The sequence below is a fragment of the Panthera onca genome, chromosome C2 (assembly GCF_046562875.1).
Source record: "Panthera onca isolate mPanOnc1 chromosome C2, mPanOnc1 haplotype 2, whole genome shotgun sequence".
NCBI lineage: Eukaryota > Metazoa > Chordata > Mammalia > Carnivora > Felidae > Panthera > Panthera onca.
Genome location: NC_138347.1, coordinates 156,131,046 through 156,275,224, shown reverse-complemented (window position 1 = coordinate 156,275,224; position 144,179 = coordinate 156,131,046). Strand labels below are relative to the sequence as shown.

General features: G+C 43.6%; 1 protein-coding gene and 1 pseudogene across 2 annotated transcripts; one reads left to right on the top strand and one right to left on the bottom strand.

The window, feature by feature from the left end:
- Positions 1–14,737: 14,737 nt before the first annotated feature.
- Positions 14,738–16,872, bottom strand: LOC132684126 (activated RNA polymerase II transcriptional coactivator p15 pseudogene; annotated as a pseudogene).
- Positions 16,873–25,372: 8,500 nt separating this feature from the next.
- On the top strand, positions 25,373–97,057 carry PDCD6IP (programmed cell death 6 interacting protein). Of its 2 annotated transcripts, none has more exons than XM_060638166.2 (18): positions 25,373–25,703; positions 41,298–41,352; positions 43,044–43,113; positions 47,450–47,577; positions 50,207–50,360; positions 50,534–50,634; positions 53,033–53,164; positions 64,950–65,172; positions 66,172–66,295; positions 68,570–68,747; positions 73,057–73,168; positions 74,635–74,804; positions 83,205–83,453; positions 83,802–83,936; positions 85,105–85,199; positions 93,827–93,950; positions 95,088–95,296; positions 96,381–97,057. In XM_060638166.2, the coding sequence occupies exons 1-18, from the start codon at positions 25,495–25,497 to the stop codon at positions 96,553–96,555; spliced, it is 2,643 nt and encodes an 880-aa protein (XP_060494149.2). In that variant the 5' UTR covers positions 25,373–25,494; the 3' UTR covers positions 96,556–97,057. The 2 variants fall into 2 exon arrangements, with proteins under 2 accessions (XP_060494149.2, XP_060494150.2); XM_060638167.2 differs by having other exon boundaries at positions 25,374–25,703; positions 53,048–53,164.
- The last annotated feature ends 47,122 nt before the right edge of the window (positions 97,058–144,179 follow it).

The following is a 144,179-nucleotide window of genomic DNA, read 5'->3' as shown; positions in this document are numbered from 1 at the left end:
TACAGACACTACCCAACAACTTCAAGACTTAATGTAAGTCTACAGTGATGAAGACAGTACGGTATTGGTGAAAGAACAGATCAGTGGAACAGAACAGAGAGCCCAGAAAATGACCCACATAGTCAGTTGATCTTTGACAAAGGAGGAAAGACAATACAATAGAGGAAAGAGTGTCTCCTCCATAAATGGTGCCGGAACAGCAGGGTATCTATGTGCAGAAAAATATGTCCAGACACGGACCTTACACACTTCACACAATTAATCAAAAAATGGAACATGGAACTAAATGTAACTATAGGCATACCTCATTGTATTGCTCGTTGCTTTATTGTGCTTGGCAGACATTGCATTTAAAAAGATTTTTTTTCATGTTTTTATTTATTTTGGAGACAGAGAGAGACAGAGCATGAGCAGGGGAGGGACAGAGAGAGAGGGAGACACAGAATCCAAAGCAGGCTCCAGGCTCTGAGCTGTCAGCACAGAGCCCAACGCGGGGCTCGAACTCACGGACTGTGCGATCACGACCTGAGCTCAGGAGTCGGACGCTCAACCGACTGAGCCACCCAGGCGCCCCAACACTGCATTTTTTATAGATTGAAAATTTGTGGCAACGTTGCCTAACCAAGTCTATCAGTACTTTTTCCCCAAAGCGTTTGCTCACTTTGTGTCTCTGTGTCACATTTTAGTAATTCTCACGATATTACAATCTCTTCTGTTGTTAGTATATCTGTTACGGTGATCTGTTATCAGTGATATTTGATGTTACTATTTTAATTGTTCTGGGGACCAGACTATAAGAAGGTGAACTTAATAAATGTTGTGTGTGTCATGACCGTTCCATCAGCCAGCCACTCCTCATTTCCCTCTCTCTCTCTCTCTCTCTCTCTCTCTCTTGCCCCTCAGGTCTCCTATTCCTCCAGGCACAACAGTTTGGAAATGAGGCCAATTAATAACCCTACAGTGGCCTCTAAGTGTTCAAGTAAGAGGAAGAGTTGCTGTCTCTCACTTGAACTCAAAAGCTAGCAATGATTAAGCTTAGTGAGGAAGGCATCTCAAAAGCTGAGAACGAACAAAAGCCAGGCCTCTTGCACTGGCTAGCCAAGCCACGACTGCAAGGGAAAAGTTCTTGAGAGAAATTAAAAGTGCTACTCCAGTGAACACACACGCTAAGAAAGTGAGACAGCCGAATTGCTGATCGGAGAGAAATTGGTAGTGGTCTGGACAAAATATCAAAGCAGCCACAACCTTCCCTTAAGCCAAAGCCTCATCCGGAGCAAGGCTTCAACTCTCTTCGATTCTAGGAAGGCTGAGAGAGGTGAGGAAGCTGCAGAAGAGAAGTCTGCAGCCAGCAGAGGGAGGTCCATGAGGTTTAAGGAAGGGAGTGGAGTCCATAACCTCAGGGTGCAAGGAGGGAAGCAGCAGGTGCTGACGTGGAGCTGTAGCAAGGGACCCAGAGATCTAGCAGGCAGGGCTGCGCTTCACAGCCTCAGAGGACGCGCTGACTCTCCTGTTAGGGGCTAATGCAGCCGGTGACTGTAAGCGGAAGGCAGTGCCCGCTCACCATCCTGAAAATTCTACGGCCCTGGAGGATTATGCTCAACCACACTGCCTGTGCTGTAGAAATGGGGCAACAAAGCCTAGATGACAGTACATCTGTGTACAATCTGATTGGTTGAAGATTTGAAGCCTACTGTTGAGAACTGCTCTGCAGGAAGGATTTATTTCATCATGCTCCTTGACAGTGTACCTGGTCACCCAAGAGTTCTGATGGAGGCATAGCAAGAGATTTTAATTTTTTTCTTGCCTGCTAGCTAACACAACATCCCTTCTGCAGGCCATGGAAAAAGGAGTAATTCTGACTTTCAAGTTTTCTTATTTAAGTAATACATGTTGGGGCGCCTGGGTGGCTCAGTCGGTTGAGCGTCCGACTTCGGCTCAGGTCATGATCTCGCGGTTTGTGAGTTCGAGCCCCGTGTCGGGCTCTGTGCTGACGGCTCAGACCCTGGAACCTGCTTCGGATTCTGTGTCTCCTCCTCTCTCTGCCCCTCCCCTGCTCATGCTCTGTCTCTCTCCATCTGTCAATAATAAATAAACATTAAAGAAATTAAAAAAAAAAAAAAGTAATACATGTTGTAGCTTGCCAGAGTCGCCATAGTGATTCCTCTGATGGACCAGGGTAAAGTAAACTGGAAAGGATTCACCGTTTTTTTGTTGTTGTTTTGTTTTGCTTTAAAGTAAGCTCTGGGCCCAACATGGGGCTTGAACTCATGACCCTGAGATCAGGAGTCACGTGCTCTACAGACTGAGCCAGCCAGGTGCCCCAGGATTCACCATTTTTTTTTTTAATGCCATTAAGAACATTCGTGATTCGTGGGAAGAGGTCAAAATATCAACATTAACAAAGAGCTTGGAAGAAGTTGATTCTAACCCTCAGGGGTGACTTTGAGGAATTCAAGACTTCAGCGGAGGACATGACTGCAGATGTGGTGGGAACAGCAAAAGAACTAGAATTAGAACTGGAGCCTGAGAGGAACCCTTTTGCACTGCTGGTGGGAATGCAAGCCGGTGGGAATGCAAGCTGGTGCAGCCACTCTGGAAAACAGCATGGAAGTTCCTCAAACAACTAAAAATAGAACTACCCTACGACCCAGCAATTGCACTACTAGGTATTTATCCAAAGAATACAGGTGTGCTGTTTCGAAGGGACACATGCACCCCTACGTTGATAGCAGCACTATCGACAACAGCCAAAGTATGGCAAGAGCCCAAATGTCCATCGAGGGATGAACGGATAAAGAAGATGTGGTCTATATATACAGTGGAGTGTTACTCGGCAGCCAAAAGGAATGAAATCTTGCCATTTACAACAGCATGGATGGAACTAGAGTGTATTATGCTAAGCGAAATTAGCCAGTCTGAGAAAGACAAATATCATATGACTTCACTCATACGTGGAATTTAAGATACAAAACAGATGAACATTAAGGGAAAGGAAGCAAAAATCATATAAAAACAGGGAGGGGGACAAAACATAAAAGACTCTTAAATACAGAGAATAAACTGAGGGTTGCTGGAGGGGTTTTTGGTGGGGGTATGGGCTAAATGGGCAAGGGGCATTAAGGAAGACACTTGTTGGTAGGGCACATGGGTGGCTCAGTGGGTTAAGCATCCGACTTCGGCTCAGGTGATGATCTTGTGGTTTGTGAGTTCACATCCCACGTCAGGCTCTGTGCTGACAGCTTGGAGCCTGGAGCCTGCTTCGGATTCTGTGTCTCCCTCTCTGCCTCTCCTCAACTCACACTCTGTCTCTCTCTCAAGAATAAATAAACTTAAAAAAAATTTTTTTTAATAAAAAAGAAAAGAGGAGGACACTTGTTGGGATGAGCACTGGGTGTTATAGGTAGGGGATGAATCATTGGATTCTACTCCTGAAATCATTATTGCACTATACGCTGACTAACATGGATGTAAATTACAAAAAAAGAAAAAGAACGAGAAGAAAGAAAGGGAGCCTGAAGACAGGACCGACTTCCTGCCTGCAATCTCATGATAAAACCTGAGCCGATGAGGCGTTGCTTCTGATGGATGAGCCAAGAAAGCGGTTTCTCGAGATGGGATCCTCTCCTGGTGAAGATGCCGTGAAGACTGTTGAAATGACAGCAAGGGATTGAGACTATCACAGAGGCTGGGTTGATAAAGCAGTGACAGGGTTTGGGGGGACTGACTCCAGTTTTGAAAGGAGTTCAAAATGGTGGGTAAAATGCTATCAAGCAGCGTCCCGTGCTATGGAGAAGTCATTTGTGAAAGGTCGCGGCACACTTCCCTGTGGTCTTAGTTTAAGAAGTTGCCACAGCCTCCCCGGCCTTCGGCGAGCACCACCCCGATCGGTCAGCAGCCATCAGCACTGAGACGGGATCCTCCACCAGCAAAAAGATTGTGACTCACTGGGAACTCAGAGGCTCTGCGGCATTTTTCTTGTTTTTTGGCAATAAACGTATGTAGACTGTTTCTTTGAATATCATGCTATTGCATAGGCCGCAATATAGCGTAAACAAATCTGTTACATGCACTGGGAGACCATAAATTCTTTTGACTACTTTTACTGTGCTATTTGCTTTATTGCAGTGGTATGGAACGGAACCCACGCTATCTCTAAGGTATGCCTGTAGATAAAACTGTATCTAGTCAGTCCCCAAAGTGAGAACTTACGCCAGCCCAGAAATGACAGAAAATTCGAACAGAGTTCCAGCAAACTGATCTGGACACAGAAACCCCAAGCCTGTTAGATTTATGGACCAAAGGAGGAGAGAATTTGATCCTCCAGAAGCAGAAACTGTACATCTTGGGCCCCTTACCGCTGATGTTAAAACTTAACACCTTAGATCATCTGGAGAAAATAATACTAATTTCAAAGGGTTTCACTTGACCAATAGCAACAATGTGGACAGGAAGATGGCCTACACTTCACATATCATACCTTAAAATATCTCCATGGAAAACACCAGGAGGAGTAGTAATATAATAATGAAATTAGGACTATTAACTATTATGACAGGGACAGACACATTCACCGCTACCTGCAGAAGGGACGGAACAGTTTTTAAAAGGCAGTCTGAATGTACTGCAGTCTTATGTACTGTATTTACAGGCCATAGAAACATAGAAGTGACTGCTAAGAACAGCTGAGGAAATAAGTCAAGATTCCATTTGTGTACATAAAGATAACAGGCCTCCACCGAATGTAAATAGACCGTGGCAATCACCTTAGACCACACAGACCTGAGGCTACAAGGTGCTACCGTCAGTCAAAACCATTTAGGACTCCACCTTGCGAAACAAATTATGAAAAGACAAACCCAGTAGAAACCCCAGAAACTACTTACAGTGGCAGAGAAATAGAAACAACCGATCTTTTAATGTAAATAGGCCTAAAGAAAAAAGAAACACCTGTCAACCCAGCAATCCATTTACTGTAAATACTAACCCCTTTATAAAGCCAAATCCCACTAACAGATAAGTCACCAATAACCGAAGGAGAGAAAACCCCAGGGGACCCTCAGAGGGACTCAGCAGTCTCTGTCTCCTGGCTAAAGCCAGAAACATCCGTCCATGTTACAGTAACCGTATCAATAGAAAACCCTCTTGTAAATAAAAATACTACTTATACCACTATGCTGCTAGATACGGGGCCCAAGTAACAATGATACAGGATATCCTACTGATTTAGAACATTTTACCAATAAAAATGAAATACCTAAAGGACTGAGAGGTATTTAGTGACAGATTCGATTCCTAACAATTGATGACAGACCCCCCATGAAGGCTAAACGCCTTAGAGGTCCCAATTTAGGAAACATCCTTGGAAAGCATGTAATAGGACATATTTAAATTAAGGAAAAAATTAGTGTGCCTACAATTTCACCATAGAACAACCCGGCTGGCCTGTGAAAAAGCCAGATGGGTCCTATTGGTTTACAGTAGCTTATATGATTTTAAACAAATGCTCTCCCCAAATTGGAGGAGTACCCCCGGACACAGGTGCTATCATAACCAAGATCACCACTGGATCTGGAACTTACTACAGGGTGATATGATAGGAAAAGATAGGATAAATTAGAGAGGGAAGGGATAGGACCTGAGGTCCTGGGTGGGGAAAAACACCTATTTTGGAACAATGCTGGGAGTAGGTCTGAACACAGTAAACCCCCTCAGGCTTAAGGTTCCTCTTCAGAATGTAACAGGCCCCACCTACTCCCCCTGAGGTTTCCCTCAGGAATTTGACAAAAGACCTAAGTGTGGTCTTAGGCCAACTCTCATAATGGAATTGAGCCAATCAGGGATGGACCAGCCAGCACCTCGAGCTACCAGGCCAATAAGGGTAGGACCTGAGAGGGAAGGGGGTGGGGGGTGGTTAAGGGGTGAGGGGTGAGGGGTGGGCTACCCAAAACCTTATAAAACATGGACCCTTGCTTAATGTCCTGGGCATTCAAAAGAGCTTTCCTACTATTCTTGCTTTTTTAAAAAAAAAATTTTTTTTTGTTAATGTTTATTCATTTTTGAGAGATGGAGGGAGACAGAGCATGAGTGGGGGAGTGGCAGAGAGAGAGGCAGACACAGAATCCAAAGCAGGCTCTAGGCTCCGAGCTGTCAGCACAGAGCCCGATGCGGGGTTTGAACTCACGAACTGTGAGATCATGACCTGAGCTGAAGTCTGACACCCAACCGACTGAGCCACCCAGGCGCCCCTATTCTTACTTTCTAATCTTACACCCTAATAAACTTCTGCCTGCTGCTCATTTTATGTCCACCTTTTCATTCTTCGAAGGAGCGAGACAATGAATCCCAAGTATCATGGCAAAAATGATCCTGCAACAGTGATAGACTTCTCTGACATGCTGTTTGCTGTTGTAGTTGATGAGAAGAGCCAACCCATGACTAATCACATGGGAAGGCAGACAACGTGGGTTTACGAGGTTGCCTCAAGGACACCTTAACGGCCCAGTAATAAGCCACAATTTCTAACACGACATCCTACGGTTCTCCTAAAAATACAACACACACACACACCCCCCCCAATATTTCCTATTTGATGATATTCCTATTTATGGTGATAACTTGGAAGAACAGACTAGGGTCAAAACCGTTAAGTGAATTTCTTACGGTGGCAAGATGGACCATCGAGCCAGGTAGGTACAAGGACCCCACACTCGAGTAAAATTTCTAGGTATAATTTAGTCCTCTGAAGGCAGAAAAATATCGGTCCAATCATAGGCCCAAATGATAGGAACATTTGGATATTGGAAACGGCACACACTACATATGAGGGTAATATTAGGACACAGTTATGAAAAAACTAGGAAAGGTAGGGTATTTAGGGGAATATTCAAGAGCCAGACTTGCTTTTCAAATGATAGCATTTGAAAAATGCTATCACACCTTTAACACACCCACCCCAGCTAATGAGGATTCTAAACATCCACTGGAGTGCCTATACTCTTACTTGGGGGGGGGGGGAGGAGGAGGAGGAGGAGGAGGAGGAGGAGGAGGAGGAGGAGGAAGAGGAGAGAGAGAGAGAGAGAGAGAGAGAGAGAGAGATTCTCTCTGGGATTTTAGGCATTCTTATCCACTGGATAATGCCTCAAGTAAGTAAACAAACTTAAAACAGTATGTGTGGGAAAATCCCATTTTGTTTGTGGTTTTTTGTTAGTAGGATCTTTTTTTTTTTTTAATTTTTTTTTTTTTAACGTTTATTTTTGAGATGGAGAGAGACAGAGCATGAACAGGGGAGGGGCAGAGAGAGAGGGAGACACAGAATCTGAAACAGGCTCCAGGCTCTGAGCTGTCAGCACAGAGCCTGACGCGGGGCTCAAACTCACGGAGTGTGAGATCATGACCTGAGCTGAAGTCAGACGCTTAACCGACCAAGCCACCCAGGCGCCCCAAGGATCTTTTTTATTCAGGAAAAACAAAACAAAACAAAACAGTTTTCCAACCACACGGAGGAGGGGTATGGGTAGAGGGAGGTGTCCGTCCATCCAGCCCCAGCCCCCAGCTCATGTGGGGTAATGGCCCCCCAAATAAAAACGGTGCGTGTGTATGGGAAGGAGAGGGGTGAAAAAGCAGTAGGGAGAGGTGGGGGAAGGAGACGGACGGACGAGGTCAGTACCGGGAATGCTGCCGGGCGGGAGGCCATTTCGTAACATTTCTTGTCGATCGCACCACCCTGGACACCCTTGCCCCTCAGCAGGATGGGCGTCTTGGAAGTCACGTGACAGTGGTGTTGAAAGTGGAGTTGTGCAGGTGCTGCTGGTATGAAAACCCACGGGAAATCCCCTGTCCTGCAGCAGCGAGTCCAGATTGAAAGAACATTTCTGGCTCCCGGGTGTCAGCCTATTCACGAAAGAACCGGACTGGTCCTGGCCGACCGGGACACCAGTCTCAGCTGGCATGATGTTGACGGATGTTTGGTTTTCCCAGGACGGTGGCCCAGACCGAGGGCGACTCCTCATAGCCCACGATGGCCTTGTCCTGACTGGTGCCGCCTGCGGTGAGGTCGTGGATGTGGGTGTTCACCCACCTTGGTGCTGCTGCTGGGGCCCCCGGGGCGGGGCTCTCGCTGGGCTGGGGGGCTCCGGCTGGCAGCGGGGGGGGGGGGGGGGGGGGGGAGGCTCAGAGTTAGGGACTGCCCTACCTCTACAGACCGGCTCTGCTCATTGAGCCACAGCCCTCACACCGCCCCTGAAATCCCATTTTTGTATATAATAAGCCGCTCAGCAAGGTAGAATTTTGTTTTAATTAGTAGAGAAACTACCATTTAAAATTAATAGCCGTGGGGCACCTGGCGGGCTCAGTCGGTAGAGCCTGCAACTTGTGATCTCTGGGTTGTGGGTTCGAGCCCTTCTACGTTTTGTGCAGGGACTACTAAAAACAATAAATACGTAAACTTGAAAAACAAACGGACAGCTGCATCTCTGTTAGTCGGGGTCTCCCACTACTCCTTTGTTCTGGAAGGGGGATTCCTTTCAATTAGGTGGAGTCAGGGAAGCAGGGGAAAGGTGGAGCTGGCACCCTGGGGGGTGGTCGAGGCTGCTCCTCTTGTCCTGTTCTTTGGTACAAGAGTTTGCTGGGAGAAGGTTTGCAAAGTTTCCCGAAGACTTCTGGAGGCTTCTGGGAGGTGTTCAATGTGACACTTTATACGTTGTGAAAGGATCCCCACCTTCCGTCGCTTTTGTGTCGGTGTGAGAACACCTAAGTTGTCTCAGCAGATTTCAACTACGTAATACGGAAGTTTAAACCATAGGCATCATGCCGTCGCTACATCCTCGGACCTTGTTCCTCTCGTAAGGGAAAGTTTGTGCACTTTGCCAAGCTGCCCTTATCTCCCCCCTTCCCAGCCTCTGGCAGCCACTATTCTACTATGTTTCTACGAGTTTTGCCTTTTAATTCTTTTCCTGAGTCCACACATAAGTGATACAATGCAGTGTTTGTCCTCCTCTGTCTGGTTTATTTCACGTAGGGTAATGCCGTCCATGTTCACTCATGTTGTTGCATGTGGCAGGGTTACCTTCTTTTTATGGCTGAATATATATATATATATATATATATATATATATATTAAATAATAAATATAAATAATAAATAATTAAATATATTATAGATTATCTTATTTAAATATATAATATATATTTATTTTATAAATATAAAATATACGTAGAAAAAGGTATTTATAAACATTATAGGCATAAAATCTTAGACACTTAGGTTGTTTCCATACCATGCTGCGATGACTATTGGGGTACAGATACCTCTTTGAGCTGATGATTTTGTTACTTCGCATACATGCCCAAAAGTAGGATTGCTGGGTCACAGGGTAGTTCTATTTCTAACTTCTTGCTGAAACTTTGTTTGGTTTTCCAGAGTGGCTGTACCAATTTACACCTCCAACGAATGTGCAAGGGTTGCCTTTTCTCCACATCCTTGCTAGCATTCAGTATTTCTTGTCTTTTTGACAATAGCTGTTCTAACAGGTATGGGACGATATCTCACTGTAGTTTTGATTTGCATTTCCCTGATGATTAGTGAGCATCTTAACATGTACCCATTGGCCATTTGTATGTTTTCTTTGGGAAAATATCTATTCAGGTTTTCTGCCTGTTTTTTTTTTTTTTTTTTTTTTTTTAATTGAGTTATCTGTTTTGCTTGTTTGTTTTTGCCATTGAGTTGATGAGTTCCTTATATATTTTGGATATTAGCCCTTATTGGACATATGGTTTGTAAATATTTTCTCCCATTCCAAAGGTTGCCTTTTAGTTTTGTTGATGGTTTCTTATTCTGTGCTTTTAGTTTGATATAGTCTCACTTCTTTATTTTTGCTTCTGTTGCCTTTGCTCTTGGTGTCCTGTCCAAAAAATGATCACCAAGACCAATATCAAGGAGCTTATCTCCTATGTTTTCTTCTAACAGTTTTATGGTTTCCAGTCTTTTTTTTTTTTTTTTTTTTAACGTTTATTTATTTTTGAAACAGACAGGGACAGAGCATAAACGGGGGAGGGTCAGAGAGAGAGGGAGACACAGAATCTGAAGCAGGCTCCAGGCTCTGAGCCGTCAGCACAGAGCCCGACGTAGGGCTCAAACCCACAAACCGCGAGATCATGACCTGAGCTGAAGTCGGACGCCCAACCGACTGAGCCACCCAGGCGCCCCCTATGGTTTCCGGTCTTAAATTCAAGTCTTTAATCTGTTTTGAGTTGATGTTTTTGTATAGTCTAAGATAGGGATCTAGTTTCATTCTTTTGCAGGTGGATATATGATTTTCCCAACACCATTTATTGATGGGACTATCCTTTCCTTATTGTATATTCTTGGCTCCTTTGTCAAAAATTAATTGACCAAATGCAAACAGATTTATTTCTGTGCTATTATGTTCCATTGATCTATGTATCTGGTATTTATGCCAATACCACACAGATTTGATTGCTATAGTTTTGTAATATAGCTTTAAATCAGAAACAGTGATGCCTCCAGGGGCGCCTGGGTGGCTCAGTTGGTTAAGCTACTAACTCTTGATTTCAGCTCAGGTCATGATCTCATGGTCTGGAGATCAAGACCCTGTAACTGGGCACGGAGGTGGAGCTTTCTAAGGATTCTCTCTCTCCCTCCCCCTATCTCTCTTAAAAGAAAAGAAAAGAGGGGCGCCTGGGTGGCTCAGTCGGTTGAGCGTCCAGCTTCGGCTCAGGTCATGATCTCACAGTTTGTGGGTTCGAGCCCCACATCGGGCTCTGTGCTGACAGCTTAGAGCCTGGAGCCTGCTTTGAATTCTGTGTCTCCCTCTCTCTCTGCTCCTCCCCCACTCATGCTCTGTGTCTCTGTCTCCTTCAAAAATAAATAAAAACATTTAAAAAAAGAAAAAGAAAAGAGAGAAAGAAAGAAAGAAAAGAAAGAAAGAAAGCCTCCAGCTTTGTTCCTTCTCCAGATTTTGGGGGTTATTTGGAGTCTTTTGTAATTTCATATGAATTTTAGGATTATTTTTTCTATTTCTGTAAAAAATGCCATTGGAATTTTGATAGATTGCATTAAATCTATAGATGGCTCTGGGCATTATGGATATTTTAATGATACAACGCTTCTAATCCGTGAACACAGGCTAGCTTTACATTCTTGCATGTCTTCTTTACTGTCTTTCATCGGTGTTTTATAGTTTTGAGTGTGTAGCTTTTTCATCTCCTTGGTTAAATTTATTCCTAAGTATTTTATTATTTTTGATACTATTGTAAATGAGATTGCTTTCTTAATTTCTCTCCAATAGTTCCAATAGTGTATAGGAATGCAACTGATTTTTATACATTTTGTATCTTGCAACTTTATTAAATTGTCCATGTTTCATTCTTTTTTTATTATTTTTTTTAATGTTTATTCATTTTTTGATAGAGACAGAGCGTGAGTGGGGGGGGGGGGGTGGGCAGAGACAGAGGGAGACACAGAATCCAAAGCAGGCTCCAGGCTCCGAGCTGTCAGCACAGAGCCCCACGGGGGGTTCCAACTCACAAACTGTGAGATCGTGACCTGAGCCGAAGTTGGACGCTTAACCGACTGAGCCACCCAGGCGCCCCTCCATGTTTCATTCTTAAAGCCAACTATAAGCAAGGCTAATCCTTTGGGTTCTCTTCCTGAGCCTACCATGGAAGGACAGAAACATACAGTACATATGATGTACTATGTATACCTGTTAAATACATATGTAGTAGAACCTATAGTGTATATATATACACACACACACACACACACACACACACACACACACACTATATATATATACACTATGAGCACTTACAAGTCAATAAGAAGTGAGTAACCCAATAGAAAAATGGCAAAAGGCTAAAAACAAGCAGCTAACGGAAACAACAGAAATAACTAACACTTAAAAAGAGTTTTTATTTCATTCATAAACAATTTAATAAACATGACGATTAAAAACATAGATGCTACTTTTCATCTAACAGGTTAATAAACGGCAGGATAAAATTGTCAAGACTGCTAAAAATTCATGAGCGTTTTCCAATTATTTTTTGTTTATATATTATTTAGTTTAAGGTGGATTCATTTGTGGGTAAACAAAACCCAACTCAAACAGGTTCAAACAGCGGGGATTTGCTGGGTGGCGGACCGGATCCCAGAGACAGGATGGGCTCCAGCTCTGGTTTGATTCAGCAGCGCCGTGACGTCATCGGTCTCTTTAGAATTCTCCTCTCTGACTTCTGGCATGTCAGTTTCATCCAAAGGCTGATTCCCCATCAAGGTCCCAAGATGGTTACCAGAAACTCCCCAAGTACGGTCGACACGTGCATTCTTTATGCCATAGGGCAACTTTGAAAACCTTTCTACAGGGAGTTCTCCTTGATCGGCAAATCCTTAATTCACCAATACGGAGTCCAGAAATCCTGTTTCCCAGCCTCCCTCGCAGCTCTGCCGATGCCCTTCTGGACATTCACGTGCAACTTAGTGACACGAGGCTGCAAGAACCATGCAGAAATCCTCCAGGTAAGGGTGGCAGCACTAGCTGCACAGGCTACGGTTGCAGAGGCTCGGCGGGGGGGGGGGGGACCCTAGGGCCCAGCACCCCTTGCCAGTGTGGTACTTGTGCTCAGTGGGCCAGCAGTTTCTCCAAAACTCTGGAACAGTTATGCAGTAGGATGTAGTCTGCTGTATCCCCCTGAAGCCTGATTCTCGGGCCTTCCCAGAGACTCTCTCAACTCCCTGAAATCCTTTAACAAATTCCTTTTCTGTTTAAACTACCCACAGTTCATTTCTACTGTGCAAGAGGAAGAACTCTGACATACAGAGAAATGTTCCCTCATCACGTCTGGGGAAAGGAAGGTCAGAAATTCTCTCGAAGGAGCAAGATGTGGGGCACCCAGCTGGCCGAGTTGGTTAAGTGTCCAATTCTGGCTTAGGTCACGATCTGGCGGTTCCTGTGCTAGGCTGCCAGGTGGGGCTCTGCCATGTGGGGCTGGCTGCACGGAGCCTGCTTCAGATTCTCTGTCTCCCTCTCTCCGCCCTCCCCTGCTTGCACTCTCTCTTTCAAAACTAAATAAACATTAAAAAAAAAAAAAGAGCAAAATGTTTCCTTCTCTGATGCCTCTGGCAAACCTTTTTTCTCAAAAGCCAGAATTGTGTTTTGTTTTGTTTTTTTTTCCCTGGATTACTGGGGCTCGAGGATGGGATTGCACTTATGATGTAAGGCTCAAGCCACGTATCTATCCCTTAAGGCTTAAGACGAAGGACAAAGAGAGACGAGTGAGAACAGCCAGGTGACGATCAGAATATTAAAGAAGGATGGAAAAGTGAAGGCATATGGGAGGGAGGCGGGCCTTGAGGTCTACCAGAAAAAGCTGATCTTAAACCCCTTAGTTGTATCCGTACCTGGCTCTTCACACATATATTCCTCTTTGGCGCTCCCCTCTCTGCATGAACACTTGTCATGTTGCTGGTCACCGCTTGGCACTTCTGGAAACAGTCACCAGGACAGAATGCAGCTTCCTCTTTCTGTGGTCCGAAGAGGTGTGAGTGAGGGGCCAGTTCCTTGTTTCCTCAATCTCCCTTTGGTAAGAATTGGGGCAACGAAAAGAATGACAATGCCTTTCTCCTTAGTTTAACGGAAAAGTCCTTATGAAATTCAATGCTCATTGTTATACTCTATTTCCTAATTCTTCTCCCCTATTTTTAGGCACCCACCTCTCTCAACAATGCTTCTTTCTCTCCTCTCAAAGCCGGTCTTCGTTCATTCTTTGAAACAGCCCACCCCTTCCGACGGATTGGACTGTATTCCCGGCAGTGTTCTCACAATTCGGAGCCTGTTCTGAACAGTACCTTTCCCAAGAATGAATCTCACCCTTGGTACTACTGACATTTTAGGCTGGGTCGGTTTTGGCTGTGGGGTCCAGTACTGTGCATGTAGGTAGCATCACTGGCTTCTACTCTCCCCTCCGGATGCCAGCAGCATCCCTCCCCCGTCATCCTCCGCCCCCTCGAGTTGTTAAAACCCAAAACGTCCCAGACACTGCTGAATGTTCTCGGGGGGACAGAATTACTTCTCCCTGAGAACTATACACAAATGCCCTGGGGAGTAAGAGCAGTGAAGTCCTCTCATAGTCCGAGTGACCGTGGGGAACTGGGACTAGCCAGGCCCCACACAAACTACAAAGTGGGTGAAAGAACTCACTTCTGGGACTTGTGGATGAGTCACTTTGTTCTCTTAAAGGTGCTGGAGGTTACTGTTGAATCATCAACTCCCAAAGACGAATATTAATTTTCATAGAGTACAGCCTGACATCAAAGTGGAGTATACTTTTTCATCTGCCCTAGAATTTGCAATGCCACGTCGCTTTTTTTTTTTAAATTTTTTTTAACGTTTATTTATTTTTGAGACAGAGAGAGACAGAGCATGAACGGGGGAGGGTCAAAGAGAGAGGGAGACACAGAATCTGAAACAGGCTCCAGGCTCCGAGCTGTCAGCACAGAGCCCGACGCGGGGCTTGAACTCACTGACCACGAGATCACGACCTGAGCCAAAGTCGGCTGGTTAACCGACTGAGCCACCCAGGCGCCCCAAGGCCACATCTCTCTTAATGAGGCATTCCACATTATTACTTTTAATCGACCTACCTTGCTTCCAAATGTATCTTCTTCGGATCATTCCTGGGCAAAATTCCTTTTAATTCCCTTAGATTTGGCCCAAAGAGTCGAAATTACTTGGAAATTTAATCTTGTAGGTTTTTTTTTTTTTTTGATGGTGGTTGTTATTTGGTGTATGGTACATATGTATTTGGCACATGAATTTTAGGTTGTCTTATACACAGTTATTAAAAACTTTTAATTGTAGCCTTTATTTATTTATTTTTTTTTCTGGAAAACGTCATCCTTTAGTATGATGAAGTGTCCTCCATTGTGTTTAAATCTTTTTGGCTTGCATCGTCTGACATCAAGATAACCACCTTTGCATTCTTATTGTTTCATTTGTCTTGTGTATCTTTGTCTGGTCTTATTTATCCTTTCTGAATCACTTCGTTTAAGTGTATCGCTTCTACGTGACTTTTGAGGCATCATAAACCATACCAGAACTTAGTGGCTTAAATCAAGAGCCATTCAGCTCATAATTCTGTTGTTTGGTTGGCGCGTGTCATCTGGGCTGGCTCGGCTAATCTCTGCTGGGCTTGCTCATGTGTTTGAGGTCAGCAAGGGGGCTGGCCGGTGGCTGGATTCTCTGAGATAGCTTTGCTCACACGTCTAACAGCTAGCTGGTTGTCGGCTAGGCCTGGGAGAGTGACTGGGCCATGTGTCTTTCATAATCCAGCAGGCTAAACTGCACACTCAGAAGTCACAGGGTTTCAAGTGTAGCACGACGGGACCAGCCCTGATGGCCGAAGGGTCACTTGCATTCCAACTGCTGATGCCCACTGGCCAAAGCAATTCACAGCAACAACCCAGACTTAAGGGCTGGAGGAAAAGACTCCACGGCTTGATGGGAAAGATTTCGCACACGGCAAAGTCACAGATGAAGGGAGGGTAAGAATTTGTGGCCAATTTTATCATCTATCATATCTAGGTTTTCCTTTGCGAGTCAACATAAAAGTCTTCTCCTTTCAATGGTTGATTTAAACCCAATTGCATTTATGATTGTTATGTTCAATCTCAATTTTGTCACACTTTTCAGTGCTTTACTTGTTAAGTGTATCATTATTTTTACTGTTTTTCCCCATTTGGCCTATTTGCTCTTTTTAATTTTCTTCCTCCTTCCTTCCTTCCTTCCTTCCTTCCTTCCTTCCTTCCTTTTCTTTCTTTTCTTTTCTCTTTTCTTTCTTTCCTTTCTTCCTTCCTTTTCTTTCCTTTTTCTTTCTTTCCTTTTCTTTTCTTCCTTCCTTTTCTTTCCTTTTTCTTTCTTTCTTTCCTTCTTCCTTCCTTCCTTCCTTCCTTCCTCCCTCTCTCTCTCTCTCTCTCTCTTTCTTTGAGAGACAGAATCTTAAGCAGGCTCCACATCCAGCCTGGGACCTGCTGTGGGGCTTGATCTCATACCATGCATGCAATCATGACTTGAGCAGAAATCAACAGTTGGATGCCCAAATGGCTAAGCCACCCAAGTGCCCCTTCTTTTGGTGTTTATGCATATATTTTACCTTATTTATTTATTTTGTATTACTTGATTTTATTTTACACTAGGTAGTGGGCACAAAGCAATCCTCTTAATAAAGTTGACAATTAGCTTCACTCAGAACATTTTTCATAATGCACATTAAAAAAAAAGTATTCATCTAACAAATTGTTCTGCAATCCAAATATACAATAGCTTGGAAAACAACATTTAGAAAACAAAAGCCAATGTAAAAAGACAGATGAAAACAACTAGAGCAGTACAGGTTTTATATGGCTCTGATCTTACAGTTTCCTTGCTGCATCGTCAATGTCAGAAATCTGTTCCTTCAGCTGGCTCCATTGCTCAGGATTTAAAGAAATACCTTTTCTTCCTGGTTTCATTTCACCTTCCGGATCCACCCAATATTCTCTAACATCAATTAGGACTTTCCCTTTAAAGTCTGGAACACTGACATACCTCGTTTTCCCAATCTGAAACTAGTTATCATCTCTGCTGCTGCTCTGCTTAGAGGATGACAGGGCTCTTCACGTCTCACCAGTCTTTGCCTTTACAGGTTTTTCTGGAGTAACTTGCTTTTTCTGCTTTAACTTTCTGTCAACCTCACTGTCAGAATCAGTGCCAGAAAAGCTTGCAGAAACAAGTTCCTTTGGTTTAGGTATCGCCCCGCTCTTGCAGCCGAACAGCCTTCTGCTCACTTGCTTGTAAGTCTCTTTTAGGTAAGCTTTAGATCAGCATGGAGCCCAACGTGGGGGTTTGGGGGTTGAGCTCACGACCCTGAGATCAAGATCTGAGATCACGACCCTGAGATCAAGTGTGTATACACACTTGAAGGTTTACCTTTTTACTAATGCCTTTTTCTTAATTATTTGGTCTCCTTTTTCCTTACTTCCTTCTGCTATTTGGTTTGTCAGGTTTAAATGACATTTGATGGTATCATTTAAATATTTTTTGATTTCCATCACCCACTCACCAATCAGATTACGTATTCTACTTTTCCTTTCTGATATTTGCAATGTACTATGAAATAGGTCCAAAAACTAAGATAGATTAATGGACAGATGGACAGAGGGATGATTAGATAGATGTGTGATAAAGACAGATACATGTCATAATAAGATGTTAATGTTAGAATCTTGTGGTGGATATGTAGGTGTTCTCTTTAAAATTCTATACTGTTTGGGGCGCCTGGGTGGCTCAGTCGGTTGAGCGTCCGACTTCGGCTCAGGTCATGATCTCACAGTCCGTGAGTTCGAGCCCCGCGTTGGGCTCTGTGCTGACAGCTCAGAGCCTGGAGCCTGCACCGGATTCTGTGTCTCCCTCTCTCTCTGACCCTCCCCCATTCATGCTCTGTCTCTGTCTCAAAATAAATAAACATTAAAAAAAATAAATAGGGGCGCCTGGGTGGCTCAGTCGGTTAAGCGTCCGACTTCGGCTCAGGTCACGATCTCACTGTCCGTGGGTTCAAGCCCCGCGTCGGGCACTGTGCTGACTGCTCAGAGCCTGGAGCCTGTTTCAGATTCTGTGTCTCCCTCTCCCTCTGACCCTCCCCTGTTCATGCTCTGTCTCTCTCTGTCTCAAAAATAAATAAACGTTAAAAAAAAATTAAAAAAAAAATAAATAAAATTCTATACTGTTTAAAAATTTAAAAATTAAAGCGTAGGAGTAAAAGAACCTAGGAGCCAGCCTGATGGTGTTTCCATTGGCCAAATCATTTTTTTTTTTCTGTACCAGTAATAATTTATTTTTTTATTTTTTATTTTTTTCAATATATGAAGTTTATTGTCAAATTGGTTTCCATACAACACTCAGTGCTCCTCCCAAAAGGTGCCCTCCTCAATACCCATCACCCACCCTCCCCTCCCTCCCACTCCCCCTCAACCCTCAGTTTGTTCTCAGTTTTTTTTTTTGTTTTTTTTTTTTAACGTTTATTTATTTTTGAGACAGAGAGAGACAGAGCATGAACCGGGGAGGAGCAGAGAGAGAGGGAGACACAGAATTGGAAGCAGGCTCCAGGCTCTGAGCCATCAGCCCAGAGCCCGACACGGGGCTCGAACTCACCAGCTGTGAGATCGTGACCTGAGCTGAAGTCGGACGCTTAACCGACTGAGCCACCCAGGTGCCCCTGTTCTCAGTTTTTAAGAGTCTCTTATACTTTGGCTCTCTCCTACTCTAATCTCCTTTTTCCATTGGCCAAATCTTAAACAAAATACAGTATCAAAATACATAATGATAGGAATAGAATAGATTACAATCTATGAGTCCATGATGATATGAACAAATTTATAACTGAATGAATAAGTAAATAAATGGGAAAAAAAAGAAAACTCTCCTGTAAACTTACTTACAGAATAATGCCAACTAATAAATATGGGAGGAATGAGGGATAAGAAAATTTCCATTTTGCAATCATCATAGCAACAATAGGTTCAGGGAAGAATCATCAAAGCAAGAAAAAAAATCAGTGGAAAAATGTTTAAGGAGGAACAATATATTTATACAGTCTCAAAGTATAGTCCCACAAATTACTTGCTAATTACAAAGAGAAAATGACTTTTCCAGGAAGAAAAATGGTGGACATCACCTTCAAAAATTAGCATTTAGGGGTACCTGGCTGGCTCAGTCGGTAGAGCGTGCAAGTCTTGATCTTGGGGTTGTTAAGTTTGAGCCCCATGTTGGGTGTAGAGATTTCTTACGAATAAAATCTTAAACAAATTAGGGTTTATTACGACTGTAAAATTTGTTAATAGCATACAAAGCTATGCACTATGATGTATTTCCTTACTTGCTCAGTCTTTTTTCTTAGAGTATCACTGCCATTCTTTTCTTCTTCCTGATATACTTTTTTCTGAAAGCTCCATCATATCAGGTATTGTATCTAATCCCACCAATCTTTCTTTCTTTTTTTTTTCTCTTTGGGACCTTCCTTCTGGAGGCCTTCATCCTCCTGCTTCAATCTGGCCTGGCTACTCTTTAGGTCTGTTGCACCACTGCCCTTTTAGGCCTTCCCTTAACTGTTCTCTTCTTATAAGCCATCCTCTGTGAGAGTAGAATCAAGACCTCTGTAAATATATACAATGCATTGATCGATTGGCTGCAGAATGCTCTTGATTTAAATTTTGCTTGGCATACAGTAGGAACTCAGAGATACTTGCTGAATGACTTAGTAGGATCATCCAAACGTTACAAATGCTTTGTATCATGAAGTTTACAGGTTTGTTTTTTAACACATGGTCATAAATATTAAATAAGCAAAGACAAGAGAAATTATGCATACTTTGCGTATATGCATAATTTCCTTACAAGGAACTCAAGTTTGTTTAGTATGAAGAGGTCCCAGTAACACTTACTGATTGCTCTCTGAATCTGAAACAGAGCTAATGAACGCTGCAGGGAACAGACGAGACACACATTCTTGTGTAGCTGTAAAAGCAAATTCACAGCAAAAGTCAGGGTGACGGGGTGATGGTGTTCCTTGCTCAAGTTGAAATGCTTAAACAAAGATTGGATTTTAGTGAAAATAGGAGTCTTGAAACATGCCCTCAGTGTTCAGATACTCATAATTTTCAGCTTTCCCAAAATACTTACTTCTATTCATTTTTTTCAAAATAATTCTGATACTTTATCCTTAGAAGTTACCTTACCCATGTAAAGCGACTCTCGTCTAGGAGAGACACTAGTGGCAAGGGGCAGTAGTTATTTAAATAGCTGTGAATGGTATCAGAGAACTGGCAACTGACGGAAACACGAACAGCAGTATTTGGGATGAGAGAGAGGGCTTACCTAGGGAGTAACTGGAGATAAAAGGTTTAATAGTTTCCCTATTTCTCTTTAAAAATTTTGCTGCTATGTGGACAAAATTTACATACCCATATGTGACACATGAGTAATTTTCTTTTTTTGCATACGTGTTGCATTTTTTGGAAAGTTAAATATGCAAACAGATTAAAGAGACAAATATTCTCTATTACATGTTGCAGAAAAACCAGTGCTCCTGCCCCACGCCATTTTCTGCTTTCCATTCCTTACACAGGAGACGTAAGGTGACATCCTTGCTGCTCTCGATTTCGTCTGTTTGTTTCTACTTCTCTCCTATCCTTGAGGCCCCTGTCCCTTACCTATGCAACACTCTAGAGTGTGGAGTAAGGAAGTAATGACATCTCGCTTACCTTCTGCCCTTTTCCCTCTCACTCTTCCTCTCAGCCCCCAAAGGGCTTCTCTTTCTTGTAGTGCACGAACTTTCCTTACACCAAACCCTTGTCCTATTTACTCTTTCATTCATTCATTGTAAACACTCTCTTTTGTGGCCTTATGGGCTTGGTTTATATCAGCCTCTTTCCTCCCAAACAAAGCTGGACTCCTCCCAAAATAACAAGGGCTTACTTTCAGGCTATTGTCTCAATATGGCCTTCAAAAACTCCTTATTTTGAAATTCAAACCTGTTTTCATTGGGTTTGCTCCTTCCAAAGATGCAAGTATTTCCACTGGTTCAATCGGTGGGCCCACCAGAACTATAGATTATCAGGGAGAAAAATCTACTGATTTAACATCCCCCCAAAACATTACACTGAGGCTACTATACTCTAATAATGCATTTTATGAAGTTTCATCACACAGATGGAATATCGATGTTGCCACTAGCAAGTTCGGAAGCAGTGAAACTCATCCTTGGAATGCATCACCGGTGCTCCTTAACATCCAGCCCTCCCTTCCTTCCTGGGCACCAAGAAGACTATCCTTCCCAGTCCCACTGCATTTTGATGGGGCCAGGTGAGAGGTTCTAGCCAGTGAAATGTGAGTGGAAGTGACGGCTGAGGCAGTGAAAAACTGCTGTGTGATGCCGTAGATTTCCTCTTCCCCTCTGAAAGTGGTGTCTCATGTTGAGATAATTGAGTTACAAGATCAAAGTAGTCTGGATCACTAAGACGCTTCTTGGAGGACAGCGACCCTGGAGAGTTTACGATGTTAAGATACTGAGATTCTGGAATTGTGTTTCAGTGTTTACAAAGCAACTTTATTGATGTGTGAACATGCTTGACAGAATATGAAGAAAAGAAAAAAATAATGAGATACAAAATTGCACACACAGAGACATGAGAATTATCCAAAGAAAATATATGTGCAGAGAAGGAAGTGCAAAGAATTTTGCTTAAAGAAAACATCCAGCTTGTGGAATCGCAGCGTTTTATTTTACATGTGATTCTTCAAATGTGCCAAATTTTCTAGAGAAGGCATGTTATGCTCTGAAGACAGAAAAGAGAAATGTTTTGAAATGACACTAGAAGAGCAGGGGGGAGGAGGAGGAAAAGAAATGGATGAAAGCTGGAAAAGAGGAATGGAGGAGTATACTGGAAAGGGAGAAATTCAGGCCACTTCCCCGAACACTGCATTCACTGCAGGCTCTGTGCCAGGCACAGCACAGGCCCCGTGGCAAACAGAAAATAAGAGTATGAGGACCACCACCACCCCTGGAGCTTTGGTCTGGGGAGAGGCTGGGAAATAGCAGCCTTCCGAGTACCTATGCTGTGTGCCCGAGCCAAAGGGAAATCGGGGGCTGTGGGGAGGTGGGGTGTAGGGAGATGCAGGAAGGCTTCCTGTAGGAGGCAACTTGAGCTGTCTTGAATGAGCTCTAGAAGATCGCCTGGTACAGGGAGGATGATGAGAAGGAGTGAACGAGAGGAGACAGGCATCCCCGAGGAGGCTAGTTGTTGAATTTTGTCACAAGAGACAGTTATGAAATTCGTTATTATCAGAACACAAGCATATGCCATCCTTCCTTGGCCACTGGCCTACTGCTTAATTAATGATTCTTGCCTAACTAACTACGCTGGCTTATTATCAAATTAATGAGGGTACCTCTTATTGAGAAAGGTTGTCATTTTGATAGTAGAAATCTAAATTTTTTTTTTACAAGCCGTGAAACTTTAATTTACTCATTCAAAAATATTTACTGAGTGCCTACCACGTGCCTAGTGCTGGATATAACAGTACTTAAAAAACAAAACAAAACATTTTTGCCCTTACAGAGCTTATATTCTAGTGGGGAAGTCAGACAAATATTAAATCAACAGCAACAAAAATACTTCCTAGTTAGGTAAGTGTTTTGAAGGAAATAAACAATGGCTGAGTTAGACAGTAACAAGGGGGGAGTAATGGGGAGGAGACATTTCAACCTACACATGAAGAAAGTGGGGAGGAAGTTGTAAGTCATATGAGGAAAGACAGATCTTAGTGATTTTGAGAACTGAAATAAGACCAATGTGACCGGGCAGTAATAAATGAGGAACAAGTGGCAACATATGAAGTTGAAGAGATACGCAGAAATAGATCATGCTGTGGTAAGGAGTTTAGATTTTATTCTAAGTTCCATCAGACAGGATCGCCTTATCTTCCCTTGACCAATGCTGCGCAGTTAACTACATCTGTGTTCATTTCCCACCTGCCTCAACAAATGATTTATCCCACATCTTTCTGATGGTTAATCGCCCCCTTCCACCCTCCGTGTTATGGTTGCCCTTTCCTCTCCTCTTTTCATGCACTTTGCTTCTCGGGCTCTTCTGAATCCCCAGTGCATCAGTTCTGTGACCCAACCTATAGGATAATCTATCATCTTCAGTCTTAAAAATACACCTAATCTGATACTATCCTTCCTAATTGATAGCTTCTGACCTATTTCTATTTCTTCGTGTTCCTTTATAGTCCCAGGGTTTTAAAAATCAGCTGACTGCTGATTCCCAAACAAGACCTCTCCCACAAGCTCTAATCCCATATACCCAGTTGCCAATTTATTGACTCCACTTGAACGGCTGGGTACAAACACTCCCGATCCCCTCCCCCATCAGTGGATTATACATCAGTTCTCCTTGTATCAGTAAATGATTCTACTGACCACTCAGAAGTTCAGGCACCAAAACCAGGTGTCATCCTTGATCACTCCCTTCTCTTCACCTTCCTATCCTGTTTATCAGTAAATTCTTCAATTTGTAACTCAAAAACACATCAACTTAGCTCATTCCTGCTAATGTTACCTTTCGTGATCTCGTTTGGATTTCTGAAACCATCTCATGATTTACTTCTCTGCTTTCACCTTGCCTTTCTTTAATGCATTGTCTACATAGCAAAGTGGTTGTTTTATTTTAACCTAGAATCTTTTACTAAAAAGATGAAAATTGTAGGGGCGCCTGGGTGACCTTTGGCTCAGGTCATGATCTCACGGTTTGTGGGTTCTAGCCCCTTATTGGGCTCTGTGCTGACAGCTCGGAGCCAGGAACCTGTTTCTGATTCTGCCTCTTTCTGCCCGTCCCCCATTTGTGCTCTGTCTCTTCCTGCCTCTCAAAAATAAATAAATGTTAAAAAACAATAAATGAAAATTGTGGTAAAATAAACTTTTATAACAAAAGTAGTATGTACGATGGGCAAAACCCATAAATATAGAGAGCTGATGGGGGGGATGGGGAAAATGGGTGAAGGGCCATGGGAGGAGAGGAGACATAGGCTTCCAGTTATGGAATGAATAAGTCACAGGTATAAAAGGTACAGCATACGGGACAGAGTCAACGGTATGATCATCGCACTGTATGGTGACAAGCTAGCGACACTTGTGGTGAGCACAGCATAATTTGCAGACTTGTCAAAATCACTATATTGTACACCTGAAACGAATGTAACATTGTGTGTAAGCTATACTCCAATATAAAAATTAATTTAAAAAACTTCGCAAAACTCAACCATTATAAAAAAAGGTACACAATAAAGAAAACAAAAATATACATTTCTACTTCTAAAGATTAAACTGCTAAAACCTTCCAGCATAATCCTAGATATTTTTTGTAGTACACAAATACACATATATGCATTTTGTAACCAAAGTGAGATACCGTAACATACATACTGTTCCGTGACTTGCTCTTTTCAGTTAATAATCTCCATCTTTCCATGGCAATACATTTGCATCTTATATTCAGTCCCTCGATATCGAAATTTCTTCAACCGTCCTGAAAATGCATTTTGTAGGGAGCCTCTTCGTACTAGGATTCAATCTGCTCTTATGTACCCTAAATTTTTTTGTTTTTTCATACAGCAGTGGCTTTTTTCATAACGATCCATCGTTGAAGAGATGGAGCCGGTTGTCCTGCAGAATATTCCACCTCTTGGATGTTTGGTTACTTCCTATGGATCATTTCGTTTGCTCCCGTATCCCCTGTATTTCTAATAAGCTGTTTGTTAGGTGCAAAGGCTTGATAGACTCAAGTTACACATTTTTGCCTGGAATATATCATAGATGATATTGTATACTTCATGCTACATCCCATCAAGAGATACGACATCAGATTGATGCACAGGGTGGCCTTTTTAAAACGTAAACTGTATCATGTCGATACCGCCTAAATCCCACTTATGGCTTCCTTGGCATTTATTCTATAATACAAATTCTGTAACTTGGCCTACAAGGTTCTGAATGACTGATGCTTGCTTACTCTTCTAACTTTATTTTATCCCATTCCCTGTGTGGTTTTTAAGTTTTTGCCACCGTTTACTTCAACTTCCCGAACAAGGGAAGTGTTTGCTTCCTGGGTACTTGGCACTTGCAACCCCATCGGTCTGCGAGATTCTCCTTTGCCACTCTTCCCCTCTTCTAATGTCAAGCATCATCTCAAAGTGCAGGTCGTTTTCAGCTGACCCCAGAGAAGCCTACTCTGATCGTCTTGTTTAAATGAGGTTCTTCCAAGGGACCCTAACACCCTACGCTCCGAGCACCCTGTTTTTCCTACCATACTCTGGACACTTTGTACACCTTAGTTTCTGTGTCCTTACCTGCCTGTAAGTTGCATTGCACCGTGGCAGGGACCTTGCCTATAAGGCTCACTGTGCCCTCAGTCCTGGTGTATAGCGATGCGTGGCGTGAACTACCATAGGTCACAACAACCCCGAGGCTGCAACGTCTCGGACAGGTCGCCGCAAACTCTCGTAGGGGCCAGTAACAACACTTCACCGACAAGTTGCTCGAGTGGAGGCATCGTGGCTTTTCCGTGAAGGCGCCGCAAGCAGCGCGCTGGAAGGAGAGGCTTCCGCTTGCGAAAGAAAAATCCAGCCCCCCGCGGAGACGCCCCCGTCCCGGGCCCGCGGCTCCGCGGCTCCGCGGCCCCGCCCGCCTCACGTGACTGCGGGCGGCGCGCCCCACTGCGCCTGCGCGGGAGCTCCCGGAAGTGGCCGGACCCACAGCTCGGGCGGAGAGCCCGTCCGTCGGTTCGTCGGTCCGCCGGTCCGCCAGCCGGGTCGTCCGCGCGCCTCGGCCCTCGTCGGCGTCCCGCGCGGCCTGTGCGGCCCGAACCGCGGCCGAGGTGCCCGCCATGGCGACGTTCATCTCGGTCCAGCTGAAGAAGACCTCGGAGGTGGACCTGGCCAAGCCGCTGGTGAAGTTCATCCAGCAGACGTACCCGAGCGGCGGCGAGGAGCAGGCCCAGTACTGCCGCGCGGCGGAGGAGCTCAGCAAGCTGCGCCGCGCCGCGCTCGGCCGCCCGCTGGACAAGCACGAGGGCGCTCTCGAGACGCTCCTGAGGTGGGCCCGGGGGCGAGCGGTCGGGGGGTGGTCCGCGGCCCGCCGCCCCCGCGTCCCCCTCCGCCCGTGCGGGGCCCCTCCCCCGCCCGCACGGCCCCGGCCCGGCCGCCGCGCCCAGGCTGGGCCGGGCGCGTAGGTGTGGCCCGCATTCCAACTCGGTGAGCTGGAAGCGGCCCCGCGGGCCGCCGCTCGCCCTGCCCTCCCGTCCGGCCCGCCCGCGCCGGCCCCGGCCCCGGCCCCGGCCCCGGCCCCGGCCCCGGCTCTGCTGGGACTCGGGCCATCGGATGCCCGGCGCGAACGGGGTTGCCCGCGCGCCGCGCGCTCTCGCCGCATTTTCCCACGAGTAATTGCCCCCACTTTCTGGGGGGTCTCCGAGACACCGCCCTTCCCCCCATTTTTGCGTCGCCGCGCAACTTTCCGGGCCGGGTTAGGATTTCCTAACCGTAGTCGTTTGAGGGAAGTGGGAGAATTGGGACACTGGGACGGACGTCTAGGACTGACCGCGTTATTGTCACTCGGCCTGAGCCACCTTTTTGAGTTCGTTATAATCGCACGGCGGAGAATTCCCAGCGTTAGGAGCTGCGGTTATTTGAAATTAAACTCGAGAGGTTGTTGAAAATCAGTTTTTTTTTTTTTCTTCCCGGAGCAGGTAGGCGCCCAAGGGAGTGAATTTGTTATGCTAACAAATGCTTGTGCAGCTCATGCTGTATTTAATGAGGGTTCCGTTTGCGGTACTTTTTCGTATCGGATGACAACGTTTTCATGTAACTTAGCGGTTCAAAATGTTCTTTTGCCTACCTTTGAACAGCCTCGTTTCTTACGTGTTACATATTCTCCTTGTCTCACCGGACAGACACAGCTGTATTAGGATGCAAGGAGAAGCCCTGGTTAAACTAGTTTATTTATTTGTTTTGGTATCTGAAAAGTGTAGGGATAGTGCTTCTTTAGGTTTAAGAACCACTTAAGCCTGAAGAATCTTGCACCCATGATGATTCCCTTTTAGGTGAATTTTGTTTCTGTATTGGGAGACATGCCCCCCGCCCCCCCCAGCTCTACTGTGATTACAATGGTCCGTAATACATAAATAAGAGAGTGCTTTTCTCCTTCTCTCTGGCGAAGTCCATGGCAGGCCTCTGATTGGGTTGGCTCTTGCCCACTTATGAGTGGAAATGTACTAATTTGCTTGCCCTTGTGTGAGTCACTCTCTGCTATAACTTTTCCATCCCACATGGATCAAAGAGGTAGTAATAGGGACTGGGGGAGGGCTGGTTCCTCCAAGGGAGGATACTGAATAGATTGCCCAGAGAGATTAGGACCCTTTGGTGTCCTTTTTTTTTGTTTGTTTTTGTTTATTTTGAGCGAGCACAAGTTGGGGAGGAAGAGAGAGAGAGAGACAGAGAGACAGAGAGAGAATCCCAAGCAGGCTCTGCACTGTCAGTGGCAGAGCCAGATGCGGGGCTCAAAGTTAGGAACGGTGAGATCATGACCCCAGCCGCAACGTAGAATTGGGTGCTTATCTGACTGAGCCACCCAGTGGCTCAGTATCATTTTTAAAGATAGGACTGTCGGGTTGCCAAGATCATTAGTTTGAGACTTAGTAGGAGCTTTTTGTTAAGGTAACCTAGGAATTCTTAGTCATTGTTTTTAGAACTAACTTACTTAAAAAAAAAATGCAAAGTGAGTTTTTAAAAAGGGCATTTGTGGGGCGCCTGGGTGGCTTGGTCGGTTAAGCTTCCGACTTCAGCTCAGGTCGTGATCTCACGGTCTGTGAGTTCGAGCCCCGCGTCGGGCTCTGTGCTGACAGCTCAGAGCCTGGAGCCTGTTTCAGATTCTGTGTCTCCCTCTCTCTCTGCTCCTCCCCCGTTCATGCTCTGTCTCTCTCTGTCTCAAAAATAAAATAAAAAACGTTAAAAAAAATTTAAAAAAAAAAAAAATAAAAAAATAAAAAGGGCATTTGTTTTGAGAGGCAGAGGAGGGGCAGAGAGGGAGAGAGAGAATCCCAAGCAGGCTCTGTGCTGTCAGATCAGAGCCTGAATTCAGGGCTTGATCTCCTCCCACACTGTGAAATCATTACCTGGGTGGAAACCAAGAGTTAGGTGCTTAACTGACTGAGCCACTCAGGTTCCCCTCCAAAGTGATTTTTATGTAGACCAGAATAGTATTTAGTGAGGATTTTCCATTAGTAGTATTAAGAAAGCAAGGGATGTGGTGTAACAAACACTGTGATAACAGACTTGTTAAATAGATTGTTTGGTCCCAGCTCTTAAGGAGCTTAGAGCTTTCAGAGGCAATTGGTGCACAATTTCAAGACTAACAGACAAGAGGGGGGGCCTGGATGGCTCAGTCAGTTAAGCATCCAACTGTTGATTTCAGTTCAGGTCATGATCTCATGATTTCTGAGTTGAAGCCCCGCATCGGGCTCCTCACAGACAGAGCAGATGCTTGGGATTCTCTCTCTCTCCCTCTCTCTCTGCCCCTCCCCTGTTTCTACTCTCTTTTTCAAAAAAACTTAAAAAAGACTAACATACAAGAGGGAGTAGTGGATAGTGGTTGTGATAGAGTTCTGCTGTGAACTTTTAAAACTTCATTCATTTGTTCAATCCTTATTTTTTTAGGCATAAATGTGAGAACTATTCCTAGGTACTAAGGTCGTTGCAGAGATCGTGTCTTTGAAACTAACCGTGTTTCATCAATCATCTCTATATTATTCTCTCCTAGCCCTTTCATTCAACAACTATATTTTTTTCACTTGCCCTTCTAGTGCGCTAGGATAGGCTAATAGATATATACTACAGTCTATTAAATTTTATGATGCAGGTGTATATAAAAGTTCCTTGGGTATATATGCTGTAAAAATCAAACAGTTGTGACATGTTCGTTCAATCAAGCAAGCAGAATATCTTTATTTTTTAAAAAAATGTTATTATTATTTTTAAGTAGGCTCCACACTCCACATGGGGCTTGAACTCATGACCCGAGATCAAGACTCACATGCTCTACCAACTGAGCCGGCCAGGTGTCCCTGGAATATCTTACTTTGTTTGTTTTTAAAGTTCTTCTATTTTGGTAGAGACAGCGCAAGTGGGGGAGGGGGCAGAGGTCAAGGGAGAGAGAGCATCCCAAGCAGGCTCCGTGCTGCCTGTGCAGAGCCCAACGTGGAGCTCAAACTCAGGAACCTCGAGGGGGAGGAGGGAAACTTCAGATCTCAGTGTGTGTGTCTTTTTGTGGCAGTCAGTTTTTTTTTTTTAAAGAGAGAAAGCTTCCGGTCTCCTTCCATGAAAAAGCCTGGTTGTCAGCTTTCTGAAATTTGACCAAGGGGAAACGGAGGTTGGGGATTTCAGCAGTCACACATGCAGTCTTTTATGTCATCTGGTTTAGGGTGACACCTGTATTAGGGTTGGATTCAGCTGCATGTAGTAGATCCCAAGTTACCAGTTCAATTATGATTTTCTTCCGGTGAAGAGTTGGTAGATAGGTAGTTCTGGTCATCCGAGGCTGGTGTAGTGCTTCTGTGAAGTTCATCAGGCTCTGGCGGCGTCCGGCCGTCTGCTCTGTAAAGCCTAGAGTCTTCGTTCTCAAGGCCCAGGTAGGAGTCATACCCAAGTTTCAGATCGTAGGAAAGACGGGAGAAAGGCAGAGGGCTCAGTTTCCAGAATATTTCCTGGAAGCTGCCCCCTAGCACCTTGCTCATGTTACTGGCTTTTAGCGTGTGTCCACATCACAGAAGGGTAGGATAGAAAAAGGGAGCTTTATTAAGGGCAGCCACATACCCAGCTGAAATGTGGGGTTCTATTAGTAAGGAAGAAGGAGACAGAGTGATGCAGGCATTTAGCACTCCCAGCCATGGCCTCTCAGTCCCCATCCTCCCCACTTACTTGTGCTTGATCCCCCAGCTTCGCTGTGTTTGATATCCTTAACATTTTCCTCAGTCGAGGAGTTGGGAGCCTGATGGTTTCTTTCAAAGATTTTCAACCATTCCTTCTCTTCCCAGACTCATACTGGATTCCTTTTTTGAGTGGTGCCTCCTGTTTCTTTTTTTTTTTTTTTTTTTTTTTTTAATTTTTTTTTTTCAACGTTTTTTATTTATTTTTGGGACAGAGAGAGACAGAGCATGAACGGGGGAGGGGCAGAGAGAGAGGGAGACACAGAATCGGAAACAGGCTCCAGGCTCTGAGCCATCAGCCCAGAGCCTGACGCGGGGCTCGAACTCACGGACCGCGAGATCGTGACCTGGCTGAAGTCGGACGCTTAACCGACTGCGCCACCCAGGCGCCCCTCCTGTTTCTTAATTTAGATCCTTTCTGGCTTCTCCGGCATGATTTGGCTTCTACTTTGTTAGCTCCCTCTCCTCTAGGCAATTAGAGTTTCAGCTTTCTCTCTCTGCTTCATTCCTTCACTCCTCATATTTTAGAAAATTTCCTGAAACCTCTTGTATGCTATTGGGCCGTTTCCCGTTGTCTTTGTCCTTGTGCATTGACATCTTGAAAATTTTTTATTCTTTTTTTTAGTGGAATTTTGGGAGGGAACAGAGAAGGGTGTTGATTCAGATCTCCGGTTAACTGGGAGAGGGTTGTTTATATTTTCATCTCTCCACAGTGGTTTTATTAATTTACCTTCCCAGGGCGCTGGGTGCCTCAGTTGGTTAAATGTCTTACTTCAGCTCAAATCATGATCTCACGGTTCGTGGGTTCAAGCCTCGCATCAGGCTCTGTGCTGACAGCTTGGAGCCTGGAGCCTGTTTCAGATTCCGTTTCCCTCTCTCTCTGCCCCTGCCCCATTCATGCTCGCTCTCTCTCTCTCTGTCAAAAATAAATAAACATTTAAAAAAAAAACTTGACATAATTTACATTCCCATCAACACCTATGTGTGAGTTTTTTATTCCTCTGCATTCTGGCTGATACTTGCAGGTTAATTATTTTTATTTTTTTATTTTTTAGGGAGAGAGAGCAAGAGAGAGCACGAGTGGGGGAGAGAGCACGAGTGGGGGAGAGGGGCAGAGAGAGAGAGAGAGACAGAGAGACTATCTTAAGCAGGTTCCATGCTCAGCGCAGAGCCTGATGTAGGGCTTAATCCCACAACCTTAGAATCATGACCTGAGCCAAAATCAAGAGTCAGATGCTCAACCAACTGAACCACTGGGCGCCCTGTTAGTAACTTAAATTATTGCTTTTTGCTAAACAATGGATGAGAGATAGTACCTTGTTTTCCACTGTATTGCCCTGATTTCTCTGAGGTAGAGCATCTTACATTTACTGGTGTCACTTAATTTCTTTTTCTGTGAATGGCCTGTTCTTTTTCTTTGCCCATTTTCTGGGTTGCTTGTTTTTTTCCTTACTGATTTTTAGGAGTTTTTTTTACATTTTCTGGTTGTTTATTCTTTTTCCATTATGTGTCTGTGTCTTATTTCTTAATTGTGTTTATGATACCTTTTGTCAAACGGAAGTTCTTGCCAAATGTTTTTTTCATAATTGATAGTTGCAATTTTTTCTTACTCTTAATGTGCATATGTTATGTGTGATTCCCCCCTTGATCAGATTTGCTAAGGGTTTGAAGCTACCATTTTTTTTTTTTAAAACCAAGTCTGTTTTCTTAATTTCTTTTTTGTGTTTTGGTTTCTTCACTGCCTTTGTCATTCACTTTTGTTTTCTCTTTCTTTTTGTATTGAATGATTAGTTTCTCATCATTTTTGTTTTTCTCATACATTTATTTTAGGAGTGTATGCTTTTTCTCAGTCTACTTTGGCTGCATCAGTTGGTTTTGATATTAATATTTTCATTGACATTTATTTTTAAATAGTTTGTAATTTTAGTTTTGTTTTCCCTAACTTGAGTCATTTATGTACATTTCTGTAAAAATTCTAACTGTTATTCTCTTGTGGGTTAGTGTTTAGTTTGTTGCGTTATGGTAGTATTTTCATTTGTAGTAAATAAAGTTGATGGAACTAGTCTCATAGTTTCTGAATTTTTTTCAAGCGCTAATGTTTTTTATAGATCAGGAAAAGAAAATGTTGCTGTTCCACTTTACTTCACAGCTGTTGCTAACATTCTGATTGTTGGTTTGGGAGTGAGGATATTAAGATAATTTTAGCACTAATGACACTCCTACAGATTTGTTATTCAAATAGTGTGGAGGAAGTAAAGATATGTAATAGTTGGCCCTTGGTCTCAAGGAATATCTGTACTTGGCAGACCTTGATTTGGCTCAGTAATTTTATTCTGCGTAGATGAATAAACATAATTTAAAGGAAGATTTAAAATCCGATTTGTTTTTCTGTATTCTGACTTCTAATGTTTCCTAAATAAGAAAGCTTGTCAGGACAGTCTTCATTCTGTGTAACCTTAAGGAGAATCTTGTGCACACAGGAGGTTTAAGCCCGCACAGTTGACTCTGTGGCAGAATTAAGCTAAGATCCAGACCTCTTGACTCCCTGACTAGTTTTTACTATACTCTGCTGCAAAATGCTTCATTAATGAGTCTCCATGTGATAAATTGGGTGAAGAAAGAAGTGTGAAATAAGGTTCTGGAAGGATCTATGAACTCTGACCAATACGCGGTCCAACTCTTTGCATTCTCTTGTTTCTCTTTCTGGTTGGCGGTTGGGGGTTGCACAGCCCTAAGTACTGACTGGAGCCGTACAGGTCATGAGAATTTGCACTGCACTGTCACTGTGGCTAGTGTGGACTGGTTCTCAATCTCCATGTGTTCCCCCTAAACTTTTTTCTTTTAATTATTTTTTTAGTGTTTTCTTTTTGAGAGAGAGACACACAGAGGTGAGCGGAGGAGGGACTGAGAGAGAGGGCGACACAGTCTGAAGCAGGCTTCAGGGTCCGAGCTGTCAGCACAGGGCCCGACGTGGGGCTTGAACGCACCAAGCGTGAGGTCATGACCTGAGCAGAAGTCGGACGCTTAACTGACTGAGCCACCCAGGTGCCCTGTCCCACCCACCCCTGAACTTCAAAACTACAGTTTCCAATCGAGTCTGTCTTTGGTATGTTCAAAGAAATGAATTCATTTCCTAGGTTTCTTTTTCCCCCATGAGATTTGAGAAATTGAGCTATTGGATATTTGCTGTAGGTGACTGGGTTTTATAAAATACCGAAGAACGTATAAAGGCAGTTCTGAATAGTTGCAAAATAATGATCTGCAGCTACCGTTTGTGTCACATGTACTACGTATCAACACTATCCTAAGAATCTAGTATGGTATCTTTTTCCTCATGCTTAAATGAGGTATTACCTGACATCAGGAAGGGTTTGGAGAGGTTATTCATAACTTGCACACAGTCACACAGGGGTGAGTTGGCGGACTTGGGTTTCAAACTCAGGATTGTCGGACTTGCAAGCTTGAGATACGCCCACTGTGACATTATACCTCTTAAATGTGTTTGAAATTTTATAGTTGATTAAAACATTACTTCTTTCTTTCTTTTTTTAATGTTTATTTATTTTTGAGAGAGAGACAGAAAGTGAGTAGGGGAGGGGCAGAGAGGGAGGGAGACACAGAATCTGAAGCAGGCTCCAGGCTCTGAGCTGTCAGCCCAGAACCTGTCCCAGGGCTCGAACTCACAAACCGTGAGATCGTGACCTGAGTCGAAGTCGGATGCGTACCCGACTGAGCCACCCAGGCGCCCCAAAACATTACTTATTTCTAAAATATTAAAAGTACATATGGATTCTTTGCAGCATTATTTCCCATAATGCTCGCTCTTTCTTTCTGTCTGTCTGTCTGTCTGTCTTTCACCAACTTTGTAGCATACTGGCTTTCCTTCTTCCTACTTGTGGAAAACTCGCAGCAGAGGTCTACTTGTTAGAGGTATATCCTAAGCTAGAATCTGCTGATACAGTAAAGCATATTTAAGTGATAGAGAGGTGGGTAGATTTTCTTGTTTCTGCCCTTGTTCCCTCTGTAGAGAATTTTGAGACCTAAGATTTAGGCTGAATTACAAGGGATAGTGTGATGGAATTATGTAGAAGGAGTAGTTCGTTGTATTTCGTGTTGTAGGAATAAGGAGCATTTTGCCTGTGGTAACTACAGTTAGCGATGGCTGCTTTCTTTGAAAAGCATTAGTTGAGCGGCGCCTGGGTGGCTCAGTCGGTTAAGCGTTCGACTTTGTCTCAGGTCATGATCTCATGGTTCATGGGCTCAAGCCGCACGTAGGGATGTGTGCTGACAGCTCAGAGCCTGCTTTGGATTCTGCGTCTTGCCTTCTCTCTCTCTGACCCTCTCCTGCTTGCACTCTCTCTCTCAAAAATAAATAAATGTTAAAAACAATTAAGAAAAAAAAGCATTAGTTGGTTTCTGTTGGGGTTGACTCCATAGGAGTCAGATATTATTTCCAGTGACTGTCCTCCCATAGTACTTATTTTAAATTACATCACCTGTCCTGAGACAGCTATTTTACTTTGAGGATTCCATCGCATAGCTTCTAGTATTTCAATATATGATATAAATGTACTTTTTCCCTACACAGCTTAAATTTTGAGAGTGGAGCCCAAAAGCTTTGAATAGAGATAGCTATAAACAATTCAGGACATTCTGTTTAGCCGCCCCCCGCTGATCCATTTGCAGAGGAAGTAGCTTTATGTCCTACTACTTCCTTTCTTGCTTACTGTAGAGGAGTCAGCAAACCAAGGCCTGGTCAGCTGCCTATTTTTGTATTGTTCATAGCCACCACTCTGAGTGGGTCGGGGCTGTGAGCCTTGGAGACCTAGCTGGCGTGCTCCCCTCTCTTCCATCGTCCCCTTTCTTCCCAGTGCCTGCCTCCCTGGCCATTCATTGGCTGCACCTCACTGCCTGCCGCCCAGGGTTAGCTCTGGGGCCACCTACACTTGGCAGTGAATGTACAGTCTCAGGCTGGGAGTTGGTGACTCAGCACATTGCTTGTCTCCAGCAGCTGAGCCAGCTGCTCAAGTTGAGATGGCCGGGCTTTCTGGGAGAAGAGGAGGGCGTGCTGGAACTTGGGTGTCACTGAGGCAGAGAGTGAAGGTGACTGTGTTGTGACTGCCCGCCCCCTCCCCTGGGGCCCTCTCAGCCAGACCGAATACTCTTCCTTGGAGAATGAATCTAGCTAATGACAGTTGGGCGGCTGTGTACCTAGAGTGCCCTCCATCTGAGCTGGCCCAGGTCAGGGAAGAAGCTTACAGGGCTGGCAGGAGTTTTCCTTCTTGTTGTGTCAAGACCTGCGTATTATCTTGACTTTGCCTTTTGCTTGGCGAAGCCGACAATAGCCCTTCTCAGAAACAGTTGCTCTGTCAGCCTTGTTGCTGGGCCTTGCGTGCTGTTGCCTTCTTTTGTCTCCAGCCCTTGGGACCTGGCTGGTGTCTCCTTGTGGGCTGTGCTTTGGTAGTTCCTGTTGGTTCACAAAACAGAGAGTCTTGGGTTTTACTTTCCAGAGATAAAAAAGGTTACTTTTTAAAAATTGGCAGCTTAGTGACATATCTGGGGCTAGCAATTAAATAGCAAACAGACGCATTCTCTGCTCTCATGGAGCTTAGAATGCTTTGAGAAAAAAGATACCATACATAATTCCGTAAGCAGGTATATTACAAACTGGTAAGTTCTATGGAGGACGAATTCAGAGGCCCAAGAGATTATAAAGGGAGAGTTTAAACTCCTGGTTTAAAACAGGAGTTAGGTTGACCGTCCTCCTCAGTTCTGCCACCACTGTGGAACAAACAGCCGAGTTACGCTCCCCCCATCTCCTGCCTGGGTTACTGTAGTAGCCTCCTGACCCACCTCTCGCCTTTGCTCTTGCACAGCTGCAAGCCCGTTTTCCACGCGGCGGCGTGGATGGTGACTGTGAAAACAGATGAGCTCGTGGTACTCTTCTGTCCAGACTCTGATGGGTTCCCCTCTTCCTCCGTATGGTAGAAACCGAAAGTCTTACGGTTCTGCTCAGAACATTGTTACTTCTTTGATTGCATCTTCCACCATCTTCTGTGCTGGCCCTGTGACCATACTGGCCGCCTTGCCGTGGCTGGGTGTTTTCGGGCATGCTCTTGTCCCAGTTTTTGGCACTTGATGGTCCCACGACTGCTAATCTTTTATCTCACTTACCTGTTGGCCTCATCACATCACCTCCTTCATACCTTCTCTATTATCTGTGGTTTTTGAAATTGTTTTATTTCTTCTGTGTAGTCAAGTTATCACATGTTGTGATTGAAGACCACAGTCTTCTCACCCTGTGCAACACCTTATCCTTTTTACTTTTTTCTCCATAGCACTAATTACGGTCTCCTGTACTGTATTTTGACTTATCTATTTTGTCTCCCCCTCTACAAGTAAAGCTCTACAAGGGCTCAAAATTTTAAATGTTTGTTTACTGCTGAATTTCTATGTCCTAGAACTGTGTTTGGTACATGGTAAACTCTTAGTGTATATTTTTTGAATGAATGGGTGAACGAACAAATGAGGGAAGGCTTTTTTGATGGTACATCAGCCTAGATAAGAAAAGCAGGAAATCGTGATAGGAAAAGTGTCCAGAGAGGGGGAAAAAAAAACAACTGGTGGAGGCCCTGAGCCAGGAGAGAGCATAGACTAATGAATAGAACGTGTAGTGAATATTCTCAGATGAGGCTGGAGAGGTGGATGATGGCTGGATAATGCCAGACCTTGTCAAAAATTGTGGATGAAATTTTAAGTATGATAGGAATGAGTTAAAGCGTTTCAACATTTAATAATTCAGAGTTCATTTTTTTTTTCAGAGTACGAGAATGTTTTAGGTACAAGAATATTCTACATGACCACGGTACAGCTTTCAAAATTGGGAAGTTAGCATTGATTGAATATTACCGTGTAACCCATAAAATGCATTCAAATTTTGCTAATTGTCCCAATGATATTTTTACAGGCTCAGGATCTCATCCAGGATCCTTTGGCATTTAATTGGTTCTTTAGTCTGCTTACGTCTGAAACAGTTCCTCAGTTTCTCCTCGTTTTTCACAACCTTGACATCTTTAAAGAGTATAAGCTGCTTACTTTGTAGAATTCCCTCGGTAAGGGTTCGTCTTATTTTTTCTTAGGATTTATGCATTTTTGGGCAGCAGTACCACCAAAGTGCAGCTGGGTTTTGTTTTTGGTTTTGTGCATCTCAGGAAGAACTTGATGTTGTTCGGTGCCATGTGTTTAACTTTCATGATTTGATCAAGATGATGTCTGCTGGGTTTCTTGACCTTACAGTTGATGAGTATGTTGAACAAATTAGTAAGTACTTTGTGGGGAGATACTTTGAATCTTTGTAATACCCTGTTTCCATCAGACTTTCTTGTGTTAGCATCCATTGATATATCTTAACTGAAACAGATACTCTGAAAGGTGCCGTGGTGATTTTTCCAACTCTGTTATAGCTTCTAGTGTTATGAGTTGCCATTGTACAGTAGGGCTTTCCCTATTCATCTCTTTATTTTATTTGGTTCAAATTGGTGTTCTTATTTTTCTCAATGGGTTATGATTTGTTTATTTCATTTAATTTTTTCTGGACTTGGCTAGCAGGAGCCCCTTAAAGCTAGTTCTTACGTCTTTTTGACACGTCCTCGTTTTTTGAGTACTTCCTTGACTATCTGACATAGCAAGATGTTTTAGGTTTGATTCTTGAATTTTCTCCGTCTCCGCCATGGAATCTGTCGTTTCTTGAAGGAGTGTTGGCTCCTAAAGCAGAGAATTATTCATCTGGGCTCTAGATGTGCTTATGCCACCAAGGTGTTATTGCTTCTAGGCCCTCTGAGCATATATGTTTAGGAAATACACTCACACCCACATTTATACCTGTTTTTGTATTTCTCCACTGTATATACATGTGTGTGTACGTGTGTGTATTTTTGTTGTTGTTTAGTTTATTTTTGAGAAAGAGAGAGACAGAGAGGGAAAGTGTGTGGGAGCCAGCAGGGTAGGGGTAGAGAGGCAGAGACAGAGGGAGACACAGGACCCGAAGCAGACTCTGCACTGACAGTGGGTCTCGAACCCATGAACCGTGAGATCATGACCTGAGCCGAAGTCAGACGTCCAGCCAACTGAGCCACTCAGGCACCCCTGGATTTCTCCACCATATTAGAAAATCACACTGATTCCTCTCAATTCCAAGCAAAACTACAGAATTTATTCTAGCCATTTGTCTTTCTGTATTTGTAACTCTTTTCTCTGACAGTTAGAAATTAGTGTCCATTATCTTCATTGTGTTTACTTAATTGCTCAGATCTTGTTGTTTGTAACCAAACCTGTGGCCATGTCAGCCAAAAACTTGGTCTCACACGTGTTGCCCCTCCCCCTGGAAGATTGGCCTCAGAAACAGTCATTGGAGTGATAGCCCTGAAGAAGGTGGGGAGGGGAGGGGAGGTAATAAGGGAAGGAGGAAGGGTTAGAGAGGCCAGTTAGAAGGCTTTGCCTTGGATATCCCCAATCTCTCATGTTAGCTCAAAGGTCAGCCTGATGAGGGAGAAGATTGCTTCTTGTTTGATGATTGTTCTGGCTGCTGTGTGGAGAGTAGACTGAGAAGAATGACAAATGACTCAAGGAGACTTTGTGATTAGTCTACTTTAAAGGGAGGGTAGAAGTTTTTTTTTGTTGTTTTTTTTTAATCTAATTCCAGTTTAGTTAACATTCAGTGTTATATTAGTTTCAAGTGTACAATATAGTGATTCAGCATTTTTGTACATTACTCTCAAGCAACTGCTAGAACTGATCAACAAGTCCAATAAAGTTGCAGAATACAAAATCAGCATACAGAAATCTGTTGCACTCCTATACACCAGTAATGAAGCAGCAGAAAGAGAAATTAAGAAAGCAATCCCATTTACAATTGCACCAAAAATAATAAGATACCTAGGAATAAACCTAACCAAAGAGGTGTAAGACCTGTACTCTGAAAAGTATAAAACACTGATGAAAGAAACTAAAGATGACACAAATGGAGACATTCCATGTTCATGGATTAGAAGAGTAAATATTGTTAAAGTATCTATACTACCCAAAGCAATCTACACATTTAATGCAATTCTTATCAAAATACCAGCAGCATTTTTTATAGAACTGGAACAAATAATCCTAAAATTTGTATGGAACCAGAAAAGACCCTAAAAAGCCAAAGCAATCTTGAAAAAGCAAAGCAAAGCTAGAAGTATTACATTCAAGTTATATTACAAAACTGTAGTGATCAAAACAGTATGGTACTGGCATAAAAATAGACACATAGACGAATAGAACAGAATAGAAAACCCAGAAATGAACCTGCAGTACATATGACCAATTAATCTTTGGCAAAACAGGAAAGAATAACGGGAAAAAGTCTCTTCAACAAATGGTGTTGGGAAAACTGGACCACTTTCTTATACACAAAAATAAACTCAAAATGGATTAAGGACCTAAATGTGGACCTGAAACTATAAAAATCCTAGGAGAGAACACAAGCTGTAACTTCTCTGACATTGGCCGTGGCAGCTTTTGTCTAGATAGGTCTCCTGAGCCAAGGGAAACAAAAGCAAGGATAAACTATTGGGACTACCCTAAATAAAAAGGTTCCACACAGTGAAGGAGACAACAAAACCAAAAGGCAACTTACGGAATGGGAGAAGATACTTGGAAATGACATATCTGATGAAGGGTTAGTATCCAAATGTATAAAGAACTTCTGAATCTCAACACCCCAAAACAAATAACCCAGTTAAAAGATGGGCAGAAGACACGAACATTCTTCCAAACAAGACATGGTGATCAACAGATACATGAAAGATGATCAACATCACTCATCATCAAGGAAATGCAAATCAAAACCACAATGGGATATCACCTCACACCTGCCAGAATGGCTAAAGTAAAAAACAAGAAATGGCAGGTATTGGCAAGGATGTAGAGAAAAAGGAAACCTTTGTGCACTGTCGGTGGGAAAGCGAACTGGTGCAGCCACTGTGGAAGACAATATGGAGGTTCCTCAAAAAGTTAAAGATAGACCTACCATACGATTCTGTAATTCCACTGCTGGGTATTTACCCAAATAAAACACTAATTTGAAAAGGTCTGTGCATTTTCTGTTTGTTTAAACATAATTTACAATGGCCAAATTACAGAAGCAGTGCAAGTGTCCATCAATAGATGAATGGATAAAGACGTGTGTGTGTGTATATATTGCCCAGCCATACAGAAGAATGAAATCTTGCCATTTCCAATGACATGGATGGAGCTAGAGTGTACAATGGTAAACGAAAGAAGTCCAAGAAAGACAAATACCATGTAATTTCACTCATGTGCGGAATTTAAGAAACAAAACAAATGAGCCAAGGAAAAAAGAGAAACCAAGAGACAGACTCTTAATTGTAGAGAATAAACTGATGGTTACGGGGCAGGGGTGAGGGGGGATGTGGGGGGTGGGTGAAACAGGTCATGGGGATTAAGGAGTGCTCTTGTGACGAGCACTGGCTGATGTATAGAATTAGCTAATCGCTATATTGTACGCCTCAAACTAACACAACACTGTATGTTAACTGGAATTAAAATAAGAATAAAAAAAATCAAATGTACTCTTTTTTAATCCCCTTCACCTACTTCACCCATTTTCTCACCCACTTCGCCTCTGGTAACCATCAGTTTGTTCTCTATAGTTAAGAGTGTGCCTTTTGATTTGTCTCTTTTTTTCTTTTTCATTTATTATTATTATTATTTCATGTTTATTTTTGACAGAGTGAGCAGGGGAGGAGCAGAGATAGAGGGGGACAGGGGATCTGAGGCAGGCTCTGCACTGACAGCAGAGAGCCCGTTGTGGGGCTCAAACTCACAAACTGTGAGATCATGACCTGAGCCAAAGTCGGACACTTAACTGAGCCACCCAGGCGTCCCTCGTTTATTTTGTTTCTTAAATTCTGTTATTCTGCTTTGTAAATTTCTTAAATTACTACCCGTGCTCTCTTGTAGGATTTTTATGGTTTCAGGTCTCACATTTATTTAGGTCCTTAATCCATTTTGAGTTTATTTTTGTGTGTGGTATAAGAAAGTGGTCCAGTTTCATTCTTTTGCATGTTGCTGTCCAGTTTTCCCAACACCATTTGTTGAAGAGATTGCCTTTTTCCCATTGCATATTCTTGCCTCCCTTGTTGAAATTAATTGACCATATAATCATGAGTGTATTTCTGGGTAGGGTGGAAGCTTTGATGAAGGGTGTGACAGTGGAGATGGGCAGAAGTGGAGATGTCCAAGGCATATGTGAAAGTTAGTAAACATGTTTTTAAATAGCAGTTTATCAGAGATGTTAATTTGCTCAATGGATATAAACAGTTGCCTTAATAAGAAGTAGTATTTTAAGAAATACTTTGGTTCTGGGCAGATGTTGGTTTCCTTTTAGCCAATACACTTGGTACGTATTTTTCTTTAGTGGTGAGTATGAGTTTTTTGTTCACAAATTTTTTTATTGCATGCATTTCACATTCTCATTTACACATTAAAAGATTGTGTTTATTAACTTTAAAATGGCTGATTGAATTTGATTTGTGGGCTGCTCAAAGTAAGCATGAATAATTTTTGTGTACTCATAAACTAATTGTGTATATGTAAATGTATATAATATTTAGCTTTGGTAATTATAAATTTTCCTTCTTTTCTTCTTTTTTTAGATATTATGATCAAATTTGTTCCATTGAACCCAAATTCCCATTCTCTGAAAATCAGGTAAGTTATTAATTTTAATTTGTTTTGAAGTTATATGATAATAATGGCAAACACCCATTTCTTCCGACACATGGTATCATTTAAAAAAAAAAAAATTTTTTTAACATTTATTCATTTTTGAAAGACAGAGACAGAGCGCAAATGGGGGAGGGCTAGAGAGAGAGGGAGACAGAATCCGAAGCAGTCTCCAGGCTCCGACCGGTCAGCACAGAGCCTGACGTGGGGCTCGAACTCATGGACCCCGAGATCATGACCTGAGCCGAAGCCGGCTGCTTAACTGACTAAGCCACCCAGGCGCCCCATGGTATCGCTTTTTAAAATAAATGGTGCTTCTTCCCTATTTTATCTTTCTGTAAGACCTTTTGATACAAATTAGAAGCTTGTAAGCCCATCTGATGAGAATCTATATCTTTTGGAAGAGTCTCTTGGAATTCTGTTCCTGTTCATGTCATTCCTTAGTAACTTTTGGGTTTATGTGGAGCATTGGACTGAATTTTTTCCCCCTGTATTTTATATCAGTAGGATCTGTTGACTGATTAACATAGTCTGTGATGTCCTTCCCTTTGTGTTACACAGAATAAAAAAGGAAACTGAAGTATTAGTCTCAGTGTCTGTGTTTTAAAAATTGACACAAATTATATTTGCATATAAAGTTGCAAGTGCTGTTATGATTAGATGTTATACTACAAGAATATTTGCTTTCTTTTAAAGGCTAGATACTAAAAATGCTGATGATTTCTCACAGTTTTGTTTGAGAGACTTGTTAAAAGTTTTCAATTTGTGTGACATTTTAAGTTTCAAAATACGTAGTTTATGGAAAATGCTTTAAACATTCTTGTAGTAAAGTTTTTACAGGTGATGGAATATGTTGAAATTTGCTTTAAAATACTCAAGGAGGAAAAAGTATGTGTGTAGGGTTGGGAGGGGACATGGAAAGTGGGAGTAGGTGAGTCAAGACATTCAAAAGGCTAAAACTGTGATGGCTGTATGGTGTTCATTCTGTTATTCTCTCCAGTTTTGTGTATATTGAAAATTTCTCTAATCCAGAGTTAACAAAATTTTTGCTTGGGATTGCAATACATAATTAAAAAGAGGTAAGTTTTTAACCTTTATATGTGGAATATATTAGAATCAGAGTGAAATCATTTTTTTTTATTAAGTAAACTTTTATGTATAGCATACGTACAAAAGTGAATATCATGTGTATAGCTTGAATCTTTATAAAGCAAATACACGTGTATAAGTACAACCCAAATCAAGAAATAACATATTATCTCATTCCCCCAAAGGGAACCCTTCTCCTTTTGTCATCAGGGAGTAATTTTTAATTTTATATTCAAGGAAACCTTTGCTTCTCTTGGCTTATTTGACAATCATTTATTAAGTGCCTGTTCGTTCACGCTGTTGTGTGTTGTAAAGATGAGTAAGGTAGTGTTTTCTGGAGAGGACAATATATGCACAATTACTGAGGCAGAATGACCACTGGAAATATCATAGTGCTAGTATTTTACTTTTAAAAAAGAAAACTCTGTGATCCAGGAAAAGGGAAAGGAGTTAGTTGTCTACAGAAGATAATGTTTTGACAAGCTTTAGTCCTTTTCCTCATTGTGGATTTTTCTTCAAAATAGACCTAATATTTAATGAGAAGCAAGAAGGTGAGATAATTTTCTCTTTGCTCTTTTTCTATCAAGATCTGCTTGACATTTACCTGGAAGGATGCTTTTGATAAAGGTTCACTTTTTGGAGGATCTGTAAAATTGGGTATGTAATGACTTTTTAAAAAATGAGAAGACACTTGGGCTAAACACGTTGTATTATTTTAGGCTTTACAAATTGCTCTCCTGACAGCTTTTTGTAAATAATAAAAATGTTTACATTTTTTTTTTTAAATTTCAACTTTTAATGTAATTTCCAAATACTTGTAGAGAGCCTATGCCTTGTCAGGCACTGTCCTAGTTACAACAACAAATGAGACAGTTGTATTCAGTCTGTTTAGGAAAACAACTGATCATTCCAAAATATAACGGATAGTCTATGAGGATATGCACAGAGTAGTGAGCCCGTAAATGAGGAAGACAGGAATTCTGCTTGTTGAAAGTAAGCTGTGTTCAGGTTAAGCTCTGAAGGATGAATTTGGTTTTCCCAGCTAAAAAGTAATGTTACGGGTAGACCATTATAACCAAAGGTCAGAAGAACGAAGGCGGGTTGGCAGGTTAACCACCGTGTGCATTAATTTTCTTGTTTTTGAAACGGGGAATACGAAGTACTGTGAAATACTGTTTATCTCATTTGGGCTCTTGTGTGGATTAAATGGGTGGATGTGTGCAGAGTCCTTAGGAGAGTGTGCAGTAAATAGTAGCTGCAGTAAGTGATAGCAATGTATTTTATTGTAAGTAAGTACACGTAACACATTATTTGTGGTACGTATGCATTATAGAGAATGCATAATATAACACATAGTATATGGTACAAATTATGTATGATGCATACTAATAAAATTATTGTTAAGGCTTGAAACCATAGGTTGAATTGAGGATTATGGAGGGTGAAGACATTGGAAAGCAGTTGTGAAGAGGTGCGAATATACTATGCATGTGTACTCTTCTCTCTTACGTGTTAATAGCTAGAATTTATTGAGTACGTACTCCACCTAGGCACTGTGGAAAGGGCTTCACATATATTATCTTCCTGAATTCCCCAAAAGCCCAATGAAGAAAGGCACTGTTATTACCAGTTGAACACACTTGTTTAGAAAGATGAAGAGACTTTCTAAGTCATAAGGGAAGGATTTGGTGAAGTGGGATGTGATTCCAGAAAGCCTGACTCCAGGTCCTAGAGACGAACAGACCAGTGAGGAGACTGGTGACAGATGAGATGAGAGAGGGTGGTAGGTGTGGGTCAGAGGAGAAGGAGGGGATTTGAGCGACGTTTCGGAGTTGAAACTGACTGGATCTGCCGAGTGTCTCTCAGAAGGAAGAGGAGTAGTTGAGGGTTGACTCTACGATTTATAACTCAGTTTGACTTGTTGGATATTCCTTCGAAAAGGCAAGTTGAGTTTGACTTTTGTATGCTGTGTCTGGGTAGAATTTTTTTTTTTTTTTTTTTTTTTTGGCATTTGGAAACGAGATTTAAAAGTCCAGAGTGGTAGAGATGTAGATTTGGGAACAGTTATCATTAAATGATAATAATAAATCTATCTCCTCTGGTAGTCCGTAGATCGGGAAAAGTGTGAAGGCCAGAGCTAGGTGATAATAACGTTCAAAGGAAACAGGAACAGGTTCCTGGGAATGAGGATGAGAAAAAGCTTTCAGATCTCAGAGGAACCAGAGAAGAATAGAGGCACGGCATTGAGTGCCAGAAGGGTTGCCAAGGTCACATAGTCTGGTGGTTCCTGAACCTGGCCGCATGTTAGAATTACCTGAGGAAAATGTGAAAGGTACACATGTAAAGATACAGAATGCCAGATGTGATAGGAAGAATTTCCGGGGTGGACCACTGGAATTGGTACCCTTGAAAATACCTCCAGGTGATTTTAGTATCTATCCAGGTTGGAACCTCACTGACAGAATCGTTGTGGCAGAGGTCAAGTCACATAAAGTTGGAGAAGTCAGTGGATTTGGTAATGAAAGAAGTTTCACTAGGGGCATGCCCCTACATCAGGTTGAGGGGTGGACCAGAGGTGAGGAGATGGGAACCGCAAATGCGGATTGCTCATCTTAAAAGATTTTCAGTAAGGGTTTAAGGACAAGGCATTATGCTGAGAGGGAGACCAGGTCAAGAAAAGGATTTTTCTTTTTCTTTGGCATTTGCAATGCCACGTTGCTGGGCTGAGAGCAAGGTGCAGGTGCCAGAACTAGAAGATACTTAAGTGAGATAGGTTCTTCCTGGCAGACGTGGGAAGCAAAGGACTTAACATAAATAGAGCAGGACATAGTTCATCAAGGCACTCCGGTAGCAGATATTGGGAATTAAATGTCCTTCAGTTGGGAATACAAGCTGGTGCAGCCACCCTGGAAAACGGTATGGAGGTTCCTCAAAAAACTAAAAATAGAACTACCTACGACCCAGCAATTGCACTACTAGGCATTTATCCACGGGATACAGCTGTGCTGTTTCAGAGGGGTACGTGCACCCCAATGTTGATAGCACTATCAACAATAGCCAAAGTATGGAAAGAGCCCAAATGTCCGTCGATGGATGAATGGATAAAGAAGATGTGGTCTGTATACAGTGGATTATTACTCGGCAATCAAAAAGAATGAAATCTTGCCATTTGCAGCTACGTGGATGGAACTGGAGGGTAGTATGCTCAGTGAAATTAGAGAAAGACAAAAATCGCATGACTTCACTCATATGAGGACTTGAAGAGGCAAAACAGATGAACATAAGGGAAGGGAAACAAAAATAACATAAAAACAGGGAGGGGGACAAAACAGAAGAGACTCTTAAATATGAGAACAAACAGAGGGTTACTGGAGGGGTGCTGGGAGGGGGGATGGGCTCAAGGGGTCAGGGGCACTAAGGAATCTGCTCCTGAAATCATTGTCGCACTGTATGCTAACTAATTTGGATGTAAATTTTAAAAAATAAAAAATAAAATAAAAAAAATGTCCTTCAGTAATGTCTTGGCTAAATAAAGCATGGGCTACCCACTCATTAGAACATTGTGTAATTTTAGGATACTAAGAACGAGAGTGCAAGTATATTTTTGTTCAAGTGTAAAGCTTTGTCCTGTTTCTCGGTGCATATGAAAGTGATGTTTATGGTATATTGTAGTCTGTTCAGAGTGTGCAATAGCATTATGTGTGGGAAACAATGTATATAACTTAATTTAAAATTTTGTTGCTAAAAGATGCTGTCATCTGAGCTTTCAGGGACTTGTGATCAGTGATCACAGATCACCATAACATATGTAATAATGATGATGCAAAAGGTTTAAGTCCTGTGAGTGTTACCAGAATGTCGCACAGAGACGCCAAGTGAACACATGCTGTTGGACAAAGTGGTGCTGGTCGATTTGCTTGGTGCGGTTGCCACTGCCTCTCATAAACGAATGCAGTTGTCTGCAAAGTTCAGTAGAGTGAAGCACAGTAAAATGAGGCGTGCCTCGATTTGCCTTTTGAGATCTGCGTATTTATTTCACTTAGCACAGTGCCCTTCGGGTTCGTCCGTGGCGTAGCATGTGACAGGAAGTCGTCCTTTTTGAGGCCGAATGATACTCCGTTACGTGTTTCCCCATCAGCGGACACTTGGGTTTCTCCCAGCTTTTGGCTACGAACGTGGGTGTGAACATACCTTTCTGTGACTGCTCTCAGTTCTTTTTGGAATATACCCAGAAGTGGAATTGTTGGATCCAGTGGGAGTTTTATTTCCGAGTGTTTGAGGAACGGCCATACTGCTTTCCACAGGACTGCAGCGTTTCACCTTCCCAGCAACAGCTCACAGTGGTTCCGGTTTCTCCACATGCTTGCCAACAGTTGTTATTTTTTGTTGTTTCTGTTCCTGATGGTAGCTGTCCCAGTGGATGTGAGCTGTGTGGTTTCCTGATCAGAGCTGTATTTTAACTACTTGCACAATCTAGCCTTCTGATGGATGTCTCGGGATAAGGGTGTGAGACTTGGAGGTGCCTGCCTTGGGTTAGGTTTGTCACAGGGAAGAACTGACTTACTGGCTTGAATGTGGTGAGAAGATATATGTGTGTACACACACACACACACACACACACACACACACACACCAATCTTCTGTAAAATTTTGAGAGGTGATGGGAAAACAATTTATTTGACTTTCAGTGAGAATTGACATGAGAATGACTTTTCATTTGGAACCTAGTAGCATTGTGGACGGAAAGGAAAGGAAAGAATAACTCCTTGATCTTTTGAATTTTAGATGATGGGATTATCGTTGTGGAAATAAATAAATTGCTGCCTGGCCAGGCAGCATTGGAAATATGGGTACTATTATGGGTGAGAAAACAGGTCTGGAAACTTGTTTTTGTGAGAGCCGGTGGGAGAGATTTCATAGTATCTATCTTTGAAACATTTATTTCCTTTAGAGAAAATAATCTGATAAATTTTTCCTTCTTAATTTTTTACAGCTCTTGCAAGCTTAGGATATGAAAAGAGCTGTGTGTTATTCAATTGCGCAGCATTAGCTAGCCAGATTGCAGCAGAACAGAACCTGGATAATGATGAAGGATTGAAAGTCGCTGCTAAGCATTACCAGGTATGCAGAACAGTAACCACATAATCAACACTAACTTGGATTAAATTGCAAATAACTTGTACTTAGGCTTATAGATGTCGCTTTATACACAGATACGTTCTTGAAAAGTAATGTACTTTTTAATGAATTGATTCACACTTTTGAAATCCCTAAACTGTTTACCTATAGACCAGCTCTGTTTTTCCTCACTGTTGTATACCTAGCACCTAGGACAGTGCCTGGCACATAATAAAGGCTCAATAAATGTTGGGAGAATAAATGATTGAATGTTTGAGATGAAGTTCTTGGTTAAGTCCCTTTTAAATAATTGATCTCATTAAAAAATTTTGTACAGTTGACCCTTGAACAGCGTGGGGGTTAGGGGTGGTGACCCCTTGCATAGTCAAAAATACACTGTAACATTTGACTCCCCTGGAACGCAACTACTAATAGCCCACTGTTGACTGGATGCCTTACTGATGACATAAACAGTTTAATAACATGTATTGTCTGTGGACGCCTGGGTGGCTCAGTCGGTTAAGCATCTAACTCGTGATTTTGGCTCAGGTCATGATCTCAAGGTTCGTGAGATCAGGCCCCGTGTTGGGCTCTGTGCTGACAGCATGGAGCCTGCTTGGGATTCTCTCTCTCTCTCTCTCTCTCTCTCTCTCTCTCTCTCTGCCTCTCTCTGCCCCTCCCCTGCTCACACTTTCTCTCTCTCTCTCTCTCAGAATAAATACACTTAAAAAATTAAAAAATCCTGTATTGTGTACGTTTTATATATTTTATATTGTATTCTTACAGTAAATATGTAAGAGAAAATACTTTTACAGTACTGTGCTGTATTTATTGAAAAAAAAATCCATGTATAAGTGGATCTGCGCAGTTCAAACCTCTGTTGTTCAAGGGTCAGATGTACGTTATTTAAATATACTTTTTCTTAAGAGACACAGCTAATATTTTACCATTGTCACAAAAGTTAAGGCCTCTTAGTAAGAAACTTCTAACTCTGGCTTGTGGAGAGGGCATATTTACATGTGGTCAGATATGTCATGTTCTCAAGCTAGCTAAATTTAGATTTTGGGTACTGTCACTAATACGGCGTATTATTTGGTGGCAGTGTATTATTTACTCAGCTTTTCTTTTTCTTTTAACGTAAAGAATAAATGATTGCTGTCGAATGATCTAGTTCATGCTTTAGATTGTGTTACAATTTACAGATGTGCTCACATACAGTATTTGACTCTCAGATGAACCTCGTGATGCGTGTTGTATGTGTAATGCCTCCCCATTTGACACACAAGGGACTCAAAGGCCAGCGTGTTAATAAAGTGGTCCGTTGAGGTTTCAGGTTCTGATTCCAAATTTTATGGAATTCCAGAGGTGCTTCCTGTCTTCCATGGCTGTGGAATTTGCTTGTCCCAGAGGTGGAGTCTGATTTTTCCTGTTGTTTCAGTTTACAAGCGAGATTAAGAATGCTCTTCTAAGAAAGTGAGAGGAAGATGCATTTTAAGCAAACAACGCTCCAAATTGTGGCTTGCCGCGCAGTTTTCAATGGGCATGGATGACAGACATACTTTTCTTTTTGAGCCTCTAAAGGTCCAATATTTTAAAATGTGAAAATGAAGTCAACTTTTCTGTTAACTGTAACTCAGCTAATTGGCATGTGATGATAAATTCCATTCTGTGAGTCGCCTTTGCGATTCACAGCAGGCCACCTAGTGTGGTGGAAAGGGGGTGGTGATAGCAGAAGACTTAGATAGGCTTGTCTAGGCTGTTTGCCACCAGGAAGCTTTGTACCCTTGGCCGTGTTCTTCAATGACCTTTGCCGGCCTCTCGTTCCACGTTTGGGACAGAGGCTGGGTCCCTTGCCGTTCCGGTCTGTGATTCTCTCGGTGCATTTAAGCAAGGTCGGCTCGTCGCTCCGTGCAGATACTCCAGTTTCATGATACCTCGTGACTGCAGAAAACACGGCGTTCACTCTAATACACGATCTTCAGTAATCTCGACGCAGCTCCTCCGTATAACCCACATCTTCTAATCCCAGACGGATTTCTTTCTTTTTCCCAGGATCATGTGTTCCATAAAAGCAGTTATTTTGGGTGAACCTCAGCAAAATATATTTCGGAATAAAAAAATCTGATGGGGATCACTTCACCAGGGACCTTTGAAAGCCAAATAGAAATCATTATCAATGGATAGTAAATGCTGTTCCTCAGATCACCTGTGCTATTTGAGGTTTCCCCTAAGTACAGCGTGTTTAATTGTGGGACAGATGGAATTGTTTGGGACCAAAGCAAGATCATTTCGGTACTAAAAGCTCCTTAATAATATTTCATCCCGACCTCTATTCTCATATTAGCCTTGGGGAAATATATCTAAAAATAAGTTTAATTTGTCCCATGAAGTTGCTGTATGTTTTGCTGCGGTTTACTCTTAATCTTAGTTAAATCTGTTCCTGTATAGTATTTTGGAAAAATACCCTTATTGTTTGTAGGTCATATGTTTTAGATCTGTAACAATAGAAAAATTTAAATATAGTAACTGTTCAACTGAATTAACATTTGAAATGATTTGTGTGTAACAGTAGAAAGTTAAGTCTTGCTGAGTTTACATAGATTTTAAAGAAGTTCTTTTTCTCCCCCTCTAGTTTGCTAGTGGTGCCTTTTTACATATTAAAGAGACAGTTTTATCTGCCTTAAGTCGAGAGCCTACGGTGGACCTGTCTCCAGATACTGTTGGGACCCTCAGTCTTATTATGCTGGCACAGGCCCAAGAAGTCTTTTTTTTAAAAGCCACAAGAGGTAATTCCGGTTTTTTCTCTATTTTGTTGCATGTGAAGAGAAGCGATCAGCTTTTAAAATAGGAAGACAAGTGTACAAACTTGTGATCTCAGAGTTCATACTAAGTTATGATGTGTCGGATTATTTTATATATATTTTTTAATTACAATGGCCAATGTCCTATTTTATTCCAGATAAAATGAAAGATGCCATCATAGCCAAATTGGCTAATCAGGCCGCAGATTACTTTGGTGATGCTTTTAAACAGTGTCAGTACAAAGATACTCTTCCCAAGGTCAGTTATTGTTTTTGCAAATACTTGGTTATTTTGCATGTGGAAATACTTAGAGGTTTTTGTATAGAAGAAAAACGTTGCAAATTATGTTTTATAAAAAAGAAACTTGAAGTTTTAGGAGAGGCATTTGAAGAATATGTTGGTAGAAATAATTTTTTATTTAAGAAGCATGAAAAATTCTTTTGTATTTAAGGGGTGCCTCTGTCTCTACTCTTTACTGAACTTGTTTTTCCGAACTTCTTTCTGGAAATTTTTGAGCCTCTGCCTCCAGTAACTTTGTCACATCAAGGCATTGTGTGATTCTGATTCATCTGCTACAAGCATGGATACGCGTGCATGTTGAGTATTTGCACTTTTAATTATTGTCCTGTTTTCTTAAAGATGAGTCTTAAAGCACAAAACAGACATAAAGACAAAAGGAAAAGAAAGCAGGTTCGTCCAGGACTTTGCTTAGAATTAAGTTTTGCCAACAGAGATAGAAAATTGGGCTGCTGCTGTACAGCTAAGGAAAACAACCGCCTACCTGCTGCCGCACATCAGAGAAAATATTAATTGTTTTACTGTAAGCTTTTCTGAAGTGGCATTTGAAAAGACTAGTCAGTGACGGTCAAACGCAAAGCATATGATTAGACTGACGCGTAAACTCAGAATGATTTAAAAGGAAACTTACAGATTGAGGGAAATGTAGTGGCATTTCAACTACTCTTTCAGAAATGTTCAGGTAATTCGTTTTGTCTGTATGATAATAGCATATGGTTTTTGTTACATGATCTTTTCTAGGAGAATTTATTGATTTATTTTATTGTTTTAAAGTTTATTTAAGTCATCTCTACACCCACCATGGGGCTGGAACTCACGACCCTGAGATGAAGAGTCGCGTGCTCTTCTGACTGAGCCAGCCGGGCGCCCTGAATTTATTGATCTATAAGTCATTCAGGAAGCCTTGTAAATTATGAAATTGCAGACAGTTTTCGTGGTGAAGTAAAAAAGCATAAATACATCAACGGCACACTCTAGTTTAGTCAGAGAATTAGGGATTGATGTGAGGGAATTGCTGGAGATTTAAAATACACCAAGAGGTTACTAGAAAGTTGCCCAGGACTCTTGGATGTTAATACTGTTACTCCTGAAAAGAGCCTTGGGATCTTCTCTCACCTTGTTTTCATCCGAGAGACTTCACGTTCGGCTGCACAGTGTCCCGTAACATCCTGTTGGGCCATTAGTTCAGTCGTGTCACCGAGAGAAGAATGGCACCTTCAAAGACTTGGAAACTCCCTCTGCAGCATTCCTGGTCTTCCTGGAGAATCTCCGGTTAAAACACCAAGCTGCTCCAGCCTTACCTTGAGAACTGGCCTGAGTACAGTCTGAGATTTAGATGTCTTTTTGCCGTTTGACTAATAAAGCTCATAAGGTGTCTTCATATTCTAGTCGTAAAACTGGAATATCTGCAAGTAGTGATCCAGGAAGCTAGGAAGTGACTCCCTGGGAGACAAGAAAGTGTACCAGGCGGTAATCCAGTGTTTGATTCTTTCCTATTTTTGTCTGGACAGTGATTGCCTAGTTTAAGTCTTGGATTTCCTGTGGCACGTACTCCTAAAGACAGTGAGGTTGCAGGCTGCGATTTGCCGTTTTGGAAGAGCATCTTCCGATATAAGTGCTTCTTGGTTCATATGTTTGGATCTTTTAAAATGAATTTTGACTGGAATCTTCTTCAAAACAAATTAGGGCAAAATAACACTTTATCGTATTAGATATTAACTTAGTGTGTTTGTTTGCTATGTGTTTCTGAGTATGTAATCTGAAATGTTAGTGTTTATACTAAATAGTCTCTCTATGGCTAGAAATCATCTTTATTAAAAAGTCTCTTAGATATGAATTTAAGTGGGAACTTAATTTACTGTCTTTTGTCTTTTAAAAACACGATGAAACAGTCAGCTATAGAGCATTTTCATTAGTATATGTGAGTAATGGTGGTTTAGTTAACTCTAAGGGCTGGGTAAGGACTCCTAAGAAAGCTTCTAAAGCCTCGTGCTTGGTATTCCTCTGTGAATGTCTGTTCTCCTTCTCTTCCTAATGCATGCTTTCCTTTCTTCTTTGTAAACAAAATGTTGACTTCATGGCTTGATTGAAGACCTTATAAAAACTTAAATTGGCTTCACTTAACAGTGCAAAAAAAACCCCAAAAACAAAACCCCTTAATTTTAATTGGAAGAAAAAAATTGAATTCGTTGACTTCAGTTCCTGCAAAATCATGTTGTCTTCTCTGTTTACACCTAATGACTAACCTGTCTCTAAACCATTAATGGGGTGATTTCTAATTTCTGTCTCCTTTTCCTTTTTCTTCCTGCATCCCGTGTTGTCTGTGGTGGTTTGTGTGGTTGGACTCTCCCCTGGTCAGTATTTTTATTTCCAGGAGGTGTTCCCTGTCTTGGCTGCAAAGCACTGTATCATGCAGGCCAATGCTGAGTACCACCAGTCTATCCTGGCAAAACAGCAGAAGAAATTTGGAGAAGAGATTGCAAGGTTGCAGGTGAGTTTCTTGGAAATAAATACTTGAGTAACTTGGCTCTCTCTTTTTTTCCTTCGTGAGATTCCCAGGTTTGTTCATAAAAACCTTTTCTACTCATTGCCCCTATCAGCAGAGAAAAGTGATTGTTTTTATCCTTAAGTTTTACGTGCTGGGTGCTTTTTGAAGTCTTATGTTGTATCGAAAAAATTATGTAAGATTTTCATTCAGTTCTCTTATTTATCTATTTTTTAAATATTTATCTATTTTGAGAGAGAGCGTGTAAGCACACATGCGAGCGGGGGAGGGACAGAGAGAGGGGGAGGAAGAGATTCCCAAGCAGGATACGCACTGTCAGCACAGAGCCCGACGCGGGCCTCGATCCCACGAACTGGGAGATTATGACCTGACCTGAAATCAAGAGTCAGACGCTTAACCGACTGAGCCACCCAGGTGCTCCTCCCTGTTTTAATATAGAATAGTCTAAATTAATTACCAAGCTGCTTAACTCGTGGCACACCCTTTGTCTGAATTGGGATATGCAGTTCCACCGCTAGGGGACGACAGTGTAATACAGCTGACCCTTGAACAGCCCCGGTTTAAACTGTGTGGATCCACTTATACACAGATTTTTTATAGAACTGTAAATCTGTCATCTCTTCTCCGTGATTTTAGCATTTTCTTTTCTCTAGCTGACTTTATTATAAGAATACAGCATAAAAAGCATGTAACGTACAAAATATATGTTATTTGTTTATTTTACAGGTAAGACTTCTGGTCACCAGTAGGCTGATAGTAATTAAGCTCTGGGGGAGCCCAGAGTTGTCGCAGATTTTCCATTGTGGGGGAGGGTGTGGGGCCACTAACCCCTGCATTGCACAGGGTCAGCTGTATATGTGAACAGATCCTGTAAACAGCAGAGTGCCGTCGGTGCGGTTGTCTGTCCTCTCAGCATTGAGGTTGGCAGAAGCCTGCTGTGAACCTGGGTCAATGTCATGAGAGGGGCAAGGGCTGTTCATAGGAGTCGTTTGTATTTTGAGTATTGGTAAGCAGAGGGTAGGGAGAGGACTGTTAGGGGATTTTAAATATGGCCTGGATATTAGAAGATACTCTGCAAGTATTATTTGGGAAGTCCAGATGAATTTGTCTTTTTATGAGAGAAGAACCCCAAGTCTTGTAAAAAAGAAAATGTGTGCTTACACTTCACAACGGACGAAATCAAAGAAAGGCATACTTTGTATTTATTTTTTGAAAAGCATATTTTTTTTTAATAAAACACAGATATTCCAACATATCTCATTTGTCCAGAGTTCACTTTGATTACGGTAGCTTAGATTCTTACATAAAAATGCTTCTGAAAAAGGGGTTTCCATGGGAAGGATTTTTTTCAGTCTAGCAAATTTAAAGTATTAGAAATTTAGTTTCTTTATTTGCTAGAATTCTAGGACTATTAGTTTCAAGTAAGCTCTTCCTTAGTGTCTCTGTCTATTAAACCAGTCACGTAAGAGTTCTTTTTGAAATTTTGATATTTAAAGTCCCGTGTGGAAAAAGGAGACTGTTTCAACCTTGAGCAGTGAGAGATAAAGACTTTTTCCAGTTACAGACGCGTAAGCGTTTGTAGCTTCAGTTTTATAGCGTTAGTCATAGGTCAGAAGTTAGCACAAAAGGGCCGTCCGTGCCTCTTTCTAGGCCTGAGATTTTGTTGTTGCTTGATTTGAACTCAGAAATAGGCAAACAGAACAAATAGACAAAAAAAAAAAAAGATGACCAAGAAACCCTAATCTCTGTAGTCTGTGGCTCAAAGTACCCCATGAACCTGATAAAGATCATTACATGGTCCTACCGAGAAACCAGCTTTTCAGTCGTTGCTGTGAGCAGTGGGGAAAAAAAAAACACTGGAAATGTCAGGGAAATACAACACAGCAGATAAAATAACAGCAAAGTTAAGACTGTTGCTTGGAATTTACATCTGGGGCCAAGACAAATTGTGGCTGGGCGTGTAGGGCTCATGAGATGCCCTACCAGGATAGTGCCCTTTATTTGGCTACAGAAGCCTGTATACTTGATCATCTTGGTGGAATCCCTAACACTGACGAAGTGTGGCTTTGAAAAAGGCGTACAGATATATGGATACAAAAATGCGTCTCAATAGAATGGATGTGTGTCCGATTTATTTAATTCATTAATGAGGGACCAAGTGAGATGGTGAAACTGGTTTTGCGAAAGTATTGTTTTTTCTTAGTTGTGACAGCAGTTTGTAGGTTTTAAGGAGACTCTTCTTACCAGGAGATATGTGCTGAAGTACTTGGGGATGAAGGCTCATGGTGTCTGAACTTCAGTTCCAAATGGTTCTGCAAAAAAGCCCCCTCCCATGTGAAAATGGTAAAGCAAATATGGCAAATTGGTAACAATTGTTGAACCTAAGCATGAGTCTTCTGTTATTCATGGTTGTTTTTTATTTCTCTTCTGTTTATATATTATCATTTTAAATTTTATTGTCAAGTTAGCTAACATACAGACTAGTCATGTCTTCAGAAGTAGATTCCTTGATTCATCAGTTACATAGACACCCAGTGCTCATCCCAACAAGTGCCCTCCTCAATGCCCATCACCCATTTTCCTCACCCCCATCAACCCTCAGTTTGTTTTGTGTATTTAAGAGTTTCTTCTGGTTTGCCTCGCTGTCTGTAACTTACCTTTCCTTCCCTTCCCCTATGGTCTTTTGTTAAGTTTCTCAAATTCCACCTATGAGTGAAATCATAGATCTTTCTTTGACTGACTTACTTCATTTAGCATAATACCCTCCAGTTTTATCCACATTGTTGCAAATGGCAAGATTTCACTCTTTTTCATCGCTGAGTGGTATTCCATTTGTGTGTGTGTGTGTGTGTGTGTGTGTGTGTGTGTGTGTATGACTTCCAACAGTTATGATGGACATATGGACTCTTTCCATATTTGGCTCTTGTTGAAAGCGCTGCTATAAACATTGGGGTATATATGCCCCTACAAATCAGCACTCCTGTATCCTTTGGATAAATTCCCAGTAGTGCTATTGCTGGTTCATAGGGTAATTCTATTTTTAATTTTTTGAGGAATCTCAACACTTTTTCAGAGTGGCTGCACCCGTTTGCATTCCCACCAACAGAGCTTAGAGGGTTCCCCTTTCTCCACATCCTCGCCAACATCTGTTGTTTCCTGAGTTGTTAATTTTAGCCACTCTGGCTGGTGTGAGGTGGTATCTCTGTGTGATTTTAATTTATATTTCCCTGATGATAGCGATGTTAAGCATGTTTTCATGTGTCTGTCTGTCATCTGGATGTCTTCTTTGGAAAAGTATCTATTCATGTCTTTTGCCCGTTTCTTCGTTGGATTATTTGTTTTTCAGGTGTTGAGTTTGGTAAGTTTTTTATAGATTTTTTGATACCATTTATTACATATGTCATTTGCAGATATCTTCTCCCATTCCATTGGTTGCATTTTAGTTTCATCGATTGTTTCCTTTGCTGTGCATAAGCTTTTTATCTTGAGGAGGTCCCAGTAGTTCAATTTTGCTTTTATTTCTCAGCTTCCAGAAACATGTCAAATAAGAAATTGCTGTGGCTGAGGTCAAAGAAGTTGCTGCCTGTTTTCTCCTGTAGGATTTTGATGGTTTTCTATCTCACATTTAGGTCTTTTATCCATTTTGAGTTTATTTTTGTGTATAGTGTAAGTGGTCCAGTTTCATTCTTCTGCATGTTGCTTTCCAGTTCTGCCAGCACCATGTGCTAAAGAGACTATTTTTTTTTTCCATTGGATGCTCTTTCCTGCTTTGTCAAAGATTAGTTGGCAATATGTTTGTGGGTCCGTTTCTGGGTTCTCTATTCTATTCCATTGGTCTGTGTGTCTGTTTTTGTGCCAGACTGTCTTGATGATTGCAGCTTTGTAATACAGGCTAAAGTCTAGGATTGTAACGCCTTCAGCTTTGGTTTTCTTTTTCAACATTACTTGGGCTATTTGGGGTCTTGTGTGATTCCATACAAATTTTGGGATTTGTGGATATGGAACCACGTTGATTGATTTGCGAATATTGAACCAGCCCTGGCAGCCTGGGAATGAATTCCACTTGATCATGGTGAATAACTCTTTTAATGTACTGTTGAATTTAATTTGCTAGTATCTTGTTGAGAATATTTGCATCCATGTTCATCAGGGTCTGTAATTTTCCTTTTTAGTGGGGTCTTTGTCTGGTTTTGGAATCAAGGTACTGCTGGCTTCATAGAATGAGTCTGGAAGCTTTCCTTCCATTTCTATTTTTTGGAACAGCTTGAGAAGAGTAGGTATTAACTCTGCTTTAAATGTCTGGTAGAATTTCCCTGGGAAGCCATCTGGCCCAGGACTTTTATTTGTTGAGAGATTTTTGATAACTGATTGAATTTCTTCACTGGTTATGGGTCTGTTCAAATTTTCTATGTCTTTCCTTTTGAGTTTTGGTAGTGTGTGGGTATCTAGGAATTTGTCCATTTCTTCCAGATTGTCCAGTTTGTTGGCATATAATTTGCATAGTATTCTCTAAAATACAAAATTCTGGGGGCACCTGGGTGGCTCAGTCGGTTAAGCGTCCGACTTCGGCTCAGGTCACGATCTCGCAGCCCCGTGAGTTCGAGCCCCGCGTCGGGCTCTGTGCTGACTGCTCAGAGCCTGGAGCCTGTTTCAGATTCTGTGTCTCCCTCTCTCTCTGCCCCTCCCCCGTTCATGCTCTGTCTCTCTCTGTCTCAAAAATAAACGTTAAAAAAAATTTAAAAAAGGAAAAAAAATGAAATACAAAATTCTGTTTGTATTTCTGTGGTGTTGGTTGTGATCTTTTTCATTCATGATTTTATCTATTTGGGTCCTCTCTCTTTTTCTTTTTGAGAAGTCTGGCTAGGAGTTTACGAATTTTGTTTATTCTTTCAAGAAACCAGCTCTTAGGTTCACTAATCTGTTCTGCTGTTTTTTTAAAATTCTATATGGTTAATCTCTGCTCTAATCTTTATTATTTCTCTTCTTCTGCTGGCTTTGGGCTTTCTTTGCTGCTGTATTTCTAGCTCCTTTAGGTGTAAGGTTAGGTTGTGCAGTTGGAACCTTTCTTGCTTCTTGAGATAGGCCTGGATTACAGTGTATTTTCCTCTTAGGACTGCCTTTGCTGGATCCCAAAGGGTTTGGACTGTCATGTTTTCATTTTCATTTGCTTCCATGTATTTTTAAAATTCTTCTTTAATTTCTGGTTGACTCATTCATTCTTTAGTAGGATGCTCTTTAACCTCCATGTATTTGGGGCCTTTCCCAATTTTTTCTTGTGGTTGATTTCAACTTTCGTAGTGTTGTGATCTCAAAGTATGCATGGTATGATCTCAGTCCTTTTATTTTTGCTGAGGGCTGTTTGTGACCTAGTGTGTGATCACTTTTGGGGAATGTTCTCTGTACGCTCAAGAGGAATGTGTATTCTGCTGCTTTGCGATGAAAAGTTCTGAATATATCTGTTGAGTCTGTCTGGTCCAGTGTGTCATTCAGAGCCATTGTCTCCTTATTTATTTTCTGCTTAGATGATCTGTCCATTGTTTTAAGGGGAGTATTGAAGTCACCTACAACTACAGTATTATCATCAATATGTTTACGTTTGCGATTACTTGATATATTTGGGTGCCTTCACATTGGGGGCATAAATATTTACAATTATTGGCTCTTCTTGATGGATTAACCCCTTAATTATGACATAATGCCCTTCTTCATCTCTTGCTACAGTCTTTGTTTTAAAATCTAGTTTGATCAGGGGCGCCTGAGTGGCTCAGTCAGTTAAGCCTCTGACTTTCAGCTCAGGTCATGATCTCACTGTTCGTGAGTTCAAGCCCCATGTCGGGCTCTGTGCTGACAGCTCAGAGCCTGGAGCTGGCTTCAAATTCTGTGTCTCCCCCTCTCTCTGCCCCTCCCCTGCTTGTGTGTTCTCTCTCTCTCTCTCTCTCAAAAATGAATAAATAACATTAAAAAATTAAAAAAAAAAATCCAGTTTGTCTGACATAGGTGTGGCTGCTCCAGCTTTCTTTTGACATCCGTCTCCTCACTTTCAGTCTGCAGGTGTCGTCCGGTCTAAAATGAATCTTTTGTAGGCAGCATGTAGATGGATCTTGTTTTTTTTATCCATTCTGATACCCTGTGTCTTTTGTTTGGGGCATTTAGTCTGTTCACATTCAGTGTTGTTATTGAAAGATATGGATTTAGTGCCATTGTGTTACCTGTAGGTTTCATGCTTGTGGTGATGTCTCTGGTCCTTTGTAGTCTTTGCTGCTTTCCACTCACAGAGTCCCCCTTAGGATCTCCTGCAGGGCTGGTTTAGTGGTCATGAATTCCTTTGGTTTTTGTTTGTCTTGGAAAGCCTTTATCTTTCTTATTCTCAGTGACAGCCTTGCCGAATAAAGGATTCTGGGCTGCATATTTTTCCTGTTCAGCACATTGACTATTTCCTGCCACTCCCTTCTGGCCTGCTAGGTTTCAGTGGACAAGTCTGCTACTATGCTTATGTGTCTCCCCTTGTAGGTTAAGGCCCGTTTGTCCCGAGCTGCTTTCAGAATTCTCTCTTTATCTTTGTATTTGGCCAGTTTCATTATAATATGTCACGGTGTCGGTCTGATTTTGATTTTGAGGGGAGTTCTCTGTGCCTCTTGGAGTTGGATGTCTGTTTCCTTCCCCAGATTAGGGAAGTTCTCAGCTATAATTGGTTCAAATAAACCTTCTGCCCTTTTCTCTCTCTTCTTCTTCTTCTGGAACTCGTAGGATACAGATATTATTTCGTTTCCTTGAGTCACTTAGGTCTCTAATTCTCCTCTTGTGGTCTAGTAATTTCTTTTCCCTCTTTTTTCCCAGCTTCATCATTTTTCATAATTTTATTTTCTATTTTACACATTCTCTCCTCCGCTTCTTCCATGCTTGCTGTCACTGCATCTAGTTTATTTTGCACCTGATTTATAGCATTTCTTCATTTATTGTGACAATACCTTAGATCTTTGCTCTCTGCAGCAATAGATTCTCTGCTGTCTTCCATGCTTTTTTCAAGCCCAGCTATTAGTCTTAAGACTATTAATCTAAATTCTTGTTCAGATATGTTGTTTTGAGCGGTTCTCTGGCTGTCATTTCTTCCTGGATTTTCTTTTGAGGAGAATTTTTCCGTTTCATCTCTTTGGCTAGGTTTCTGTCTTTTACGGGTTCTAATCGCTTGTTAAGTGTCCTGCACCTGTGAGTACTACCGTATTTTAAAAGGGGTCATACGCTGTGCAGGGCCTGGCGCTTCAGAAGGTGTCTTTTGACTGTGTTGCCTGCGCTCTGTTGCTGCATCTTTGGCTGTTCTGTCCCGCTGCTTTAGTGGTGGATTGTTCGGACCTTCCACCAGGTGTGCGTGGCTTTGTCCGTTGAAGCAACCCTGGACAAAAGGAAAATGAAGTGAAGGCGGGGGAACCTTAGCCTGTACAAAGAAATGAAAGGGGTGAAAAAAAAACACCAGGCAGAGAATCAAAGAAACTATAAGGCTTAATCCAGAGAGAGAAGAAAATAGGAAGGAGATATAAAATATAAAATAAAAAGGGGCGCCTGGGTGTCTCATCGGTTGCGCGTCCCGCTTTGGTTCAGGTCACGATCTCACGGGATCGGGCTCTGTGCTGACAGCTTAGAGCCTGGAGCCTGCTTTGAACTGTGTCTCCTTCTCTCTCTGCTCTTCCCCCACTCATGCTCTGTCTCTCTCTCCTTCAAAAATAAATAAAAACATTAAAAAAAATTTAAAAAAGAAAAGGTATATAAAGAATAGATTTAAATGCATGATCAAACAAGCAGAATAAGAATTGACCAAAAATCAAATCAGAAACTATGAGCTAGATTCCAGAGGGAAGAAAAAACAAGAGGAGGGTAGAAAGAAAAAGAAGGGAAAAGAGTGAAGAGAAGGAAACAAAAGAGAAAAAAAATCAAAATTAAAAATTAAAAAAAAAACAAAACCAAGTCATATCTCTGATAGATAAGACTTAAAAAAAAGCCCTAAAACTATAATGTCTGCCTACCTGGCAAAGTTAATACTGATTAATAATTAATACTAGTAATGTAATATTACTGAAACCTAGTTTAGTTTTCCAAGACGTTTTCTGTAGTGTTCTTTCACAGCTGGTCTGTGCAGAACAAGGTCCTCACGTGGCATCTGGCAGCTGTGTCTTACCAATCTTTAGTTGGTAACCACCTCCCTCTCCTTGCCTGCCATATTGAGTTGTGTGTTTCTTACATGATGTCTGTTACCCCTTTTTTGTTACTTGTGTAAATATTCAATCTTTTTATATTTTTTATTAAACATTTTTTTAATGTTTATTTTTGAAGGAGAGTGTGTGAGTGGGGGAGGGGCAGAGAGAGAGAGAGAGAGAGAGAGAGAGAGACAGACAGATAGACAGACAGACAGACAGACAGAATCTGAAGCAGGCTCCAGGCTCTGAGCTGTCAGCGTAGAGCCCGACATGGGGCTCGAATTCACAAACTGTGAGATCATGACCTGAGAGGAAGTCAGACGCTCAACGGACTGAGCCACCCAGGCGCCCCCATATTTCAATCTTTTTAAAAATGATTTTGGGTTTTTCTTCACTTTCTTGCCTGAGTTCTGTCAGTTCCTGTTCCACATTTCTCTTGCTGTCTGCTCTCACCTGCTGTTGTCTAGGCCATCTGGTCCTCTGTTCGCGTTTTGTGTTCTTTTGATACTATGATTATATGCTTAAGTTTTTAGTTTATTTTAGCTTTTTCAGCATGCTGTTTTCATCTGCTTTGTGACAATATTTCCTTGGTGAATTTTCATTACCTATTGGAAAGTTACATGCTCATTTTCATCCTTTTCCTTCTGGTTTCTTTGTGTTGAAGCAGATGGGATGCCTTTTCCGTTACTTGTGTTTGGATGAGATTGATTTTAGGTAGAGGAGTCGCAAGAGGCTCCTGAGTGGGGGCATGCCCCCCTCCGGTCATGTGGTAGCGTTCTGAGCCTCTTTGTGTCGGGTCTCCCTCCTCGGCTTCACTTCTTTGGCTCTCAAAGCCTAGCCTGCTTGAGGAAGGACTCTTCCTCCGTACCTGTGTTTCCCTGAATCCCTCACGGCCTTTCCTTTGCGAGGTGCTGTGTCCGCTCTGAGAGTCTGTTATTTTGCGGACCTGTTGGAGTGCTTGCCCCCTTTCTTCTTTTTCCCTGGTTTCACTCCTCCTATCTGCTTCCCCCGGCCTCCCTGCCCTCGATTAACCTGCCTCTTGCTCTCAGCAGTTCCCTCTCGGGATGAGGCCTCTCAGCACTCCATTTTTCCTGCGACCTCTTGGTGGCTGATGAGGACCAGTTGGCTTTGCCTTTATCATCTGTTGGCACTTGTTTCCTTATTCCGTTTCATTGTTTTCAAATTTGCTTCAAGTCCTTTTCACTCACGGGGGTGGGCCCTTAGCAATCCCTTTTTTTCCCCAGTGTACTTGGTGTATCTTATCATTCTAGTACCAACTTTGCTATTTGAGGGGAGTGTTTGACCACATATTTACGAATCACATTTGAAAAGCGATTTAAATTTGTGCCCTTTCTCATCTCCTAGTATAACTAAAGATGTAGCTTTTGTTTTGCTCTGTTGATTTTGCATGTGAGCTACCTCTTATTTAGAATAGTTCAGTTGACTTTTTTAGGTTTTCCTGGTGTATAAAATATCATCTGTAGATGATCATTTTTTCCTTTTCTTTATACCTTCTTTATACCTCTTAATTTCATTTTTTTATCTAGATGTTTTGACACATTCTAAGGTTGTTGATGATACTGTTTCATTTTGGCTACAGGAATGTTATATTTTCTGCTAAGTATGTTAGCAGGTTTGGGGGTTGAGATTTTATCATGTTAATGAATTGGATATCTATTTTGATTTTACTAAGATTTTCAAAAAGATCAGTGATGAATATTGAATATTATCAAATGCTTTTCAGTATCTGTGGAAATAATTTGATTTTTAAAAATTTAAATCTATTATTTGGATAATACATAAATAGGTTTTCTTGAACCATTCTTGTATTTCTATAACTTTGCTGTTTCATATTTGCTTTCTCTCCTGTGGTTACTCTCTATAGATGTTCTTTATATGCCTGAGAATACTTTATATTCTCTAGTTGTGGTGTCCAGGGTTCTGAATGTCTGGTAGGTCAGACTCATTAATTATGTTATTCACATCTTCTATAATCTTACAGTTTTTTTGTTTACTTGGTCTGTCATGCTGAGACAGGAGTGTTAAAATCTTCCCCTCTGATGAGGGGTAAATTTATCAATTTCTCATTGTAACTGTTTATATACATAGAGTCTTGTTAAATGCAAAATTTAAGAAGTTTTAGGTTTTTCTGGCAGATTGGCAGATCTCAAGCATTAAGCACTGAATTTATCCCTGATGATGCCTTTGGCTTCATTGCCTCTGTTATCTGCTGTTATTATATCTGAAACCACCTAAGTAATGTAATTTAAGCTCTAAATTTATGTGAGGCATATGCTCATCTTATGAATTATGAAGGTAGACCTTTTATTTTTGTTTTTTTTTTTTATTTATTTTTTTTTAAATTTTTTTTTTTTTCAACGTTTTTTATTTATTTTTGGGACAGAGAGAGACAGAGAATGAACGGGGGAGGGGCAGAGAGAGAGGGAGACACAGAATCGGAAACAGGCTCCAGGCTCCGAGCCATCAGCCCGGAGCCTGACGCGGGGCTCGAACTCACGGACCGCGAGATCGTGACCTGGCTGAAGTCGGACGCTTAACCGACTGCGCCACCCAGGCGCCCCTTTTATTTTTGTTTTTAAATGTTTATTTAGAGAAAGAGCGTGAGCGGGGGAGGGGCAGAGAGAGAGGGAGAGAGAAAATCTCAAGCAGGCTCTGCACTGTGAGTGCAGAGCCCGACACGGGGCTCAGTGTCTGAACCGTGAGATCATTACCTTAGCTGAGATCAAGAAGTCAGATGCTTTAACCACCTGAGCCACCAGGTGCCTGAGAGTAGACCTTTTTAAAAAAATCTATTCCTTTTTTTTTTTTTAAGTTTATTTATTTTGAGAGAGACTGCACAAATGGGGGAGGGGCAGAGAGAGGAGGACAGAGGATCTGAAGTGGGCTCTGTGCTGACAGCAAACAGCCCGACGCAGGGCTTGAACTCACAAACTGTGAGATCACGACCTGAGCTGAAGTTGGGTACTTAACCGACTGAGCCATCCAGGCGCCCCTAAAAAAATACGTTCCCGTCAATGCTGAGGTAACATGCTTCTTTGTTGACTTCTTGTGTTGGCTGGGTACTTTTTTTCTGACCCAGCCTTTCACGGTTGGAGTAGACATTTGAGGTTCCTGCCTCCATGTGGGGCAGTGAGACGAATGTTTCCGTAGATGGAGATGTGTTTGTTTTAAGACCCCTGTTTCAGGTCTTCATGAGAGCTTGTAAGACGTTTTAATTGCTAGTCCTTTGGGTTATAGAAATACTCGACAGCCAGCCTTCCTCAATGTTGGTTTATACTTACTGGCCTCACTTACTATACTTACAGGATTTTTTTTTTTTTTTTTTTTTTTTTTTACTTTCTTGTTAATTCATGCATGTGTTGGGACGGATGCCTACTATGTTTATTCTTCATTTTTGATATTTTGGAATTTTGGGATGGGATAATTTCTAGGTTATTCTGTTGACCACATTGCTGGAAATGCATGTCCTCAAAGAAATTTCTTAAAAACCATTGCTTAGATCATTGGTGGAGAAAAACAAAACTTTTTTTAACTTTTTTTTTTTTTTTTTTTTTTTTTAGCACGCAGCAGAATTGATTAAAACAGTGGCATCTCGCTATGATGAATATGTCAATGTGAAAGACTTTTCTGACAAAATCAGCCGTGCCCTTTCTGCAGCAAAGAAGGATAATGACTTCATCTATCATGATCGAGTTCCAGACCTTAAAGATCTGGACCCAATTGGCAAAGCCACACTTGTGAAATCTACCCCAGTCAGTGTCCCCATCAGCCAGAAATTCACTGGTATGTCAAGTACTCAGATATGCTTTAATCTTACTCATCTTTTCCCCAGTTTAATCTGTTGTTTTTGGTAGCGAAAATCACATAACTGCTATTGTATGTTTTGAATAGGATTTGCATTCATGTTCAAGATGAATATGAGAATCAAAATGAAGTGTTGTATCTATAGTGAAAATTCAAGATGGAAAGTAAATGGTAATAAACCATGCAGTCAGAAAATTTGAAAGTACATCTGAGTAATGATTGAGACTTTAAGCATTTGTCATTTTAACATTTGTTATATTATTTAGGAGTCTGCTATTAAAAATAAACATTCATAAATATGACTTTAAATGTATAAACTTACAGAGTCATGGTTGTATGGGATAAATGTTATAATATCCTTGGATTTTGTAGATGTATTCAGTGTATAGTAGTTTCTAGCTGAGATCCCAAGGATAGTATTGTACGTTATTGGGAAAGGCTGATTATTTTATTTATTTCTGTTTAGCAAACAAGATGTGTTTACCATGTGCCAGGGACTCTTAAGTACAGATAACTAGCTCATAATTAGTATTCTCACGGTAGTCTCATGAGATGGGTACTGTTGTTACCCCCCTTCGAGTGATGAGGATATCGACGCACAGAGTGCTTGAATACTTTGCCCGATGTTGCAGAGCTAGAAAGTGGTGGAAGGAGCTGGAAGTTAAACCCAGGCAATGTGGACTGCTTAACCAGTATAATCAACTAATAAAGAGTGTAGATCTTCTTCACCAAAGAAGTCAATGACAAACACATCTTGAAACGTTAAGAAAATTAAGTTCAAAGAAAAAGCTCTCATTGTTCGTGAATATAGTGCTCTAAAAATTCTCTCCATCGTTGTACTTTCAGTAGTGATTTAGTTTTGATTTTTAAATATTTGTAGACTTTCTATGTGACTATAGGAAAGGGAATATGAGCATTCACTTTACAGATGGACTTTGTGTCTTGAAATTTTGTTGAAATTCACATTGCTCATTTTAGATTTGTTTGAAAGTATGGTTCCTGTGTCAGTGCAGCAGTCGTTGGCCGCCTATAATCAGAGGAAAGCTGACTTAGTTAACAGATCAATTGCTCAAATGAGAGAAGCCACCACTTTGGCAAATGGGTAGGTACAGCTTTAACTTCCATAAATATGTCTGTGAACTTGTAATGTTTTCTGTTGGATTGTTACCCTAACTGAATAGTCTATGAGCGTTTGGTTTTCTGAGCTTGGAGCTGCATGTCAAGGCTGCGTGAAGTAGCAGATACACATTCCTGTGCACTCTGGGTGGATGCTCTGTCTGCGAAGTCCTAGGAAGTAGACTTGGAAGAAACTCGGTTACTGAAACAAGTGAGAGGGTTTGACCGCTAATCTACGTGGTAGGAGATGCTTATTTGAGGGAAATGACAAGTAGAAACAAACTTGTAAGTTAACATAGATAGCATGGTACATGGTTCAGCATTCTGAACTAATTTTTGTTAATGGTGGATTGAAGAGTAACAAAATAATTCATTGGCTTTTAAAGTGTCTTCAGTATAATTTTCAATGAAGTACAACAGATAGACCCACTTGAAGTGTATAGTTCAGTTCTTTCTGATCAGCTTACACCACGTAACCACCACCACCGCGATCAAGGTAGAGAACATTTACATCACCCTGAACAGTTGCTTTGTGCCACTTCAGTCCTTCTTCCCCTGGCCCTTAGCCACTGCTCATCTGCTCCCTGTCACCCTAGGTCGGTGTCACTTTTTACACAGGTTAATACAAACATTATAGCGTGTGCATCACATTACATGTACATTACGGTATACAGCACGTTAGGGTGTTGCCGCAGTATGTACGGATGGAACCCTTGCGGTATGTTCAGCGCACATAGCGTGTACTCAGAATGTGTTCGGCTTCTTTCACTTTGCGTAATGTTTCTGAGATTCATCTGTGTGGTATGTATCAGTTTGGTCCTTTTTATTAGTGAGCAGCATTTCATTTTATGGTTAAGTAGCAGTTTACTCTACATTTGCCTGTTGGTGGACATTTCACGTGCTGTGAGCACCGATGTGCAAAGCTTTGTGTGCACAGGTTTTATTTCCTTCGGGTAAATACCTAGGACGACAGTTGCTGAATCGTCCGGTTGCTGTAAGCCTGACTTCATGCAGAACAGCCGGATTGTTTTCCAGCGTGGTGGCTCCACTTCATATTCCCGCCTGCACTTTTTGGGAACCCTGCATCCGTGGCAGCACTTTGTATCGTCAGTCTTTTTAATAGTTTTAGCCGTTTTAGTATGTGTGTAGCAGAATCTAATTGTGGTTCAGTTTACATTCCTGTGATTACTAATGATGTTGAGTAACTCTTCGTGTGCTTACTAGCCATTCGTCTGTCTTTTGTAACGTAGCTGTTGATATTTTATGCTCGTTTGTTAAAATCGAGTTTTTCTTGTTCTTAGTATATTTTAGAGCAAGTCCTTTGTCAGGTATATGTAATTGAGAATTTTTTTTTACCTAGTTAGCTTAATTTTTCAGGTTTTTAATTTTGATGGATGCATGGATTTTGACCTGACTTTTCTTTTTCTAGCAAGAAAACATAAGTTTACCTTAATAACCCCTCCGTTATGTAAATGAAATAATACTTGATACTGTGCTACAAAACTGAGAACAGATGAAGATTCTGTGATTAATACCTAGATCAATTTTGTAGTCTTGACGTTCTGCTTAGATGACATGAAATTACAACTATTTTGTGTATTATTTCTGACTCACCAGTGACAGTATAACAACCAGAAGTATGGTAAAAGTTTGTATTTTTTAAGATAGAATTTTTGATTTTTAATTTCTTAGACTAAAAGAAGTTAAGTTTGAGCTTGAGCTCAAGGTAGCTCATGTTTTTTAATGTCTATTTCTTACTTTTTGGCTTTTAATTCTGAACTGTGATCTTAATTCTTTAACAATTTTGTTTTGATTTTATCAATCACTGATTTCATTTTTTTAGTCCTGTATCTTTGCTTTATTTTTCCATTGATGAGGGTTGTCAATTATTTTGGGGTGTGAACTCCATTGCTATTGATTAGGATATACAGGAGATTAATGTTAAAAATTTTTTTTAATGTTTATTTTTGAGAGAGAGAGAGAGAGAGAGAGAGAGTGAGCGAGCGAGCATGAGTGGGGGAGGGGCAGAGAGAGAGGGAGACACAGAATCTGAAGGGGGCTCCAGGCTCTGAGTTGTCAGCACAGACCCCGATGCGGGGCTCGAACTCACAGACTGCGAGATCATGACCTAAGCCGAAGTCGGACGCTCGACCGACTGAGCCACCCAGGTGCCCCTTTTTTAATTTTTTTTTTTAACGAGGAGATTAATGCTTTAAAGATGGTTTAGACCTCAAGATGACACAGTATCTCATTTTTTCAGGGTGTTAGCTTCCCTTAATCTTCCAGCAGCAATTGAAGATGTGTCTGGAGATACTGTACCTCAGTCTATATTGACTAAATCCACATCTGTGATTGAACAGGGAGGCATCCAGACTGTTGATCAATTGATCAAAGAGCTACCTGAACTACTACAAAGAAATAGAGAAATCCTAGATGAGGTATGTTTTAAGAGATTTGTTTTTCAAGTAAAAACTGCTCTACGCCTTGGTGTCCAGTGGGGATAAGGACTGGTTGCTTTCTTTTGTTGGGTTTCGTAGGGTAATACTCACCATCTTGATGAATTTACTGTGGCCGAGGGCCTGCCTTTCAACTTCAAGAGGAGTTCTGATGGAGGGAGAATGAATTCATACATGCCTTAAGGGTGTATAAATGCACACTAATGAAACTCATGTGACCATGATATAGTATTGATATACTGTGAGAAATTACTGTCACACAAACTGTTCAGACTCTTCATAATTAATGACTTCTTTTCTATGAAAGATTAGATTTCTTGGTAAATGTAGAATCAGACTGAGGAGGTTAGGCCATCAAATGTTTTATAAGCCCACTGTATCCATCTTCCAGTAAGAGAGGGCATTTTATCAATGGGTATGGAACACTAAAGTTTTTTGGCCAAAGTCAGCTGTTTGACAGTGTTAATTCTCCGTTTACAATGCCTTCACCTCTTTCTCCTCATTGATTCACTTCTTTCTTTAGCGATAAATATATTCAAAATGGTTATATAGGCTTTTGCCACTTGAGGAGTCACGTCTTTCAGGTGACTTCTGTTAATCAGTGCCTTAGTCCATGGTGTTTAGTTTTCAGCTGACTTGCAGAGAATTTTGTATTTACATCATTTCCAAGTACTTTGGGACAGGGATAGAGGACTTAAGTAGCGTTGACCCTTGCACAGCATGGGGTGCTGACCCTCCCTCCCCCATGCAGTCAGAGATCTGAGTGTAACTTTGGACTCAGACATAACTACTCATAACCTACTGTTGACTGGAAGCCTTACTGGTGACATTAATAGTTAATTAACCCATATTTTGCATGTTATATATATTATATTCTGCATTCTTAAACTAAGAAATGTTACTAAAATCGTAAAGAAAATCATAAAATCCTAAGAATCCTACATTCATAATATTGTACTGTAAAAAATCCGCATGTAAGTGGACCTACAAAATTCAAAGCTATGTCATTCAAGGAGCATCTGTACAGTGTGAACCATGGGGAGGAGAGTATTTACCTCCTGGGTTTTGTTTGTTTGTTTGTTTGTTTTCTTTTTAAGGGTTTTCTAAAGTAAAAGAGTGAAACCTGTAACCTATGGAACATAGTACGTGCTTAATAAATGATAGCTGTTATTACTATTACCACCATGTTACTATGATGATGAGAGTATAGTCACTATACTAACTGATGCAGAAGTGGTTGTGGTGGCATATTAGCTACTGAAAAAGGTTAGAAAACTTACATGAAAACTTACTGCAGTATTGGCCTGGGGAATCTGATTCGTGAGCGGTTCTACATTAATTATACCATCAATGTTACCAACCTCATCTATGTAGAGGTAGTCAGTGATCAGATAATTGAAAGCAAACAGAATTGATGGTACAGAGTTCAGTGCCAAAACCTTTCTGTACCGAGCTTGTTAGAAGTGCAGCATCTCAGACCCCATCTCAGACCTTCTGAATCAGGATTTGCATTTAACAAGATCGCAGGGTCATTTGTGTGTACGTGAATATTTAACAGACACTGCTCTTGAGGTCATAGACTTGGTTGATTTTTATGTCAAGCAAGCTTTTATCTGGTGTTGCAATTGAAAGGACGTTACAATAGTAGAGAGCCATGGGGAGAACAAGGGGGAGAGTGCTATTTAAGGTCACACGAAAGTGGAAGCAGCAGGAAGTAATTGACAGGGAGGGAGAAGACAGATGCTGGAAAATGCAGGTATCGCAAGGCAAATATCAGTCTGGGGACATTTAGTCAGTGGAAGTTACAGTCGTAAACCATTCTTCAATGTTGGAGTCGGAGTTGGATTTGATTCCCGGGTTTTGTTCTTAGCTGTGACCCTGGGCAGATTACTTAACAATCCTGTCTCATTTGACTTACCCCCCAAAATGGGAGAATAGTGTGTATCACGTAAGATAGCTACCAAGTGGGATCTTGCGTGTACCTGCTAGTTGGTAGTTATTAAATATCACTGTATTTCCTTGACTGTAAGATGTCATTGACTGGAAGATGCATATTTGATCTTGAAACGAGTTCTATGGGAAAAGAACACTGCCTATTGAGATGCTGTATTTCAGTGTAGTTGTGAGGAGCATTTGGTAGAAATACTAGTGTGTGAAGAGCTTCCCTTCTAATTACAGTCAGACTGGCATTCTGAGTGTGTATGGTACGTGTCTGTTGCCTGCCTGTCTTAACATGAGGGACTTTCACTTGCCTCATTTGATGTTTCTAACAGCCTTCCGGAGTAGTCACTCTTACCTGGTCAGCGGTACTTGGAGAGTCTCCTCTGGAGTAAGTTGTGAGTAAGTTGTGGAGTCAGGTTGGGAAGCCGGTGTTCTTTGGTGGCTTTTAGAAATTTAGTTTAGTCTTGATTTTCAGAATTTTGAAGTGTCCAATTAGTTTAATTTTTAGATAATCAATTTATCATTGCCAGGGATCTGTTGGGTCTTTTAATCTTCACTCCCTGTCCGTGGATTCTGTTTCTTCAGTTATTTCTTTTCTGTTATCTCCTAACGAATTTCTTCTAGTGAATGATGGTTCTTTTGATGATGATCAGTTTTCATATCTCTTAACATTTCTTTGACTTTTTCTCTTTGCGCCTCTGGCCCGCCTTCGGCTCATCAATTGGTTATTAGCCGTGCTTTTTGTGCTTTTCAGCCATTCTGTTGAGTTTTTGTTTTTCATTTTATTGATACCATTTGTTTTCATCATATCTGATTCTTAAAAAACAATCTCCTGTGTCTGTTTCACAACTGCATGTCTGTTTGTTTTTGAGGTAAAATTTGCATAACATAAAAGTCCTCATTTTAACCTTAAAGTGTACAAGATGGTGGCATTTAGTGCATTCGTCTTGTTGTGCAAGCATGCACTGTCCAATTTCAGAGTGCTTCTATCACCCCCAGAAGAAACCCCCATCCTCATTAGCGGTCACTCCTCATGACCCCTTGCCCCGTCTCTAGGCGGCTGCTAATCTGATTTCTCCCTCTGGATTTGCTTCTTCTGGACATTTCATGTGAATGGAATCGTAGACGGCATGTGCACCTTCTGCCTCTGTCACTGAGCACGATGTTTTCAGGTTCATCCGTGTTATAGTGTCAGCACTTAATTTCTTTTTATGGATAAATAATACTTCGATCGTATGGAGGCATCACCTACTGTTTATCCATTTATCAGTAATAGATATCTGGGATGTTTTGCTTTTTTGGTTATTAATAATGTTACTTGGGAACGTGTTTTAAGCACCTGTTTTAAATTCTCTCAGGTATATACAGAGGAGTGGAGTTGCTGGGTCATATAGGAATTCTATGTGCAACTTCTTTAGGAACCGTCGAACTATTTTCCAGAGCAGCTGCACCATTTTACATTCTTACCAGCAGCGTGTGAAGGTTCCAGTTTCTCTACATCCTTGCCAACCCTTACAATTGTTCTGTTTTTCAATTCTAGCCAGCCTTGTGGGTATGGAGTGGCATCTCATTGTGGTTTTGACTTAACCTTTATACAGAAAATCCTAAAGTTAGTGGTTTAATAGGGATTGCACTGAACGTTTTGAGCAATTTGGGGAGTATTGCCAATCTTTACAATATTAAATCTTCTGTGAATACGGAAGGGATGTCTTTCCATTTATTTAGGTCTTCTTTAGGTTCTTTCAACAGTGTTTAGTAACTTTTAGGGTATAAGTCTTGCACCTCCTTGGTTAAATTTATTCCTAAGTGTTTTATTCTTTTGATGCTATTTAAATGCAATCGTTGTCTTAATTTCCTTTTTGGATTGTTCATTGCTACAGTATAGAAATGCAACTGATTTTGTATGTTTCTCTTGTATTCTGTAACTTTACTGAATTTGTTTATTATTTCTCATGGTTATTTTGTGGATTCCTAAGGATTTTCTTTATGTAAGGTCATGTAATCTGCAAGTAGAGGTAGTTTTACTTCTTCCTTTTTGGAATCTTTGTTTAAAGTAGTTTTGGTGTATGGGTATACATGTTCTCTTAGTTACTCTTCCCTTTTAATTTACTGAATAACGTAATGGCTAAATGCAGCCCTGCATCTTATAAGACTTTGTGTTAAATATGTCGTAAGTTGGATTTGTGCAACAGAACTGTCGTACCAGTTGGTACCCCAGCCAGTAACGTAGGGGCACTCAGTCCCATCTCACTAATTCTCACCTGTCTTGAGTCTGATCATTTAAAAAGTGTTTTAAATTTTTTATTATCAGAAATGATATTTCATTGTTGCTTTGCCCCCTTTTTAAAAGTCATTAAGATTGTTGGATGAAGAAGAAGCAACTGACAATGATTTAAGAGCAAAATTCAAGGAACGCTGGCAAAGGACACCATCTAATGATCTCTATAAGCCTTTAAGAGCAGGTAAAAATGTGCATAAATGGCTTTCGCTTGCATAAGTTCCCCATTTTTTTAAAGGTGTTATTTTTAAGTAATCTCTATATCCAGCGCAGGGCTCAAAGTCACAACACAGATCAAGAGTCATGTGCTCTTCTGACTTAGCCAGTCAGGTGCGCAATAAATTCCCGATTTGGACCCACATTTTTGATTGATTAAATTAGGGTCATTTGTAAACCAGTAGTTACTAAAACTACTATTATGAAAACACAGGTGTTTTTCTCAGTTCATTGTAAGATAAAAACTAAGTAACAGAGGTAGTCCATGTTCGTTTCATTGTAAGAAGTTCGGATTCTTAAAAACGGTATAAAGTAAAAATTAAAATGATTCCGGGGGCGCCTGAGGGGCTCAGTCGGTTAAACCTCCGACTTCGGCTCAGGTCATGATCTCACGGCTGATGGGTTCGAGCGCTGCATCAGGCTCTGTGCTGACAGCTCAGAGCCTGGAGCCCGCTTCGCATTCTGTGTTCCCCTCCTTCTCTCTGCCCGTTCCCCACTCACACTCTGTCTCTCTGTCTCTTAAAAAAATAAACAAACATTAAAAAAGTTAAAAAAAAAAAAAGATTCTGTAACTCTCTTTTCCTATTCCAGGGCCTGTGCATCTTTTTTGTTTTTTTTTTAAATAGCTTCCCCATGGGAAGCATATTTGTAAAAAATAAATGAGATCATATTATATTCATATGGTTTTGTAATTTAATTTCATTTAGTAGTGGGTGGAAAATAGGAATTTTATCAGTTAATTAAAAAAATATTTTTTTAAACGTTTATCTTTCGAGAGAGAGAGAGAGAGAGAGAGAGAGAGTATGGTGGGGGAGGGGCAGAGAGCTAGGGAGGCACAGAATCCACAGCAGGCTCCAGGCTCGGGGCTGGAACTCATGAACCGTGAGATCATGACTTGAGCTGAAGTTGAACACTTAACCAGCTGAGCCACCCAGGTGCCCCACCAGTTAATTTGAAGTCAAATTATTATTTTTTAAGACTTTAATTATTAAGATTTGTGTTTGTTAGATAAATGTCGTTACGGTTGCTAGAGACTTGTTTTACTTCTCTGTAAAAGGAATTAATACAGTTGATTTTTTCTGAAAATATATTTGCTGTTCTTTAAAGTCAAGTTGAAACTGATCTTTTGAGAATAAGTTGTAACAATTTTTGGAGTGTTTCTATCTTAATGAGTTGGAGGAATACATTAAACTGATGTCAGCTTTTTTTTGGTGGACAATAACCATAAATGTATTTTAAGGTTTAACTGCAATTTTCCAGAAATAAAAAATGCCAAGAGTGACAGGAGCTCAGTTTCTGTTATGTAGTGAAATGGAACCCATAGAAGAGGGGGAAAAGGTAAATTTGGAGTGCAGAACTAAAAGTATAACCGACCCATAGATGTTACTGTTCAAATCAGCGCTGTGCTCAAGTGACATTTTTTTTCCCCGACAGAGGGAACCAACTTCAGAACAGTTTTGGATAAAGCTGTGCAAGCAGATGGGCAGGTGAAAGAACGTTACCAGTCTCACCGAGACACCATTGCCCTTCTGTGTAAGCCAGAGCCTGAGCTGAACGCTGCCATCCCTTCTGCTAACCCAGCGAGGACCATGCAGGGCAGCGAGGTAAGAAGATGCATTGTCATGTGGGTGGTCATCTGCTTATGAAAACGACGTTCAAGCCGTTATGAGCACAATGAATTGCCAGTTTCATAGTGTCATCTTTTTAAAAATGCAGACACAAATTGAGGTTCGTATGTATAAAGTAGAACATATACATTGTGTAGTATGTAACTACATTGGTGATATTACTATCCTATAATAATAATTTCCGTTTATTGAGTGTTTCCTACGAGCTTAGTACTGTATTCTGGATACTCAGTATGTAGTTCAGGTTTTATAAAAGGAAGAGGCTTGGAGGCGTAGAAACTTCCCTGAAGTAGAAGGACTGGGTTTGGCCAGATGTTTTTCTGACCACACCTTTTTTTGTTTTTAGTTCCATCATTCCCTGCTTCCTTCCACTGTATTCCACTGGGACTGTCTCTAAAGGAAAAATCAACCAGCTGTGCGTGTTAACCCGTGCGTAACGTCATCGTGGCATTTCTACCTGTGACAGGAAGGGGAAGACCAATAGTAGGGCATGTAAATCAGAAAGTCCTAAGAGGAGAAGGTGCAAATATGCCTTAGTGGCTGATTACTGTGCCGTGATGTAGTAGAATAAGATAGAGGCCCTGAAGTGCATAGGAAAATAAGCCAAAGGGCAAGAAATGTTTGCTGAAAACTTCTTGAAATAGGTGAATTTCCTGGGGTAGTAGGTCTCAAAAGTTATCAGTGTTGTGCGTTGTCTTTCCACAGAAACATTTCATGTATTTATTCAACCAAGACTTCTTGGATACGTAAGGCACTATGCTAGGTACTTGGAAAAATCAGCAATGAATCATACACAACCTTTACCCTCAATTTTCAGTCCAGTGTGGAAGATTAGCCATATACAAGGAGAACTGTAATACAGGGTAGAAATGCAGAAGTGTTGTGACTATAGAAAGTGTGCTGGGGCACCTGGGTGGCTCAGTTGGTTGAGCATCCGACTTCGGTCCGGGTCATGATCTCGAGGCTGACAGGTTCGAGCCCCGCGTCAGGCTCTGTGCTTATGGCTCGGAGCCTGGAGCCTGCTTTGGGTTCTGTGTCTTCCTCTCTCTCTCTGCCCCTCCCCCGCTCATGCTGTGTCTCTGTGTGTCTCAAAAATAAATATAAACATTAAAAAAAAAAAGAAAGTATGCTGTGAGGATTTAGATGACTAAGCACTTAAATGCTAGCATTTCTTAAGAAGCTTCTTAAGAAATTGGCACATGGTGAGAACAGAGTTGACAGGCAGACGGAGTGAACACATAAACTCCGAGGAAGACTGAGTGGGTATGTCCAGAGACGCTGTCAGAGAGATTCAGTGGAAATGAGCCCCCACGGTGAAGATTGCATGGTTGAATGTGCACAGAACCCAAATCTCTCAAGGTGGGGGGAACCTGACGGAACAAAGAATATCCATTAGATGCTTTAAGGAAGTGGGAGGAAGGAAGAAGGAAGGTGGTTAGATTGCTTTGTGAGGAACAGAGACTGCCGACCCACAGAAGAGCAACAAAATCTGGCCCTGTTTTTATTTTTGGGAAAGAGAAAAATCCCTGCTTAGTATCCTCTTGTCTCCTCCCTCCCTCCCTTCCTTCCTTCCTTCCTTCTTTCCTTCCTTCCTTCCTTCCTTCCTTCCTTCCTTCCTTCCATTTTATTTTTAACTAATCTCTACCCCCAACACGGGGCTCGAACTTACAACCTCAGGATCAAGAGTCGCATGCTCTATTAACTGAGCTGGTCAGGTCTCCCCTCTGCTTTTCCTTTTCGGCGTCTTGTCTGTGACTTAGAACTTAGCACGGCTTCTGTCCTTTGATTCTCCTGCTTGCGGTAGAAAAGCAAAAATGGTCTATGCGGAGGACAGTTGGAATTAGCACGCAGTAATGTGTTATTATATGCAGTTGTTGATTCGTGGTGGTGTTACATAGGGGAAGAAGATTTGTATGGTCAATACGAAGTTACTCTACTGAAGCTAGATTCTCTGGATGGAAGCAACAGAAAACCTCAGTGCTCTGTATATTCGTTCATCATGTGCCTTTATCAAAGCTATTTCAGGTAGGTGTCGTGGTTGATGATGCATTTTAGCCGGAGTTTTTTTATGGTAAAAACATAGTCATTTGAATTCTGGTATTAAAGTGATAGAAAGTACACACTTTATTAAGGCAGCTCCGATCTTAATGGTAGGCTCTTTCTTCTTTTATTGTGAAGGGGTCTTGGTCACAAGACCATCTTGGTCTCTTTGGCCATTTGTTTTTACGTATTGAGTTGCTCTGAAAAATTTTGCCAGCTGTGGGTAATTTGTGTTGAAAAATCCTTTTTTAAATACCTAGGACTGCTGCTGTGATAGTGCACCTCCGATCAGCTAGGGTGCAGAATCTAGTCCATATCTGGGCAGCCAAGCCTTGACCCTCCAGTAGGGCTGAGTCTGCCCAGAGGAAGGGGTGTGTTTTGTTTTGTTTTTTGGTTTTTTTGTAGAAAAGTGATATCCACTAATACTCACAGTGCTGTATCTGCCTCAGGTGATGGAGGGGTGCTTTGGGGGAAAAAAGCTCCCATCTCCTCAGAGATAGTTCATAAAGTAGCACTGTCCAGAGCCGTGTGTCCCTCTAGGGCTTTTTTCTGGCTCCCACAAAGTCATCTTCCAGACTACTGGGTGATCTGCAAATACAGCTTTTATTTACTCTTAGTTTTTCATAACAAAATATATAGACAGGTGTCCAGATTGACTGGCATCTCTTCATTCATTTGCTCACCAAACATTTGTTGAAGACTTACTATATGCCAGAAACTATGGCATGGTGGTTCCTGAGAGAGAGAGATGGAAAACCCTAGATTAGCTTTAGTGTAGGGTAAGTGTGGTCAGCTTCCTGCTGTTCTGTTACCGAGGTAGTCTCATGTCTCCCTTTTCTGAAACTAAATTGGTAGGGTCTGAAAAGTAAAGCTGATATCTCACTGAGAGTATTTGGTGTGTGTGTGCCTGCCTGTGTTTGGTGATGTTAGATGCCACAGAGAGTTTGGTCATCCACATGGGGCCGGTACGCAGTGGGCTACGGGCTAAATCCAGACTGCCTCCTGTTTTCGTATGGCCTGTGAGCCAAGAATGCTTCTTACATTTTTAAATGGTTGAAAAGAAGTCAATGATGTTTTAGGATATGAACATTATATGAAATTCAAATTTTAGTATCCATAAATAAATTTTTGTTGGAGGGTAGTTATACTCATTCCTTTGCATTTCGTCTGTGGCTGCTTTCACACTAGAAAGGCAGAATTGAATAGTTGTAATAGTTGTAACAGAGACTATGGCTCACAAAGCCAAAAAAAATTTTTTTTTCTTTTTTCCCTTCTGTCTGGTTCTTTACAGGAAAACTTTGCAACAGCCATGGGTCTTAAAGGTGAAATGGCTTAGGTGATCTCATTTCTGCCTTCCTGCTTTTACTGTGTTTCAGCCACACTGGCCTTTTTTTTTTTTTTTGGTCCTTTGATCATGTGAAGCTTGTTCCTGCTTCAGGACTTTAACATTTGCCTTCCTTCTGTTGGGGTCTTTCTTCCATTTTGCTTGGTCGCTGCTTCTTTTTCATTAAAGCTCCACATGTCACCCCTTCCTTTTCTTGGTCATTGTCTACCATACCGCTCTATTTTGTGTAGTTGTTTAATCCTCCGCTCCCTTCTTCTGTCCCCCACATGAAGGAAAGACTCTGCTTTTGCTAGTAGTTGTATTTTAGAACCTAGAACAGTGCCCAACATGTAAGGATTCAAAAAGTGTTGATGGAATGATAGCTACTGGTAACCTAACGCTATAAAGGCATGTAGTTAATTGCAGTTGAAAGCTAATTGGAGCTGTTTATAAAACACAGAAATAAATACAACAGGGTTGTAATTATTACTAAAAATTTTTTTTGTCGAGGTGTAATTGACATACAGCATTATATTTCAGGTATATACCATAAAGATTCGGTATTTGTTTATATTGTGAAATGATCATTATAAATCTGGTTAGCATCAGTCCAAGAAGTAGTTACAGGATTGTTTTTCTTGTGTTGAGAACTTTTAAGACCTACTCTCAGCAACTTTCAAATATGTAATATGGTATAACTAACTGTAGTTACCATGCTTTCCATTATATCCACATGACTGACTTATTTAATTAATGGAAGTTTGTACCTTTGGACTCCCTTCATCTAGTTTGTCCATCCCCATGTCCCACTTCAGGCAGCTATCAGTCTGTTCTCTGTATCTGTGAGCTTGGTTTTCTTTTAGATTCCACATATAAATGACATCATGGGGTGTTTGTCTTTCTCTGGCTGACTTAATTTCATGTAGCATAATGCCCTCAAGGCATATTCAAGTCACAGGTGGCAAGATTTCATTTTTATTTAAGTGAATATTTATTTTAAGAGAGAGAGGGACAGCGTGAGTGGGGAAGGGGCAGAGAGTGGGAGAGAGAGAGTCCCAAGCAGGCTCCGTGCTGTCAGCACAGAGCCCGACACAGGCCTCCATCTCACGAACTGTGAGATCATGACCTGAGCCGAAATCAAGAGTCCAACACTTAACCAACTGACCCACCTTAGCAGTCCTTCATTTTTTTATAGCTGATGTTCCTCTGTGTGTGTGTGTGTGTGTGTGTGTGTGTGTGTGTATGTGTGTGTGTGTGTATGTATACACCACATCTTTATTCACTTATCCATTGATGGACATTTAGGTTTCCATATGTCAGCTGTTGTAAATAACACTGCATTAAACATGGAGGTGTGTAGGTATTCTAATTACTTATATGCTTTAACTTGATAACACGTTAGGCCCTGAGTGTATAAGAAATGTAGACCGTGGTTTACTTTTCTTAACTATTCTGGTCATTTGTGGAAGCAGTTAAATTTCATTTTCTCCTGTATTCATTCTGTTAAAATGAGGCCAATATCATACAGGCTAAAATAGGGTTAAACTAGTATGTATGATAGTTTGAAAAAAAAAAAAAAGAATGTTTGTCATACAAGGACTCTCCTTCTGTCTTTGTGTGGTGGTCTAAAAGTTCATTTATAAATTGGTTGTTCCAAATAGCATTTTTTTCCAGAGAGTTAGAATCCTAGCATTTTGGAATAGAATAGGACTTACTAAATAGATCTTTGGCCCTTTTTTATCACGGATTAGAAAACTGACCACCGTAAAAGTTAGGATTAGCTTTTCTTCATAGTGGAGCTGGGATTAGAACTTGGGGCTCTCCACATTCTGCTGGGGTCCTCTTCCCACATGACTCTGTTGCCTGTGAATGCTTAGCTCTTCACTGAACACGAGGCTATATCCACGTGGACCGTGTCTGTCTCCTCATATGACTTGTTGGCTAACTTGGGCTACCACCACTGCAGTGGTGACCCATTATTTGATGAGAGGATCTTAGTTGCCTACTATGAAAGAGACATCCAGTCTCTTTCTAGATAATGTGTTATGGTATCCCTGACTTTCAGCTTTGTTTAGTAGACTTTTTTTTTTTTTTTTTTTTTGAACGGGTTTTGCATACTCCTGTTTCTCCCCCAGCTTTATTTTACTTGACTGTTTTATTATTTTCTTTCTGGCTTTTTTTGGACATAACTGAGAGAAAGATAAGTGGCATTTTTCTAATAGTTAAACAACCTTCACATAGAGCCACAGTCATGGTTGAGGTTCCATTATCTGTTTAAAATAAGACAATAGATAATACTGCCCCAGCCTTTTAAAATTATATCCTATTGCACCCCCCCCCCCCAAAATGTGTCCCATAGTTACAGCAGAATAAATACTTTAATTCTTTTTAAAAAGAATTTTTTTAAAGTCTTTATTTATGTTCAGAGAGAGACAGAGTGTGAGCAGGGGCGTAGCTGAGGGGAGGGAGACACAGAATCCCAAGCAGGCTCCAGGCTCCGAGCTGTCAGCACAGAGCCCGACAGGGGGCTCGAACCCACAAACCGTGAGATCATGACCTGAGCCGAAGTCGGATGCTTAACCGACTGAGCCACCCAGGTGCCCCTAAATATTTTAATTCTTAATCTATTCCTCATTGTTCCTCTCTTCTTATTGCATAGATGCCTAAGCCTCTTTATTCTACAGTGTACCCAAAGTATAGCGTTAAACTGTAACACCTAACTACCAGTTAATAATAATGGCTGCTACTGATTGAGTGCTTACCCTGTGTTACAAATTTCGTTGAGCACTTGATATGATTTCAGTCTTCACAACAGTTCTGGGATAAGTACTCTTATTCTTGCTTTGCAGATAACGAGATTGAGTTTTCCAGGAGGTACAGTATCCTTGGTTACACAGGACCTAAGTCATAATATGTCCATTAAGGGAATGTAGTCAGGGTTGAAATAGTTTTTTCTATGTAATTACGTTTCACTTTGATGGATAACTAGGTACTTGTATTCCTATATTCAAGTTGTGATTTAATTTTGTGTTTTGAATGTGTAAAAAATGTTCATAATTCCAAAGGTGCATGCAGAGAAATCTCATCTCTGTTCTTTCCACCTTGTTCCCATCCTTTCTCTGTAAACAACCTTTTTTTGTTACTTTCTGGTTTGTCCTGTTTTTCTTTTTTTTTTAAATTACATGTGCACACACATATACATACTATATTATGTGTGTATATGTCTGTTTTTTTTTTAAAGCTTATTTAGAGAGAATGAGTGCGTATGAGTGGGGGAGGGACAGAGAAAAAGGGGGAGAGAGAGAATCCCAAGCAGGCTCCGTGCTGTCAGCACAGAGCCCAACGCGGGGCTTGATCTCAGGAACCTTGAGATCATGGCCTGAGCCAAAACCAAGAATCAGATGCTTAACTGACTGAGCCACCCAGGAGCCCCTATTTCTGATTTCCCTCCTCTTTACTCAGGGTGTAATATGCTGTATGTATGCTCTGGTGCCTTTGATTTTCATGTGACAATATATCCCGGAAGTCATCTGGAAACAAGATTTCTTATGCACATGGTCTAACATCAGATTCCACCAGATCCCCAAAACAAGATTCTTATGCACGTCGTCTAACATCAGATTCCACCAGATCCCTGAAACAGACTTGCCATCTCCATGTAGGTGTGATTATTTGTCCTCTTCCTTCCATCGAGAGTATCTGTGGTTTGAGGCTTCTTGGACCTCCCGGAGTCACAGTTCTCTCCACTACTCTGAGTGTTTAAAAGACTCTGCATTTAAGATAGGACACGTAAGAGGTGTAGGTGGTGAACAGAGGCCAAAATTTAGAAGAAATTATAGATTTTTCCTCAGATTTTTAGTCTTCACAAAGGAAGGTTATTTTGGACACTTGCCAAGGAGCTAATGAGGGCTGTGTCATGAAGAGTAGGACAGAAATGCTTAGACACCGGCAGTAGGTGGGAGAGCCATTGGGGTTGGAAATGCCATGGTAAGAAGACAGACAGGGATATAGATGGGGTCCTGGGTGTCCCCTTCTTCCTTTGTCTTTGCCCCAGCTTACTTTCTCTGAGCAGCATGGGGGCAAGCGCAATGGGGGCTTTACGGTTGGTTTTCTCCCTGGTGGTCTTCGCAAGAGTGCGGAGAGATGTGAGTGAAAAGGGACAGTTTGTAAGTGGCATCAGCGGGGCACTTGGGCACTGTAACACAGACTCCAAAGGGCTGTTTATGAATCATGTGGGTGTTCGAGATGCCTGGGCCGAATCGGAGATAGAACTCTTAGTGGAATGAAGAGATGTACAAGAGGCCTCTCTCCTTTCTCTCTACCAGTATATAACATAAACGTGTAGTTTATAGCTTTGTATCTACCTCTTTGGCTCTCTTCTTTCTCTATCTAAGATGCTCTCTCCGTATAGATCTGTATCTCTGTTTCTATCTCCATGTCTCTCTCTGTATATCTCTGTCTCTCCATGTCAGCAAAATAGAGTATCTGCTTACTTGGCAAGAACATCTCTCCCTCTACCTCGGAACCATGACAGGGAGATAGTGTGGTGTAGAGTGGTTACGAGATTGATTGTGGAGTTAGGCAGACTGAGGTCTCAAATTTTACCTGTGTTCCTTTAGTAGCTGTGTAACTTTAGGCAAGTTACTTAATTTTTCTGAGGCTTAATTTCTCTATTTGTGGAAGAGAAGTAATAAATATATACCTTATGGGATATTGTAAGGATAATACTAGATTTGTGAAGTGTTTAGGACAGTCCCTGGCACATAATAAATGTTCATGTAAATCATCATGCTTGCTGGTGTTATCATTACTGCCGCTGCTCTTATAATCTGAGTCCACTAAGGGTACAGTGTAAATAAACCTGATGTGCAATTTATGCTTGGCTGTCTGAGAAATCGTCTCAAAGGAGTGAACCTTTGTGTGTATAATTCCCTTCTTGAAATTGGCTTCTGGTTTTTTTGGCAGTTTAAACTAAGGGGTTTTGTGTGTTTCGTTTTGTTTTAATTGTTTAGGTTGTAAATGTCTTAAAATCCTTATTGACCAATCTTGATGAAGTAAAGAAGGAAAGAGAAGGGCTAGAGAATGACTTGAAATCAGTGAATTTTGACATGACAAGCAAATTTTTGACTGCTTTGGCTCAAGATGGTGTAATAAATGAAGAAGCTCTTTCTGTCACTGAGCTGGATCGAATCTATGGAGGTCTTACGACGAAAGTCCAAGAATCTCTAAGGAAACAGGAAGAACTTCTTAAAAATATTCAGGTAAAGCTTATATGCTTTAGTAAGATTTATGTTGAAGAAAATCACAGAAAGGATAAACCTGGACTAAATCTATGTCAGGATTGTGTTTTGCAAGTACTACATACTGATAGAAATCTGTAATCGTTATTGGTTGTATTTTGATAACCACTGAATTTGTGATATTTTTACTTTAAGAACTAAAGTACTGTGTTATTCCAAAATAAATATTCTATTAGGTAAATTTCTAGTGATTCCTGCATGTAATCACATATGATCTTCATATATAGTTGGGAAAGTATCAGTAAAAGTGTTACAGGCTATATTAATTTGATAAGTAAATGTAAATACATCAATCTTTCTTTTAACAAGGTCTCACACCAGGAGTTTTCAAAAATGAAGCAATCTAATAATGAAGCTAACTTAAGAGAAGAAGTTTTGAAGAATTTAGCTACTGCATATGACAACTTTGTTGAGCTTGTGGCTAATTTGAAGGAGGGCACAAAGGTATGAAGTCCAAAAGAAACAGTAGTTCACCAGTACAGAGTGAAAATATAGTTTGAGAAGTTAATAGTTTTTCCAGTTGGACCTTATTATCATGCTTTGTCTCGAACTTCCTAGCTTTAATGATTTTTTCCTCTGAGAGGCTTCATAAGGGAAGGAAAGCCTTAACAAAGGTGGCAATATTTCATGAGAATGTTGAAGAATGAATTGTGTATTTCACCAGACAGAAAGAGGGTGTAGGAATTTCAGGTAAAAGAAATTAGCACAGAGATGTCAAAAGCCAGTGACGCTTTTTTGGGGGACAGGAAGTTGACCAATTTGAGTGAATTATGCGGGAGCAGGAGTAGTCGAAGCTGAACCGTGGTGGGGAAGGGACGGGAGGATATGGCTTTTATATTCTGTGCTGATGGTTTGGATAACGATGGACTTGTTATCTGCCCGAGTCTCAGGATGCTTACTAAATATGTTAAGTATTTTCTTGCCTTTCCTTTAAATAGCTTAGGGAAATGATTATATTTGTTTTTAACATTTACTTCGCTTCTGAGGGAACAGGTGATCGTTAGTTTTTCAGATACACAATACCTTGTGGTGTTGTAACTCCATGGCGATTATTGAATAAAGTTATTTTGATACAAATACCTTGGATGTAAGGTAAAAACCTCGGAAGAGGTAGAAATACGACGAAGCCTTGGAAATAGGATAGGAAGATCCCGTTTTAATTTGGTTTAAAATGCTTTGTTGAAATATAGATAAGCTGAGAAAATTCTTCAGAGAGCCTTTGGAAATGCCTCTAAGAGTTTCTGAAGTGATGTCTATATTTCTGAAGTGAATGTGCAGTCTAATCCTTCCACTGAAATAGGTTTCCTATCTTTATTAAGTACTTGCCTTTTCTCCAGGAATTGGGAACATACTCATGATCATGAAACTTATAGTTTGTTCCATTTAATTTTTGGTGACAGGTGTTCTCCAAAAATGAGTTTATTTCATTTTCTTTAGGAATGTTATTAGGTCATATTCAACATTAAGTTGTTGAACCTTAGTGGTATGACTGTGCCGTCGGAGGAGTTTGGTTGTTTAGGTTTAACCGCGATTGACAAACGAGCTTTAGACTGTGTTCCTCCTCAGATTAAAATATCATTCTGGCTTATGACTTGTATTTCTTTACTTACAGTTTTACAATGAGCTGACCGAAATCCTGGTCAGGTTCCAGAACAAGTGCAGTGACATCGTGTTTGCACGGAAGACAGAAAGAGATGAACTCTTAAAGTAAGTTTATTTTGTGTATCAAATTTTAGAGGATTTTTCTTTTGAAAAGTTACATGTGGAAGCTTTGGGGTGAACTGGGCAGTATGAGATGGCAGTTTCCTTTCTTTCCTCCTGGACATTTACAGGCAGCTAGCAAGCTGCATGACCTGAGAATAAAGGAGAAGAGCAGAAACTCTCGGTGTCAGAAGCACACTGTGCCACAGAAGTGACAATGCAACAAGTCAGGGTGACGGGTCTCAGGAATGCCAATAAACATACACAATTTACCTGGAAATGGCCAGCAGGTTCCTTACACATAAAACTAGAGGTACAGAATATGGGGAGGACAGGATGAATGGCTTAGAAAAGATCAGCAGACTTCCCTTCTGAAGGAACCTGCTGAGGAGGTCAAACCAGTACCATAGGACTCGTTCTGTGCCGAGTGACCAGTAGAGTTGACACAGCATTGCTGCAAAGATACAGTATTTTTTTTTTAATGGTGAGAAAAATGAACCGAATTTAATTTTTTTTTTTTACATTTATTTATTTTTGAGAGAGAGAAACAGAGCACAAGTGGGGGAGGGACAGAGAGCGAGGGAGACACAGAGTCTGAAGCAGGCTTCGAGCTGTCAGCACAGAGCCCGACGTGGGCCTCGAACCCACAGACCGGGAGATCATGACCTCAGCTGAAGTCGGACGCTTAGCTGACTGAGCCACCCAGGCGCCCCCAAAATGAACTGAATTTAGTAAAACCTAATACATGGAGAATATTCACCAGAATAGTATTGTCCTAGAACAGATGAAAATTCTGGATGAACATTTCATCATGAATTTAGAAAAAGGAAAAAAAGGAGAAAAGGATTAGGAAGCAGTGACTCTGAGGAACCCCACGTGAGGAAGTACCAGAATCAAGGAAGGTGGTGAGAAGAAAGGAGGTGATAAAACGTGAGGGGCTGGATTCAGGAAGCAAGTGGAGGAGAGAAGAACAAGATGAGCACGGATGTAAGATGAAGTGGGACTAGACCGTGAAGAAGACGTCGGCCCCCAGAGCAAACCGAAGTCAAAGAAGATGAAGCCAAAGTAAAACCAGAAGAAGGGTTAGCAGACAGGCGAAGAAGATCCGAACGTGCAGAGTGAATTTCCACAAAGAAGACAAAGCAAAACAATGTTCGTTGTTCAACGTTCTGTTCAGAACAAATATTTAACGGTATTACCTAAGAATACGTTCCTTTAGGAAAATAAAGGAAGGCGTGTCGAAAAGGTGTATCTCACGGTTAAGAAAAATGAACAAGAACCGTCAACACCAAGGGATATAAATCATTAGCTCATTAAAAGATGATGGCAGAATCCTTTAGGCAGTTGGGCAAAAAGATCAAGACAGTTTATAAAAAGGTGAAAAAACGTTTAGGCTCACAGCACTGCCTGCTAGAAGGGGGTGGGGGTGGGGGGCAGTGATGGCCACTGGAACTCCAGGAAGGCAGGTATGAGCCAGGGGTCTGATACCCGGTGAAACTGCCTTGCAGGAGCTTACCCGGAACGGTACATTCATTGGAGATACACCAAGAGAACTCACAGACTGTTCTGCTCCTGAGTCTGTCTTGAGCCCTGCAGCCAGCCTGACCATCATTCACCCCCGTCCATATTGAACCTGTTTTTCATAGAAGCTGTTGGAGAACTTGCTAAGAGCTACCTCCCTGCACCACCCACCCCCGCCCCCCAAGAAAGAGCAGTGTTGTTTTTACAGTTTTTCTACTAAACCTTTAAAAAGCAAATAATTAAAATGCCTTTTATTTTTATTAAAAAAATTTGTTTTAATGTTTGTTTTTGGGAGAGAGGGACAGAGCGCAAGCAGGGGAGGGGCAGAGAGGGAGGGAGGCCCAGAATCAGAAGCAGGCTCCAGGCTCTGAGCTGTCAGCACAGAGCCCGACGCGGGGCTCGAACTCACAAACTGTGAGATCGTGACCTGAGCCGAAGTTGGACGCTTAACCGACTGAGCCACCCAGGCACCCTTAGAATGCTTTGTAATGGTTTCAGAAGTTAAAAAAAAAACAAAAACAAAAGACTTTATGTAATATAATAACACCAAATTAGTGTTATTGATAAGAAAATCTGACAAAGATTAAGACAAAAACAATCTTCAGACCAGCTTTACTTGTGGTTATGGATGCAGAAGTCCTAAATAAAATACTTACCATTGATACTCACCAGTATCTTAGAAAAAGAGCCATGATCAAGCGGGATGGAGGTGGTTATTCCAGTAATGTAGTGATTGGTTCAGTATTTTTATATTAAGGAGAAAAAGATTCTCTTCATGGGTGAGGAAAAGCAATTGAGAAAATAACCGTTCTGGTATTCAGTAAAATAGGAGAGAGAGAGAGAGAGAGAGAGAGAGAGAGAGAGAGAGAGTGTGTGTGTGTGTGTGTGTGTGTGTGTGTATGGAGAGAGACACACACACACACACTCTTGTTTATATCTGCACAGAACTCAGCATCATGGTTAATGGAGAAACAATGTAAACATTCCTTCTAAAAACAAGGACAAAATGAGCACCGTCCACCCTATTATTTAATACTATTTTGGCAGTACGAACCAGCACAATTAGACAATAGAATAAAATTAGAAAGATAAACACTGAAAAGGAGGAGGTAAAATTTTCACTACTTTAGACTTTATGATCATACAACTTGAAAACCCAAGAGAATCAGCCCCCAAACTCAGCAAACAATAGAAGAATCTTTACTGAAGACAATTGATCATAAAGATTTGTAGAAATCAGTAGCTTTCATATAAATAATCATATAGGAAATATAATGGAGGAAAGACCCTACTTACAATAGCAGCAGCAAAGATAAACTACATCAGAATAAGTTTGTTGTGTATGAGACCAGTATGTAGAAAACACTGTTGAAGGGTACAAAAGGGGACTGGAATTTGAAAGATGTGTCATGTTTTTGGGTAGGATGATGCACAAAGAAATCAGTTCTTAAGCATTCAACATAATTTGATTTAAAATAAATACATAGATTTTCATTTACAACTAGATGAGTTGATCCTAACGCTCATCTAAAAAAACTGTCCAATTATTAGCCAGGAAAAAATAAAAATAGTAATGGAAAGCAATTCTACCAGACACTGAAATATGTATTATTGTGTCTAATTAAAACATAGTGGTCCTGGTACATGATTAGACAGACCAAAGGCAAAATAGAAATAAATTCAAATACATTGTGAATTTAATGTAAAAAAGATCCTAAGCCAATCAGAAGAAGTTAGCCGCCTAGCCATTTAGAAAACAAGTTATTTTTATACCAGAATAAGTTTCAAGTGGATCAGACTTGAAATGTGTAAAATGAAATGTAAAGTTTACAAGAGAATATGAGAGAATTCCTTTATAGAGCTGAAAAGGGAAGAGTATTTCTTATTCTGACTTAAATCTAGAAGCCATTTTAAAAAAAGGATAAGTGCATCATAACATAAAGCAGAGTTATTATGTAATAAGCTGGGGGGAAAATATTTGAAACCTCACAAAGGCAAAAAGCAAATTTATTAATTTATCAAGAGGGGCGCCTGGGTGGCTCGGTTGGTTAAGCATCCAACTTAGGCTCAGGTTATGATCTCAGGGTTCATGAGTTCAAGCCCCGCATCAGGCTGTGCGCTGACAGCTCAGAGCCTGGAGCCTGCTTTGGATTCTGTGTCTCTCTCTCTCTCTCTCTCTCTCTGCCCCTCCCCTTGCCCCCCCACCCCGCTCTTTCTCTCTCAAAAAGAAATAAACGTTAAAAAAAATAATTTATGAAGAACTCCTAGATATTACTGAGGAGGAGAAAAACCCACTAGGAAAAGTTGGCAAAGGCTGTAAACAGAGATTTTGCTTATGAGGAAATGTAAGTGGTTGGTTCTTAAGCGTATGAAAAAATACCTTTCTGGGGTGCCTTGCCGGCTCGGTGGGTGAAGCACGCAGCTCTTGATCTTGGGGTCGTGAGTTTGAGCCCCTCGTTGTGCCTATAGCTTACTTAAGAAAACAAAAAACAACAAAAATCTGCCCTCATTCAGTATAATGTAAATATAAATTACAACTACTCCAGAATGACATTTCTCAGAAGGGCAAAAATCTGGAAGTTTGAGAACATGCCTTGTTGGCATATGTAGGGGAACAGGTCTCATCCACGGCTATGAATGTGTGTGGGTGCATCCTTGTGTGGGGGCAGTTCTGCTCTAAAGGTCTGGATGACGAATCCGTACATCCTTAATCCAGCTAGTCTGGTTTTGGGAATTTATTCTGAGTATGTGTTAGCATATGCTAGAAACGACACGTTTATAAACTAACTCATTTCTGAGTTGCTGGTAGCAGTAAAAGAATAGAAACAAATCAGACGTCCGGGACTGGTGAAATAAATAAAGTTACATCTGTGCAGGTTTTTTTTTTTTTTTTTTTTTTTTTTTTTCCTTCTTCTTTAGATAAAAGATCAGCTATTTGAAAAAAAAAGAGGTTTTCCATTTTTTGATATGGAGAGATCTTGAAGATAAATACACTAAAGAAAAAAGATACAGAACAGTGTGAAGTACGCTTTTTTGTATAAAAAGGGGGAAAATAAGATCTACATGCGAGTTGGTTTGTTTATGTGTCAGGAAGCTCTGGAAGGTTCATGACCCAGAGTAGTGTGCCTCTGGGGTGTGAGTGGTAGGGAGGGAGCCTGCAGACGGGGGCCTTCGACTCCCTTTTTATTGTGAGTCAAGTGAACAACACATTACCTGTTCAGAAAATTATATGAAAGTAATCTTAATAATTAATGGGACTTCATATGTTTTTATAGCCACATTCAAGTAGTCTGATTTTTATTTTTCAGACTGTACAGCTAAATTATCAGATTCATTCCTTACTGCCTCCTTTTTTTTTTTTTTTTTTTTTTTTTTAAACTGCAGAACCCTTTGCTCAAGCTTAGTGTTACAGAGAAGCCCAGTTTGTAAAACAGATAACAATGGGTCCGGCTCAGATGTAAGCAGGGTGGGGGGCTTGGAACAGGACCTTTTTGCCCCTCTTTTCTTCCCTTCATGCAAGCAGCAGCCATTGAGGTGACTGTATAGAACCCTGAAAATCTGTAGCTCAGGACCAAGAAAGAGCCAAACAACGGTTTCTGGGTTTAAGTTGGCAAACTGCAGCACCCAGGTTGAGCCTGCTGCTTATTTTTCTAAGTTGTGTATTGTCTGTGTCTGACTTTGCACTAACAACAGAGTATTACTAATTATTTGTGACAGAGACCCTGTATCCTGCAAAGCCTAGAATATTTCCTATTTGGCTCTTCACACAAAAAGTTTTGCCCACCCCTGCTTGAAATAATTTTTTGTCCATGATAATTTGCTTTCTAGTTGTACTCTCAGTTTCTCCACTTCAACCTTCAGTGTAAAATGGGCTAACGTAACTATTTTTAGAATTGTGTAGTGTAATAGAAGTTCACAGCTTAGGAAGAAATTTGGGGATATTCTCATTTTCAGATATTTCCTATTTCAAATCTCTAGGTTGAGAATTAGGTTTGTGGGGTGCCTGGGTGGCTCAGTCAGTTAAGTGTCTAACTCTTGATCTTGGCTCAGGTCATGATATCATGGTTTGTGGAATTGCACCCCACGTCGGGCTCTGTGCTGACGACGTGGAGCCTACTTGGGATTCTCTCTCTCTCTCTCTCTCTCTCTCTCTCTCTGCCCCTCTCCCGTTGTCTCTCTGTCTCTCTCTTTCAAAATAAATACATAAACTTAAAAGAGAAGATTAGGTTTGTTACTATTTGCATGTATATTTCTATATTTGTACTATAAACAGAATAGTCATCAACTTGTCACGTGGCTTTATCTCAGTGATTAAAAGGTAAATGAAGAATGGAAAAGTAGACCAAATAGATACAACATTAGCTTTTAAAAATCCGAGGGTTTATTTTGTTAAAATCACTCTTAATACTGAGGGCCTAAATTCCTTGAAACATGTTTACTGACTATAAAATAAAAACATAAGAAAAGTCCACGTAATTCTTATTGAATTTTACAAACTGAACATTCCACGTATCGAGCACTTAGGTCAGTTCACAGAACATTCTCAGCACCCCAGAAGCATCGTCCCTGTGTCTCCCCAGTCGTTACCCACCTCGCCAGGGCGACCACCGTCCTTTCTGTGAGAGGGTTGAGGGGCTTCTCCTGTTTCGTGCTGGACTCAGTGGGATCGCATGTGCTGTCCTGTGACTGGTTACAGTCGGCACCGTCAGACTCATCCATACGGTTGTGTGTGGTTATAGGTCTTTGATTTTCATATTTGTGCAGCTTTCAGTGTGTGACTGTGCTGGAAGCGGTGTGTATAGTCCGCTGTTGTCCAGTATTTGAGTAGCGTGTGGTTTTGGCCGCTGTGTTACGAACAGTGAGCGTGAGCGTTCGAAAACCTGACTCTCCGGTTTTGCTGGAAGCAAAGAATGGAAACAAACGAGATGTGCAGGGCTGGTGACATAAAGCGAGCTTCGTCTCTATGGCAAAAGTACTGTCAGCCACACACAAGTTACAGTTTCTTTTGTTTTTTTTTTAACGTTATTTATTTTTGAGACAGAGACAGAGACAGAGCATGAACGGGGGAGGGTCAGAGAGAGAGGAAGACACAAAATCGGAAGCAGGCTCCAGGCTCTGAGCGGTCAGCACAGAGCCCGACGCGGGGCCCGAACTCACACGAGATCCACGCGAGATCATGACCTGAGCCGGAGTCGGCCGCTCAACCGACCGAGCCACCCAGGCACCCCTACAACTTACAGTTTCTAGCAGCCACGTTTTAAAAAGTAAACATGAAGTTAATTTCAAAAATCTATTTTACTTCGGCTAGTGTATCCAAAGTATTACAGTTTAAACATATAATCATGCAAATCATGTATGGGATGTTTTACTTTTTGTCCACACTGAGTCTTAGCGATTTGGTGTGTAATTTCCACTCGCAGCCCTTCTCAGTTCATACTAGGCACATTTCGGGTGTTCGATGGCCACCTGGGCAGCTCTAGATCATGCTTTTGGTGAGCAGATGTGTGCGGTGCTGTTGGGGGTGTATCTGAGAGTGGCATTGCTGGGTCGGAAGGTGTGTGTGTATTGAGCTTTAGTTGACGTTGATAGTTTTCCAAAGTGGTTGTACTTGTATTCCACTAGCAATGTCTGAGAGTTTGCCACCAGCTCCTCTGGTGGGTATCTAGTTATTTCATTGTGGTTTCAATGTTCATTTTCCTGATGATAGTGTGTCCTCTCATAAGTGTGCAGAAAGAATAAATATTTTACTGTGATCTCTGCCTTCTTTACACTAGTGATTTGAAACTAATGTTAGTAATGGTAGTTGTTGGCATTGAAACACTGGTGGGATTTTAGTTCATGTATTCTTGCTTTGTTATGTTATGAGTCTCATGATTTAATAGCTTTGAATTATATAATTAGTGAGTAGCTAGGACATTCTTATTTGTCTTGTGTGTTATTTATTGTGACCATCTCTGGAGTTTATCAAAGGAAAATAAAAGTATTATGTTAAGGCTTTATAATTACATACGTTAGATATTATATTTGTGGTATACTCCAATATCTAACTGTAACTACATAAATAAGAAAACAAAATACTAAATATTAAGTACGTTTAGTACATATATGAGCTACATAACAAAATGTTTCAAAAATTTCAAAATTTTAATATTGATTAAAATCGTCTAGTTTGTGTTGTAAGCATTTATTAAGCTTACAAACATTAAGAAGTATTTTTGGTTCCTTGATGAATGTATTAACTTTCTTAATACGGGGAGTGACTAATTTCCAACTGGGACCCTTTGTGAGAGTGAAAGTATGGTCTGGGGGACTGCGGGGTTGCAGTTAATTGTTATATCAGGACAATAGGTGCTGTTGTTCACGCTTTGGGACATACTGTATTTCCTTCATGGGTATAGGAATCAGTGCTGGGGGGAAGTTGATCAATATCATGTTGTTTCACAGAGTACATTTTGCCTTAGGGTTTTGGTTAGTGAGATTTGGGGACGGATTCCAATTTTGCTAACTTTTAATTCCGTTTTAATGGTCCTTTCAACAATCTATCCTGCATTTACCTTAATTACAGATTATGAGGTATCTTTTAACATAAAACAGCTCAGTGCTGCATTTCTTTGAATAATTTCAGAAAGTTTTTATTAAGAAATTTGCATCATGGTTTGGGTTGGCTTTCTTCGTTTTCTGGAAACGCTGGTATGACGCAGTGATGAAGCGCCCGTGTGACACAGCTGGCAGACTGTGAGCAGTTGGTCTTCTGAAACCTTCTAGAGACGCTGCTGTGTTAGGAGTGGCCCAGCCAGGGGACGGCTTCTTACCAGAGAGTGGGCGCTCTTTTAGGGCCGTCCGTCCGCCCAGGTTGACTTGTTCCTTACTCCAGCTGTAACTGTGACCTCAGAAAAAGTTTACCTTTCCTCCTAGGAGGGAAAATCGTAGGAAAAAAGATTCAAGTTCATTGTAGTCAAGAGCAGAAGTGTAGTGTATTTTAAAATACCGTCATTGTTTTGAGTCTGTTTTCCATGTTTCATATACGCAGAGAAGAAAGCTTTTAAAGGCCTGGCATTTCAGACGTGCGGTTTTTTTGAATTGTGTTAATTCCTAACACCTTTGTCTTAAAGGGATCTGCAGCAAAGCATTGCCAGGGAACCCAGTGCTCCTTCAATCCCTACGCCTGCGTATCAGTCTTCTCCCGCAGGGGGCCATGCTCCCGCTGTGCCAACGCCCGCGCCGAGAACCATGCTGGTCAGTAAGCAACCTCATTTTTTCAATGGGCCTTTTGCATTAGTGACTGCTTGCCTGCTTGCCGTAAAGGAGAAAACACCCTTGACATTGTAGAGATCTGGTGGGCACCAGTTTTCATGAGGTGACCAACCTTCTCATGTTCTGCGGTATAAAGAATACAGCATCACTCGCGAATTCTTGCCAGAAAACATTTAACTTGAATCTAATCAAGTCTTTAGAACCGCCTTTCGGTTTATCGCAAGTACAGTGATAAAACAAGAAGTTAAATTGTGCCATTAGGAAACAGTTGGACAAATCTAGAACTGGGACATTCTAGGAGACCCTTGGCTTTGTCTTTTCTAAAAGTGAATGTCATAGAGAGAAAAAACACATAGATGTGAGGCATTCTGTTTTAAATGAGAGGGAAAGATTCATGATAATCCTGCAGTACGTGAACCTCGGTTGGATCTTGGTTCATAGAACCTCTTCTCTGAGAGGTTCTTTTTGTGATAGAGAAACTTGAATGTGGCATGGATACTCGATGGTAATTAGGAAATAATTACTCACTTCCTTAGGACGAAATGGTATGTGATTATTAGAACTTATGTGCTGCAGTCTTTAGGGCCGGTGTCCTGAAGTTTGCAACTTACTTTCAAATGGTTCCGCAAATATGTCGATACATAAACGTATGGGTACAGCTACAGCTACAGTGAATATGGTCTCGAGTCAGTAATTATTGAATTTAACTGATAAATATGCGATTGTTTATTGTACTAGTCTTTTAAGTTGTCTGGTGTTTGAAAATATGCACATAAAGAATCTCGTGGCCAGGGGGAGATTCCAGTGATGACCTGTCTGTGCCCGACTCGCTCCTTCCTCCCGTCTCAAATGTCTAACCACGGATGGGAGCAGTAATGGGCAGTAAGTGGCTAAATATTAGGCCTCAGCAACAGGGCAGTGGCTGTGGAGTGTTAACAGGTTGGAGAATCATTCCTCCGCTGTGATACGTTTCTAGAGTATTCAGTCAACATTTAAGAATGGGAATTAGAAATACACTTGGGTGGATTCTAGAGCTTCTCTTACGCCCTCCGTTGTTTTAACGACGGTAATTTGACGGAAACGTGAGCCATGTTGCAGTCAGTGCCGACTCTCTTACAGCCCGCCAAGCCCCAGCCCCCGGCCCGGCCTCCACCGCCTGTGCTTCCAGCAAATCGAGCTCCTCCCGCTCCCGCTCCCGCTCCGGCTCCCGCGGGGACGGGCACTGCTCCACCGGCACCGGCACCGGCACCGGCACCCACTCCTGGTTCAGCAGCGCCCCCTCCACAGGCCCAGGGACCCCCCTACCCCACCTATCCAGGATATCCCGGGTAAGGCTGAAACTGGATGAATGGGCTGAGGTTTCTAGCTCTGGTTAACCTTTGAGAAACAGTCCCCCCTTCTCCGAATGGAGGCGTCATGAACGAGCCAGCTCCATTGTCAGCTTACGCAGAAATGGAACCAATGTCAGAGTCCCTTATTTGAGTAATTGAACGGCCGTTTCCCGGGCTTGTTGACGTTTTTAGTTTTTACGCGCTGGCCTCATGGGAAATCCGCCTCTTCTGTACGGAACGCAGACTGTGTTTCCTTGGTTGTCCTTATTTTGGCGATGAACGGAGAGGCGCCTTTCCAGAGCTGAGCGTGGCAAGACCGATAGGCCTTGTTCACGCACCCGTACTTTGAAGAATTGCCATTCTGACACACTGTTTAACACGACTCTAATTTTGGCGTGTGCTTTCTTAAAGAACGACTTTCTGTGTGATAAGTTTTTAATCTTAAAAGTCCAGACCCTTGACTACCTCCTAAGATGTGCTCCAAACTTTACTTGTTAGTAAGTACGTTCTGTCTTCTAAATATTGAAACTTTGTAAACAGGGGCGCCCGGGTGGCTCAGTCGGTTAAGCGTCCGACTTCGGCCGAGGTCACGATCTCACGGTTTGTGAGTTTGAGCCCCGCGTCGGGCTTGCTGCTGTCAGACCCTCTGTCCCCCCCTCTCTCTGCTCCTCCCCCACGCCTCACAAATTAATAAACATTAAAAAAACTTCTGTAAACAGTAAATTTATGTACATCACAATGAATATTGAATCTTGTGAGTTAGGAATGTACTTAGGCTGTCATGTTAAAATGAAGGGTCTCCATTTTTATTCTTTGTTAACAGTTGAATATTTCGGCTTATTTCTGTCAACGGTATTATTTTCTGGATGGTATTAAGCACCTGATACTCTTTCATCTCAATTATTAACGGGATATTAACCTTGAAACTGCTGCTTTTTCTTTCCACTGTCTTCTACTAGACTGAGAAATAGAGAAAAATGACTTTCTTGAAAAACCTTGGTTTCAGAGTAATTATTACACGTCTCATTTTCTAGTGTGTGATTTACCAACCCATTTTTTCTGTCTGTTTTCTTTCCATCAGGTATTGCCACATGCCCATGCCCATGGGCTATAATCCTTACGCATACGGTCAGTATAGTATGCCGTACCCGCCAGTGTATCACCAGAGCCCCGGACAGGCTCCATACCCAGGGCCCCCGCAGCCTTCATACCCCTTCCCTCAGCCCCCGCAGCAGTCTTACTACCCACAGCAGTAACATGCCAGCCCAGAAGTTCGACCGGTTCAGTTCAAAGGGAAGGACACACCAGCCCTGCAATAAGCGTACTAAACTCTGTGCTCTGGTTACTGTAACATCCTCTGTTGTACGAACGCGGTGTGCAATTTCTGTCCGCGGCTGCGAGCTGAGACTGTGCCCCAGTTCCACACTCGATCGCACACCGAGAGATGCTGCTGTTGCAGTGTAAACACTATAATAGGTATAATAGAATTTGAAATAAATTACATTTCAGTTCATCAAAGTTGAAAAATGAGAAGTTAAACCCACAAGTCAAACGTTTGAAACTATTATACTTCTGTCTACATAAGACATGGTTGGGACGTCAGATACTTACAATGATGGTTTAAGTACTGATATTCAAGAAAGCTACGTTTTCTTTCTCTTTTGGTTTATCAGTTTGGTTTAATTTCCATTACACTATTTTGCATAATCAAAGCATTGTAAATCTTATAATTTAAAAATAAATTACTTGAGAACAGTTGTCATTGTTATGTTTTGTCATTGATTCTCATTACTGTCTAATTTCTTTCTGGTGTTAGTCTCTCATTTTATATGTACGTAAGTTAAACAGATAACTGTGTTTAAGTGCATGATTAGTTCAAGTTAATAGTCAGGTTTATAGGAAAACCAAAAAAACAGTACCATAATTCATCTTTCATATGCTGATTAGTATGTTAATTTTGGCATTTATTTTGAAAAGTCCTATAATGTGGAAGAAACACAGTTGCTACCAAAGATTCTTCAAATAAATATGTGTATTTAAAGTTTTATTAGCTTCTCCAAGAAATTGATACAAATTCTGGTAATAGTTCTTTCCCTTTTTTTCCCATAACCTGGTTAAAATAAATACATATCATTGACAGGACTGTCTAATGTAATGGGATTGTTTAAAGAAAGCTTACTGTACCCCTTCCGTTCCTTTTTTCCACCTTACTGTCTTAACTTAATAACATTTAATGCACAATGTATACGAATAGATCTAAGCCCTTTGGTTTTTATGCTCCTAAAAGATTAGACTATTTGATAATTCAGGGAGCATAGTAAACAATTGCTGGGAACATATGCCAATTCTGAATAGGCATGAATATTTAATACTAGTCTCTGCTGTTAGGATAACTAATCACTGTATAAACCTCAGTAAAAGTAGTGAGACATGCATCATGGAGTGAGTAAATGAGAAAGGAAGGAGTTGTTGAATAGCGGGGACTGTTCTGTGTGAGGTTCATTTCTGAACACATCAGGCGTGTGAGCAGATTTCCAGTGAGTCTGTTGATGTTTATTTTCTAAGTCTTAATGCTCACCTTTTCTGGCGTTATTGTTTTCATTGAAATGATGCTGTCATTTGGGCCACTGTTATATTTTCATCGACAGTTTGGGTTTATGTTTTAAATGTCAGACTGAAGGTATGATTGTAAAAGGGAGTGAATCGGTTTAAAAATATATGTACATTTAAAAAATATCACTTTGTTGTATGTAGAAAACATGAAGGCGTGTTGCTTTAATATAAATGACCTTTCCGTGGAATATTGAAATTGGTTTAAAGTGCAGTAGTTAAAACCTTGGCAAAAGTAGTTTTTTTTACATATCATAGCTAAGTTTTATTGATGTGGAACCATCAAAGTATGACCTAGGCTTGTTTGACTCTTATGTAAAAGGCATTCAAGTTCTGCGTTCATACTATTATTCAAGGTGTCATATACTGAGGTGAGACACTCAGTGGGAATTAAGCGTTTTCCAAACTGCTAGTTTACTATTCTTACTAATGCAGAAAGAAACAAAAACGAATTGGCCTGAATATTCTCTTGGGGAAAGAAGTCACTAAGAAAAGAGGAAGTGCATCAGAGGGCCGGAAGAGGTTATAAGGCCCCTTAGCCGGTTCCATGTGCTAAGTAGGCCAGCTCCCAGAGAGCCACGGGAAGATCGTTCAGAAACTTCTGGAAAGGAGGCTCCACAGCCCCAAGTGGCAGCCTCTTGCAGCCTGCCCGAGTTGCTCAAAGCCTCTTTTTATGCAGTAACCCGGCCCCATTCCCCCCCCCCCCCCCCCCCCCGTCAGATCACTCGTTTTTCAGGTAATTGAGGACGGTTTCTTTTGGTCACCTGTGGATGGGTACAGATGACCAAATTTCTGCAGCCTTTCGTTGCTGGGTTAGTCTCCATAGCCCTTCTGATTTCAGTAGGGTGGCTCATGGAAAGAAGTTTCTCCTCCCATCTGTTTCGCCTTCTAGCAAACAAGGAAGCCCTCGCTGGCATGAGCTTTGTTACCAAACGTTTTTGTCCTTTGCTCACTCAGCTTCTTATCTGTAGTCCACAAAAATACCCTAAAAAGTCGTTACGGACGGTGCTGTTCGATCGTAGTTGCAAGTGTGCCTCTGGTTCAGAGATCTTGTTACCTCTGTTTTTAACTAGGCTTTCTGATGATTTTCCTAAAGAAACCATTCCCAGACCATTTACGTTCGGGTTTGGAATACCGTTTTCAGAGCTGGTCGGCAGTGGGGGGAAAAGCCTCACTTCTCCCATTTCTTGTTCCCAGTTGGAGACACACGGCTTGACTTCTCAGTCTGCTGTGAGATACTGGTCTTTATTCTCCGTTGAGACAAAACACAGGTCACTGCAAATCAGTCCGTCTTTGGGAGATATTCCTGTCCCCGTGCCCCCAACTTGTTTGCAACTTAACAGTCTCTCCCTCCCTAAATGGAAGTAGTTAAAAAAAGATTTCACAGAACCTTCACGTCGTTTTATCCCCAGTCAGCAGCCTTTCTGGTCAAACCATGTAAAAAATGTTTCTCCTTAGAGCTTTACAAAGTTTGCAAAAGCGCTTCATACCCATCTTCTGATTTTACAGACACGATGAGATGCAATTTATTAAGTAGGTTTCAGTTTGCCAATGGGTTTTTTTTTTTTCCTTTTAATGATCAATACATCTTGAAGAATCTTGCTACAGCCTAGTGGCATCTCTCTCTCTTTTAAACACTTCTGCAGCTATTAGTTGATTCACAGCACAGAACAGGATACAAAGTAGGAAAAAAAAAATGCTGTAGTGTTACAATGACTAGTTTAAAAATAGACTTTAGAATTAAATGGTTGATTATAAGGTTTACATGGAAGAGCTAAGAAGGAAAAATTATATTTTTAAAGAAAAAGAGAATATTCAGGCTTTATTTCTGGTATGAAGTTTATATTTTTAAAAAAAAAAATCCTATATTATCACACCAGAGATTTTAGATTCTTTTCTGGTTACAGACATTGCTGGTAGTTGGATTATATTTTTATTGTATTCATTTCTCTTAGGGGGAAAATTGTAAAGCAACAAAAAGGTTCCCGATGAATGTATCCTAGAAATAAAAGTTGAAAGATTCTTACTTCCTTGGAGTATGAATTCTTATTTGAAGTGTTTATCCTTTAGCTTTATACTTTCTGCAGTTTATTTGACAAATGGTGGTCGGGGAAATAAGAAAATATCCACTTGGACTAAATGCATGAGACCGTGTTTAAATGTTTTCTTACAGCTGCCAGCCACGTACTTGACCGTGGCTGGACCGTGTTTTTCATTACTTACGACTTTCCCCGGTTCTTTAAGATGAGAAATCTCTTCAAGTGTTACTTTTTGGGGGTTGATTTTTGGAAATGTTTGGCATGTTATCATATTCAGTTGGTTAAGGAAAGGAGATGGTGAGTTGTGTTCATCTTTTATTTTTAAAACTTTTGAAATGCTTTCATCTTTTAAAATGTCTATTTTCTTCCTACTTCTCCCATGTTTTAAAGTCAGATGCAACTGTTTTATTATGTAGCTCACAATACACAGTTTTATCAGAAAACGTGTTGATCTTGTAGGTCTTCCAAATTTGTTGAAGTTGAACAAGCTAGCTCCAGGGGTGCGTCGATAGTCTGGGTCCTTGTTACGTGAATATTCAATATATCACGAATGGGCGCAGTTAAATCTTGTTTTTGTTGTCACTCACGTGGCATCTGGGTCGGAGAATACAGAGTTCACCGTAGGGGCTTGGACACCTAGATGTGTGTGGGGAGGGATCGACGGGGCTGTCCGGGCCCCTGCCTGGAGCGTGGTTCTGCCGCAGCCTGAAGGGACGTGACCAGCCCCCTGTGCTTGGGTGACTTTAGCATTCACTGCTGCAGCCGGGGCTGGCTTGGGAGCTGCGGGGGAGCAGACTTGAACTTGTCCGGAGCCTGCGCGCTGGAGAGCCTCAGGCCACTGCCGACCAACGTCCTGTCGGCGGACGGGCCTGGCCTTTGTAGGTGATCAGTCCGGGCACCTGCAACGTGTCCGCCCACGAGGGGCCCTGGCTTCTGTCAGTTCTGGGGCTCCTGATAGGCCTTCCTTCCTGTTACAAGTTGCTAAAGTCCCTTTCAACTAACGAACCCCCAAGTGGGACAGGTGAATGAATAGGTTCAAGTCTATCACGGTTTAGGTCTTTTTAAGTTTTCCTGCATTTGTAACTCTCTTAATCTGTACACATCTGGGAGCCGTGTGATTCATATTCATGTCAACTGTGTCTGTTGTGAACATGAAATGACTTCTGTTTCTTTTCACCCTGGAATGTATTTTGTTACTAACGTTGCCACCGTTGTTTTCTTTTCGGATGCGTTGGCAAAATTTCTAACTTGTGTGTGCTTGTTTTAATTTTAGGTGTTTAGATTTAGTTATTTGACCCAGTCAGATGATGATGATGATGCTGCTGCTTCTTCTTCTTCTTCTTCTTCTTCTTCTTCTTCTTCTTCTTCTTCTTCTTCCTCCTTCCTCCTTCCTCCTTCCTCCTTCCTCCTTCCTCCTTCTTCTTTTTTTGGTAATCTAATAGGAAACTTTAGTTTGCAACTTTGTTACATTATATGATCTTTTGACATTTGTTTGGTGTATTTTGTCCTTTCTGTTTCCTTTTCCTGCCTTGCATCGCTTGAATTCTGTTTTCTCTCTTACAGTTATTTGGAACACTGATATTTTTATTTTCTCACTCTCCCCACCCACCCCTCCCCCCATCCTCAGCCAAATCTTACCTTTTTTTAAAAAAAATTATCTTTATAGGCAGGGTTTAGACTTAAATTGCTGTTAATGCACCAGTATTCTTACATTACTCTTGATAATAGTTGGACTTTGCTTTCAGTTTGTTTTTGGTTTTCATTCAGTTTTACTCAATTTACAAAATAGGTAACCTTGATACAGCTGGTCTCCTCCCTTTTCCCTTCTTGGGATGGCCTGTGAGCCCTCTGGGCGTTTGTTCTCACTGTGTCTCTTACATCGAGTGTGCTAGTGCCTCCAGCCTTGGGGCTCCTCTGTGGCCAGTAAGCACCGTTTCCAGACAAGGGACCCCTAAAGGGCGATGCCTTCCTTTTCTACCAGAACCTGAAAGAAGGGGGTGAAGAACCTTCACCCCTTCAACCTTCACCACCCGCCACAGCAGACTGGGCTGCATAGTATCTTCTTTTAGAAATTATTACGCTTTTTGGGGCGCCTGGGTGGCTCAGTCGGTTGAGCGACCGACTTCGGCTCAGGTCATGATCTCGCGGTCTGTGAGTTCGAGCCCCGCATCGGGCTCTGTGCTGACAACTCGGAGCCTGGAGCCTGCTTCGGATTCTGGGTCTCCCTCTCTCTCTCTCTCTCTCCCTGCCCCTCCCCCGCTCATGCTCTGTCTCTGTCTCAGAAATTAGTATACTTTTTGAATAAGAATATATATACACGGTATACCTTTCAAAAGGCAAAAAGGAAGTTTCAAAAGTGTTTTTTCTCGTGTGGTGAGTCTCTCTTACCCGGTTCCCTTCCTCGGAGACTGTCTCTGCTACCAGTGCGTGCAGAGTTCGGACTCAGGTCTCCAGGTTTGTTCACTCCCAGAAGCAGGTGCTGTGTCACCTTCCGTGGAGGGGACGCAGTGGGTTGTGACAGTTGGATCTGAAACCAGAATCTGCCCTGGCTTTGCCTTCTTTCACAGAGACAGAAGACTGCATTTTTAGCTGGAAACTTGGAGACGGAAGTCGAAGGTCAGCCACACCTGGCATTGTTAACGCCAATGACAGGCGTTGAACGATCACTAATCTCGAATCCCACTCTTCCGGATGAGTTTTCATAATTACCCAGAGTGTGTCCATCCATAATTTCCTTTTAAATGTTTATTTTTGAAGGAGAGAGAGACAGGGTGTGAGCGGGGGAGAGGCAGAGAGAGAGGGAGACCCAGAATCAGAAATAGGCTCCAGGCTCTGAGCCGTCAGCACAGAGCCCGACGAGGGGCTCGAACTCACAGACCGCGAGATCGTGACCCGAGCCGAAGTCGGATGCTTAACCGACGGAGCCACCCAGGCGCCCCTGTCCATCCATAATTTTTGACAATACTTACATTTCAGACTGATAATTTTTCGGCAAGAAAACTTTTAACATTGGGTCATGGAAAACAGCCACAGCTAAGAGAGAGAACAGAGCATAAGCACATTGAATTTTCCTTTTGCTTCACGGGAGGCAGAGCAACGGCCTCCCAGACTCCTCTGTGTCTTGCTCCCTGGGACCTGCAAGCACGTTGGGCTGCCCAGCAAGGGAGGATTACGGTTGTAGGTCGAATTGAGGTTGCCACTTTGCTGACCTTAAAACAGGAAGTTTATCCTAAATTTTTCCGGTGGGCCCTTCAAAGTGGAAGAGGGAAACAGGACAGGGAGAAACCGATGGCTGCCTGAGAAGGAATCGGCTCCTTCGGCACTGCTGGCTTGGAAGACGGAGCCACCGGGCCCTGAGCCAAGGAGGGCTGCAGCCTCTAGACATGGAAAAAGTGTCGTGAGTTTTGCCGCCGGGAGCCCCACTGGCCCCACTGGTGGGGCTCCCGGCGGCAATACTCAGGACAGAGTGGGGTCCCTCTGAAACTGGGCCCCCAGAAGGCTTTGCCGCCCACGCTGGCCTGGAAACACCCTGTGTTTCCAGCGGTTTGTCCGTTGCGGTTTGTTTTCCTCCCAGATCGCGGCTCCAGTGGCTTCTACTCCTGGAGAGCTGCGGTTTTCCTGCCTTTTCCTGTTTCTCCAGTTTGGGGCACATCCGTTTCCCCTCTGACCTCAGTTTTCTGACGGCTCTAAAAAGAGTTGTGGATTTTCAGTCTGTGCAGCCTTTGTCTTGTGCTTGGAGTGATGACTTCTGGGCTTTTCACACGTAGGGCAGAAACCAGGAGACCAAAAAACTCACGCCTTTCTTAAACTTAAGAGAATTGATTATTTTTCTCCCATGTGCTTTTTAAATTGTATTTTAATTTTTGTTTTTAGAGAGAGAGAGTGTGTGAGTGGGGGAGAGGGGCAGACCGAGAGAGAGAGAATCTTAGGCAGGCTCTGCACTCAGTGCAGAGCCGTCATGACTCAGGGTCCGATCCCACGACCCTGGGATCATGACCTGAGCCGAATCAAGAGTCAGACGTTCGACCGACTGAGCCCCCCAGGTGCCCCTTTCCATGTGCTTTTTAATCGTTCTCTGGAATTCTATTGTTACAACGCTCAATCCCCCCATATATTTTCTGTGTACCTAGCGTATAAATGTTCAATAACATTAGCCGTTCTTTTTTCTTTTTATCAATTATTTTAATCTTCAAACTTTTTCTCAATTCTGGGAGAGTTTCTTGAAATGTTTTTTATATTAGTTGTAAGGAACTGACTCGCTTATTTATGGAGGCTGGACAGTTCCACGATCTGTAGTCTAAAGTCCTGAGAACCAGGAAAGCCAGTGATACGAATTCCAGGTCAGGAGAAGACACGCCTGGCTCTGACACCATCAGGCAGAGAGCGGATTCTCTCTCGCTCAGCCTTTTGTTCTATTCAGGCTTCCGGTGGGTTCCTCGAAGCCCGCCCACGTTTGGAGGGCAGTTGGCTTTACCCAGTCTACTGATTCAAGCGTTAATCTCACCCAGACAGTTAATCTCACCCTCAGCCACACCTAGAATGACGTCTGACCGGATTTCTGGGCACCCCTTGGCCCAGTCAGGTCAACGCGTAACGTCAACCATCACAGAATTCGTTTCTCCTACCGCGTTTCGTCTTCCACGCACCATCTCCGAAGCATCTCTACGTTTGGCCGTCACAGATACATTTTGTGACCATCTTTACCGACCTCCCGTTTCCCTCCACAGTCCACTGCTGCCGTGTTTCATCCCTGTCGTGGTGGTTACCCTGTTTCGTGGCGACTGGGTCGACATCAACGGCACACTTCAAGTTCTAGGCACTGCGTCTTCAAATGATTCATTTACGCTCTTTAAGAACCCCATGAAAGTGACATTAGTTTTATTCGCACTGCAAACAGAGGAGTCAACTGGTTGCAGATGAGTTGAGCTGCTTGTCCGCGGTCACGTGGCTGCCTAGTAGCTGAGCTGGGGCCGGGGTCTCTCTCACCTGCTGCCTCTGATCTCAACGACTCTACAAACAGCTCACATTTGTCGAGTGTCCGTCGTCTGGGCATTCGAAACCCATTAACCTATCTGAGCAGCCGCTTCTGAGGTGGCCACTGGTTTCACCCCCGTTTACAGGAGAGGGGGAAACAGGGCGCAGAGAGGTTGAGCACCGGGAGCTGGCACGTGAGGGACTGGGGTGTCCTCCGGAGGAGAAGTCAAAGAGTTTCTAAAATCCCTCCTGTTTCGTGGAGTGTTTGTTTTATGAGCGGGCAGTGGCTCCCATTCCTTACATCCATCCATCTATCCCTTTACCCGTCCATTCTCTTCTTTCTAGTAGTTCAAGGGTGTATGTCGAGAGACTGCTTACCGTTCTAGGCCCTGGGATGCGATGCGGTGCCCTTCAGGAATTTATATTCTAGGAAAGAGTAAAGTTGACCCGGGAACAAGGGTGGGTTTGAAAGGGGCCGTTACAGTAAGGTGCGAGTCCGCGTGAGGATGCTCTCTGTGTTTTTCTCCCTGTTTTGTGTGCCAGCCGGCGAGCTAGCTAAACCCTCTGCATGTTCCTGCCCCAGGGGTTGTTTGCTGCCTGGGGCACGGAGGCTGGAGTCTCCGGGACCGGGAGTTGAAGGAAGTGGCAAAATCTCAGAGGGGACCGCGTTTTGGTGTAGAGGGATCACGGCTCTCCCAGAGGGTGTCTCCCTCCAGATGGAGTGGAGCGTCCGCCTCTGAAGGGACCATGAGGCTGGGCAGCGTGGCATGGTGACCCCAGACCTGGCTCCACCTTGGGCATTTGTATGGGGAGCCCGGAGTGGCTGAGACTGAATTTCTCATCACCCCGTGGGATGGGCTTCAGCGGCAGAAACGGACCTCACTGAATAAAGGAGTGGATGTTTCCTGTGCACCCGGCTTGGTCAGCTGCCACTCACAGCCACCTACTGACTACTGCATTTGGTCCGTGTCTGGGGGCAAAGAGTGTTTACGCTGCGAGCACCCACACCCACGGCCCGATGGGAGCCCCGCGTGCGTTTTCATGGATTGGCCGAGGTATCTCCCGCTGGAGATTGGCAGGCAGAAATAAGGGCACAGAGCCTCTGTCGGGTGCAGGATGAGACTTGAGTTCAAAAGAGGAAATGCTGGGGCGCCTGGGGGGGCTCAGTGGGTTAAGCGTCTGACTTCGGCTCAGGTCACAATCTCATGGTTCGTGGGTTCGAGCCCCGCATCGGACTCTGTGCTGACAGCTCAGAGCATGGAGCCTGCTTCAGATTCTGTGTCTCCCTCTTTCTCTGCCCCTCCCCTGCTCTGTCTCTCTCTCTCTCAAAAATAAATAAACATTAAAAAAAATTTTTTTAAAAGGAAAGTGGTCCTGAGGACGCACTGCATGCTCAAGGGGGGACACATGGGGGTGTTTCACAGGGTTCTCAGCCGTAGAGAGAGATTGCAGTGGTGATAATGGCTGGGGAGACCGCGGAGTGGGACCCAGAGCAGACAAGAGTGTAGCCAGTGCAATACCAGTGATGTTCCTTCCGATTATGTGTAGATGAGCAAGAGAGACTTCCCTTCGTGTGTGTGTGTGTGTGTGTGCGTGTGGCCGGGGAGGGGGTGGTGGTGCTGGTTGGGCAGACAAAGGCAATATGTGGAAAGTTCTAGAGGTGAGAAAGGGCAGCGTGTGAGAGACCTCAGCTGGCAGTCAAAGGCCCCGAGAGGGTTGTAGGCAGAGGAGTGACGTGGTCAGAGGAAGTTCAGACAGCCCAGGGGGGAGAAGGGACACGTTCGGACTTGCTGTGGGGTTGCCTGGTCGATTAGAGAGGCTCGTGGAAAGTGGGCCAGGCACTGTAGCCAGGGGGTCCTCGGTTGCCATGTTGTGTGGGTCATTCTCCCGGGCTGTGGGGCCCTCAGTGGACCTGTTATGTCCTGCTCACGTGTTGCCTTTCCCAGAAGCGCTGATGGGACCGAAGTTTGCCCCGTGTGCTGGCTTCGCCTTCAACTCATCCTTCTCAGGGGGAGCCACCACTGGGATCTTTTGGGGTAGGGGTCCCTTCCACTGAGGCGGCTGTTCAGGCAGCAAATCGACTGTACCGGCCCCTCCGTCCGAGTGAGGACTCTACATGCCCCTTGGGGTGTGTGCACCCTGCAGCTCGACCGACCCAGGCTCTCCCCTGCCGCCGTGTAAACCAGGCCACCGTTAAGGGGTTAAGGCCGCTGAGTACCATCGTTGATTAGATAGACAGTGACCGGGGGGAGGGGTTCACATTTCAAAAGTCGTGAAGGGCAAAGGAACACGACATCGAATGGAGGTCCCACCTTCCCTGTAACCCACAAGCAGCAGGGTTGGCAGAAGGGGAAAAAGTGGACTATGAAAGCGGCACGTTGAATTATGAACAGGTAAAGAAAGCCACCTTGGCCGGAAGGACGAAAGTGTAGCCCCAGGCTCTGATGCATTTGGAGGGTCAGCCAGGAGAGCCTGTCACCTCGTAGGCCACACTGGAGAGCCCCGCTGAGGCACCCAACACCGAGAAGGTATGGAAGCTGAGGGAGGCCGCCACTGCCCAGCTCTCGCCGGGGATCGACGGGCTGTGCTGCTGAGAAGCCCGGCTGCCTGCGCTCCTCGGAAGGAGGTAAACGCGGACTTTGCCGGGGGACGTCCTGCCGGGACGGCTGAATCACTCTGCGCCCTTGGGAGAGACGGAACAGCTGGGTCTCCCCGGGGATCCCAGTGTCTTGCTGTAACCGGACCGGTGAAACACGCTGTACCCGGAATGCACGCCCACATCGACGGGGGGGAGGCGGTGCTCGTCTGGCACGGCCTGACCCCGGTGCGTCCTCCTCGCGCCTGTCGGTGTCGTCTCCTCTGGCCGCGTGGATGGTCTGCACAACCTGGTCGGGTTTCTAAAGCTGCCTGCCTCCCCCTCCCCGAGGCCAGGGGGGCGTTCTGTTTTCCACCGCTAACAACCATTTGGCCGCTGTCTTTGTTCCCTCCGTCGCCCTGGAAGGACTTCGCAGCGCAAATAGAAGCCCTTGCTCGAAGGCACCCAATAAGCCTTCGATGAGAGCCCACCCAACCTGTCCTTACTGAACACTGAAATGTCTCCAACGAGAAAAGCCGTCCTCCAAAATATGGTGGCCCCGGACGTTATTGCTACCTGGTGAGGAGGCACCTGGGCCGTTATCTAAACAGAATGTTGTGTTCCGACCTGATGAATCTGCTAACGTATCTTCTTTATTAAGTCACGTGAGGATGCCAGTGAATGGCCCGACGGATCCGACCCCCTCTTACCCTTAGGGGACTTAATAAATCAGTGGTTTGGATCCTGGAGCTCTTGATGGAATAATCTTACTTATTTTGGGGGTCATTCTCTTACTCTGTGTTTTCTCTTACACGTGCCTATATTGTTGCTGTGGTATCTGCCTCCAGTGCCGCCAGAGAGCCAGCAAACAAGCCATTTCCATGCTAATAAAACTCCTTGCAACGGGCCAGGGCCCGTTGTAGAGGAGGGGGATTGTAGGATTGTGAGAACCAGGCACGCGGGGTCAAGTGTTGGAGGAGGTCATCGAGCGGATGTGACCCAGGATTGACCCAGGAGCCGGGCAGGGCAATCAGAAGCTCCTCATCTCCTCTTCTGTCCTCGAAGTGTACATTCCTCTCACTTTCCTCACCGTGGGAGCCATCTCTCAAGGATGCAGCCTTGAGAGAGCACTGTGTTTTTGAGACCCTCTGGATGCTATACACGGCTGACCCCTGTTAAGGTCTCTCTACCAGCCTTAAGATCCTGGATGAGTATGGAGATCTACTCATCCTGCATCTGCCCGAGACAAGGCTCCTAAGTTCCCTTGCTGGTTAACCTGCCACCTGTCAATCCGGAGTGGCCTCCCTCTTTCTTCCGTCTCTCCTTGTCCTATGACTATAGGGGGCCAGTTTCAGATTTCACTCGGGGAAGCTCCTGACTTTACAAACCAACTGGGGTTGAAGAGTTTGTAGTTAGAAGCAGACTGACCTGGGCTCCAGTCCTGGACTTACCACTCCCCAGCCGTGTGATGCTGAGGGAGACACTTTTTTTTTTTAATGTTTATTTTTGAGAGAGAGAGAGAGACAGAGACAGAGCATGAGGGGGGAGGGGCAGAGAGAGAGGGAGACACAGAATCCAAAGCAGGCTCCAGGCTCCGAGCTGTCAGCACGAAGCCTGACGTGGGGCTCGAACCCACGGACCGCGAGATCATGACCTGAGCCGAAGTCAGACGTTTACCCCACGGAGCTGCCAGGCGCCCCATGAGCGAGACCCTTCTCGCCGTCAGCCTCCATTCCCTCGTTGGTGAAACCGAGGTAATAACCCCTTCCGCATAATGGCAGAATGCCTAGAAGACTGGCCCGGGGTCCACATGCTCAAACGCTTGGCTGTTTCAGTTATTACTCGCACAGGGAAACTTTCCCCTTCCTTGTGGAGAATTAGGTGGGCTTTTGGCCTTTCCATGACTTGAGGCTTATCTGTACTTTATCCGGCTTCCATTTCCTGTGTGTTCAGCCAGGACGGGTCAGAAGCTAGGGCTCCTGCCTTTTAGATCGCTGTCGTTTCTGTTACATTAAACGTGTTGGAATGGCCCTTTTATTATTTATTTATTTATTTATTAAAAAAATTTTTTTTTAAATCTTTATTTATTTTTGATACAGAGAGAGACAGGGCATGAACAGGGGAGGGTCAGAGAGAGAGGGAGACACAGAATTGGAAACAGGCTCCAGGCTCTGAGCTGTCAGCCCACAGCCCGATGCGGGGCTCGAACCCACAGACCATGAGATCACGACCCGAGCGGAAGTCGGAAGCTCAACCGACTGAGCCACGCAGGCGCCCCTGGAATGGGCCCTTTTATTCTGATCTTCTAGTTCACACACACCCTGGAGATAACAATAGCGTTTTTGTCCCTGGAATAGTACGGATTGGTAACCTGGCCTCAAATGGAGAAACTGTTCATTGAATAGACTAAGTTGGGTTAGAAAAGCTGGGCTCCACCCACCCCAAGGGGTCTGTGGATGGATTCAGGAGACCGTGTACTGGGATGGGGAAAGATTGGAGCTTGACCTCCAACTGAAATAAGAATTTCCTTTATAAATGGCAATAAAAGGTCAAATACTGACCTTTTTAGTATTATTGGAACCTGTGAGTTTGTCACTTCTGGAAATCCTAGCTATTTCCATATTGCATGAGAGTTGCCCCTGATTTCTCATAATGTCTTTTATTCTCATCACTACTTTTTATTTATAGTAATAAGCCTCGCCACTAGGCCTTGTTTATTGTGTTAAACACATATATTCTCATGTATGTATGTACGTATTTATTTATTTTTAATGAATATAATTTATTGCCAAATTGGCTTCCATACAACACCCAGTGCTCATCCCAAGTGCCCTCCTCAATGCCCATCACCCACTTCCCCCCTCCCCCACCCCCATCAACCCTTAGTTTGTTCTCAGTATTTAAGAGTCTCTTATGCTTTGCCTCCCTGTCTCTCTCTGTTTGAAACTATTTTTTCCCCTTCCCCTCCCCCATGGTCTTCTGTTAAGTTTCTCAGGATCCACATAAGAGTGAACACATATGGTCTCTGTCTTTCTCTGCCTGACTTATTTCACTTAGCATAATACTTTCCAGTTCCACGTTGCTACAAAAGGCCAGATTTCATTCTTTCTCATTGCCACATAGTATTCCATTGTGTATATAAACCACAATTTCTTTATCCATTCATCAGTGGATGGACATTTAGGCTCTTCTCATAATTTGGCTATTGTTGAAAGTGCTGCCATAAACATTGGGGTACAAGTGCCCTGTGCATCAGTACTCCTGTATCCCTTGGGTCAAATCCTAGCAGTGCTACTGCTGGGTCATAGGGTAGGTCTATTTTTAATTTTTTGAGGAACCTCCACACCGTTTTCCAGAGCGGCTGCACCAATTTGCATTCCCACCAACAGTGCAAGAGGGTTCCCGTGTCTCCACATCCTCTCCAGCCTCTAGAGTCTCCTGATTTGTCCATTTTGGCCACTCTGACTGGCGTGAGGTGATATCTGAGTGTGGTTTTGATTTGTATTTCCCTGATGAGTGATGTTGAGCATCTTTTCATGAAGAAACACATATATTCATATAGCCCCCCACTTATTTAATAATGGAGAATATAAATCTATCTATCTATCTAATTTATAATTCTATGCATTTTGCCTAATGAATTTGGGTCCCTTGACTTTACCTGATTGCCGGTAGGGTGTGTGGCCCCAAAGCTTTTGCTAGTTTCAAGCCGTGGAAAACTTTCTAGGTAAGAGCAGCAATTTCCAGTTAGACCACAAGAGGGAAATATTTCCCCACTGATGTTTTAAAAGAGCCCAGCAGGGAATGTTCCGCCTTCCCTTTTAACTCTAGTTCTAAAATTGCTTCGAGTTTTCTTCTTTACTGTTAGCAATGGAACAGGGGCCCTGTCATGAGGCTCTGCGGCGGATAGCCCGCCAAGAGCTGAAGCATTCTTGTACTGTGGACCCAGGAAGACGTGGTATGGAAAACTGAGTCTCCCAGGCCCTGGAGAAGACCTGAAGTTTAGTGGCCACATCCAGTGTGTTGTGTTTCCAGCCTCTCCACCCTCGGCATCCCCCAGAATACCCCCACCTTGTAAAGCGGACGGTATCCTTGGCCTGTTATTCCAGTAGGTACAGAGGCTCTATCAGAAATGTAGCATAAGGTTTCCCATGAAATCAACGGCTGTTGAGAGAAGGTGCCTGTTAGTGTGTGGGAGGGAGGAGCCCACGGAACTCCACAGGCAGAGAAAGGCCACGATCCCGTAACACAAATCTGAGGACCTGGCCAGACCTGCCACCTGCTTATGCAGTGGCTGCCCCCGGGGCTGATTTTAATGGGAACCGCTTCACACGCTCCTTGTCCTCTGGCCACATCAGCGCACAGGTCACTGTATATATTTAAAGGCTCAGAATGGAGGTCCAGGGTGTCTAATTGCAAAGGGCAGCAGCCACTTTTACAAGTCAGCATCGAACCGGGGAGAGGCTCTGCAAACCCTCACGAGCACTGAACTGGGCTGGAGGAAATGTCCACGTGGGTGGAGTCACTACCGCTCTGTGGCTGAAGCCTCCGACCTCGGCAGCAACCCTGAAATTAACATTTGTTACATTCCCCGCTTCTCTGACCTTTAAGGCTTGTTGGCCGTTATTTTCACGGTTTTAATTGCGAGCAACACTGTTTCGTTCACTCCCTCGCGCGTGCATCCACGCAAGCATCTACTGAAGACTTCGTGTATCGAAAGCTGTCCTTTCAGGCTCCGTCGTCCTCGGTGCTCGGGCACAGGAGAGGCCCCCCGAACGCTGTGGATCTACGGGGTGCCCGGCACGTGCTGGGTACATGTGACCTTTCCGAATGGGGTCCTCTCCGATCCGTGTGCTGCGTGACCCTCAGGCAAGTCGTGGATCCGCTCTGAGCCTCGGTTTCCTCATCTGCAAAACGAGAGCGATACGATCTGCCCCTTGAGAGTCAGGAAAGCAGAGAACACCGTGAGCGCCGTGCCTGGCTGTTGCTCCCGAGGGTGCCTGAGCCTGGGGCGCGCGCGGGGCGGGTGTCAGCAGCCAGGACCGTGAGCCGTGGCGGCCTGACGCCTTGCCCGTGCCGTGGTACCTGCACGAAGCCGGTGCGCTTAAGGAACGCGCTTCCTCATTTGGTGAGGTGACAGTGTGACCAAGTGGCCAAGCGCGGTGGCCGGGGCTGAGGTCCCAGGGCTGCAAGTAGCCCAGCCCCTCGGTGCGTCAGTCTCCCCGTATTGAGAACAGGACCAGCGAGAACGCTTTCGGCGTCAGCTTCTTATGGATGCGTGTGTGAAGGGCACACACGATGGTCCCCGGCAGGTAGCAAGGCTCACAATTAGGAGCCATTGGCACTGTTATTGCTCAAGGCAACTTGTTCCGTGTTTCCCGATGGCAGGTGTAAAGGGTCGTGAGAATCTACCGCGCAGCCTGGACCGGGTCTCTTTCCCTGGCCCCGGTTGCCTCAATATTCCACGGTGAGTGGCAGCAGGGGATGAGTGATGGTCGCGTGGTGTTGCAGGAGGTCACGGAGAGGACGTGACCGCAGCTTGGCCCTCGAGCTGCGCGTGGGCAGTCGGAGACGCCTCGCCTCCTCCCCGTCCCCGGAACATACAGTCCGGCCCCCTTGCCCACGGCGGGGCTGGGTGTTCGAGGACGCAGCCTTGAGGGAGCAACGTATTTCTGAGACCTTCTGGATGGCACACGTGGCCGAACCCCGCCAAGGCCTCCGGACGAACCTTAAGATTCAGGCGGCAGGTGTGGGGGTCCGCTCGCCTCGCGGCCGCCCGAGACACCCTCGTAAGTTTCCTCACTTGTCACCAGGGTCACCTGCCAATCTGGCGGGGCCAGCCTCTTTCCTCAGTCTCTCCCTGCTTGGCCCGAGAGCCCTCGTGTGGGGTCGAGGGCCGGGCGTGACGGCGGATGGGTGTTGGAAGGGTGGTGGGGGGCAGTTGCTGGTCGTCGAGGTGGGGGTGACGGAGCAGTGGGGGTGCCAGGAAGAGTAGGGGCCGAGGCGGGAGGACGGACCCTTCTGTGGCTCCTCAGAGGCCGTCCGTGCTGTGACTGACGTCGGGAACGAGCTGTGTCCCTGGCAGCGCTCCCAGAGGGAACCCAGGGTGCCCTCGGCCAGGACCCGTCTCGGGGGTGCCGAAGCCCAAATGGCAACACCGGTTCTGGCATGTGATCTAAGAACTTGTCTTCGTTCATTTTCCGATGCTTCATTTCAGAGTGTCGCTTTATCCACCATTTTCCCCCCCCCTGAAAACCACAAACGCTTTAAAGATATTGCAGAAATGTCTTTTGTTAACTTTGATTGTTTATTTTGGGAGAGACAGAGAGTGAGCAGGGGAGGGGCAGAGAGAGGAGAGAAAGGATCCCAAGTGGGCTTCACGCTGTCAGCACAGAGCCCGGCGAGGGGCTCAAACTCGCGAACTGTGACATCATGACCTGAGCCGCAACCAAGAGTTGGATGCTTAACTGACTGAGCCCCCCCAGGCGCCCCTATAAATGTTCCTTTTAATAGCCCTTCGATGTTGGGGTCAGATGAAAGAACTCTGGCGGGGTGACCGAATCGCGGTGATTGTCCGGGTCCCGTGTTTCTTAAACGCTGAGAACTGGCATCTGGTCGACAGGCTTGCCTGCAGGATTACTTTTCGTTGCAAAAACGGGACCATTTTGTTTGCTTTCAGCCTCCCCTCAGCTATGGAAAAAGAGAGAAGGAAAGCTCTTTCTTTTCCTTCTCAGAGTCCTGCTGGGCACCTTGTCTCGTGCGTGCGTGTGTGTGTGAACCCAGGTCCTGCCCCACGGGAGCGAGGTCCTGGGCTGAGGACCGAGGCTGCCGCATGAGCGGGGACACACACGGGTGGACGTTAAACTGTCAGCTGAAACTCGGGTGAGCGAGGGGGGGTACGTGCGCCCCCCTTGCCGTCCAGGGACCGTTTTGGAGAGGAAAGAGAGCAACGCCAAGCAAACCTGTTCTGCTGGGGCGCTTCAACGATGTGTTCCACGTTCAGGAAAGCGGAGAAGAATCGCATCTTCCTCGATGCGAGGAAGCTGCTGCCGTTGCTTCCAGAACGCCTTTGAGGACGGGCTGCGACCTGGGTGTGGGGAGAGGGGTGCGCGGGGCGCGTGAGCCGGGGCCACGCGGCCTGCCCTCGGGCCGCCGGGTTCCGGCTGACACACGACGGAAGGGCACCTTGCAGGACGCACCTGCCTCCGAGAGGCTGCTTCCCCAAAGGCCAGTCATGCGTGTTGAACAGGAACGGGCACCCGGTGGCCCCCCGATCCTCTTTGCCCGTGTTTTATGGAGGTGATTCCGACCTTCGGGCTCTCCCTTCCCTCCCTCTGGTGAGGGATCTGGGCGTGATCAGCTCATGAACTCGTGCTCCCGTGATTCGCCTGCCGATGCAGTCCTTGCTTCCCATCAAGGGGCGCGGCGCTGTTGGGGGATGCGAGAGTCCCAGGGGTGGCCTCCGTGCGATGGCCACTTGGCCAACTTAAGAACACGAGGCAGACATTCTCGAGAAACGGCGTCTGAAGTGCCAGGAAGAGCAACTTTGGAACATTCCCGTCCTGGGGTTCCGCACGAGGTGGGGACCGAGGGGAGGAACAGCTCAGAGCAGGTGGGTGCTCAGTGCTGAGATTCCCGGGGGCCTATCCGTGCCGCTTTGGGGTGTCGGGGTCTCGGGATTTTTTTTAACGTTTATTTATTTTTGAGAGAGAGAGAGAGAGAGAGAGAGCATGAATGGGGAAGGGGCAGAGAGAGAGGGAGACACAGAATCCGAAGTGTCTGAGTAGTCAGCACAGAGCCTGACGTGGGGCCTGAACCCATGGACTGTGAGATCATGACCTGAGCCAAAGTCGGATGCTTAACTGACTGAGCCACCCAGGTGCCCCTCTGTTGAGGATTTTTGCGTCTATGTTCATCAGGCATATTGGCTTGTAGTTTTTGTTTCTTGTGGCATCCTTGTTTGGTTTTGGTATCAGGGTAACACTGGCCTTGTAAAATGAGTTTGAAAGAGTTCCCTCGTCTTCCAGCTTTTGGAGGGAGGGAAGAGTTCATAAAGGATTAGTATTAATTCTTATTTGAATATTTGGTAGAATTCACCAGTGAAGCCATCTGGTCCCGGACTTTTGTTTGTTTGGGAGTTTTTTGATTACTGATTCAATCTTCTTATGGTGATTGATTTGTTCAGATTATTTAATCATTATTCAATTTTGGTAGGTTGTATGTTTCTAGGAATTTATTCGTTTCATCTATGTCAGATTTTTAGTGTATAATTGTTCTTATGATCCTTTGTATTTCTGTGGTATTTGTTGTAACATTTCTTTTCCTTTTAAAAAAATATTTATGTTTGAGAGGGAGAGAGAGAGAGAAAGAGGGTGAGCAGGGTAGGGACAGAGAGCGAGGGAGAGAGAGAATCCCAAGCAGGTTCCACACTGTCAGCATAGGGTCTGATGCGGGGGCTGGATCCCACGCACTGTGAGATCATGACCTGAGCTGAAATCAAGAGTCATGCTCAACAGACTGAGCCACCCAGGTGCCCTGTAACATCTCTTTTCTGATTTTATTTATTTGAGTCTTCTCTCTGTTTTCTTGGTGAGTCTAGCTAAAGGTTTGTCAATTCTGTTTATCATAGAGGCAGCTCTTAGTTTCATTAATATTTTCTATTGTCTTTTTAGTCTTGATTTCATTTATTTCTGCTCTAATTTTTATTATTGCCTTCCTTCTATTAATTTTGGGCTTTGTTCTTTTTCTAGAACTTTGAGATGTAAAGTTACTTTATTTATTTGAGAATTTTCTTGCTTCTTGGGGTAGGCATTTATTATTATGAACTTACCTCTTAGAACTACTTTTGACACATCCATAAATTTTGGTATGATACATTTTCATTTTGATTTGCCTCAAAGTATTTTTTGATTTCTCTATTTATTTCTTCTTTTTCAGGAGCATGTTATTTAATTTTCATATATTGGTGAATTTTCAAGTTTTACTTATGTAATTAATTTCTAGTTTCAAACCATCGTGATTGGAAAACATAGTTGATATGATTTCAGTTCTCTTAAATTTGTTAAGACTTGTTTTGGGACCTCACACCAGTATACAAATCATCTTGGAAAATTTTTTAGGTGCACTTGAGAAGAATATGTATTTTGTTGCTTTTGGGTGGAACGTTCTGTAAATGTCCGTTAAGTCCGTCTAGTCTAAGGTGCTACGTATGGCCAATGATTCCTTATTGATCTTCTATCTCAATGATCTGTCCACTGTTATTAAGTGGAGTGTTAAAGTCCACTATTATTTCTCCCTTTAGGTTTGTTAATATTTGCTTTATATATTTAGGTGCTTCTATATTGGGTGCATAGCTCTTTACAAATGTTGTATCATCTTGTTGGATTGACCCCTTTGTCATTGTGTAACATCCTTCTTTGTCTTTTATGAAGTCTTTGTTTTAGTCTGTTTTATCTGATGTAAGTGTAGCCTCTCCAGCTTTCTTTTGGTTTCCATTTGCATGAATTATATTTTTCCATCCCTTCATTTTCAGTCTTTGTGTGTCTTTAAATTTTTTCTTAGTGTTGATTTGTTTTTATTTATTTTTAATTTTTTTTTTAGTGTTTATTTATTTTTGAGACAGAGAGAGACAGAGCATGAACGGGGGAGGGGCAGAGAGAGAGGGAGACACAGAATCAGAAGCAGGCTCCAGGCTCTGAGCCGTCAGCCCAGAGCCCGACGCGGGGCTCGAACTCACGGACCGCGAGATCGTGACCTGAGCTGAAGTCAGACGCTTAACCGACTGAGCCACCCAGGCGCTCCGGTGTCGATTTATTTTTGAGAGAGAAACAGTGAGCGGGAGAGGGGCAGAGAGAGAGGGAGACACAGAATCCAGAGCAGGCTCCAGGCTCTGAGCTGTCAGCACAGAGCCTGATGTGGGGCTCGAACTCACAAACCGTGATCAAGATCATGACCCCAGCCGAAGTAGGACATAACAGACTGAGCCACCCAGCTGCTCCCTTTGTGTGTCTTTAGATTTAAAGTGAATCCCTTGTAGGCAGCATAGATGGTTCTTGTTTTATTTTTTTACCCATTCAGCCACTATGTTTTTTGATTACATTTGAAGTAATTATTATTAAGTATGTGCTATTACCATTTTGTTCATTGTTTTCTGTTTTTGTAGTTGCTTCCTGTCCTTTTCACCTCTTGATGTCTTCCTTTGTAGTTTAATGTCTTTCTTTAGTGGTATGCTTATATTCCTTTCTCTTTATCATTGTGTATTTGCTATAGGTTTTTGTTTTGTGGTTCTCATGAGGCTTATATATATGATATCAAATATATCTATTAGAGTCTATTTTAAGTTGATAACAACTTAAGTTTAATACTACTGTAAAGCTAAACATTATTACTACCCCCCCCAAGTTTTATGTTTTTGAGGTCACATTTTACATCTTTTTACCTTGTGTATCCCTTAACTAATTATTGTAATCATGGTTCCTTTTACCGCTTGTCTTTTAACCTTCATAATAGCTTGATAAGTGGTTAATTTACTACCTTTACTATGTATTTACCTTTTCAGTGAGATTTATTTTTTTTATATGTGTTCTTGTTATTAATTAGTGCCCTTCCTTTTCAGCTGAAAGAAGTCCCTTTAACATTATCGTGAAAGCAGTTTAGTGGTGCTGAACTCATTTAGCTTTTGCTTATCTGGAGTACTGTCTCTCCTTCAATTCTGAATGAGCGTTTTTGCTGGGGTGACAGTTTTCTGTTTGTTTCTTTCGGCACTTTGAATGTATTGTGCCTCTCCTTTCCGGCCTGTAACATTTCAGCTGAAAAATCTGTTGGTAGTCTCATGGGGGTTCTCTTGTAGGTAACAAGGTATTTGTCTCTTTCTGCTCCGAACGTTCTCTCCTTGCCTTTAGCTTTAGACATTTTAATTATAATGTGTCTTGGCGTGGATCTTTTTGGGTTCATCTAATTTAGAATGTTCTGGGCTTCCTGGATCTGGATGTCTGTTTCTTTGCCAAGGTTAGGGGAGTTTTCAGCCACTGTTTCTTCAAGTAAGGTTTCTGTCCCCTTTTCTCTCTCTCCTACTCCTAGGAGTCTTTTGATGCAAATGCTATTCCATTTGATGTTGTCTTATAAGTCTTTTGAGCTATCTTCACTTTTTTCATGGGTTTTTAAATTTTTGCTGCTCTGGTTGGGTGACTTTTACTGTCTTGTCTTCGAGTTGACGGAGCCTTTCTTCTGCTTTATCTAGAATGCCGTTGAGCCCACTAGTGTATTTTTCAATTCAGTTACTGTATTCCTCAGCCCTGTTCTTTTTGGTGGTTCCTTATATTTCCCATCTCTTTGTTGAAGTTCTCCCTGTGTTCATCCATTCTTCTCTCCAGTGTGGTAGACACCTTTATGCCATTACTTTGAACCTATTATCAGGTGAATTACTTATCTCTGTTCCATTAAGGCTTTTTCCCTGAGGTCTTATTTTTTCTGAGGTCTTATCTCGTTCTTTCATTTGGAACATATTCTTCTCCTTCTTCATTTTGCTTGACTCTCTGTGTTGGTTTCTGTACAGCAGATGAAACAAACACCTCTCCTAGTCTTGATGGAATGGCTTTGTGTAGATGAATCTTGTTCAACGTTGCCTCAGCTCTTTGTCGCGTCTCAAACCTTTTGCTTGTCCACGCGGCTACTTTTAATAGTTCCCAGTACTGTATTAGTTGAGGGTGTGCTATGACCTGTTCGGTGTTTCAAAACGGAGGATCTCTGCACCTAGATTCATGCTGACGGGACGCCAGACCCTCAGGCAACAGCTTTTAAGAGTGCGACTATATACAGTCCTGTGGGACTGAAGGTATAAACTCCCCTGGCCACGTGACCTGGAGGTGGCCCCTGCCGGAAGTTACAGAAATCGGGGCTCCAGATGAGTTTGTAAGCTCTTTTCTGGGTGATATCAGTGAGCTGGGATGAGGCAGAGAGAGTGTTGCAATGACAGCCATAGCCTAAGTTTCTGGAGAGCCGCTCCATGGACCCCTGACGTGTGCCAACCTCGAAGCGTGTCCCTCAGGCCAGTGTTCCTGGACAGTGTTCCTCACAGAAGGACTGGGGAGTGTGCCTTCTTCTGCTGTCTGCGCAGGGCCCTGGCATTCGAGCCTGCCGAGAACCATTTCTTTAGTTGCCACAGTCCTCAGGGACCTAGGAATGCAAGCGCCCCTTGGCCAGAGCCGAGCAATCCAGGGGTGCCCATGGGTGGTAGTCACAAGACGGGGTGCCAGACATGAGAACCGGGGCGGCAGGTATGTGTAAAGCTCTCCTCCAGGAGACGCTAGTGCTCTGGGGTGAGGCAGGTGGTCAGTGTAAAGACAGCACCCACCATTTGAGGTTTCTGGAAAGGATTACAGTCAGCCCCTGGATATGTATGTAGTTAGAAGTCTATCCCTCAAACCACATTCGTAATGATTAGCTAATGGATCTTCTTCACAGAAAGTCGGAACCCCTGAGTCCATGGCTTCCTCTGTGCCCTGCCGGTGGGAGCTATTTAAGAACTCTTTCTTCAGGGCGCCTGGGTGGCTCAGTTGTTAAACATCCGACTCTTGATTTAGGCTCAGGTCATGATGTCACGGTTTGTGAGCTTGAGCCCTGCACTGGGCTCTGTGTTGACAAGCTGGAGTCTGCCTGGGATTCTCTCTCTCCCTTTCTCTCTGTCCTTCTCCCGCTCCCGCTCGCTCTCTGTCTCTCAAAATAAATAAACATTAAAGAAAGAAGAACTCTTTCTTCACTGGTGACGGTCCTGGGGGACCCACAAGTGTAAGCCCCATTGGCCACCAGAGCCACGTGATGTAGAGGTGTCTCCAGATGACAGCTGCAAAAATCAGGGTGCCAGACGGGTATGAGTGCTTTTCTGGGTAAAACCGATCGTTACAGTTTCATGGTACCAGGAATCCAGACTCCCTTGGCCTTCAGAGCTAGGCAATCAAGTGATGTCCCCTAGGTGGCAGCTGTGAAAATCAGGGCACCAGCTGCATAGAAAAGCTCCCTTCTGGGAGATACTGGTGCCCCGGAACATCCTGGAACATGTCAAAGGAGCATGAAGATAGCACCTCCATCTTGAACTGCAATAAAAATATTACAAGGAATAGTCCAATGTCAGGACAGCCATATTTTCAGGAGTAAAAGCGAACCTCAGAACCAGACTCTGATAGGGCACACATGTTTGAACTACCACACAGGGAATTAATAACAATGCTTGCTCTGTTAAAGCCTTTAATGTAAAATGCAGACACCATGCAATATTAGAGAGGTAATTTTGACAGAGATATAAGAATGATAAGGAAGACACTCCAAAATCAAAAGTATAGAAATATAAAACAGAATGCCTTCAATAGGGTCATCCCTAGGCTGGACACAGTTGAAGAAAGAAATAGAGCTTGAACTGGCTAATGCAAATCAAAGTGAAATGCAAAGAGAAATATGTGAAGAAAAATAGAGAACATGATTTCCAGGAGTGGGGTCATAGCCAACACCGTAACACTCACATAATTGGAATCCCAGAAGAAGTAAGAGGGAAAGAGGCAGAAGAAATAATGGGTGAGAATTTTTCAAAATAGTGGTAGATGTTAAGCAAATGATCAGTGAATCTCATAAAATGCTTAGCAAAATAAATACACACACACACACACACACACACACACACACACAGACATTTCACATACAAACTGCAGAAACCCAAGGCAAAGTTATGAATGAAACCAGAGGGAGGTTAAAAAAAAGACCATGTTAACTAGAGAAGAAAAAATATGAGAATTACAGAAATCATTTCTCCAAAACCATGCAAGCAAAAAGGAAATGGAATAAAATGGTGTGACACATTTAAATTGTTGAAAGGAAAAAAACTTAAGCCAGAATTCTATTTCTAGCAAAAATAACAGTCGTACTAGTCAGAGTTCTCTAGAGAAGCAGAACCAACAGGTATGTGTGTGTGTGTGTGTGTGTGTGTGTATGCACAGGTGCACATGCATATATAGCACAGGATAGTCTCTTAAATAAATTGTGCTGGGAAAACTGGACGGGCACATGCAAAGGAATGAAATTGGAGCACTGTTTTACACCATAAAAAAATCAACTCGAAATGGATTGAAGACTTGAATATAAGACCTGAAGCCATAAGACTCCATAAGCAGGAAGATTCTTGATATCAGTCTTGGTGATGAGTTTTTGGATTCGACACCAGAAGCAAAAATTAGTAGGACCATATCAGACTAAAAAGCTGAACACAACAAAGGAAACCATCCACAAAATGAAAAGGTAGCCTACAGAATGGGTGAAAACGTTTTCAAATTATACATTTGATAAAGGGTTAATACCCAAAATATATAAAGAGCTCATACAATTCGATAGCAAAAGCAAACAAACAAATGAACAAACAGCCCGATTAAAAGGTAGGCAGAGGAACTGTAAAGAAAATTTTCCAAAGAAGACATCCGCGTGGCCAATAAGTTGCTGAAAATATGCTCACTAATCACTAGGGAAATGTAAATCAAAACCACAGTGAGATATGACCTCACACCTGTTAGAAGGGCTATCATCAAAAAGATAGGAGGTAACAGTGTTAACGAAGATGTGGAGAAAAGGACCCCCCTGTGCACCGTTGGTGGGAATGTAAACTGGTCCAACTATGGGGAACAGTGTGGAGATTCCTTAAAAAATTTTTTTTTTAAATAGAGCTCCAATACGATCCTGGAATCCCGCCTCTGGATATATATCAAGAGGAAATGAAAGCAGGATCTGGAAGAGATACCTGCATTTTCGTGTTCATTGCAGCATTATTCACAATAGTCCAGATATGGAAACAACCTACATTGCCATCAATGAATGGATGGAGAAAGAACACGTGGTATGTGTCTACAACGGAATATTGTTCCGCCACGAGAAAGAAGACATCCTACTCTTTGCAACAAATGGATGGACCTTGAGGGCATAAGCCAGATGGTGCAAGGCAAATATTGCATGGTATTGCTTACGTGTGAAATAAAAAACAAAGTCAAACTCATAGAGACAGGGAGTCGAGAAATAGTTGCCAGGGACGGGGGGAGATGAGGGAAATAAGGAGAGATTGGTAAACGGGTGCAGATTTTCAGCTATAAGATGATTAAGATCTGAGGGTACAATGTAAAACATGATGGTTATAGTTGATATCCCTGTATGGTAAACTTGAAATTTGCTAGAAGAGTAGAACTTAAATGTTCACACACACACACAATGTGAGGTGATGGATGTGTTCATTAAGTAGGTGGAGGAATCCTTACACACACACACACACACACACACACACACACACACACGTACACACACATACACACACACATACACACACGCCAGCGTGATACCAGATCTGGGCTGGGTAACTCTTCTCACAGCACTGGCTGTGTAAGTGTTGAGGCTTGAGAAAGAGAACAGAGCTCTGACACATGTGCCTCGACCTATGACAGGTCTTCGGTTTCATGGGTCAACCCATGAATACAAGATATACAAGGTATTACTCTGTCAATCTGAGGACACAGGGACATCCCAGCTGTCTGAAAGTTCTAATAGGAGCTCTAGGAGCAGAGCTGCTGGATGCTGACCCCTCTCCAAACGCTATTTATCCATACGAGGTCACAATTTCTATTCCTCTTACAATCCATCCACTTGAATTGTGAAGAAGACATAGAATTCTATAAACGTCAGACCAAGATAAAAATGAGCCCGAAATTGTTGAAGAAAACCCAAATGGTGGTCCATGAGATGGCTCAAGTTGAGGGGGAACAAAATTATGATGGGAAATGCCTCCTACACCCTAAAAATAAAAGTTTTCAGCCTTTAAAAACTTATTTCTCTCCTTAAGAGAATCTTCTTAAAAAAAAAAAAAAAAGACACGCAAGGCCTCCTTCTGGCACACTGAACTGCCCAAATCAAGTCCCAAGGTCGGACTCAAGGACGAGGAGACAGACCCCACCTCCGGATGGAACGTGCTGCAAAATCACAATGAAAAGAGGTAACTCTACAGGGAAGAGAATAACGTGGGCCCTTTTTGCAGAAAAGCACCATGTTGTTGAATACCAGAATGACTGGCTCTGTGAAGCCTTCATGATTCGCATGTTTGGGGACATTATATGCCATCGCTATGACCATCACATTCCTCTTGATGATTTTACCATTCTTGGCGTTAGAAAAATGCTTAAAAATTGAGCAGGCTTGGGAGATCTTCGCTCACTGGGGAACCCTTTCTATGCGGCATCCCTCTGCCCTGGTTGGAGGGATGCAGCGGACACATTTGTTGGCAGTCCAGGAGAGGAGACCCACAACGGTGAACACGACTGGAATTTTCGGCTTCGGTAGTGGTGTGTGTGCAGCATCTGGGGCTCGGACTTGCGCCCCGGAGGGATGTGGGTGGGGGATGTGTGCTGTGTAAGGCAAGGCAGCCGGAAGGTGATGGCTGGGCTTGGATTTGAAAAGTGAGTCAGCGGCACAACAGTTGTGAAGCGTGGATTCCCGTAAGCACAAGGCGTTTCATCCCAGATAATGGGGGTGCTGTGGGGCAGGGAGCGAGCCAAAGCAAGACCAGGGTGAAAAGCAGGGTGGGGTCCTGAGTGCCTTTGACCTTTGTTGTGGAGGCCACGCAGGACCACTGGTGACAGACAGCTCGTGTGAATCAGGGACAACTAACAGTTTCTAAAGGTTTGTAAGGCAGTAAGATGGTGTTACTGTATTGTAATCATTTTTATCTGAACGTTTTTGAGTTGTGGAATGAATCATCTGAGTTTCCGTTATTTCTTATGGGGAAATTCACTTTGATATACGAGTGCTTTGGATTACAAGCATGTTTGCAGAGCGAATTATGCTTGCAAACCAAAGTTTTGCTGTGTTTGTAACATGGCAGGCTGCTGTCTGGTTATTCAGTTTTCCCAACGTTATTTTGTCGAAGAAACCTTTTTTCTTACTGATTCAAAACATCTTTATCCTATGTGAAGTGTTCACGTACACTCACGTTTCTTCATGGATCTCTATTTGGATTTGAAATTCTGTTCCTTTGATCTGTCCTTTCAGACACCAGTACCTTGTTATTTTAATTCCTATAGTATTGGAATATATCTTCATTTTTGGCTGTCTTCTTACAGTGCTTTCTTTTATTTATTTATTTTTTAGTTTATTTATTTTGAGAGACACAGAGAAAACTTGAGCAGGGCGGGGGGGGCAGAGGGAGAGAGGGAGAGAGTAAGAATCCCAAGCAGGCTTGGAGCCCAATGCAGGGCTTGAACTCACGAATGCGTGATCATGACCTGAGCTGGAGTCAGATGCTTAGCTGACTGAGCCACCCAGGTGCTCCTTACAGTGCTTTTGAAAACAAGACTTTTCTGGAAGAATTTTGCTTCTTCTTCTTCTTTTTTTTTTGTTTGTATGTGTGTGTGTGTGAGGCATTTTCTATTTAAGGATATAGTATACCTTTCCATATTAAGGTATTTGTTTGTGTCCCTCAGGGGTGATTTAAATTTTCTTCACGTAGACTTTTCACATATTGGGTTATTTCTATGTATTTTATCCTTTTTGGTTACTGCACATGAGATTTTTCTTTGTGGATCCCTTCTCACTGGCTATTATTAAATTCTCTGTATTATTTTGTACCTAGTCAACCTACTGGACTTCTTACTCGTAATAGATTTATACGGCATAAATCCATTCTCATTTCATAGATGTTTGCAATAGATTTTCGTTTAATTCTCTTGGACTTTTATTAGTTGCTAATCACACCAAGTCCAAATATTGATAACTTTGCCTCCATTAAAAAATTTTTTTTTGTAAATATTTAAAACTATTTCTGTTTATTGTTGATTTGCATTGCTTAGTATTTCCAGAACTATGTTAATAATAAGAGTGATGGTGGACGTTTTTGTTTTATCCTGGGCTTTAATAGGAGGTTTCTTGTTTTTTTCCATTAAACATGGGTCTGGTTTTAAAAAACTTGAGATAGATTTATTACATTAGGGACACATCCATCATTAGTGGCTTCTGTGATAGCCAAGTATCTGCATGCCTTTTCCTTATGTAGAACCTACTTACCCATCCCCTGAAGAGAACAGAGTCCCATTTGAATCCTGCATCTGGGTCAAAGGCCAGGATCTGAGGATAATGCACAGTTCTGTCCATTAGATCACAATAGGCTTTCCTCGATCTGGTGGTCTTTAAACTAAAAACAAAATGATCTAGTCACAACATGGCCAATATATATGACTCAGTGGACACAGGAGAATCACACAACCCAAACTCCATCTAGAAAAGGGAAAGTGGGAAATTCTGTAGACATTGGTCGATGACAGAGATAACACTGGGCTGTAATGGCAAATGTTCTCTTTTCTGGCCGTAGAACACATTTTATGGTTGGTTCATTCGGATCACCTGCTTCTATTCCCTGGGGAAAATGTCTCTGTTCATTGTCTCTTGAAATCCCCAGGTCTGCCTGGACTTTCTTCCTTGTCTTTTATTCTTCAAGGTCATAAAAGTGCTCCTGGTGTCATCTGGGTGGCTCGGTTGAGCCTCTGACTCTAAGGTCATGAGCCCAAGGTTGTGAGATTGAGCCCCGAGTTGGGCTCTGTGCTGAGCACGGAGACTGCTTGAGATTCTCGCTTTCTCTCCCTCTTCCCATCTCCCCTGCTCATGCCCTTTCTCCATCTCTAAAGTAAAAAAAAAATTTTTTAGAGGTACTAGACTCCCAATCAGATAGATTGCTGGCCACAGAGAGTCCCTTTCTTAGCAGAATTATGTCCCTTCCCATCTCTGTGATTGTCTCTAGACTGAGTTCACCTCTCTGGTAACGTTGGGTGAAAGAAAAAGAAAGGCAGTTGATGCCCACCAAAATTTGGAAATTTCCCCAGTGCGTCATCTCCACTGGCAGGCTGTTTGTCTTCCCCCGGTGACGGCCTACCCAAGAGCTTTGCGTGGAATGTCCAGAATCGTCAGATGACCAGCCCGTGGTACCATGTTGTACGTAAGATGTGAGTGATCGCTCTGCACATCTTATTCAACACGGTCACAACGTAGAAAATGGCCCATAGCAATTGTAATATGTTCTCAGCTGTGAGATGCAAATCAATTTCAGAGATGTAAAAATGGGGAAAAAATGTGCATTTCAGATGTGCTGCAATATCACGTCTGCATCCTTCCCATCCGCTGTTGTCCCAATCCCACTTGGACAGTGTTTCGTTTTACGTTTTGCTTGAGGCGCCCCACCTGCGGGTACAACGTTCTGTTTAACTTAGGATTAATTGCGGTTTCATAATCTTCAGGGTCCTTTTCCCACTTGTGGCCCAAGGCGGCTGCCCCCGCACCAGGAGCGGTGCCCGCTCTTCCACGAGCTGGAAGGAGGGAAGGGAATAAAATGGACACGGTCTTTGCCAAATGTCCCGGAAGTTGCTCAGACCATTTTTGCTTCTGTCGCATCGTGGAGAACTGAGTTACATACTCAAACCAGCGGAGAGAATGTGGTTGCTAGCCGAGGTAGCCAAGTACCCAGCTAATAATCAGGTGTTGAGTTACTGTAGAAGGAAAGGATGAATATCAGGGGCAACTAGAAGTTTCTAAGGCTTGTAAGATAGTAAGATGGTTCCTTTGTTTTAATTTGTTTTAACGGAGGACGAAAGCAGCCTGAGCCTGTATATAATTTCATTAAGTGCCTTCTAAGCATCTCTGGACAAGAGGAACCCTTGTTCCTGACTCTGCGTGAGCCGCCTGCACCCGCCGCTCTGAGCCTGGAGCACCTTTGCGGAGCATCATTAAGCTCTCGCCGTTGTGACTCCTCGATTCAGATCCGGGCCCACCACCAGCATGGACCCCCGAGAGCGAACGGGGGCCGTGTCTGCTCAGCTCGCCGCTGGGGGTCCAGCACCCGATACAGAACGAGGCGTATAGTGAGTGCTCGGTAAACTTCCAAAGAGTGAGTGAGCGAAGGAGCCGTTGCCCTTCTGCTCCGGGTTTCCCAGGGAGAGAACAGCGAACACCTCTCTGCCCCCTCCCGCCCAGCTCATCCCTCCCGCCCACGGGCAGCCGTTCGACAAGACACTTAATAGGACGGGTGGGTGGCTTCTCGTGTCAGGCTGCAGCTTCCAGGCCTACCTCCCGGGGCCTGCGTGGACATGAGGAACTTTGAATTAACGCTGGAGGAGAGCCTGGAGAGCCCTTGCAGACAGCACCGCGTAGAGTGCACGGAGCCGTTGCTGGTGCCGGGCTGTGAGGCCATTAGCACAGGGGACAGGGCCCACTTGGAGAGACCTGGCCAATTACCGGGTGTGCAGGTGGCAGGAAGGTGCGCTCGGGTTCACACGAGTCCGGGCCTGCTGGCGTGTTATCTATCACGGCAGGCCCCGCGCGACCCTCCTGCCTTGTGGAACGGAGAGATGCCATTTAGCCTTTTTTTTTTTTTTTTTTTTTTAATTTGACTCTGGCAGGAGCGGCAAGCCAGGCTGAGAAATCTTTTCTTGCCAAGTCATTAAAGATTGGGCTGGAGCCTCAGGAAACCCGCAAACTTGGGCCACTTAGCAGGAGAGAAGAAGGCCCACTGGCATATCCACACCTGCAGGTCGTCTGGCTTTTTTATGGCTCCCCTCTTTCTGTCTCGGGGAGGCCCCAGGGGAGGCTGGAGGGAAGGGGGTGGGGGGGGTGGCGGGGAGAAGAAGGTGTCTCAGGGTCTCTCCACCCTTGTCTCAGGGACCCACGTGTCCGGGGAGCGGTGCACCCTGCAGCTGTGGACCTGAGTCCAGGAGGTTCTCTGGGGTTGCTCGGTGTTGCCCATATTTACTGAATTCCTGCTCTGTTCCAGGCCCCGTGGGGGGCACTCATGGAAATTGGACACGCAAGCAGGTACCCCCTGTGTGGAGAAACACGGGCAGTGGTAAAGGCATACCCAAGACAGCAGGTGAACCCGAGAGGGGCTGGCGGGCCAAGCGGGGTGGGGATCGCGGAAGTTTCCAGGGGAATAGGGGCATGAGCGGGCACCACAAGATGAATGGACGGTTGGAAGACGGACACGGCCGTTTTCTGCGACAGGAAAGTCACAAAGGTGCCGAATGGCACGGCCCAGCATGGCCCATTGTGAATACCAGCACACCACTATGCTCCTCCTGGTTAAAACGTATTGCTCATTTACCTCGGTCCAGGGAACGTTCTAGGCATTTTCTCTGCTTCGTCACTTTCGGTCCTCACAGTATCCCTGAGATGTAAGACACACTGTCCCCTTTCACAGTTCAGGAACTGGGGCCCAGAGAGGTTAAGTGACGTATCCAAGATTCACAGCTACTAAGTAGTTGATAAGGAGTGGACTTGACAGGGCTGTTGGACTTTAAAGTCCCTGGTGACGATAATGATGTTAGCAGTAATCTAATGGTGGGACTTAACACTTCCTACTCGCCAAGTACCGGGCACTTTGCTAAGCATTGCTTCAGTCGATTCCCACCACATGCAAGTCTGTCTTGTTCTATTGCCCCCTCACAGACGAGGAGGCCAGGAATGGTTCGGTGACTTGCCCAGGGAGAGAAGCCCATAACCAGTGGGGCAGAGATGTGATTCCAGGCAGCCTTAAGGCAAAGGCCATGCTCTCTTAAGTGCTGCCTTTTCCCTGGTGTCCCTCCTTGGAAGGGTGGAGGAGGGACGGTGGGTCTAGAGTAGGCAGATAGGTCCCAGACCCCAAAGGGCCTTACATGTGGCACACAGGCCCATGGGCCGTTGGGCAGGACAGTCCTGGCATCAGGCTGCCCACAGCTGTGGTGGAAACCTGCTTAGGAAGGGCAGCCTTAGGGTCTCCTTCATTGGTCCACTTGGGGTCCATTCTCCTTGTATTCCATTTTATTCCCTCTAATGAGATTTTCGAAGTCTGTCAGGGTGGGGGCTGTGCCACCTGCTTGTCCTTGGTCCCTCTGTGGCTGCCATGGTGTTAGGGTCACACCATGACCTAATGATGGAATGACTGTTGCAATGGAAGAAACCAACCCTCACTGCCCAGGAGTCCCGGGGACCTTGGGCGTGACCAGGGTGCCCTCTGTCCACTGGGCCTTGTGCCTTCTGAACTCATCACCTTAGTGCACAAGCCCGCTTCTCCCAGCTTCCTCATCTCAGTAGCTGGTGGTGCCATTCTGGTGGTTAATTTATGTGCCAGCTTGACTGGGCCATGGGGTGCCCAGATATTTGGTCAACGTTATTCTGGGGGTTTCTGCAAGGGTGTTTTAGATGGATTTACACTTCATTTATTTATTTAAAAAGTTTTAAAAAGTGTTTATTTTTGAGAGAGAGAGAGAGAGCGTGCGCGTGCGAGTGAGTGGGGGAGGGGTGAGAGAGAGGGAGACGGGGGATCCCAAGTGGGCTCTGTGCTGACAGCAGAGACCCTGAAGTGGGGCTTGAACCCATGAACCATGAGATCATGACCTGAGCTGAAGTCAGATGCTCACCTGACTGAGCCACCCAGGTGCCCCTGCATTTACATTTTAATCGGTAGAGCAAAACACCTTGCCCTCCATCGTCCTCCATAATATGTACGGACGGTATCCAATCAGTTGAAGGCCTGAGTCGAACAAAAAGACGGACTCTCCCCAGAGTAAAAACTCTCTCCAGCGGACTGCATTTGGACTTCATCCACACCATCGGCTCTCCTGGCCTCCAGCCTGCTGGCCCACCCCACAGATTTATACTTGCCAGTGTCCGTTACCACACAAGCCATTTTCTTACAGTAGATCTCTTTCTATGTATATCCACATTCTGGAGAACTCTGACTAATATAGCTATTCTCTCAGTTGCTCAAGCAGAAACTGAGGAGCCATTATTGACAACCCTCTCTTTACCCCAGCACCAAATCAGTCACCAAGGCCTCCTGACATCACTTCTGGTGGCGTTCTCGCGTCCCTCCGCTTCTCATCACATCCACCGCCACCTCCTGGGCTGGCGGTCATCACCTCCCCCTGGGTGACGGAAGTGCCCACTAACTGATCTCTGAGCTGGTCTTGCCCTTCTCCATACATTGTTTACATAGCAGCCAGAGTAACTTTTACAAAAAGCACATCCCACCCTTGTCACTCAGCTCTTTAAATCTCTGTAATGGCTTCCCATGATCTCGGCTCAAGGCCATGGTTTTACATAGTTGGCTTTTACATGTGGTTTTACATAGTTAGCTTTTGCTGTGTAACAAACCGTGTCAAACTTAGTGGCCAAAACTAACCATGATTCGTGGCTTGTGGCTGTAACTTGGTTCTTCTGGACTTGTGTGGGCTCACTCATGGGTGTGGGGTCAGCTGGTGGATCAACTGGGAGCTGTAGGAGGTCGGAAAAGGCTTTGCTGAGGGCTAGGTGGGGGTGAGGCAGGAGGCGTTTGAGTAAGGCAGCTGTGACCAGACTTCTGGTGGGAGGGGGAAGTTGGGGTACAGAGGGCAGAGAGTAGGGGACCCGACACCCAGACAGCACGAGGCTGGGGAATCAGGGCTGGATCATGCAGGGTGTTCTCTGCCAGGTTGAGGAATTGGGGAGGGGGACTGCCATGAGCTTGGCTTTGAACATGCTAGGTTTGGGCCACTTTGAGATAGTCAAAGGTTGATCTGGATGAAGCACGTGGGTGTACAGGTTTGGAGTTCAGGGTAGGGGTCTAAGCTGAAGATGTTTACGTGAAGATATTGGTGATAAAGCCACAATCATACGTAAGACTCTCTAGAAAGCAGCTGTTCTTTGTGTGTGTCTGTGTGTGTGTGTGTGTGTGTGTGTGTGTGTGTGTGTGTATGCGTGTGATTTGGATTCCTTTGGCGCCGGGAACACCTTTGATTTTAAATGTGTGAAATAAAATGCATTCGATAACAATGGGTACCAATTACGCTGGCATGTAGTTATCAAAATATTAAAAATAATTTCGTGATATGAAAGTATACATGCTTCTTTATTAACTCATTAAATAACCATACTCATGCCAGCTCTAATAGCTGCTATAATTTCAAAATAGTGATGAATATAGATTTCGAGACCCTGGCAACAACTGTTGTGTGGAATGGAGATACCTGGGGTTTTCACTGGGGACAAAAACACAGGTCCTGCTAATCCTGCTGTGGTTTGTTGCCTGCATTCACAATCGAAGGAATTTGCTAAATTACAGTGAGAGGTAGGTGAAAATAAAAATGCAGGTTTTTTCACATCAAATTTCACTGAAAAGGGGCCTGGGACCCCAAGGTTAAGACCCTTGGTCTACAGTGAGAGTAAGAGGGTGCTTAGAATGCTAGGACAGAGTCTCAGACCAAGCAGACGAGGGCAAGGCTGAAAAGGGGCAGAAGAGAGCCCCGAGAGGTAGGTGGGAAAATGAGGGTTTTGTCTGTAAAAGTCGTGGAAAGCAAGCGATCCGAGAAGGGAGTGATCAATTGCGTCAAATGGTGCAAAGTTCCGCGACACGAAGACTGATAAATGTCTATTAGATTTGGTGGCTTGGCCGGGAATACGTTGGTCTTCCTGTTTAATTGCTGGTGCATCTCAGGGCACGTGGTACACATGGACTATCTGTTGATGGAAGGGATGTGTTGCTGTGTTTCCTTACTAGGTCTGGTGGGAAATAGTCGGGCAGAATACTCAGGGGAGCCTGCAAACTCTTCCTTCGGTTGATTTCTTGATTGAGGGCTCTGGCAGCTGTAGAGCTTTGCAGTCTTGGAGGCTCTCACTTGTGCGCCATGCCCCTGGAATGGAGGTGACAGCGGCCCCTCCCCATCCAGGAGGGTTGGGTTTGAAGCCCTGGGCCTCAGGACGACACTGTGCTCTGCCGGCCGCTGCCGGGACCCTCTCATTGGGTTACTCATACTCAGAGCCGGATGTGTCCCAAGGGGATATGACTTCTGTGAGGATCCGCCTCCGTCTTTGCATTCTCTTCTGCAGTGAGAAGTTGGTGGACCCATGTACTGGAGAAGTTCTCTGTAGTGGGCTGGCGGGGGGGCGGGGGCGGTCTGGATTATCACTTTGGGTCTTGGAAGTGTGTCCAATCTCCGTCTCTAGCATCTTCGTGTGAAGTGGGGTCACGCTTGTTGGTTGTCTCTTACCCATACCCCTGGTGCTTGGGGGTGAGAGAGCTGAGTCATGTGTGGTTGCCCAAGGGAAGTGACCGGTTGGGAGTTCTGGTCCTGGAGGTTTCCCTATTATAGGTTTTGACTGTTTAAAATGGCAGAACATTCTAAGATGGTGGGTGAGCTCACCCAATGGAGGCAAGAACTTGGCAACGAGAGTAACACAGTTCGGGATTTGGAGAGGATTTCCAACTCACTCAGTTCAAGGGGCTTCACCCTAGGCTCCTTCCAAAGGGTTCCAAGAGGTGCCTTGAGGGCTCCAACACGTGAGCCAATCGGATGGGCTTCAAGACCCACACGGCCCCCTTGGAGCATCTCCTTTACTCATTAGAACATCTCGTATATTGAGCATCTCTACAATCATTTGAAGACTTCCGGTGCTCAAAACGTGGAAAGTCACCGAAGGAGTCCAACTCCCTTGTTGTACACAAACGCATCCGAAGCCCAAAGATGTAGAAAGCTGTGCCCAAGGGTGTGCAGATGGGGGATAGCAGAGCCAGGGGTGTTTTCACATACAGAGAAATGAACCCCAAAAGGAAATGGTCTAATGGGGTTTAATAAAGGGCAGCCTTCCTCGGGGAACTGGGAAATTAATCTGACAGCTAAAACCTCGGAGGGGTGAATGGAAATTGTAAAGCGACAGCTTTGCATATTGAAAAGTCTATAAATAGCTCAAAGGCCTTCATCGCCTCCCGACGCCGTGATATCCTCTGTATGAGCTTCGGCAGCTCTGTGCCAGGCTGGGATACGACCCGAATTTATTCCAGCTGTGTCCAGAAAACCCCTGCGACCCCTTTCAGCCATGACTAACAGCACGGGGAGAGAGACTAAAGCCTTGCCTGTGAATGATGTGCCAAATTCCCTTAGAGTGTGTGTGTGTGTGTGTGTGTGTGTGTGTGTGTGTGTGTGAGGGAGTGATCGGGAGAGGGAGAGGGAGAGGGAGAGAGAGAATGTTTGTTCGGTGTCTCAATTTGACAAGGGTGTGTAGGCCTCCTGACGCTTAGAACCTTTTTTAATTAAAAAAATTTTTTTTTAGACTTTGATTTATTTATTTTTTGCTAATAGGGTTTTGGGTGACAGGGCACGGTGGACTTATTTATGAGCCTTAGGCTTTGTCTCCTCCAAGCTCCTCAAGGTTTCATGTGGTCGGCCCTCGGCACTCCGAGAGAGAAAGGAAGTGGCCACCCCTCAGATGGCCAAGGAAATGGGCACAGTCCCCCCAAGCTCCCTGCCCGAGTTACCCTTCTCGGTTCCTCCATCGCGGCCCATCCCAACTGGTGCTTGTCTGTCTCTCCCACTAGCCTTGGGAGCAGCCACTCGGTCTTACTCACCCCTGGTGCCCAGGGTAAGTGGTCCTAGATTCAGCCACTGTGCGCCAGGCCTCAGCCCCGAGAGTGGCGGGGCAGGTCTGAGAGCGGGAAGAAACTCCCCACAAGTGAAGGGAACTGGATCCTGTATACAAGATGGCGACCTTCCTGGGCTGTTGGCCATTGCTGGGGAGACTTTGAGGGGCAGGTTTAGAACCCGGAGGAGAGAGGGAGGTTGAGAGAGGAAAAGTCCTGTGGAAGACAAGCGAGCGAGCAAAGCCAGAAGGACAGAAAGGAAGCAGTGACTTTTTTCAGTGGGACATGGGCGGGGAAGGATGCTGTAAAGCTTAAACAAATGTAGAGAAACAGAACATATAGTTCTCCCCGTGAAATGCCTTTAAGCTGCGAAATGCAAAGAGATGTTATTTTTGTATTTGTGACATTTTAGGCTTCAGCTACTTGCGACTGAAAGTGAAAAAAGAAAATCCCAAATCAACCTAACCGATTTGTTCCCGAGTGAAGGAAAATGACAGAGGAAGGACACAGAGCCGCTAATGGCCATTCTTTGACAGCCCACCCAGACTGTCCTCGGTGTATTTAAAATAAGCACTTTCTCGACTCCTCACTTTCTAACCATGACATCACTGCTGAGGGAAAGGTGGCGAGAGAAGACCAGGCAAACACATCAGGAGCCATGAATCAGAGCGAGGTCGGGAAGATTAACATTGTCCAGAAGGGAAGGCCCCACACAGAACCAGACCAGGCCGCCGGGGACCGGGCCACTGGGGAGGCTTCCTGGCTGTTGAGCTCCCTCTTCTGCGTGTCCCTTCTCCCCACCAGGGTGGCAGGGCTCTCTCCAGGCCTTAGCCCTCAAGTCTGGCTCTTTGAGGTTTTGATTGATCTCAGATTTAATTTTCTCTTCTAGAATTTCCTGATAAATCTCCAAGCAGAAAGCAATATCATTTTTCCTTTCTCCTCGGTGAAAAGAGGGCAAGACCTTACGATAAGTTTTCTTTGTGAAAGAGGATGAATCGAGATGTTTGCAGGGTAGGAAGGGATAAAAATAGGATTGTGAATAAAAGAAGCTTGGTAGGGTCTGATGAGTGAATCCCAAACTAGAGCGAGGGGCTGCTCTGGTCAGGCCAACCCCCCCCCCCCCACCGCCCCCCGTCCCAGCCATGCATTCCTGCTGCATCACCTTTGCCCCCTCCCCCACCAGCAATGTTCCCGAACCTTCGGGTGAATGGGATCACACCCAAACTGGAACTTCTTTGCTTGCCTAATGCAATCGGAGTTGCCAAAATATAATTTTGGGGATGTTAAACATGCCATTCATGCAAATATGGAATGAAAATGTGTCAAAGATATATTTGACTCATTAATTCATAAGGGATTCAACAGGGTGTTAAGGCTGTTCCCAAGAGGGGGTGGTGACCCGAGGTTGAATGTTTCCTGGGAAACGACTCTCCTTGGCTCTACAAGGCCCCGCAATGTGGCCACTGCTCTTGTCTTTGCTCTCTTGACCCCCGAGAGGGGCCCCTGGATGCAGGTGGGCTCTCCAACTCCCCAGGGTGTTAAGGCCTACCACAGCGTGCTTTTCTCGGGTGACAGGGTTTTTTCTTTTTAAGTAGGCTCCATGCCCAAAGTGGGGCTCGAACTCATGACTCTGAGATCAAGAGTCGCACTTTCCATCAACTAAGCCAGCCAAGTGATGTTTGCAGTTTACAGTTTAAAGGAACACTCTTTTCCCCTCGCAGCTCACATGTTGTCATATACGGGATGTAATAGATTCTTCCAAGAGGCAAATGAGGCTGCTCTCTGGAGACTGAGTTGAGTAGGATTGATTTTTAGATGGCAGGTTTAAGATAAAAACAAATGGTCAAGAGATGACATTGTGAGCAGAACTGAGCTCCTTGCAAAGGCTGAACTCCTCAGTTTTAAATGCTCACTTGATTTATTTGAACATGGAGCCTGGTACATAGTAGGTGCTCAGAAAATGCCTGCTGAATGAACCATCCCAAGAATTTTCCTTAGGGCAGCAAGGACCCCTTGTCTAGGAGGGGTGTGTGGATGGGCAGGTGGGAGTGGGGAGGCTGCCATGTTCATTGCCGAGGGCCATTTCTTGCTCCCACCCCCATTTCATATTCCAACTTTTTAAAAGAGGAGATGAATTTGTCGAGAATATTTCCTCTTTCCTCCTCACTTTTTCTCTTTGTGATGGTATCGCTGTCATAATCCTCCTGGATGGCATTTGTCGGTGACTCACCACTTTGCTATTTTGGTGGCTGTGCATTTCAGTAGATAATTGTCTTCCCCCTCCCCTGAGCATGACACCTGCTCACATCTGGAGACTTCCAACACAACAGAGCCTCGCCAACTTGCAACTCATCGAGCCTGGAGGTGAGGGTGAGAGTCACTTATGAATGAAAGATGGAAATTGGAGCAGGGGGTAAGAAGATAGGCCCGTTCTACCAGACATGAGCTATGAGTTAGTCCTCAGAATTCCCTGAGGCTCAGCTTTTTTTTACTTAGACACGAGGACAAGAGGGAAATCTGTGGAGAAATGAAGGCTGCTATCCTTGACATCAACCAATCCTTGCTCCGAAGGGGTGGGAACGCTCAGGATCTTCAACGAGGCACTCCTAAGGGAGACAGGGCTTCTCAGGGGATGCTTCCAAAGCATGGTGTCCTGGGGTTTAGTGGTGTCCTTAGTGGGTCAGAGGGTTCCTTTCCTCTCTGGAAAGTCCCTCCATCTGTCCTGAGAGAGCCCAGGTCTCTCCATGGCAGTATTCAAGTTGGCTTTGTAAGCTGAGACCCTGGCTCAAACTTGCTTCCTGTCTGACTTGCCCTGCCTTAGGTGATCCCAAGATACCACCCGGACTCTCTTGGTAATAATCTTTTCTGGAGCCCACGTGGTAACTTGAACATACCTACTCATGGTATACCTTGTATGATGATTTAAAATTCTCCTGGGGCGCCTGGGTGGCTCAGTCAGTTAAGCGTCCAACTTTGACTCAGGTCATGATCTCATGGTTCATGGGTTCGAGCCCCTGCATCGGGTTTTGCACTGACAGCTCAGAGCCTGGAGCCTGCTTCAGACTCTGTGTCTTCCTCTCACACTCCCCCTCCCCTGCTCACACTCTGTCTCTCTTAAAAATAAATATATATTAAAAAAATTAAAAGAAAATTCTTATTTAACTTTTAATACACTGAGCTTCTGTGTATCTTCCTTTCACTGTTTTGGCTGATATGCTGGTCCTGTTGTGTCTGTAAGACTGCCTCACTCCTGTACTAAGAGGATTTCACCATTTGGTGAGGACAGAGGCCCCGTCAGTGGGTAATTCCCCACTAATTCCATTAGATCGTGAATTCCATTAGATCAGAAGTCCAGCATCGTAGACCATAGAGATTTTGTCTCAGAGAGACCAAATATTCCTGACAGGTCACAAAGGGTGAAATCCTTTGTTAATATTTTTGACCTGTGTTCCAAATAAGCCTGAGTGTACTTTGAATTTTTTTTTAACGTTTATTTATTTTTGAGAGACAGAGAGAGACAGAGCGTGAGCAGGGGAGGGGTGGAGAGGGAGGGAGACCCAGAATCCGAAGCAGGCTCCAGGCTCTGAGCCGTCAGCACAGAGCCCGACGCGGGACTCGAACTCACAAGCAGTGAGATCCTGACCTGAGCCGAAGTCAGTTGCTTAACCGACTGAGCCACCCAGGCGCCCCAGCCTGAGTGTATTTTGAAACAGGAGCCAGGCATTATTGCTCATTGAATTCCTTGCAGCCCCCAGCGCAAGGCTTTGCCGATGGTGAAGGCTCCATGACTGTTTGATACGGATGGGGGTTTATGCTTGATGTGAGCCCAGTGATTTATTCATTCATTCCACACAAACATATTGAGAATCTACTATGTGCTGAGCACTGCTCTAGGCACGTAGGAATCAGTAGTGTCGGCCCTCATGGAGCTTTTCTTAAGGTAGAGGAGACCCACATAGAATATATATATAGAATACAGACACCATTGAATACAGTAGGGTGGGTAATGATAAATGCCTAGAGGGAAGAACCAAGGAGGAAAGGTGGATATAAAGAGTTGGTGGGTGGTCAGCGAAGGCTTCCCTGAGAAGGAAATTTCTGAAGGAGTGAGCCTTAGGGGTGTCAGTGGGAAGCCTTCCTCCAGAGCCCTTTTGTAACCAACCCACTGTAGCATGTGCAAATGGCTGGTGTCTGACAGGTCCGACGATCCCTGCTCCTCCCAGCTGGCCCTGGATAATCTGACGTCTGGTCTCCATGGCCTCCTCTCCTCCCGCTGCCCCGTTCGTTCTCTCCAGCGCCAGCCCCAGTGGCCTCCTGCCTGTGACACAGCGTGAACCTGTGCGACCTCTTTTCTTCTTCTGTCCCCGGAAGGGCTACGAGGTGGGCACCAGGGCCCCTCTGACCTCGCTGTTCCCTGCGTGGACTGGCAGCTGCCTCTTGTCCTTCAAGCCTCAGGATGGGGCCGCTTTTGGAGGGACAGCATCCTCCAGGCAATGTCTTCAGAAGGCTGTCCGTGGCGGTGAGGTTGAGGAAGGGGTCTTAGGGTCAGTAGCAACACCGTTTCGGCTCCACAGACAGGGGAGCAGGCAGGGAGGACATAAAGGGAAAGTTCTAGGCCTCCACCAGATCATCAGTAGGAGACCGCCCATCGACCTCTTCTGGAATGAAGACAAGACTGGCCAGCTCTGAGCTTACCTCGAACAGAAGTTCTGACGCCACTGCTTTGAAGGACTTGCCTCAGTGTCCTCTTTGTAACCCTGAAGTCATTTTTCCCCCAAGGCTTTTCTAGAGTTTTATGGTAAAATGTTCCTGGCCCTCCAAAGATTTGATGCCTTTAAAAACATTAAAGAAAATCATTTGATCTATTTGCCATTTAACTATAGCAAAACAGAATGGAAAGGCCTTGGGAAGAATTAGAACAATGCAAATGTATTCACCTCTCAGTGCTTCTAAAGCTTCAGCTTCTGGCTGCTTCTCATGGCCGATTACGGCTTCAAACAACAAAGAGATTTAGCAGGCAGAAAACACTTTCTAGCTATCAGACTGCAGAAGTGGAAATCGGGAATGAGAAACGTTGTTAAAAATCATCTGTAATTTCGATTCCCCTTTGCGGGAATTTTGACACAGGTCGGTCGAGTCAAAATGACCATTTGAATAAGCAAAATATCTCTTGTGCCCCCCGACCCCTCACACCGTCAGCCCTCTGGGACCCCAGTGTGGGGACCCGGCAGGATTGCCTACCCACTGCCCACGGTGCCAGCCTGCTGCTGTTCACCGTGGGGGCACGAAGCTCCCCGGGCCGGGGGACTGCTTGGCGCCCAGTGGGGGGGCAGCGAGGCCTGTCGTGCGGCAGTAAAAGCCCATTGCCACCAAGTAGAAGGGTGTGGGGGCGCGTGTGTGTGGCCCGATCCTGACGACAGCTCCTGCCCTGGGCTGTGTGTCGTAGCCTCCCCTCGGGGAGCCGCTTACCACCGGCCGGGCGCGTTCCAGAAACTTCAGCAGACACCGAAAGGCAGCGGCAGGGGTCAGCTGGTCTGGTCCACACCTCCCTCCTCTCTACCGTCCCGACTACGAGGGTCCGCTCTTTTGGCCTCTGGAAGCCCCTGTCTGATCGAGCGCTTGTCGTCTTTCATGGAACGAAGTAAACGTCAAGGGGCAGCGGGACAGCTTGGCGCTCTCCTGCCAGTGAATGAGAATGACATGGAGACACTAAGTAGCAGCCACGGGGCTGCTACCGTTGCCTGTTGAGTTATCCCCGAGGAGTGTTACCATCCTGGTTTCACACGGGAGAACACCGAGGCCGGGAGAGCTTCTGCAGGTCGCCCTGTAAGTGGTGGAGGCAGGTTTTAACCCCCAAGCCCAAGCGCGGAAGCACTCCTCATACAGCCCACCAGGGCGAGCCGCCCTGTCACCGGAGCAGGCTAGAGCGGGGTCCTGTGGACTGCGGGTTGGGCGTGGGGGACACGGCGCAACGTGGGACACAGCTGAGGCCCCTCCGGAGACTTGGCCTGATGGGTCTCCACTGCCCCTCCAGCTCCTCCATACTCCAGGGTGGTCTCTGGACCAAGGCATCGACATTGCCCAGGAGCTTGCGAGGGATGCAGACTTTCAGGCCCCACCCCGGTCCTGCTGCGGCAGAGGCTGCATTTTCACGAGATCCTCTTGTGATTCGAATGCACGCGAATGTGATTCGAATTCACGAGATCCTCTTGTGATTCGAATGTGATCCTCTTGAGAGGCACCGTTCTTCCTAAACTCAAAGCTCAAGAAAGCTGGCTCAAGCACGGGGCCTCGGGCAGCCGCAACGCCAAGAATCTGCAGGCTGCTGTGTCCCAGGTCAGGAAGTCCCCTGTAAGCGGCGGACGAGGCCAAACCCGCTCCGAGTATCTATTTCCAGGGGAAGGAACACAGTGGCCCCGGGAAATGCACGCAGCAGCTGCCTGAGGGTGAGGCAGTCCTGACAGCGTGTAGACGCTAGATGGCAATGGATGGACAGGCATTGGCAGGAAGCAGGCGAGGCTCCATCACTGCCCAGGGTCAAGATGAAATGATAAAGGTGTGTGTGTCTGTGTGTGTGTGTGTGTGTGGGGGGGGGGGGGGTTGCCGAGCACAGCTGGGTCGTGGAAGGAGATTGGGGGGATGATATTAAAGAAATCGAGATTTCACCGGCAAGTCCGGGAAGGCTGTTTTGTGGAATGAGAGATTTGGGCAGGAGTAATTGCTTCTTTTTTGCCTTGAGCTATGTTAAACACACACAGTCTCCCCACAGGGGAGGGATTTCAGCAGCTGGGATGGTGAAGCTGAAGGGAATTAAGTGTGGGTAAAAATTCCCAGTCCACTTCGTTCTGCCCCCTGAGGTCAGGGGAAGTGGCGGCAGCCGTCGGCAGCATGAGTGAGTCGAAGCGGGCCGGTCAAGAAGGAGAGCATCCTTTCCCACCATGCACTGGGCTTGCAGGATATGCCGCCATGCTGCCCAGAGGCCCTGGAAACACCCTGTCCGCTCTGAAGGGGACAGGGCAGGGCTTGGAGAAGTGTTTAGATCACAGCTCTGTTTTCCTCCTGTGTCCAGCCGTTTGGCTGAACCCAGACTGGGAACAGAATATGCAGAATTATCTTGGCTCCTAAGGCTCTCTCTTCTTTATTCTCCATAGGTTCCCTAGGACTAACCTCTAGGGTGGAGCCCTGTGACTCCCATGTTGGAGAGGCTGGAGTCCATCTTTAGACTTGGTGAACTTGGCTTCCAAGAAAACGAGGTAAAGGAAGTTTCCTGAAATTTCCCCGTTATGAGATCACCCTGTAGAGCCAGGCCTCTTTTGCCCTGTAGTAGGTGGTTCCAGTGGGAGAACTTTTTTTGAAATTCATTTAAGAGACAGTAATGTTTTCCTGACTATCTGCAAACATCTTGGAGTCATGTCAGGTGGGCGGAGAGCCATTATTCTTAGAGATTTCAGAGTTTAAGTTCAGGGTCTGGACTTTTTCTAGTTATTCTCTATCTCTAGTCAAAATGTAGGCTTGGCTGGACAGCTAACTTCTGCAGAAGTCTGTAAGCCTATTGGTAATAGGGCTGTAGAATATAGAATGGACGTTGGGGATTGCCCTGTCCCTCTCCTGTGTTGTTCAGATGGAAAAACCGAGGCCTAGAGAATTCCATTTGGTTTATTTGAGCAAATCTTAAATGAGAGCCCACTCTATGCCAGGCACTGTGCCCCGGACCAAGGCAATACAAGGAGCATGAAACACGGTCTCTATCCATTTACAGATCAGTGACCAGCTCATCCATCCAGTTTATGGATCAGCTTATGGCCCAGATCACCCTGCTGGTAAGTGGGCAAAAATGGAGGTGCAGGAGGATGGCTTCTCTCTGTCCGTCTTCCTTCCTTCCCTCCCTCCCTCCCTTCCTTCCTTCCTTTTTTACATTATGTTAGTTTCCCTTTCTCTTTCTTCTTTTTTTTTGAATTCTGACAATTTTTTAAGCCCTAGGGTCTTTGTATTTACCAGGTGGAAGTGAGTAAGCAGTAATCCTAACAATTCCAAGGACGTGTTTTATCACTTCTGTCCTTCCTGAAAGGCCTCAATACAAGACATAGTGCTTTCAGACCTGAGGAAGCTAAGTTTATTTTTTTATTTGTAAGAACTTGCCTTGAATTCTGAGAGGGGAAAATAAACCAAGCTAGCAAACATAAAGGCTTTTTTTTTTTTTTTTTTTTTTTTTTTTTTGTGGCCTGAGGAAATACACCTTCTGTGATAGATAAGCTCAAAAATACCTTCTGGATGATGCTATCCAAACTATAATCCAACTACGGTTTATGGTGGACTGCCCTAATTTTCCAAGTTCTGACTTTTCCTCTCTTTTTGGGTATATTACTTGAGTAGATTTTGTGAGTAGAAGGAAGTCGTGAATTAAAAATAAAGATGTTACATGACCATAACTGGAGAATCACTACAGAATGTCTGCACATGTTACACAGTGATATTCAGTGATATGAAAATTGCCTGTAAATAGACCCCTCATCCTTCTCACTGTGGCCGAATCTGGTAAAGGCCACCGTCTGGGCATCTGTGTCTTTGCTGATCAACAGAAAGAAGTAGAAGCCTGAACATCAGGCACCTGAAGTTTGCATGTGATTGAGCTTCTGGGCCTCTAAAAATCTTACATTTTATTCCCAAACACAGGCATCTGCTACTAATTAAAGTATCAGGGTATAATTATACCCTTTCTTATTAGTAGATATGGAATCTGACAGTTGCTTAGATACAAAATAAGCAAGTGCAGATTTCGTTCTGTGCCCTTCACAGGCTGGGGAGATAGAACAACAGAATTTTCAAACGCTCTGCGTAAATGAGTCTTGTTGCTTTGAAAATGAAAAGTTCTGAATTATCACCGGTAAATTTGCCTGGGAACAGATGTTAATCCCATCATAACTCTGTGGCTTGAGCTTTAATATCATTCGATTATTTCACTGGCTTGGTCCCTTCACCTCTCTGCTGCATTCCAACCCCCAAACAAAAAGCATCTGTCTTTCTAAGATACAGTTAAAGCCAGCCTGGAATCTAACAGCGGTGCAGGGAGAAAGCAGACGTGGCTTGTTCGGGGGATCCTGGAGCCAGAAGACGTGGCATGTCAGGGCTGTGTCGCGACCGGATCTGCCTTTGGGCTCGTCAGAGGGCCATTTTGGGCACAGGGGTGTGGGTTTGGCACCCTGGGGAACTTCCTGGTCATGCCAAGATAGCCTCTCCCTCTCTCAGATATGTCGTTTACCTAGTACCATTAGGGACATTTCCCGCTAAGCCTTCAGCTGCAGGGATTCAGAGACCAGGCTGCTGAGCGGCCACCCAGTGTATCTCTAGTGTGTGGCATGATACTTGGCACTTAGAAAGTGCTCCATTTCAAAGTTACTGAAAGAATGGATTCCACTGACTCCCTTACATGTAAGTCACCCTGGGAGAGGTAATCTTTTCAACCTTAGTGTTGTTTACTCCGCAGGGCGCGTGAATGGATTAGCTCAGGATTCTCAGTGACCCAGGGCCATGTTCTGCCTTCCAACCTGTTTCTAAGAATGGTTTTTACATTTTTAAATGGTTGGGGGAAAAAAAATCCAAATAAGAAGAATATTTCATGACACACGGAAATGATATGAAATCCAAATTTCTGTGTCCTTAGATAGAAGCGTTCCCGGAACGTAATGATGCTGTTTATTTATGTTTTACATTTTTTAATATAATTTATTGTCAAATTGGTTTCCATACAACGCCCGATGCTCATCCCAACAGGTGGCCTCCTCAGTATTATGCTGTTTACTTACATATTGTCTTCGGTAACTTTTGCACGACAGTGGCAGAACTGAATCTTTGTAATAGAGACTGCATGGCCTGTAAAGCCTAAAATATTTGCTAGCTGGCCCTTTACAGGAAGTTAGCCATCCTCTGGAATAGATCATTTGCTAGGGTTAGCTTTTGATGTCAGGGTTGGGGGTTTGTGGGATGCCGGAGACAGAACGGTACAGGTGAGTCACAGCGCAGGTTAGCTGGGAGGGGAGAATGGCCCAGAAATCTGGAGGAGCACTTCAGCCCTCTTCGCCCTTCTGCCAGCCCTGGCCCTTCCACAGTGGAAGTTTCCAGTGTCTCATTGTAATTCTGATGAATGCCCTCAAGGAACGCAGTGATAATCATTTCTCAGACTGCTGCACTGCTTGGATGCAAAGGACTGGATCTTTCTGTTGTTCCTCGGTCATTGTAAATCCCCAGTTCAAAGTGCTCTTT

What these genes read in the sequence shown, in the direction of transcription:
- PDCD6IP (XM_060638166.2), top strand. Translation starts at nt 25,495, where the DNA reads ATGGCGACGTTCATCTCGGTCCAGCTGAAGAAGACCTCGGAGGTGGAC. An exon ending in TCGCTGCTAAGCATTACCAG is followed by an intron (nt 47,578 to 50,206) that starts GTATGCAGAACA and finishes CTCCCCCTCTAG; the next exon opens with TTTGCTAGTGGTGCCTTTTT. An exon ending in GGACCATGCAGGGCAGCGAG is followed by an intron (nt 74,805 to 83,204) that starts GTAAGAAGATGC and finishes TTAATTGTTTAG; the next exon opens with GTTGTAAATGTCTTAAAATC.